This window comes from Balaenoptera acutorostrata, chromosome 9 (genome assembly GCF_949987535.1).
Source record: "Balaenoptera acutorostrata chromosome 9, mBalAcu1.1, whole genome shotgun sequence".
NCBI lineage: Eukaryota > Metazoa > Chordata > Mammalia > Artiodactyla > Balaenopteridae > Balaenoptera > Balaenoptera acutorostrata.
Window position 1 is genome coordinate 98359987 of NC_080072.1, and position 143858 is coordinate 98503844.

General features: G+C 44.0%; 5 protein-coding genes and 1 pseudogene across 8 annotated transcripts in view; 1 reads left to right on the forward strand and 5 right to left on the reverse strand.

Annotated features, from left to right (window-relative positions):
• Positions 1-4713, reverse strand: part of SCN4B (sodium voltage-gated channel beta subunit 4) — a 15317-nt gene extending 10604 nt beyond the window's left edge. Inside the window, exon 1 of the mRNA XM_007196581.3 lies at positions 4393-4713. Within this exon, the coding sequence (XP_007196643.2) occupies positions 4393-4453 (61 nt within the window). The 5' untranslated portion in view covers positions 4454-4713. The remainder of the gene's footprint in view (positions 1-4392) is intronic.
• A 9150-nt stretch (positions 4714-13863) lies between these two features.
• On the reverse strand, positions 13864-28041 carry SCN2B (sodium voltage-gated channel beta subunit 2). The gene is made up of 4 exons (XM_007196582.2): positions 27796-28041; positions 19020-19186; positions 18504-18714; positions 13864-17814 (listed from the first exon to the last, which is right to left on the reverse strand). Exons 1-4 carry the CDS (start codon positions 27863-27865, stop codon positions 17615-17617), a joined length of 648 nt encoding a protein of 215 aa, XP_007196644.1. The 5' UTR covers positions 27866-28041; the 3' UTR covers positions 13864-17614.
• Positions 28042-38159: 10118 nt separating this feature from the next.
• Positions 38160-71163, reverse strand: JAML (junction adhesion molecule like). The gene is made up of 10 exons (XM_007196583.2): positions 71082-71163; positions 60484-60546; positions 57424-57578; positions 55729-55954; positions 51476-51588; positions 47655-47892; positions 44043-44181; positions 41925-41985; positions 40360-40446; positions 38160-38667 (listed from the first exon to the last, which is right to left on the reverse strand). The coding sequence occupies exons 2-10, from the start codon at positions 60524-60526 to the stop codon at positions 38575-38577; spliced, it is 1155 nt and encodes a 384-aa protein (XP_007196645.1). The 5' UTR covers positions 60527-60546; positions 71082-71163; the 3' UTR covers positions 38160-38574.
• A 1904-nt stretch (positions 71164-73067) lies between these two features.
• On the reverse strand, positions 73068-100608 carry MPZL3 (myelin protein zero like 3). Of its 2 annotated transcripts, none has more exons than XM_007196585.2 (6): positions 100470-100608; positions 90326-90492; positions 85090-85300; positions 80422-80587; positions 78835-78895; positions 73068-74663 (listed from the first exon to the last, which is right to left on the reverse strand). In XM_007196585.2, exons 1-6 carry the CDS (start codon positions 100540-100542, stop codon positions 74637-74639), a joined length of 705 nt encoding a protein of 234 aa, XP_007196647.1. In that variant the 5' UTR covers positions 100543-100608; the 3' UTR covers positions 73068-74636. The 2 variants fall into 2 exon arrangements, with proteins under 2 accessions (XP_007196647.1, XP_007196646.1); XM_007196584.2 differs by lacking the exon at positions 73068-74663 and adding an exon at positions 76452-76559.
• LOC103011624 (prolyl hydroxylase EGLN2-like) lies at positions 87110-88620 on the forward strand (annotated as a pseudogene).
• A 1015-nt stretch (positions 100609-101623) lies between the features above and the next one.
• Positions 101624-113828, reverse strand: MPZL2 (myelin protein zero like 2). Of its 3 annotated transcripts, none has more exons than XM_007196587.2 (6): positions 113579-113828; positions 112438-112604; positions 111961-112171; positions 109008-109155; positions 105870-105945; positions 101624-103467 (listed from the first exon to the last, which is right to left on the reverse strand). In XM_007196587.2, the coding sequence occupies exons 1-5, from the start codon at positions 113634-113636 to the stop codon at positions 105882-105884; spliced, it is 648 nt and encodes a 215-aa protein (XP_007196649.1). In that variant the 5' UTR covers positions 113637-113828; the 3' UTR covers positions 101624-103467; positions 105870-105881. The 3 variants fall into 3 exon arrangements, with proteins under 3 accessions (XP_007196649.1, XP_007196650.1, XP_007196648.1); XM_007196586.2 differs by having other exon boundaries at positions 101625-103542; XM_007196588.3 differs by lacking the exon at positions 105870-105945 and having other exon boundaries at positions 101624-103542.
• Positions 113829-143858: the final 30030 nt, after the last annotated feature.

Here is a 143858-nt window from a genome sequence, read left to right on the forward strand (position 1 = left end):
GTGAGTCTGAATTGAGTACCTATTATAAAATAGGACAGGCGTTTTACATGCACTGTCCCATTTAATCCTCACAATCATCCTATGAGGTAGTTAGTTATTATTTTTATCCCCAACATACAAAATGAAGAAAGAGGCTGAGAGAGATTAACCTGCTCAAGGCCACACAACTGATGAGTGGAATAAGCAGTGTACAGACGGCACTCTGCTGTCCCCCCCTTTGTGACGGAGCCTCTCCAAGAGAACAGTGCTGTCGGGGCCAAGCTCTCCTTAGCACTCTTGGTTTTCTTTTTATCTCTCCCCTCCCCCAACCCCCTGCCCCAGAGGCCTAGGGACGGGAGCCAGACATGAGATTCCGCCCTCCAGCCTAGAAGATGGCCTTCTGATCGGAGACCCCAGCTTTGCTTCTCACCCCCTACTGCCCCCGCAAACCAAGAAGCAGAGTGCAGAGCTGTGACGCGGAAGCTCTCGGGAGATGGCAGCTTCCTGATGGCCACAGCGCTCCCTCGGGGCCTGAGCATGTGCTCCAAGGATCACCACACCGCCAGCCTCCAGTGCTCGGGATCCTGGGGAAGGTGGCGGGGAATGCGAGTCAGGGGACAAATCCCTCTCCCCAGCCTCAGCCAGAATGGGCTATCCAAGAGCACCAAAGATACACATCAAAAGTGAAATTATTTGACTGCTTTAAATAGAAGAAAAAAAAAAAAAAGTCCAGAACAGAGGAGAAAAGTATTTCTTTAAGGTCTGTCTGATGACAGTGCACATTTCTGCCTGATTAGTGTGTGCCTATGTGGATGACTTAAGTATAACACACTCGGGACTCCCCGACTCCCAGAGTGAAGCACTGCCATTTCCATCGTAGCCTGGAGGGGACAAAGGAAAGGCAGAGACGTTTCCACGGAGAAGTTCAGAGCCCTGCCTGAGTTAAGGCATCAGAGAGGCTGAGCAAGCCTGGCTTCTCCACAGCACACCCTCCCAGCAGGCAAAAGTCCTGCCGGCTGTGTCTGGGAGACTCGTGCACAGGAAAGCCCAGGGGCTTGCCTCTTGTACCTTCTCCCCCGTGAGCCTGCGCTGACGGGAGAGGAGGGAGCAGGGGCAGGTATAAATCCACTAGAGGACCCCGAGAGGTACTTCAGCAGGATGACCGAGCCAGGGTGGATGGGTCAGCAGACACAAGGCAGGCCCCACTCTGCCTGCTGACCTTGAGAAAGTCAGAGGTGTCATAGCCCCAAACCAGGGATGGCTGTCTTTCCTACCTTCTGAGCTTGGTATAAAGCTAAAACATGAGCTTATAAAACACAAGAAGGGCTTCAGTGAGTCCATCCTCTGGCCTGGGCACTCTGCAGGTAGAGAAGGATAGTGTTTAAAGGGAGGGAGAGAGACAGAGCTGGCCCCCATCACAGGTCTAGATGTAATCAAGGCACCCCAACTTAATGACCAGTGTCAGTCAACAATATCTCCAGGCCATTCACACACTGTTTTATACTTTCACCTTGTATTACTTCTTGGAGGTAATTATTTCCATGTGGTTATTTCCTTAGATAAAGAAGGACTTCCTTTGTTTTGTCCCAAACTAAACTCTTTAGAATTTCTTGTGTATTTTTCAGATTGAGGGCCTCTTTCTGGCATCGTGGGATTGATGAACAAGTCCTCCTACTCATGATATTGTGGAATTCAATCCTAAGCCCCTAAGCCTTGCCTTTACTCACTGAAAGACCCTAACCATTGAGCCACTCTCAGAGCAGCCATTTTCTTTGCTATTTACTGATCGGCTCCCTCCTATATCATCTGGGTGCTGCGGTTTTGTCTAAGGATTGACTCAGGCCTCCCATTTAAAGTAAAAATGTATTTGGTACATGCAAATGTTACCATTAAATACACCAGCAGGGATCTCAGGGCTACCATCAGACCTTCCAAGGCAAATGCCAAGGCGGAAACATTCTGCCACCTTTTCCCACATCCGGGGACAGTGACACCCACCTTGGGGTGGGGGGAGGAAAGAGGGGCAGCGTGGTGCCCTCTCTAAGTTTAGCTCCCAGGGCTCTCCTGGCAGGGCAGGCGGAATCACAGCTGACTTTAATAAGGAAGCTGATACACTCTGGACCCCGGGGGAGTCAGACAGGCTCAAAGTTAGAGCTGGGAGGCAGAAAGTGGGCCGAGGTCAGCAGGACAAGACCCCTCCTGGGGTGCAGGCCCTGGGGGCCGTGGGGTGGGGGGTGGGGCAAGGCTGAGCCAGGAAGGCCCCTGGACCCAGAGACAGAGGAAAGATTTCAGTTCCCTCTCCTTAGGCAAGCTGCCTCCTTCCGGCCCACACCCAGGGGCTTTGCCGGGATAGAAACATGCCCCTGAGACAACACTGGATGCTCAACAAAACCAGCTTTGCAAACAAGTCCAAGCAGCGTGCCCACCCCTCCTCTTGCAGGCCACGGAACGGGTGTGTTGGTTCAGCCAGCCCGTGGCTTATGCAGAGAGCCCTACACCCACAGCAACAGGGCAAAGTGGGAGGATCTGTACCTGGGGTCTACCTAGCATGCTGGTCCCACCAGCCACGGCAGGCATTAGGGCTTGGGAGAACCCACAGGCCTGCATCTCCAGAAGAAGAACAAATCCCCGGTTCCAGATTCAAACCTGGGGTCTTTCTCCACTTCCCCTCTTTCCCATCCTCTTCTCCATGAACTCCTTACTTACCCTTTCCTTTTCCTTCCTCTGAGTGGGACTCAGCACCCTCTCCTTAATTGCCTTCTCATTAAACAAGCCCTTAATAAATACATACCAAGGGAAAGAGGGTGGGGCAACATAGCACCCTCACAAGTGATAATTACACAGAGATCACAGTAATTAAGCAAATCAGGGAACAGGAAGGGGTGGGTAGGACACATACATTACCAGTTACATGCTTAGGAAGGGACTGGCACCCATTTTATCCTCAACTTTGCAGTTGAGGATAAAATGGCCATGGCCACAGTGGGAACTCGGGCTGATCAGGGACGGGGTGAAGGGCAGCTAGTGTAGAGTGGCACTGTGCCCAGCCCATGAAGAGGAGCCTCAGTCCTCACAGAGGCCCACTTCCTAGGGTCACTGTGAAACCAGCATATCTGTGCCTAAGGTACAAGAGAGAACACCAGTGGCTTCTATCCAGTTGTGGGGATGTAATAAAATCAGTGGCTCCTGAGTGCAAGACATACTCTATCCCCCCCTCCTCCACCAGGTGCCAACGTGACAGGTCTGCACACAGTTTACATTTGCAGAAGCAGCAGTGGCCGCCCTTAAAGACTTCTGTCTCCCTGTTTTCAGCCCAAATGCCTACATGGTGTGCCTGACCCGATGAGGGGGCAGCTGCCAAAAGCCAAATCTGACAAATATAAACAGGAAGCGGTGCGGGTGCCGGAGATGGAGTCGGCTTACATTGAAATCCAGCTATGATTTATGAGGCGATTACATTCTGGACTAATAAATATCATCCCCCCAATCTGTTGGAGTTTGACTCTCAAAACTATCGTGTGCATATTAACAGACAATAATCTGCTCCTTCTGTGTCCTCTGGATGTGCCCCTCCGTCTTCATACTCATCCCAAAAATGAAGAGCCAGGCGCAGGTTAAACAGGTTCCCCCCACCCTCATGGAATCTTTACCTAAGAAGAGAGGTAAGATCCTTCCTAAAAGGGGGCTTGGGGGATTCCCTGGCGGTCCAATGGTTACCACTCCGCGCTTTCTCTGCCGAGGGCGCGGGTTCAATCCCTGGCCGGGGAAATAAGATCCCGCAAGCAGGCGGCGCGGCCATAAATAAATAAATAAATAGGGGCTTGAACTGTCCTCCAAGTCCCTCCAACCCCATCCAGTCTGCAGGGAAGGCAATGGGCACTGGAGGAAGTAGAGAGCAGAGGAGTCAAACAGAAAAAGGACCAGGAGGAAGGGGAGCTCCCCCACCCCCAACTGGTGCACGCTACTGCCTGGGCAACAAGCATCCAAGTTGCAAACGGCTCTGGGCAGAGGTAGAAACCAGCATCCCAACAATCACACGTTGGGATGCAAACCCACCTGGCATCCCTTACGCCCAAGGCAAAGACACCCTCCCCCAGCACGCTTAAACCTCCGAACTCTGGGCCCCAAGATTCAGCTTTAGAAGCCCGGGGCTGAAGGCACCACAGACAGCAAAGAACTAATCTCGGGGCTGGCTGGCCGGATGGGGCAGGGGACGGCGCACGGTCCCCAGGGAGCTCAGCAGTCCGAGCCCCGCGTCCGGCAAGAAGCGGTAGCCGCGATGTTCATTCCGGGCCGCACTCCAAAGCCCACCCCGTCCAAGGCGCTGCTCTTCTAAGTGTCTCCTCCTCTGGGGGAAGGTGGGGGAAGGGTGGGAGGGAAGAGGCAGAAGAAACCAAGCCAGGGCTGCCTTACCCAAAAGCCCAGTGCCCAGCCATCTCGCCCGGGCTGCGCCTCGGTGCCCAGCCCCGGGCATCGTGCTGTTCTCCGCGGAGCGCACCAGGGGCGCGGGGACAGGGTACCCAGGTCACAGCCGCGCTCGCAGCCCTCGGTCTGCAGTCGGCCCCGAGGCTGCCGGGGAGCTCTGCGCCGCCGGCCGGGGCTCGGGAAAGTTGGCGCGGAAAGGGCGAGGAGGGGGAGGGAGGGAGAGGAGGAGCCGGCTGCGGGAGCAAGGGGAGGAGAAGGAGGAGCCCGAGGAGGAGGACGAAGAGCAGGAGGACCTCCGAGCTAGCGCAGAGGCGAGCGGCGCTGCTCCTCTGCTCTGGAAGCGCTCCAGCCGCAGGAGGGGCGGTGGCCGCCGCGGAGCCCGGGGCCTCCCCGCCTCGTGGTCCCCGAGCCCCGGGAGCCTGCCGCACCGCCCCCGCCTCAACCGCCACCACCACCCCTGCTTCCCCTCCGGCTCGGGCTGGGGGGCTGCGGCTTCGCACTGCAGGGCCTCCCTCAGCCGCGCGCATCACCCCGTGCGCTGAGCTGCCAATTAGGAGGATAGTTTGGGGAGGAGTAGAGATGGAGCTTTTCGGGTGTTGGAAGGCTGTGATGTTCTGCTTTGGGGAACACGAGTAGGGGAGCGGCTCCCTCCCCCGGGGCCGCGAAGGGACCGCTCGGATGCCCGCAGCCAGCACTGCAGCAGCCGGCGGGCGTGTGCGGACTTGCCCGCCGCGGCCGCCGACCCGCGTGTGTGCAGCCTCGCGTAGCCCCGCTGTGCAGGGTCCCGGGAACCCGGCTTCCAGCCGTAAACCGCCCCCGCCACCGCCCACCATCCTCTCCCATGGCTTCATGGACTCCTCGAAAATCATGATGCTCCTGGTTAGGGAATCGGCCAGACACCACCGATCGGGTCCAAGCCCCGCTTCACCCTCCCGCGGCGCCCCTACTACTCATTTTTCCCACCTAGGCCACCCCCTCAGACCCTCCCCTTTTACCCCCTTCCAAGGGTGTCCTGAGTCCTTCAGAATCCTGGAAGACTCCCTTGGCCTCGCCTCCCTTTTGGGGTGGGGGTCGAGGAGCCCAGGGCAGGCCTCTGGGCTTGGGGGTCACAGCCAGGTCCAAGGGCTTTTTCCCAGACCCTCTTGAGTTACAAGTGAGTAGTGCTATTTGGGGTGGTTTGGTAACTCATGTCTGATATCCTCCTCAGCAGCCGCTTCCCAACCATCCCAGCCCCCTCCCGCCACCACAGGTCCTGTCTGAGGTCCTGACCCTCCAACCTTTGCCTGTCTTGAGGCTGGTTCAGACCTGGAAACCTGCTCCCACTTCATGGCCTGACCTCTGCTACTGCCCCCCGCACCGCCCACCTTCTTAACCTGGGGTCCCTGGTGGGCTTCAGAGATCATGGACCCCTTGAGATTGTACTGGAAATGCTGAATGTCTCTCTTTTTTTTCCAGGAGAGAGGCTTGCTCAGTATAGCTGTGAGAGTTGTATAGGGGCTCTGGAGTTAGGCACTGGGGAATCAAGTCCCAGCTCCAGCATTTATTGTCGCATGACCTTGAGCAAGTTATGCAATCTTCTGCAGAAGCTTCATCTGTAATACGGTGAAAGTGACGATATTCACCTCATGCAATTGTTAAGAGCGATGCCACCCTTAGACCTGGGCAAAGGGGCCTCAGCCCTGGGCTCCCGAGTTTGGAGGGCCTCACTCTGGCCCTCCTCTGGCCCTACGCCTCCTCACTGGAAAAGTGGTTCCTGGGACAGAAGGGAGGGTAGTCTATACACCTCCCCTTCTAGACCATGCTCCGAACATCCGGGACCCTGGAATTCCCTGTTCACATGACCCGATTCCGAGCAGGCCTCTTCCCCGGGTCAATCCTCTCAGGAGCTGCCCATGCCGGATGTGCACCCACAGGCCAAGGGAGTGGGCAAAGGGCAGCTGTTTACAGAGGGTGGGAAGTGGATGGCACTTGACATGCAGGTGGAGGGTTCCCAGGCATGCATGAGAGCCCCTGTCCCAGCAAGACCAGGGAAGAGTGGGCCAGGGAATGGCTTTTGGGCTTGGCCTTAAAATGAAGACTGAGGAAAATTCATCAAAGGTGGAGGATAATAGATGAGTTTTAACACTCTGTTATCGTGATTCATAACTTATATTTAGACATATATGTAATTATCATTTATGCAGTTGCCCCGGGCCTCACAAACATCAGATGTGGACCTATGAAGACTGGATGAGATACTATCACACGTAAAAGTGCTAACAGAGCTCTAGGCATAGGGTCAGCCCACAGTGCATTTTAGCTCTTGTTATTCTCAAAGAGGTCTGTGGCCCTAAAAAGCCTAAGACTCTTCCTGTCTCCAAGTTTGCACGTTTACCCCCTCCTTCTCCAGGAGGCCCCAGACACTAGATCCACAGGGCCAGACATCCACACTGCCTACTTTATTTTTACAGCAGGGGTCATGTTTCTCAGAGCCGGAGGCTGATTTGAGACAGGAGGTGAGCCAAAAGGAAGGAAAGTGACCCCTGCCCAGAGAAAGGGGAAGGGAGGGGACAGCACTCCCTGGATATCTTTAGACCCTGGTGACACGAAAAGGTGCCAACTTCCTCCGTGCCCTCCATCTTCTCAGCTGCCTCGCTGCTCTCACCAATTCTTAGAGCCAGAAGGGTCCTTAGGAAACCCACACGCCTCCCAAATGAAGAAACAGGCCCAGAGAGGTAGAATGTGTGGCCCAAGGTCACAGAGAAAGTGATTCTTAAAGTCAGAATTAGAACTTCCCCCATTATTTGATTCCCTCCCTCCACACCCCCAGCTTTCCTCTAAAGAACATCAGGAGGGCTCCACAGCTGGGCAGAAAAAGTGCTTGAAAGATGCATTAGCGGCTAGAGGAATTCTACATTTAGAGAGCACTTTCCTCAAAAATTCTCAAAACCTTTGTCCATCGATCAGAAGGACGGGCACTTTGGCTCTTTCTCCTCCTCCTGCTGGAAGTCCCTAGAGGGCAGGATGGTGGTTTGGACACAGCCTCCCGCTGTGCCCAGCAGGCTGGATTCGTGGTGGTGGGGTCCTGCACACTCAGGTCTTGGGCAGCCTGGCTCAGAAATACCTTGAAGAGCAAGTTTTCAGGGATGCAGAGAGGGACTGGACCCTGAGCCAAGGAGCTGCCAGGAAGCTGTTCTCAGGTGGGAGGAGATAGGGCCTAGATTTAAGGGGAAAGGAGATTTTTCCAGGGGGATGGGTGTGCGGGGGAGGGCTCAGGTTCTTTGAAGCAGTTAGTCCAACAGTCCTCTCTGAGACCAGGCAAGCCTCTCGGTTCCTGCCCTCCACCTCCACCCCGGCCCTCCGGGGAGCAGGATGGGAGCTAGGAAGGAGCGCAGGTATGAGGTTCAGTGTGTGGTGGGGAAGTGGCATGGGCAGAAATGGGGGCAGAGCTCCAGCTCCCAGCCTCCGGGAGATGCTTTTACCCAGGAAGGTACTCAACCCTGGGGGCGGTCCCACCTTCCACCTCCACCGGGGGTGGGTAGATGGAGGATTCCATCCCCTGTCAATTCTCAGAAAGCTAGGCAAGACCCTGGCAGGGGAGGAAGGGAGAGCTCCGGTGAGGTCTCCAGAGCTATTCTGAGAGGAGTTCCTTCTAAGTAATAAGAGCCTGGCAGGAAACCTCCTCCTGCTCTGGCTCCCTTATTGCCCTTGCCCTTGCCTGCCTTTCCGCCTCCCCCATAAGCCCTCGCGGCTCCTGTCGGGGCATTGCAGGTAATGGAGCTGGCCAGCAGCCGCGCTGACCCGGCTCAGAGAGGCAGAGAAGAGGGGGCTCTGCAGGGATTCCCCCACCCCCCCGCAATGCCCCCACCTCCCAGCCCCTCTCCCTCTGACCTCAGATCACTCAGATCGACACCAGGAGCTTATAACCCAGTTATAAACAGGGCCCCAACCTCAGGGCACTGGAACTGCAGGAGCCAAGATGCTCTGCATACAGTAACTTAAAGTTGAATGCTCCCAAATCCTTCTGCCTCTGGGGTTGGGGTTGGGTGGATGCTACCTGGCCAGGCGTTTGGGAGCCTCCTTCTAATGCACCTGTTCCCTGCCCATCCCGACTCACCGTTCCTGCCTTCCAGCTCGGTGCTCACTTGCCTCAGCCACAGTCTCAGCAGCCACTGAAGTCTGGCAGGTGCTGAGGGGGTTAACAGGGCAGCATGCACCCAACCAACCCGCAGGCACGTGGCTCAGCAGCCCAGCAAGGAACCAGTACTGGCCACCTTGCCCGCTGCTCCCCAGCCCACCTCGCATGCGACTTGGAGTAGCAATGAACTCTTCCTGAACCCTCCTCGCCCATCTCCACTTGCCCTGAGGGCTCTGGGCGCAGGCAGGTAGGCAGTCACCTCCTCCATCCCTCCCTTCCTCTTTTTCTGTTTTCTGCCAGGTTCTTTCCAAACATCCTTTCAGGCAAAAGGGGGTGGGGAGCCCCAGACAGATGAGCTCACTGGGAGGAGGAGGGCAGAGGGAGGAGGGAGCTAAAACATTCTGACCAGGGAGATGCTCACTGGACAGTCCCAAGCTGGAGAGGGGCATGTGCCCCCTTCCAGGAGCAGGCGTCTGCTTCCCTCACTGCAGCTCAGAGATGGGGTGAGTCCTGGGCATCCCTTTATTCTGGGCCACTTTGGGGTAGGGCGTGAAGCCCCATGGCAGGGTCTCAGACACCCTACCCAGCACCCCAGAGCTGTGTTTACCTCTGTGTTTCATGGATTACCATGCCCCACTGCTTGTCCATCATGGGAGGATGGGGGCTCAGGAGGGCTGGGGGTCGGAGGCATTGGGAAGGTTTGTCATTCATTGTAGGGGGACTGCCTAGTCAGCTGAATGGCTAGATGTCCTCCTGGAACCGTAGACCTGGTCCTGCCGCTGAACTGGGCACTGGGACAGACTGACCAAACCAGAAGCGTAAAATGGTGCAGAGCGCCAGGCAGGGCTCCCCGAGTGTTCTGGTCCCATCCGCTGTGAACATTTTAGTGTGAGAGCAGTGGATCTTGCAAAGTGAGAGGAGAGGGAGGATGTGGAGTAGAAGAGGAGATATGGCAGGGGCAGAAGGTCAGGAGAGATGGCCAAGAGGAAGGGAAGAAGCATGGGAGCAGGGGAGAGTCTGCCTGGAATGAAGGGGAACCTGGGGAAGTTGGAGTGAGACACAGGCCAAGGAGGAGGGGTAGGGATGGAGACAACTGGTCAGCAGGTGAAGAAGAGGTTTTATAGGTTTTCAGAAACCAGGAGAGGAGAGGGTGGCCAGCGGGAGGCCAGAGCTGTTTGCACAGAGCTGTGGGGTCAGAGGCCAGGCCAGGCAGGAGGTGGATGTTAGAGACCCACTGCGAAACCTTTGCCTCTGCTTCCAAACACTTTTGCCCATCTCTGGCTGTCCACGGTCATTTTGAGATTGGCTCCCAGTCACCCTTCCCCCACCCACTCCTAGGTCTCTGGGCCGCAAGAGGCCAGTCCACTGCCCTTTCCCATTCACTGCCTGATGTGATTGATGGCTTTGGCATCGCTCCACCCTGGGTTTGAATTCTCTGCTATTTTCTAACTGTGTCACCTTGAGTGTACACATAACTTAGTATAACAGGTCTCCTCATCTGTAAAAGTGAGAAAAGAATGCATATTTGGGGAGTTGTCCTGAGTACTGTCAGCTGATACACATTGAATACTGAGCTCAGGGCCAGGCAGAGTAGCTACTCAGTAAATGGTGGTCATCCTGATTAGTCTAGCCGACTGTCACTCACCCTGCCACCACCCCGGCCCCACCCTCCAAACCCTTTGAGGCTGGATATGAGCCCGCCCATCCCACAGCCCTTCCCAAGAGCATCAGCTCCTGTGGAGAGCCCACAGGGTGTGAGCGTGCTATGGGGCAAGGATGGGAAGGCTGAAGACTTTGACAAAGCTGGGAGGGTGAAGGGAGGAGAAGGCTGAAAAGATTGTCAGCATTTTCTACAGTCTTGGTTGAAGGACAGGGGAAGCTTTGCCCCAGCTGGAGGGCCAAAGATACGAGTTAGACTTGGCCTGATCTTTGGAAAGAAGTTCCTGAGGGTTCCTAACTCCAAATTTCCACCCTCTTCTGGCCTATTTCTCACTGTGAATAGGGGCTCCCCACCACGATTGCTAAGTCGGGTAAAGATGAATAGGGCAAGCAGGTAGAAGAGTGCAGAGGCAGCCTGGGGGTAGAGCGTGACTGAGTAACAAGGCAGAGGGACAGGAGTTTGCCCATTCATGTGTCCTGTTTATCTTCAGGCAAGCAAGAGTTAATCCTACTTCTATCATTTGAATCCTAAAATGAGGGCTGCAGAGGGCCATTGTCAGTAAATTTAGACAGCATCTAAAAGTATGCCCTGACATATGAATCTTCTCGACAACACCCCCAAGCTATGCTTGAATACCTTCCGGGATGGGGAGCTCATTACCTCAGAGAAACTCAACCCTCTGCACAGCTCTGACTTCCATTGGATCAATATCTGCCTCTGTCCGCCAGCCCTAATATTTCACCCTGGGGCAGAATGGGTCAAGGCGAATCCCTCTCCTTGTGGCCACAGCCCCACCCGCTGTATTAGCCATCAGCTGTGACACACACTTCCCCTCCAGGAGGAACACACCCCCTTCTTTTGCCCATTTGCCCACAGGAGGGTCTCAGTCTGTTGAGGCAAACAGTTCTAGTCCTTATGCCACCTGTTTACAGGGAATCTGTCGCAGTTGAGAAGCAGAGGCAGCTGCAGTTGGGATAAAAGTGACTTGGCCAAGGCTGTAAGGGACAGCCCCTCTCATGGACTCCAAAGTAGCCAAGCTGAGCACCCAGTGTCCACTTGCCCCCCTTCCCAGCACCTCGTGGACTCTCAAAGTCATTATTGCCAGAGAAAAGGAGAAGCTGCTTTACAGGTTACCTACTCCCAACTCATCTACTCCCACCACCTCCCTCCCACTGTCTTTCTCCCTTTTCCAGACAGAGGCCTCCTCAGCCCTGCAGAGGAGTGGGGTCCTAGGCTAATCTGTTTTAAGACCAAATTTATGGGTCATGTCACGATGCCAGGATATAGTTCTAAGATGAGCTTCCTTCCCCATGGCCCTCTGGACTCTCAACAACTGGGTGGCCGGAGCCTGTCCTAAAAGGTGGTTGGCGCCCTGCACATCAGCATGGTAGCAGGCAGCCAGGAGTGATTAGAACCTGGCGGGCTTCAGGGTCAATTTGACCACGGCCATCCGAGAAGAGTGCCTGCAGAGTCCTGCCAGCATGGACCTTCTGAGCCCCTGAAGTGCCAAAGGAGGAGGGCAGGAGACCTCAGTGGGGACCCACGCTCCTGTGCACCCAGCTGCCCAACCCATATCCCACCAGGCACTGCCCCAGCTTCCTCTCACCTGAAGTTTTTTAGACACAACACCTGCAAGATGGGAGGGGGACAAGTGGCCTAAGACGGACCATATACAAACCAGCATGAGGAAAGGCACTCTACTGAGGTGTGGAATGGGACTTGGAATGGCGACTAAAACCAAGCTCTGTCATTAGCCTACTGTGTGACTTTGGGAGAATTACTTTCCCTCTCTGAACCTCAGCTTTCAAAACTGTGCCCTTACAAGAAGCATGGGGACCTCTTTTTGTTCAACTCAAGCCCACTGGGGAGGGGCAGGCAGGAGCCTGGGCTGGTGTGGGCTGCTGTGCCGAGCTATGCCGAGCGCTAGGCTCAGACTGGGTGTGGGCTGTGGGAGGAACAGGCGGCCTGGAGCCAGCCGGGTGATCCTGGATTGTCCGTGACTCATCATGTGGCCTTAAGCAAATCACTTCCCCGATCTGGTCCTCAGTTTCCCCTTCAGGATAATCAGGAGACTTGGCCAAGTAGTCTCCGGGATCCCTCCCGTCTCTGATATTGTAAAGATCTACTCTTCCCCCTCCCCCGCTCCTTTTGGGCCTCAAAACCTGTCCTAGGGACTCTGAGAGGCTCCGCATACAGACTACTATTCGGGGCAGCCGACCATGGGCAGGCCGATGGCTGTGCCTGAGCCCCGCAGGGGCTCCAGCGGGAAGCAAAAGAGCGGTGGGAATGGAGAGGCGCCAGCACCTGAGGTGGGGGACACAGGAAGCCGGTGAGCAATTCTGAGTTGCAGCGTGGGAGCTAGCCCTTCCCGCACACGGCAGCTCCTTCCTCAATCAGAACTACCTCACCAGGCCCCAAGCAGGCTGGGCCCCAAAACATCAGTTTAGGGGAGACACCTGAGCCAAACCCAGTCCTCCCAGAAGCCAGGCCCAGCTCCAAAGTGTCCTCCAAGTGTTCTGGGGGAAAAGCCTTGGACTGAGTTAGATGCTGTGTCCACCCGGAAGGAACCAGCCAGAATCCCCAGCACCTGAGTCCACATCCCCTGCCTCAGTTTCCTATCTGTTAAGTAGGGAAGCATCCTCTCTGATATCCCATCCTTGGAAGGACTCAGGGGCTCCAAGGGCAGACATCCTTTTAAACCAAGGTACCTTTGGTTCTGTCAAATACTAGCCACCTCTGTTCAACGCTGCCACCTTCTATCTGGCTTCTTTCTCGGGTAGCAGCTGCCGGCATTAGGACTACGAATGTTAGGCTACTCCTAGAATATTCTAAAATGCATCTGACCACTAAACCACTGGCGAAGGTCTCTGGGTTACCAGGGAGCAGGCAGAAATGACAAAGAAACCATGAGAAAAGTAGACACCAAGCACTTCAGCATTTCCTTGCATTCGGAAAGCTGGGGATTTTCTTATCGGGTGAGCCTCCTAGGCAAGGGTGTGTGGGTGTGTGTGTAAGAAAGAGAAAAATGCAAAGAGATGCAAAAACAGAAGGCAAGAGAGAAAAAGACTGGGCTGTCTGGGAGAGCAGAGCCCCTGGGCCAGGTGGTTGCCTTTGGTCCTGAATTGAGGGCCGATTCAGCAGCACGTAACTAGGATGGAGCAGTTCGCAGATGGGACACGAGCGACCTGATTCTTCCCTGCAGCCACCCTCATCCGTGAAGTTGCATGAGGGCAGACTCTGCACCAGCTGTCAGCTATTTCTCTTGAGCCCAGAGCAGATGAAACAGATGTCTGCCTAGTCAGACACAGCTTAGAAACAGGGGGCAGGAAGGATGGCCCATCCAACCACGGAAAGAATAGACAACATCGGCATGACGGTTAGCCTTGGGGGGCATAAAGGGTTGTCATCTTCCAGAAATAACCAAGAGCCCTCCAAGAAGTGGGTGTTTAGCCCCAGGGTGCTTTCAAGGTGGATGGAGTCCGCCAGGATTCTGGGAAGGCAATGAGGGGAAAAGAGGAAACATCTAACAAGAGGGGAGCAGGACGATCTCATCCTTGATGGGGACCCAGCAGTGTCAATGGCCTCACCAGGAAAGGAACAACAGGACTCCCTGGGACAATCCTGGCACCGCCTCAACTTGCCCCGCTCTGCACCCCTGAAAAAAAGTCACACTCAAGGGATGTTCAGGGGAGACCATCTGTTTATTGCAGCCAATAAATCCAAGCAATGAGACAAACTGCAACAGAAACTGTCTGCTCCCCAAAGCAGACACACCACAGCAGTTGGGTCACAGAGGACCATTTCAGTTTCTCTCCCCACCACCTCTTCCATTACCACATAGCACATAAATCCTAGAAAGTGCATAAGTAGTTGTGTTTTCCCCTCCAAGTGCACAAAGAGCAACAAGAACATTCCATAATTTGCCTTTGGTGAATCAACTCAAAACACTGAGAAATGATTGTTTCCCCCTCGACGTAACTTTCGGGGTGGATGTAGTGAGATGTTTTATATTTGTATATATAATATATCTCTACCTATATATAGACTATGTACAGACGCATCAGCAAGCTTCAATAAAGGAAGACATCAGCAAGAGGCACAGCAAGAGACACAGGCTGTCTATCCTTAAGACGTATGTAGGAAGAAAAATTTCTCCATTCATCACCCGTTCCAATTGCACCAAGCCATTCCTATGGCCTGGGACTGTCTTTTGGACCTGGCCAGTATTTTCAATTGTCCATCTGCTTAACCTGACCTTGCAAATACTTACCAGCCCAACCTCACCAAGGAGACTCACAGGGAGAAATATGGATCCAGCTTTTCCTTTTTATAAATTGGGAATAACTGTGATTAGTCCAGAGCTAGGGGGCAGATAGCTATTTCCAAAGCCAGTTCCAAGGCACCTCAAGGCATTTCAGTCCTGAAAAAAATGTGCTTTGTTCTTATAAGCTAAATCCCATGGGTTGGCCAGCCCATCTCTCTTTACAGGGGCCCTTAATTAGGAGAAAGGGACAGATAGGGGGTTCCAAGAGAACAGGAGAGGCAGAGACAGTTGAGAAAACCAGCAGACTGAACCCAGCAGAGCGCAGTGATGGGAACATGCAGCCAGAAGTAGGGCTTGAGCCCCACGGTGCAGGAAGAGGTATACACTAGAAAGCAGGGTGCTGTGGAAACATCTCACCAGTCTCCCACCTCTACTCACAGAAGCCCCATTTTGTTCCCAGCCTCATTGCCCTGGGGGAGGCAGCTCTATGAGGCCTCTGGAAGAGACTCTAAGAGGCTCGGGCAGAAAGTGCATATGAGGATGGGTACCTGAGACAAAGGTGGTTCCTGGCCCACCCCCATCTGCTTGGGCGCCTGAGGCCCCTGGAGAGGCGTTGCTCTCCCTAGGACCCTCTAGGTCAGGGCAGAGAAAGGAAGGAACCCAGAAGTCTTGGGCTTCTTTATAGAGAGTTAGGACTTCTTGGAATAAACCTAGGGAATCTTGCAAACAATTTCCCTAAATGTTATGAGTCCGGGAAAAAGAAAAGTTCCCAGCATCCACACAGATCCTCAATCATCCTGGAAGAGGAGAGCACTTAAGAAGTTGCCAAAAAGTGAAATCTGCAAGCTGCAGACATGTTATTACAACCACCCTTGGTCTCAGCTGGAAGGAGGGTGCCCACTACCCATCTCTCCCCTCTCAGCTGGTTGGCTCCAAGGATGGGCAATGTCCACTCACCCCAGGCATCCTGGGGGCTTAGCCCACCCCCATTGGCAGTGTGTTGATTGGCAGTTAGGTACTGATGAGTTAGAATTTCCAGGTGAGCTGGATTCATCCCACCCAGGAGCTCTCAGGCTGGTTGCCCACCCTCCACCCTGTGCCCACTCTGTCTGGCCTCTCACCCTCTTCCCTATTGTATCCTCCCTCTTTCCTTCCTTTCCTCCCTTCCCAGGGCCCAGATTCTGGAATCTCTTCCTTTTTCTCCTACTCCAGCCCTGGAAGCAGTGGCTGCAGAGGTGGAATTAGATGCACCAAAAAAAAATTCATCTTGGTCCCCACAGTGCTGACCTAGCAGTTCCCAGCTCTGTTATGGCTTTGTGTGCATCCCCAGTACCTGGCCCAGTGCCTGGCACATAGGAGATGCTCAATAAATGGATGTTGAATTGAAGGGAATTAAACTGAATCGCCTGTATGCTATTGCTCTCTCCCCAGAAAGGCCATGTGCTGGGCAGAGGCAGAGAGGTGTCCCAGAAGCTGTCAGAGTCCCATCTCTACCCCCTTTCCCCAGACTCCTGCCCTGGGCTCTGACCCCCTGAGCCCGGGGAAGGGCCTGAGCTCTGAGAAAGGCTGGGAAGTGCTGCAGAGGGTCAGCCTGGGGTGGGCGTGGGGCATTCCAGCAGCTCTGCCCTCCCACTCCCATAACCCCATCCCTGCCTCAGTCACAGCCTGGAGGGGCTGGGCTCCGGGGAGGTGAGCAGGGCTGGAGGAGCTCACCTCCCTCTCCTCATCTCCTTCATCTCCCTGTCTGCAGAGGCCCCTCCCACTGGGCAAAGTGTGGCTCTGTTCATCCAAACTGGAGACTGAGGAACCAGAGGAGAAGCAGGCCCCTCGGTTGTGAGTTTGAACCTCAGTCTCCCAGTCTGTAGTATGGGTGACTTGGCTAGCTGATCTCTGAGGATCTTCCAAGGCAGTTTCTCTCTGTCTCTCTCCCGCTCCTGAGGCTTGAGCAATTCCCTCTTCATGTGAGTAAAATGGCAGTGAAAGTTGGCTCCCCACAAATGCTACTTTCCTCCCCCCCAGAGAGAGCTGTCGGGGCAGGGGAGGGTGTGACATGGCTCCAGATGTGACATGGCCACAGGATCTCAGAGGCTACAAGGCTCCCCTCATGCTTCCCTCGGGGCCAGAAGCCAGATGAAACCCTGCTGAGGGTAACGGGGAAAGTCTGAACAGAAGCCCCAGCGAGGCCCCCGCTCTGCACACCTACTCCTCTGACTGGCTCCCACCCCCTCCCTCCTTATCTCCGCACCTCAGCTGCTCCTGGCCCAGGTGATGGCGGCCACCCTGGGGGAGAAGGCAGTCAACCTTGAACTCCACTTTACAACGGAGCCCCCAGCCCCTCGTCCCTCAGCTAACTTTGCAATTGTCTCCTGTTAGTGGGTAACTGCGGTGAAAAATGACCACCACCTGGAGAAACACGACTCCCCGCCCCCCATGGCCTAGCTCAGCAGCCCTTTGGTACTTTTCTTGACAAAAATCCCAAGGGCTTTGCAAGCCAACAGAAACCCAGAGGCTTCTGTGGTAGCAGCTATCGAAGGAGAAAGGTGAGAGCAGAGCTCCCTGGGCCAAGGCTTGTCTCCAGCTGCCTCCAGCTTCCTTCCCTTCAAGGCCCAGGAAACGCACGGTCATCCTTTCAACACACCCCCAAGTTATAGGAACCCATCACCCCCATGACAAGGCTGCCCAGGGCCAGGAGCGGCTCGGGGAGCAGAGGCACGCCACGCCCCAGGCCTTCTAGAGGCAGCCAGCAGAGCCCCGTCCCACCTGCAGGTCCCCTCTGAAGCCGCCACCAGACCAGTGCACGCACTGGGCAGGCTGGACAGCTGGCCTCCTCCTCCTCCACTGCCCACCCTCCCCCTCTCTCTCTGCGCCCCTCCCACAGGCCTCCTGCCTCTTCTCAGAGGCTGGCAGTTTTGAGCCCGCTTCTCCCTCCCCCCGGGGCCCACACATCCCAGACGCCAGGGCAGGTTTCTCGAATCAAAGAGAGGTGAGTCTCTCTTGGTGCAGGGTGGCAGATACGAAGGGAGGGGTTCAGGAGGTCCCAGGTCAGCCCTGGGGTCCTGGTTCGAGAGAAGCACACCAAGAGAGGGCAGGCGGGGGCACACTGTGCAGGGCGGAGAGTGGGAGGGAGACAGGACGCAAGGGAGGGGCTGCAGGGCCGGCCGCCCGCCCATTACTTGGTGCCATCGTCCGCGTTGCCCTCTCCATCCGTCTTGCCCTCCTCCTCCGTCTTCAGGTCATCCGTGCTCAGTTTCTGCTCTTTTTTCCTCCTCACGCACTTTACTACCATCAGCACCAAGATGACCACAGCCAGAAAGCCCCCGACGGAGGCGCCCACGATCACGGCCACAGTGGAATCCCGCTCAGGGGGCTCTGGAGAAGGAGAGGAAACAGACCCGCTGAGCCCTAGGGCTGGAAAAGGGAGCCTCGTCCACTGGCCCCTGCTCCCTGCAGTAGGTGTGGGGTGGTCCTGACTTTACTCTCCTCTGTGGAAAGCACTCTAGTCAAAGCCAGAAATCAACCCAGGCCATGGACCTCTAAGCGCCCCACCCACCCCATAATCCCAGGGCACCTAAAAGCCCCAGGGGAGGGCAATATAATGCAGTATCCAAGAGGATGGACTTTGAGGTCAAATGGACCCAATTTGAGTCCTGATTGTACTATTTATTAATTGTGTGACCTTAGGTACCTTACATAGCCTCAGTTTCCTCATCTGTAAAATGGGAATAATCATAGTACCTCCCTCATAGGGTTGTATGAGGATGAAGTGAGATATTGCATCTGGAGAGTTTAGCCCTAGCTATAACTGAGACATAGCAAGTGTCCAATAAATGAAAGCTGCTCTTGGGATTCTTAAGATCGTGATCATGCTGGATAGCATCATCAGGACTCTCTGAGACATAGTCCTCAAGGACTGGAAGGAGTAAAACAGATGCCTACCACCCAGCACATGCTGTTGCTCCCACCCCTCAGGAGGGCACAGCCTCTCCCAAGGAGCCCCAGCTAGTCCTGCTGGAGAGTAGCTGGGTGGGAACGGGCAGGGCCCCCCAGCAGCCCCTCACCTTCCATGAGGACTTGCAGATAGATCTTGCCGTGGCCGCGGTGGCGGTCGGGTGGGTTCATGATGTAGCAGTTGTAGGTGCCCTCATCCTCCAGCTGCACGTTTCTCAGTGTGACTGACACGTCATACTTGCTGGGGTTCCCTGAGAACTCCACGCGGTCTCGGAACCGCTCCAGCTTCAGGTTAATGATCTTCATGCGGAACTGGAGAAACTGGGGGGGCAGGAGGCGAGGGACAGGATAGGGGGCTGGATGAGCAAGGAGCTGCAAGGACAGCAGGATGTCCCTCCTCCCATGCCCCCTTTTACCTGGAAGAGAGGCAGTCACCTCTAGATCTCTGCCACCCTCCCAGGGCCACCCAGGCACGAGAGCACACCTCTGCCAATGCCCTCAGGAGCAGATAGCCCACCAGGGTATGCTAGGGTCTTGGTACAGTGCAGGGGCAGGTGGTGGGAAAGGGGAGCTTCACGCTGTGGGGCTCCTGCCTCCCCCACCCCTGCCTCCATCTGAGAACTCACCATCTCCTCGGAGCAGTTACTACACTCCTGGTAAGTCCAGTTCAGGGAGAACTGTTTGTGGTTCACGGTGTAGCAGGAGTTGAAGGTGCAGGACAGGCGGGCATCAGAGCCATTGAGGACGTTGAGGGTGGTAGGTACTGTGACTTCCATGCTCCTCCCTGGTGGCACTGTGGACAAAGCCACAAGCTGGTGAGGATTCTGGCAGACAAGGCCAGGGAGGGGGCAAAAGCCTGTGCACCTGGTGGGGAGCGGAGCGGAGCAGAGCTAGGACAGCTGGCTGGGTCCCTTATGGCTGAAATTAGGGGGTGGGGTGGAGTGGGGTGGGCAAAGCTCCTAAGCGGTAACTGATGTGGCCCTTCGGGTGGAGAGAGACCACATCGTCTGTCAAGCCAGGGACAGACAGATGGCCTCAAGCCTTCCCTCCACCTGGCTGTCCGGCCACAGGCCTGTCATGGCCACCTGACGGCTTGAACAAGGGGCTGCACAGTGCTGGCCTCGGTTTCCCCATCTTCCCGCCACTTTCAACCATCTCGGCTGAGCCAAAGCCCTTCCAGCTGAAGCTGCAGTGTCCCCTGGGGGCAGGCAGCCTTGAGGACAGATGCAGATTCAGAAGGCCTCGCTCTCTCTACCGCAGGGCAGAGTCAAGCCGTATGCCCAGTCCAGCCCGGCCCAGCCCCCTTCTCTTCCTCAGGCTCCTGGCAGGGACGGCAGATGAGTAACGGGAAGGAAGAGATGCCCCAGAAGAATAGGCACAATTCGAAGTGATCAACTGATGGGTCTACAAGGACAGGAGTCCCTTTTGGAGATGCCAGGCCTGGACACACCACGGCAAGGAGCTGATACAGGCTGCAGGGACAGCAGGGTGCAGAATCCTCTGGGGAGCGCTGGACCTGGTCCAGGAGCCCTGGGTGTGTGGCCTGAGAAGGCCCAGCCCACACTGACATTCCAAGCAGGGCAGAGGCTAGGGTGAGGGGAGTGAGCCAAAGCCCTCCCAGCTGAAGCTGCAGTGCCCATCCCACCCCCTGCCCACAGAGGGGCAGAAAGCCTTGGGCACGAGATTTAAGGGGGTGCCCACCCTCAGGGTCATGCAAACACCTCCTTAAATTTTGCACCCTGGGCACTGCACTCACCTCACCCTAGCCCTGGGCTGAATTCTAAACTTCTCTGCCAATATGGTCAAAGCCTCATCCCAAGAGATGAATATTCTTTATAAAGGAGAAGCAGTAATGCTCAGTATCAATCATTCATTCACTCATTTACCAAATATTTATAAATCACCTCCTGTGCCCCAGGCACTCAGTCTAGGCCCCAGGGATTATTGCTATGATGGAGGCAGGCAGAGGTACTGTAACATGGAGCTTATATTCTAGGGAGGGGGACAGACATTAACAGGGAAAAGAAATGATGTAACTTTAGGTATTGATTCACAGGCAAGGGCTGTAAAAAATAAAGCAAGGTGCAGGGTGTGTTTGACATCGGGTGCTCAGGGAAAGCTGCTCCGAGCGGTGCCCTGTAGGTGGCCCCCCCACTAAAGTGAAGGAGTGAGCCATTTGAAATTTTGAAGGAATCCAAGGCAGCAGAACATCAAGAGGAAAGTTCCAGCGGTTGGAATGAGCATCACACATCGGAACACAATCAGCAGAGTGATCAAGGGGGCAACTGGAGAGAGCTGAGGTCCCAGCGTTAGGCCAGGACTAGGACACTATTCTTCTGAGTGAGAGAAGCCACTAGGGGGCGGCAGGGGGCAGCTAGGAGGCACGGAGACCCCATTAGACGTGGTTCAATCCCAGCTCTGCCTTCTGTCGGCTGGGAGAACATGGGCAAGTTCCTCCCTCTTCTGAGCCTCAGGCCCGTCCTCTGTAAAACGCAGCTGATGATACCTACCTCCTGGGGTTATGGTAATAATTAAATAAGATAAAATATGTAAAGCAAAGGGTAGGGGAATTCCCTGGCGCTCCAGTGGTTAGGACTCGGCACTTTCACTGCGGTGGCCCAGGGTTCAGTCCCTGATCGGGGAACTAAGATCCCGCAAGCTTCAAGGCACAGCCAAAAAAAAAAATACAAAATAAAAATAAGGCAAAGGGTAGCCTAAATTGTCCTCAGGTTCCGCCCCCTAAGCAGGAAGGGCTTCTGGGGCAGTCTCCCGGCAGGGGCACCTTGGAGCCTGACCCCTCAGGGCAGCCCCTTGGAATTCCCCCGGATTGCACAGGGCTCGCGTTTTGCAAAAGATTTCGTTGTGCAAAGCTGCCCGGCCCCACCCCAGGGGCAGCAGCACTGCAGCCTGGAAGCAGGGATAGCAAAGTCCTTCCACTCAGCTCGTCCCTTGGGATGAGTGGCCAGGGCCAGTAGGCAGGACTTAAGAACAGGAGACGCTCTGAACTGCTGGCCAGGGAGGTCAGGACCCAGCCCTAGACAGAGGCACAGGCACACGGCCCCACCTGCAAGGCCAGGCTTCCAGGTGTGCTCAAGTGCTCAGCAGGGAAATAGGAACTGGAGAGGCTGAGCGGCACCCCCAGGAGAACAAAGCCCAGTTCCTATCTCCTCACTCTCACAGCGTTATGAAAGCACTGAGCACAGCGCCAGGCTAGGAGGAGGTGTGCTGAAAATGCCATCTCCGCCCCCGCTCTGCAGAGGCGGAGGTATCTTCAGGGAAGGAGCCCGGCAGGGCCGTGTCCTGAGCTTACCTCACATCCCAGGAACACCTTGCTTCCCTAGCACCTTCCCTGGGAAGGTTCGGCGACCTTCCCAGGGCACCTGAGCAAAAGGAGCCTCCAAGTGGCATTAGGAAGTAGGTCCCACACATCTGGCTGACCCACCCCTGCCTCTGTCCCGCCCCAGGCCACAACATCACTCCAGAGACAGAACTTGAACCCTACCAGGAGCTCCCTCCATCTTGAAGGAGCTAGCACTCTGCTGTGCGGGAGGGCAGGGCCCTGGGGAGTGAGGGGCCTTTTCTGGCCAGCAGGAGGGGGGCAGACTGAGAGGTGCAATCCGGGTCCTTCCCCGCATCCCTATGGCGCGGCCTGCAGGAGGCACCAGGCGGACACATGTGCCCTCTAGTGGTCAGAGAGGTCAACCGTCAAGTCCCAACTGCAGAGAGAGGAACAAGAGCCACCAAAGCAGGGGGAACCTCGGGAACTGTAGATCCAGCTCCATCACCTTACCAACGAAGAAAGTGAGGCCTGAGAGAGACACACAGCAGGTAGGGACAAGCCGGGTCCCGAATCACGGTTCCTGGCTCCCAGTACAGCGCCCACTTCCACCTGAGGTCTCCCAGGGTCCCAGCTCAGGGCAAGGGCCTTAGGCCTTTCACCAATCCAGGCCCTCATTAAAGATGAGGAAATCATCATGCAACGAGGACAGAGTTGTGAGCAAAATCCTGGGCTCCTGATGAACTCTGCTGCTTCAGGAAATTAGCCGAATCCACAGCTAGGGCCACAAAAGGACTTCATAGTAACAACAAGGTGCTTACTGTGTGCCAGGCGCTGTTTACATACCCTACAGATATCACCTCATTTAATACAACAGCCCTATTATCACCCCCACTTTCCAGGTGAGGAAATGGAGCACAAAGAAGGTAAATGAATAGCCCAAGTTCACAGCTGGTAAGTGACAAAGCTAGATTGGAACCCAGGCTGCCAGGCTGCCAGGCTCTAGACAGCAGCTTGAGGGGTGGAGGCTGGGTGAGGGGGTGATTTTTGTTCCAAGGGGTCGCAGGGCTCAGTCCTCCTGCTGTCTACATGGCAGGTCCGGCCCCCATGTCAGCCCCCAGCCAGTCAGGCTGGCCAGAGGGGAATGGTCTTCTTTAAAGGAACCTCCATACAAGGGGGGCTCACAGTCTTCCTGGTTGTCCCCTTTGGGACCAGGTCTGGAGCCTGAGTCTCTGATCTCCAACCCACAGAAAGGAAATGATTCAACAAGGGTACCGTAAGGATGTGACTTTTGAGCTCAGTTCCAAAACTTCACCGGTGCCCAGGCCCCCTCACTCTCTCTAAGGCGTATCTGGGCACCTCAGGCCCCATGTCATATACTTTTCTAACTGGCCCGTCTTGCAGAGATCACAAAAATTTGCTCATCTCCTGTCAAACACTATTTCCTACAGAGACTAGAAGTTAATTCTCTTCACGCCTCTTTCCAACCCTACAGCAACCTATGAGGTAGGTTAATTTTCTTCTTGGTTAAAAAAAAAAAGAACGGAGTTTGTCTAAGCAGAGAAATTAGTCCCCACCCTTCTGGAGCACGCTGTGTCCCAGGGCAGCCCCTGCCTCCCAAGTGACTGTGACACGCAGCCCAACTCCTGGGCTGCCTTACCATTCAGACCCACCGCCTCAGGTCTCCCTCCCAGGCCAGGCCACCCCCATGCAGCCAGGAGAGCACCTGTCCTTGTCACCCCTCACCCCCAATCGCCATTGGCTCCCTGCTGCTTACAGGATCTCGTCCAGGCTCCTGGGCTTCTGAGCCCTTTGCCATCTGGGACCATCCAGCACCCCAGCCTCATTTCCTGTCCTGCTCCCAACCCTTCACGCTTCCACCACTCCAGTGACCCTGGAGTTCTTACTTTTCTGAAAACGCCGCCTTCTCCCACTCCTCCATGCCTTTGCACGTGTTTTTGCTGCAAGTTGGGAAGCTCATTCACCCTGCTGCCCCTGAGCCCTCCTGCTTACCCCGCAGATCCCAGCTAACAAGGCATCGCCCCCGTGGCAGCTTCTCCAGTGCCCATGCCCTCTCCCCAGACCGGGAGGTTTCTGTCACTTCCAGACCAGGAGGCAGAATGGCATAGTGGCCAAGACCAGCGCTCTAGAACTGTGGTCTGATCTTGCGAAAGATGGTTCACCTCCCAGCACCTCAGTTTCCTCATCCGTAAAATGGGAGACAACAATAGGCCCTACCTCCTGGGGCTGTTGTGAGGATTGAATACTAAAACATAAAGCTCACAGCAGTGCCTGGCACATGGTCAGCCCCCACCAGAGGTTAGCTGCTAACAGCACCGGGGTGCTGCATTACTATTTTTTGTTTATGTTCCCTAGTCCCTCGGGAGACTCTGGGGAGCTGATTCTTATTTATCTTGGCATCCCTGGACCCAGAACAGCATGTGACACACAGTGGGCACTCGATAAAAGTCTGTAGAGGGAAGGGAAGGCGTTTTCCCCTGTGTGTCCGTGTGCAGTGGGCTTGAGTGAGGACCAGACTCCACTTTCTAAGCCTCGCCTAACATAACCCAGACTTTGGTAACCAGGCCAGTGACCATGGAGCCAAGAGTTTTGAGAAAAACTCTAAGGAAAACCAATCATTTGGATTGCATCTAACTGAAAACTGGTCTCATGTGCTTCTGTCATGTGTACAGCAGGTTGGCCAGCTGTCCCCTGTCCCTTTGTCAGCTCTGTAGTCATCCTCACAAACCCAGGCCCTGTCTCAGCCCCCTCCCTTGTCACTTGTGACATCCCTCCATCTTGGGGACTGATGCTGCTACAACCACCAAGGTTCCATTGTCCACTTGAGCCCTCTGCCTTGGAGTACCAGGGTATGCCTCATCACAGCGCCAATCAAGTTCAAGTTCAAGGTCCTTACTCCTGCACCCTCCCCCCATCCAGGTTTGCAGAGGCTTTAGCTTCCTCCCACCACTGCCTCACAGCCCCCATACCCTGACCTCTTCACCCTAGATTCCATCTTCCTCTAAGCAACACCCTGGTCCTGGTCCCCGAGCCCCCTTGCTTTCTTCACTTAGATAAGGCTCTCCCTCCTGCAGGAAGCTCTCCCTAACTCCCCAAAGAGGTTGTCTGTCCTCCATCCTCATTTCCTTGTACACTGGTCGCTCACCCAACTCCCCTCTTTTTGCCTGTACTTAAGATTCTTTGATCCAAATTATTGTTACTATAGCAGCATCATTTCTTAAATATTGGGGGCAGTAGAATTCAGTGGTTAAGAATGGGGTGAAGCAAAAATAAACTCAAAATGGATTAAAGACCTAAATGTAAAGCCAGACACTATAAAACTCTTAGAGCAAAACATAGGCAGAACACTCTATGACATAAATCACAGCAAGATCCTTTTTGACCCACCTCCTAGAGAAATGGAAATAAAAACAAAAATAAACAAATGGGACCTAATGAAACTTAAAAGCTTTTGCACAGCAAAGGAAACCATAAACAAGACGAAAAGACAACCCTCAGAATGGGAGAAAATATTTGCAAATGAAGCAACTGACAAAGGATTAATCTCCAAAATATACAAGCAGCTCATGCAGCTCAATAGCAAAAAAACAAACAACCCAATCCAAAAATGGGCAGAATACCTAAATAGACATTTCTCCAAAGAAGATATACAGATTGCCAACAAACACATGAAAGAATGCTCAACATCACTAATCATTAGAGAAATGCAAATCAAAACTACAATGAGGTTTCACCTCACACCAGTCAGAATGGCCATCATCAAAAAATCTGCAAATAATAAATGCTGGAGAGGGTGTGAGAAAAGGGAACTCTCTTGCACTGTTGGTGGGAATGTAAATTGATACAGCCACTATGGAGAATAGTATGGAGGTTCCTTAAAAAACTAAAAATAGAACTACCGTACGACCCAGCAATCCCATTACTGGGCATATACCCTGAGAAAACCATAATTCAAAAATAGTCATGTACCACAATGTTCATTGCAGCTCTATTTACAATAGCCAGGACATGGAAGCAATAAGTGTCCATTGACAGATGAATGGATAAAGAAGATGTGGCACATATATACAATGGAATATTACTCAGCCGTAAAGAGAAACGAAACTGAGTTATTTGTAGTGAGGTGGATAGACCTAGAGTCTGTCATATGGAGTGAAGTAAGTCAGAAAGAGAAAATCAAATACTGTATACTAACACATATATATGGAATCTAAAAAAAAAAAAAATGGTTCTGAAGAACCTAGGGGCAGGACAGGAATAAAGATGCAGACATAGAGAATGGACTTGAGGACACGGGGAGGGGGAAGGGTAAGCTGAGACGAAGTGAGAGAGTGGCATGGACATATATACACTACCAAATGTAAAATAACTAGCTAGTGGGAAGCAGCCACATAGCACAGGGAGGTCAGCTCGTGCTTTGTGACCACCTAGAGGGGTGGGATAGGGAAGGTGGGAGGGAGGGAGATGCAAGAGGGAAGGGATATGGGAATATATGTATATGTATAGCTGATTCACTTTATTATACAGCAGAAACTAACACACCATTGTAAAGCAATTATACTCCAATAAAGATGTTAAAAAAAAAAAAAAGAATGGGGTGAAGTCAGACAACCAGGGGTTCAAATCTCGGCTCCCCTTAAACTACTGTGACCTTATTGGGCAAGTTACTTAACTTCTCTGTGCCTGTTTCCTCATCTGTAACGTGAGGATCATAATGTATCTGCCCCATACGGTAACCAATTGCCGTGAGGACTAAACAAGATACACAGCTCGTGGGCACGTGAAAAGAGTTCATAAAGGCTAGCTATTATTGAGCACTTGCTATGTGCCAGACTCACAAAAAACGCAGGCAGTAGGTATTCTCCAGTTCACCCAGGAAAGAACTGAAGCTCAGAGGGGAGTAACTTGCCGATAGTATGAAGTAAATGACAAAGGTGGCTTTAAACCCAGATCGAGTCCAAGGCTCATGCTGTCTCTAGTGCCTGCGCTTCCCTAACGCTCCTGCTGTGTTGTTAATATGTTCAGTAACTCAGCAAAGCTCATAGGCCTTATCGTGTTAGCTGTCAGGGGGCCCTGGGCTGTCTCTAGCACTCCTGCCCAATATCCAGCACAGCATGCCAGAGAAGGAGAGAAAAAGAGGGAGAGAAGGAGTGAGAGAGAGACTTTGGGATGGGGAGTATTCTCACTGACAGCCGTTGGACTGGATCCTCAATTGCTATGCCAGCAATGAGTAAGTTTAAGAGCAAGAAGGAAACTACCTATAAAGCAGGCTCGCAAGTGACTCCCTAGCCCACCTACCCACCAGGAAGTCCATGAGCGGCCATGTATGAAATTAGCATTTGGATCTCTTGACAGTCTGCAAGGTGGGGCTGGACAGTTCGGAGACATGATCCAAAGGGCCACAACCACACTCATGTGTTCCTTTTCTTTCTTTTTTTTTTTTCTGATCCCTTCACCTGACCCCTCCTCCACTCCATCTGGCCCAAGCCAGAGAGCTTCTCCATCAGTGCCTGCTTCAGCCGTTCTCTTCCCAATGCAGAGATCATTCCTCAAGCCTGCTTCCCACCTACGCCTCCACACACTGCAACAAATCGGTGGTACAGATTTCCAGGAAGCCAGACCCAGACTCAACTTTCTGCCCCCCTACTCCCCCGTACACTCTTTTCTGATATCCTAAATCCACCAGATTCCAAAGATCAGGGTTCACAGAAGAAGCCCCGTAAGGGAGCATTAAGTCCCAGGAGATTTGTAGCAGCTAAAAGAAAAAATCCATGAAGAGGCTCTGCACATCAGCCTACCCTCCGCCCCCAGCCCCCCCACATACGTCCATTTCAGGGAAATCCAAAGAAAAATCACCTCCCTTGACAATTGACACCTCCGAGGAACACTCAGATCCCCTGACCCAACATTTCTGCGACCAAGTCGTCCCAGCGTTATGCAGTCCCCAGCCACGTCTCCCCCCATCCCTGTGCCTCCCTTCCCAAGGACAACGCCGAAGGGAGGCTCAAGCGATGTCTTCTTTCCTGCCCCCGGCCCCCATCCTCCTCCTGTTGCGGCTGCACTTCTGGACCCTCAGGAGCATGCAGATGTGCAGTCTAACTTACCCAAAGAGAAAAAGAGACTGAGCCCCGTGAGACTGAAGGCAGGGCGAGGTAGCCAGGCATCTTTGTGCATTTTCAGAGACTGAGATGTTAGTCGGGTGGGATAGGGGAGAGGGTGATTTGAGGGGCCGAGGGCTACAGGGGAGGAATGGTTAGATGCTAAAAGAAAAATGCACGGATGTACTTCAAAGACACATACAACATTAAGGAAGCTTTATTTCCATCTCTCTAATATGGCCGGCTTGTATGTTGCTGCTAAAAAGAGAGAGGGAGTGTGGAAGGGAGAGAGAAAAAAGTGGATGGAGTAAATTTTGTGGTTGGTGGATTTCGAAAAGCAGGTGGGAGGGCGTAAAAAATCTGTCTGCAAAGAGCAAAGTTCCTGAGAAATTTTTACCCTCCAAAACCAGAACTAAAGCATGGCCTGCCTTTTTTCTTCACTTGGGTGATTGTTGGAGTTGGAAAGTTGTTTGAGGAACCCATTTATTTCAAAGCTGCTGTGAGGGGTGAATTCTTTTTGTCATTTAAAAACACCCAAAAAAGGAGATGCTAATTTTTGTTTTGTTTGAAAAGGGTTCAGGGAAGTGAGTTGGGAGACTTTCAGGAAGTAAGAACTTCCTCATTTTTCTAGCATTTCCACTGAAAACAGAACAGCAGGTTGGTGTAAAAATACCTAAGAGCTCTTACAATCATTTGTAACATGAACTTTTGGGGAATCCTGATTCAATCAAATCAACAGTAAAAAGACATTGTTGAGATAATTGGGAAGAAAATAAATATGGACTGGGTGTTTTAGATTATATTAATGAATAATTCTTGATTGGGGGGGCGTTAAAATTTTTTTGTGGTTGGGACTTCCCTGGCCATCCAGTGGTTAAGACTCCGTGCTTCCACTGAGGGGGGCGCGAGTTCGATCCCTGGTCGGGGAACTATTATCCCGCATGCCCCATGGTATGGCCAAAAAAAAAAAAAAAAAATTGTGGTTATGTTCTTTAACATCTTTATCTATTATACACACCGGAGTGCTTATAGGTGAAATGATACGATGGTTGAAATTTGCTTTAAAATATTCCAAGAAAAAAAGTGGGGGGGAGGTAGGTGACACAAGACCAGATGTTGAAACTAGTTGTTTCAACAGATGTTGAAAAAGGGAGAAAACATTAGGCTAGTATCACAAGTAGGAGAACTTGGGGTGGAGTACCCACGTGGCCCTAAGCAGATAAGGTGACCCCCACTCTTCTGGGGAGACATTTGAGGAGAACACAGGTTCTCACGCAGCCACTACACGCACTTGCGATGGGCCACTGATGCACCAAGGAGAGAGCCACCCACATCTTAGAGCATTAACTCTGTGCCAAGTCTTTAAAAGTCTGTACTTAATTGTAAGCCTGGAAGAGGTGATTTCTTCTCTCTTTTTTTTTAATTGCAATGAGGAAACAGAGGCCGACAGGGCCTAACCCACTCAAGTTACCTAGGATAGTTAAGGGCAGAGTCAGAGCCAAGACTCAAGCTGAGGTCTGTGTGAGACACTGGGTATGTCCAGTATTCCACATCGCCTGTTGCCAAGGGGAGGAGACACGACACCTTCCCTTGGGTTGTTTAGAGACACAGGGAAGAGAAGACTGGACTAGACGAAGCAAGGGCCTCTGCGTGTGTGTGTGTGTGTGTGTGTGTGTGTGTGTGTGTGTTTGTGTGTGTGTGTGTGTATAAAAGAAGATGCTAAGAGGCAGGGCATGGAGGAACCAAATGAGAGGCCAGCACAGTGCTTGGTTCAAAGCAGACACTCAATAAACAGGTGCTGCATAGCTGCACGGGGACACCCTGAATGAATGAATGAATGAATTTGGAGAGGAGTGGGACATCGTCCACATCATCGTGAAGGCAGTAAAATCTAGCTGAGGCCGCTGAAGCTGTCCTAGGCTGGAGAGGAGTGGAGTGGGCCAAATTTGGGTGGCAGTTGCTAAAGGCAGAAAGGCGGAGAGAAGGCATCTGTGCTCCTCCACACCAGAGGTGGTTGTCCATGCCTGGACCTTGCACAGACTCCGTCGCCAAAGTTCCTCTGTCGCTCCACCAGAGTCTGGCTGCAGCTGGCTCATGCATTCACAGAGCTCACAGCCCAAGGGAAGGAAAATCAGAGAAGAAGAGATGGGGCAGCCTAGGGAGAAAAGTGTCATCCGGTGGTCACAACCCTCAGGCCCCAGGCCTCCTCCGCTGTCAGCAGTGGCCTGGCTCCCAGGTGTGCCCGGAGAGATAGATTGGCAGCAGCCCGTGCCCTGGCTCCCGCACAGCCCCTCGGCCAGGTCTGCAGCACCATGTCAGCCCGAGAGTTTTGGTTTGACATAGCCGGCCTCCTCCTTTTTCTTAATGCAGCTGAGCGTGCCTGTGAGGCCCAGGGAAGCTGATTACCGGGCTCACTTGGTCTCACACTGGATCCAGACGCTTCTATTTTGGGGACATCTGAGACAAGAGGGGATCCAGAAGTTCCTTTGCCTCTATCCAGAATTTGGCTAAGAGAAACCAAGTATATGACTCTATAGCCTTTGTCCAACTCAGCCCTCCAGGACCAAGGGTCAGAAGGTGCCAGATCAGGGGAGAGACACCCTGGCAGGGTGAGTCGGGAGGAGAGCTACCCCAGAACCTCCCCTCAACTCACGTGGGCCTCCAGATGCCCATTTGCTCCCAAAGAATACGCTTTCCCCAGGAGCCAATAAAAGCCTGGGAAGCAGAAACTTGAAGAGGTATTTTGCAGAATGAAGACACCACTGTTGAAGACTGGCCATTTGGGAAATGAAGCCCTATTTTTGGCATTTCTACCCAGTGCCATTTATCCGTGAAGATTTTATTAGACAACACTCAATTACCTACCCTGCTGGGGAAGACTGTTACAAATAACCTAAAGGAAGGTAGTTTCCTTTTGCCTTTGGAATTCGTGGTTGAAGCTACAAAGAGCCTCCCTAGGTACCACTGCCTTACTGGACCAGCATCACCTGGGATCTCCTTAGAAATGTACAGTCACAGGCCCCACCTCAGACCCAAAGCATCAGAATCTGCATTTTTAACAAGATCTTTAGGTGTTTCTTGAGCACAGTAAAGATTGAGAAGTAACACCTTCAGCTAATATTAAAAGGTTTGCAACCCAGGAGCAAGGGGCAATGCAGAGGCCAGGTTTGAGGGGTTGCGGAGAAGGCACTGGCAAGCAGGAACAAACTTAGGGTTAAATGGGCAGAGCAACCGGCAGCCTGCTCAGGGATAACAATCTCACTCACCTCTCTTCTCTGCCCGGGCCCTTCCCAAGCCATTCCACACCAGGCGAGGTTTCTCTTACCCCGCATAGGGCTTCGCATCATGGTGTCTCTGCCTTTGCAGTTTCCTCTTCTAGGAACGCCCTTCCTCCCTTGTCTGCTCAGCCAGCTCCTCGTCCTTCTTCAAAAACCTGCTACAAAGTAACCCCTTCTTTGTCGTACCTACATACCTCTCCTCTCTCTGCTGCTGTGACCCTGGGTCCATTCACTCATTTACCAATTCCCTCAGTCAACAAACTCAAATATCTATTTAATGTCCCCTATGTGCCAGACACTAGGCTAGAAACCAGAGACCCAGAAACGAGTGATATACAGCTCACCCTTTGAGAGCTTACCTTCTAACTAGGGAGACAAATGTATCAACTCCCATCTACAGTACATCTGGGTTGCCTGAGTCAGGGAGTATTGTCATTTTTTGTTTATACATCTTATCTCCCCAACTAGACTGTAGCTTCTTTTTCTTTCTTTTTTTTTTTTTAATAAATTTATTTATTTATTTATTTTTGGCTGTGTTGGGTCTTAGTTTCTGTGCGAGGGCTTTCTCTAGTTGCGGCGAGCGGGGGCCACTCTTCATCACGATGCGCGGGCCTCTCACTGTCGCCGCCTCTCTTATTGCGGAGCACAGGCTCCAGACACGCAGGCTCAGTAGTTGTGGCTCACAGGCCCAGTTGCTCCGCGGCACGTGGGATCTTCCCAGACCAGGGCTCGAGCCCGTGTCCGCTGCATTGGCAGGCGGATTCTCAACCACTGCGCCACCAGGGAAGCCCAAGACTGTAGCTTCTTAAAGACAGGGGTTGTGTCTTATTCTGTTTAGTTTGTGCTGGGCCACTACTGGTCCCTGAGCAGATGAAAATGAATGAATGAATGAATGTCTATTTTACATCTGGGGAAAGAGCAGAAACTCCATCAGCCTGACCTTCCACAGCCAAAGTGTGGTAGAACCAGGACTGGGAGCCAGATCGAGCCACTCCACACCCTAGGAATTCCATTCAATAAGGGAATGTTCCACATGGGGTCAGATGCTGCAAAGCTCACAGAAAAGACCTAAACAGGATCTCTAAGAGTTTAAGATCTCTCGCAGAAAATAAAGCCTCACACCCATGAAACAATCAGAGAACATCAGAAGATAAAATCTGATAAGTGTAGAGACATCTAGGAAGATGTGAGAAATAGGAGATCACCCAGGCGAGACTCGAGCAGGGCCTTGAAGGAATATTGATTTGGGCAGGCAAGAAGGAAAAGGGAATTCCAGGCAGGGGAACACCAAGAGCAAAGGCTCAGAAGCACAAAAGACAAAGGTATATGGAGCAGAGGGTTCCTGTCATGGAAAAAAAAAAAATGAGAGATGTGGATGGGTAGACAAGATGGTACCCAATCTCAGAAGGCCATGAACATATGATGTGGGGTTCAGACAAGGGCTTTGAAAGTTCTGGGACAAGTAAATCACTATTGCTCTCGCCATCTATGAACTAAGAAGGGGTTTAGCTTTCTGTGAAAACTCCAAGTTCCCTTATTTTTTGATAAAGAAGGGGTGTTTCGAAAGTTGGGCTTTATAGAAGTGGTAATGGATCGCCTGATCTCCCTTGAGGAAGACCAAACCACATTTGCAAACCAGCTGGCCAGGACAGAAGGTCAGGAGTCTTGAGAAACTTTGTTTATTCTTAGTGAGAAGATAACTGGTCTGTGTTGGGATAAAACTTGCAACCTAAGGTTCTTTGGGTCTAAGCAACTGAGCCAAATCAGTGGCAGTGTGACCCCTTCCACACACACACGCACACACACAGAGCTAGTGTTTTATAAAAGAAAATTGCCAGTATAGACATGCAAGCATATGGACTAGCCAAAAGGAGAAAGAGTGGGGTGGCAAAGAGAAACAAAAGACCAAAGGGCTGGTGGAAGGCTGCAGCCTTTGATAGGAGACACATCTTCTGCAGGTCCGCAGTGGACAAACAGGCTGAACTGTTTTCAATTCCAATAGCCAAACTGTGACAGTGCCAGATTATCCATTATTCTTGGGTGGCCCCACCCCCTCTACCCTTATGCTGCTTTCTGTTGGCAAAAGCCTGCTTGCTTCTAGAAGCCTTTGAATATGGGAGCATCTGGTGTCCTAGAGACTTAAAATACTACAAATTTGAGTAACAAAACTGCTTGGATCTACCAGGAGATCCAGTTTGCTCCATCTCCAGCAGGTTTCATACCCTTCAGAATGTCACCCCTTGGAGCTATGCAAAGCCCTTCACTGAGCTCAGCTTCCTAACTCTTTCTTTGAATGGGAAGAGGAACTTAGGTATTTAGGGTTGCAAGGGCTTCCTGCCCATAGAAATAAAAATTAATGGGAGATGGGGACAGAATCATTAGAAGACAAATCCACTGGGGGAAACACACTGGAAGAGGCTGGAGGGCCCAGACCAGGCTCTAGCCCCTAACTGACCTCATTTAGTCCCCACAATATATTTTATATCTGGGAAATAGCCTCAAAGAATTGACATAAACTTTGCAATATTGAAGAGAGAGCAAGAGGCAGAGCCAAGATTTAAACCAGGCCTATTTGACCTTGAAGCCATGTCCTACGCCATATGCCTTCATGGCCCTGGATTTAGTAGACGGCCACCCCTAGGCGAAGGGCATGAGGGAGCAAGCAGGTCTTTTCCATGGTCCCCTGCAGGGCTATTTTGGTTTGGGGCAAAATTATATTTGACAGCTGTGGACTTGCACTCTCAACTTTGACTCCATGCCTGTGTATAAGAGGAAGATTTGCGGAGAGGTAAGCTTGTGGGAGAGAGGTGGGCTTCCTCTTCCTCCTCCTTAGAATGGAAGTCGAACCTTGGATGAATCAAATTCAGATTTGATGTGGGCAAGTCAAACTCTGGAGGGGCATGCCCACACTTCCCGGGGGAAAGCACCCTCTGCAGGAAGGAACGTATGGATAAGCTGCCCAGCCCACCCTCCAGCTCTTATCCCAAGTATCCCCTTCCACCCAGAACAACAGATGTACAATCACCACCCATCCATCTCACTAGGTATCCTGAAGGTTGTCATCCTATGAAAACAATAATTGAGGAAATGGAAAAGGGCCCCTTAGCCCAGGAGAGCATGTTACCTTATAGCCCAGAAATGAAACCACTTCCTCCCCATGAACTCTTAGTATATGAAAGACTCCTTCTCCCCCCTCTCCTTATCATGTCAACACGTGTCCCCTCTCTGGTATGTCTTGGACAGGATATTGCCTTCAATCCACATACTGTAAATTATTGACATACTCCTTATTGAGAGCTGACAGGTGAGAAGGAAACATTTAATGACTCTTAGCCATGGCTGAACAACAAGAGGCTTCAGGCCTCCAGGTGGAGACCTGAGAGCCGTTGGTAAAAGAGGAAGTGAAGGATGAGTGTGGTATAGAGGGTTCTTGATATTTGCAGAGTTCAGGAATCCCTTCAAAAATGTAGCTCCGGGCTTCCCTGGTGGCGCAGTGGTTGAGAATCTGCCTGCCAATGCAGGGGACACGGGTTCGCGCCCTGGTCTGGGAAGATCTCACATGCCGCGGAGCGACTGGGCCCGTGAGGCACAATTACTGAGCCTGCGCGTCTGGAGCCTGTGCTCCGCAACAAGAGAGGCCGCGATAGTGAGAGGCCCGCGCACCGCGATGAAGAATGGCCCCCACTTGCCGCAACTGGAGAAAGCCCTCGCACAGAAACGAAGACCCAATACAGCCATAAATAAATAAATAAATAAAATATTTAAAAAAAAAATGTAGCTCTACTTACAGCTGCATGGAAAAGAATGAAATTAGAACACTGCCTAACACCATACACAAAAATCAACTCAAAATGGATTAGAGACCTAAATGTAAGGCCAGGCACTATCAAACTCTTAGAGGAAAACATAGGCAGAACACTCTATGACATAAATCACAGCAAGATCCTTTTTGACCCACCTCCTAGAGAAATGGAAATAAAAACAAAACTAAACAAATGGGACCTAATGAAACTTCAAAGCTTTTGCACAGCAAAGGAAACCATAAACAAGACGAAAAGACAACCCTCAGAATGGGAGAAAATATTTGCAAATGAAGCAACTGACAAAGGATTAATCTCCAAAATTTACAAGCAGCTCACACAGCTCAATAGCAAAAAAACAAACAACCCATTCCAAAAATGGGCAGAAGACCTAAATAGACATTTCTCCAAAGAAGATATACGGATGGCCAACAAACACATGAAAGAATGCTCAACATCACTAATCATTAGAGAAATGCAAATCAAAACTACAATGAGGTATCACCTCACACCAGTCAGAATGGCCATCATCAAAAAATCTGCAAACAATAAATGCTGGAGAGGGTGTGAGAAAAGGGAACTCTCTGGCACTGTTGGTGGGAATGTAAATTGATACAGCCACTATGGAGAACAGTATGGAGGTTCCTTAAAAAACTAAAAATAGAACTACCATATGACCCAGCATTCCCACTATTGGGCATATACCCTGAGAAAACCATAATTCAAAAAGAGTCATGTACCACAATGTTCATTGCAGCTCTATTTACAATAGCCAGGACATGGAAGCAACCTAAGTGTCCATCGACAGATGAATGGATATGGAAGATGTGGCACATATATGCAATGGAATATTACTCAGCCATAAAAAGAAATGAAATTGAGTTATTCGTAGTGAGGTGGATGGACCTAGAGTCTGTCATACAGAGTGAAGTAAGTCAGAAAGAGAAAAACAAATACCATATGCCAACACATATATATGGAGTCTAAAAAAAAAAAATGGTGAAGAAGAACCTAGGGGCAGGACAGGAATAAAGACGCAGAAATAGAGAATGGACTTGAGGACATGGAGAGGGGGAAGGGTAAGCTGGGACAAAGTGAGAGAGTTGCATGTACATATATACACTACCAAATGTAAAACTGATAACTAGTGGGAAGCAGCCACATAGCACAGGGAGATCAGCTCGGTGCTTTGTGACCACCTAGAGGGGTGGGATAGGGAGGGTGGGAGGGAGGGAGACGCAAGAGGGAAGGGATATGGGAATATATGTATATGCATAGCTGATTCACTTTGTTATACAGCAGAAACTAACACGCCATTGTAAAGCAATTATACTTCAATAAAGATGTTTAAAAAAAAAACCTAAATTTAGAAAACCCATTATAAAAAATAAATAAATAAATAAACAAACAACCTCAAAATGGATTAAAGACCTAAAGCTAAGGCCTGACACTATAAATCCCTTAGAGGAAAACACAGGCAGAACACCCTTTGACATAAGTCGCAGCAAGATCTTTTTTGACCCACCTCCTAGGGTAATGAAAATAAAAACAAAACTAAACAAATGGGACCTAATGAAACTTAAAAGCTTTTGCACAGCAAAGGAAACCATAAACAAGACGAAAAGACAACCCTCAGAAAGGGAGAAAATATTTTCAAATGAATCAACAGACAAGGGATTAACTTCCAAAATATAACAGCTCATGCAGCTCAATATCAAAAAAACAAACAACCCAATCAAAAAATGGGCAGAAGACCTAAATAGACATTTCTCCAAAGAAGACATACAAATGGGCAACAAACACGTGAAAAGCTGCTCAACATCACTAATTATTAGAGAAATGCAAATCAAAACTACAATGAGGTATCACCTCACACCGGTCAGAATGGCCATCATCAAAGAATCGGCAAACAATAAATGCTGGAGAGGGTGTGGAGAAAAGGGAACCCTCTTACACTGTTGGTGGGAATATAAATCGATACAGCCACTATGGAGAACAGTGTGGAGGTTCCTTAAAAAACTAAAAATAGAACTACCATATGACCCAGCAATCCCACTCCTGGGCATATATCCGGAGAAAACCATAATTCAAAAAGATACGTGCACCCCAATGTTAATTGCAGCACTATTTACAATAGCCAGGACATGGAAACAACCTAAATGTCCATCAACAGAGGAATGGATAAAGAAGATGTGGTACATATATACAATGGAATACTACTCAGACATAAAATGGAATGAAACTGGGTCACTTGTAGAGACATGTATGGACCTAGAGACTGTCATACAGGGTGAAGTAAGTCAGAAAGAGAAAAACAAATATTGTGTATTAATGCATATATGTGGAGTCTAGAAAAATGGTATAGATGAAATTATTTGCAAAGCAGAAATAGAGATACAGATGTAGAGAATAAACGTATGGATACCAAGGCGGGAAACGAGGGTGGGATGGATTGGGAGAGTGGGATTGACATATATACACTACTATGTGTAAAATAGATAACTAATGAGAACAGAATGTATAGCACAGGGAGCTCTACTCAATGCTCTGTGGTGACCTAAATGGGAAGGAAATCCAGGGAAGAGGGGATATACGTATACATGTGGCTTATTCACTTTGCTGTACAGCAGAAACTAACACAACATTGTAAAGCAACTATACTCCAATTTTAAAAAATGTAGCTCACTTAAGATTGGATCAGAAATCAGAGACCCACAAGAGACCTGCTCTTTATCCAGGCCCTGAATGGCTAAGAGGGAAAAGTGGGATGCAGAGAAGGAGGAAGGCCCTGTGGGAATAAAGACGAGGAGATCCGAGCTGGGCCCAGACTAGAAATAAGAGTTCAGAACCAAAGGATTTTAAAAACTAACCTTATTAAATCTTACAATAGTAACCCAAAGGTAAGGGAGCCTCACATTTCAGACCAAGAGTTAAATCAGTGGCTGTCCTCTTTGGCGACGCATGAGTGTCACTTTTGAAAAAGGCAAGTGCCCCAGCTCCACCCATGAATTCCAAACCAGAACGCCTCTCTGGTGGAGCCCAGCAAAGAACCACCAGCCACTCTGATACCCAGCCAGAATCAAGAAGCACTGCGTTAAATCAAAGAGCTGTATTCATACCCCGCTTCCAACCCCATTCACCTCCTCAAAACTTTCCCAGGCCTCAAACCAGTCCCCAGTGTGTAAATCACAGCAGGGCTTTCCTCCAGTCACTTCAATTGTTTCAGGAGTTCCACACCATAGATTCCTCACCAAGACTCCACTTGCCCCTCAGCCAGGGTAGAAACACAGGATGATTTCCACAAACTGCATTTATTTAGGGATAATTGGCCAAAGAAATCATTTGGGTTGGTTTTTATCTCTGTGATTCTTCCCTGTAACCATCCACAAAGAGCACCGTCCAAGCAGAGGGTCTGACCTGATGGGATGCTTGAGGCCACTGTGGCAGCTCAGTCAGGGTCCCCAGGGCCAGTGTCCCACTCCAGAGGGACCAAGTCCATGCTCCCCCTAATCAGGGCCTGTTCCTCCAGAGCTGTCCCATCTCTCTGCCAAGCTTCAAGCCCTCCATCTTCAGCCCTTTGCCTAAGCAATGAGGCCGGAGGAGGACTGGGAGGGCAGGGGGTCTGACATAACTGGTATATGGACTCAGGACACAAGGAAAAGAGAGTCTCTACCACGGCCAAGGGCAAAGGGAACTCCCCCTTCTTTTCAAAAGGCTTGCTCTGTTCTTGGCATTCCCCCATCTGACTTTTTGTCAGATGGGCTAGTTGGTGCTGACCTCAGAGAAGGCCAAACTGGGTGCTGTGGGGAGAGAGAAACAAAGCACATTTGTCAGAAGCATTTCAATCATAATAGTTACCATTTATTGAGCTCTTTCCATCTGTCTGGCCCATTCTGAATTTCACATGCACTGTCTCATTTGATCCTCACCACCTGAGAGATAGGTTTTATTATTCCCATTAAGGATTAGGAAACTGAGGTTCAGAGAAGCTAAGTTACCTGCCTAAGATTGAGCTAGCTTCTAAGTCAGGGTAAAGATTTGGACCCTGGTGTGTCCAACTCCAAAGCTTGTGATCTTAACCATTGTGCTATACAGCCTCAGAAAGGGGACACGGCGTGGTGCCCCCTTCATTTAAGTAAATTTAATCAAGAAGCAAAGGTTCTTTTTTACCCTGCTCTCTTTCAGATAACACCTCCCTACCTGAGGTCTCAAACAAGTGGTACGCAGGCCAGAATTCACCCACGGGCTTGTTTAATTTGGTACATAGTGCTTTAAAATAACTTGACAACCCCTGAAGGGCTTTGAGTTTGCGGCCTTGGCCTCGCATCACACTCGCTTTATTGAAACCGTTTCAAGGGGACAAGGGTGCAGTTTTCTGCAAAGTTTAAATCACAGGCACCTGGCAGTGAACATGGGGAAGCTGGCTTTGAAGCTGGCTTTCCCTCCTCCATCATCTCTGCCCCACAGACTATCTGCAAACAGTACCACCCAGGCGGCTGACACACTCAGCAGCAGCCGCTGTGCAGCTGTATCAGCAGGTCTCTAAGGTGAGGTTCTGGCAGTCACTGTAGCATCACATGGCAATAAGAGGAGAAGGATGGGGGGGGAGGGGAATGACTATATTCAACTTCAGAGGGGAACTTATGTTTCCCTTGGTGGAGCCAGGCCAGGGCTCTGATCTCACACTCCCCTGGCAGAACCTTTCTCTGCTGTAATCATCTGGAAGTCATGTGTCCTTAGCGCTGGTGTGACAGGAACAAACACAAGCCATCATCCTATAAACAGAGGAGGCCAGCCTTCCTGAACCCAGCAGAACACTGCTCCCTCCATGGCTGGGGTGCCTATCATTCGTCTACAAATAGCATCATATCCCTCGCCAGCTCAGTCCTTTTGTCCTTACCCCTACTCACTACACAGCCAGTGTCTTTTCTAGGTGCTGGACTTCCCTGGAGAGTTGAGCAAAGAGAAAGTAGGAATCAGACTCTGTATTATTACATGAAATTCAGCATGCAGCCTTGCTGGCAATTAGATTATGTCAAGGTATAATAAGTCACAGAATTTAAAAATCTGAGAGTTGGAAGGGACATTTTGAAAGGAAGGAAAACAATCCCTTGTGACACGATGCTTGTGCAAGGATCTTACAGCCCCCTCTTTACTATGCTGTGTTAAACCAGTATTGTACTGATGAGGCAGAGATCTTGCCTACCTTCATGAAGGCACTTCCTTTTATCTCTAAGATCAATCCTCTCCAGCCCTAGAGATACTCATAATACTCGAAATTGGGTATAAGGACAAGTTTGATATTACTTTTCTATCCAGCAGAGCTTCAGCTTCTCACCCTTTCCTACTACCTAGAAAAACCTCTGCCCTCAGCAGAGTGGCCTCCCCAGGGGACCTAGCAATGTGCATTCCCCATGAGTTTGCCATATCCTTCCCAGCTCCTTTTCCTGCCTCCAGATACCTGGCTTGGCTGGACCCAGAATATTTCTCACCATGGTCATGTAGGTGGCCTCTGACTTCCCACTTGGTTCTTCCTCATCAGTCACCTCTTGCATGGTTATAGAGGAGTAGATGTGTTTCTAGAGGGGAGAAAATCATGTAAATATCCCTAAAACTCAACAAGTCTTACATGCCAGAGAAAAGGCTATCTACCACTCTTCAAGGGGACAGGGGTTCTCCAGGGCATCAACCACCAAAATCAGTAGGTCAGAGGGTTACTAAGAGCTAGAGAATTATCATAGGTCACGATAATCTAGTCCTCAGGCTTCCTGGAAATTAAGAAAATTAGCTCATCAGCAAAGAACACTATCTTAAGAACCAAATTCTTTGGTTCAAAAGTCAAACATCTGGGACTTCACTGGCAGTCCAGTGGTTAAGACTCCAAGCTCCTAATGCAGGGGGCATGGGTTCGCTCCCTGGTCAGGGAACTAAGATCCCACGTGCTGCATGGCGTGGCCAAAAAAAAAAAAAAAATCAAACATCTTTGTTTGGATGGGCATTGAGGTAGCAGCAGAAAATTCTTATCTTGCCAAATTATTTGTACTTTGTGATTATTTCCTCCTAATTGGAGTCATGGCAGGACGGCATTCATCAGCAGCTAATTGTCATCGTCTCTTCCAGAGGGTTTATATGCCAGGAACAGCCCTCACTGAACTTCACATCTGTGAGGTCAGAGGTACTTTGTGATTCCCATTCCTGTCACTATTTGGAGAAGTGATATCATCCATTGACAAAGTCTTGGACTTCTGGAGTCCCCTGCACTATGTTGTGAGAAAATCCTACTCTTGGGTCACAAACAGCCCAAAAGATGGAAAGGCAAATATTATAAGAGGAGTTTTTCAAAGGAAAGAAGGAGAGAGAGAGAGAGAGAGAGGGAGGGAGGGAGGGAAGAAGGAAGGAAGGGGGAAAGAAAGGAGGGAGGGAGGGGGAAGAAGGGAAGGAGGAGGGAAGAAAAGAAAGAACAAAAGGGGAAAAAAAGAGTTCAAGGAAACTAATCCATTTCTCAGTCCCTAGTAGCAATTATTTATCACAAACTAATATGGTAGAAAAAGTTCTTGATCCTCTCTTTCTAAAGGTCCCCGAATATTTAATCTGAACAACTAACTCCTTCACTTAACTCTGGAATGGATCATAATCATCCTTTATATTGATACAGTGCCTCATAGATTACAAAGCACTTGCCTAACATCATGTTATTTGAACCTTACAACGGGGCAAATATGTTTGTCCTTAAACTCATTTTACTGATGAGAAAACTGAGGCTCAGGGAGGTGGCAGAGCTGGGCTTGAACTGGGACTTTCCCAGGGCCCTCCAAGGATGTACGGGGCTGCTGGACTGGCCCTGTCCGCCCCACGCCACTCACTCTCCCAGGGACTCATTGCAGTGATGGAGATTTCCTGAGCCGTTGCTCTGCGCCAGGCACTGGATGCGCCGAGACATAACGAGGACTGAGACACAGTTCACAGGGGAATGATAACGACACCACCTGGATCCTGGAGCAGTCTCCACCTTGCCCTCACTGAGCACAGCAGCAAAATGGCAGAGTTCTTCTCTTACCTCTGGATTTGCCTTCTTTGTGTTCTCCAGGCTTTTGACCAAGGTCGTGGAAGTTACTGAACTGCAAAGGCATGAAAAGCATGTGGAATTACCCAGCCAGCACCGTATATTCAAGGGTGACAACATGAGACCACACAGAGTTTTATGAAGAGAGAGACCCCAGGTTAGGAACTACTCCCAGACACCTACAGCCCACGCTACCCAGCTCCGCTTGAACTCTGAGAGATGCATCTCTTTCACGGAGAGCAGAAAGGCATCTGGAGATAGTTTAGCCTGAACGACAGCTTCAACCTCTCTATTGTCACCCTAACAATTTTCTGTCCATAACAATTTGAAGTGAATTAATAGACAGGGGCCATGGGATTCGATTTTATCATTCCCAAGGACTAGGGAGATGGAGCTGAACCAGCAGGGAGCAGTAGAAGCTCAGCGAGACACCACTTCAAAGGCTCCCGGCTTCTTTCTTCCAGGGAGGAGGCCAAGCAGAATTATCCCCTCAGACACCCAGGGCTGGGAGCTCTGGCCCCTCCCCTGCCCTTGGCCTTTGATGGCTTGACCATCTGCCTTCTGCATTTGTCACTAAATAGGCTTCCTTTTTTTCCTATTTTGGCCTAAGGTGGAGCTAAAAAAGAAAAATAACAACCAGGGTTAAAGCTAGAAAGGAATGTATATTTTTTTGTCTCAGAGTAGAAATATTTTAATCGCATTTTCTGATTATAAAGTTGTATGCTCTGATTGTAAAATAACTCAAATAATACAGAAATGTAGACAGTCTGAAGTTGAATTCCAGTAAACCCCCTACCCTCCTAGGACCCACCTTTTCTTTTATCCCAAATAGCACTATTAATATTTTAGAATTATCCTTCCAAACCTCTCTCAATGCAAGCGTAAGTATACTCACACAAAATATATTTAGTATATATGCTGCTGAAGAGAGAATTACATAATGTGCTTTTTTATTAAAATGAGATCATACTATATATTGTATAATACTACTCCTCGGACATCTTTCTGCATGATTACATACAGAGCCATGTGGTATTTCATTGAATGGAATACCGATTCATTGAATCATTACCTTTCTGACAGGCACTGAGAATGATTTCAGTTTTTAATTGTAATCTTTGCTACAGCAACCATGTTTATGCACAAGTCTCAGCACATCCGTCTGACTATTTCGTTAGAATAAACTAGTAGACAGACATGGGGGTGCTGCTCTTCATTTTGAGGGAAACTGAGGCCCAGAGCGGGGAAGTGAGCTGACAGGGGAGCCAGATTGTCTAACTCTCTGTTCAGTGCTGTCCACATGCCCAAAGCAAAGACCTTCAAGTTCAAAACCAAGTCAGAGAGCCCCTGGGGAGTCAAGTGCAAACCTAGCAGGCAGCAGCAGTTTCTGTACAATACACGTCCCATGCGGAAAGGAGTCCCAAGAGTCAGCACTACTCAGTCTTAATGGGGGTTCTTGCCCATTGACACTATTTCAAAAAGAGAGTCAATTTGCCCTAGCAACATAGTTCATCAATAGTTGGATAAACGGAAGGAGATGAACCTGCGAACAGCCAGTGAAACACTAGTGCCCGTGCCAGAGCATCGGTGTATTTCTGAGGTACTGGGAGAATTTCAAGCCTTTAAAAACGCATTTCAACAATAAATAATTTAGGACCTGAGGCCATTCATTCAAAAGTAGCTTCTCATAATTAAAATGTGGTCCTTTAGATAAAGCCACTGACAACCTTCAAAATCTGAGCTTCTCTACGAAGTGTATACATACTGTGGATAATTCAAAAATCGTTTCTCTCAGGCATTGAATAACACCATTATGGCTCTGGCATAAGATTTATACTCTTAATTGTGCTCTACTTGGACCAACATCTGTAAGTCTTTGTAATCTTTGTAAAATGAGGATGGTGTGGGAATGTGCAAGGCCTTTCAGGATAACAGTGAGCAAAGGGGGTGGGGTCACTATACGATGACGTCTAATGTGGTAACCACAGATGATTCTGGTTTAAAACACCCCCTTCTGTGAAAATGGCACGCTTAGAGCCTTATCACTCTCTTCTATTTCAGGCTAGAGGCATCTCCAGCCCCCCAGCCCAAGAGATGGGAGCAGCCCTGTACCTCTTATTCCCATAGGTCCTCTTCACAATCAATATTAGAACAGGAAGCAGTAGGATAGTGGCACAGATGATCCCCACAATGATCACCAGCTGATTACCGCCCAGGATCTCAGGTCTGAGGGTTACTGGGGTCACCAATGCTTGGGAAAAGGAGAAAAGTAATGACAGGGCCTCAGTATTCCAGAAAAGAGCTGGGATCCTCACCAGTTCTAGACCAAGTAGCAACAGCCACGTCAGAAGTGGGAGGAGAAGGTCAGACTCCACTCCATGTTGAAACACTAGGACTCCAGCTGTCCCCATTAGATTGAGGACCAAAGTCCGCTGACCCTCCCCTTGCTTACCCTTAAAATGTAGATTAAGGTCGGTGGGAAAAGAGAATATCACCTCACCTACAGTAGAGTTTCCTTTCACATTAATAATTCTATCTTAAAATGTGGTTTACCAAATGACAGAAATAACAGACGTGTTAGAGCCTGCTCTAGGCTACAACACTCAACCCCGTAGTCATGATACAAAGTAAAGCACTTCCACCCTTACGGCACCCTTCACTCATCTCCTCAGTTCACTCTGAACACACACATCAAACACCTCCTGGGTGCCAGACATCACTAGGCACAGAAGATACAAAGACAAATAGTGCATGGTCCCTGCCTTCAAGGAGAGAGACGATGTAAACAGAAAACCACAGACTGCTTATGGATGCTTTGAGAGCAGTCCATATAGAGTACAGAGCAGCATAGAGAAAAGGGTACCCAATTCTATGGGGAGCAGAACCTGAGAATTTGTCAGCAAACGTTTTAAAGTTTAAGCTGAGTCTTAAAGGAAACATCAAGGTATTTTTGGCAAACAATATGGGGAAGGATGGTAGGGACCTTATACCAAAGGTCTGGAGCTCTTAGGTGCTTTTAGGTGACAGGATGGTGTTTTTAGAAACTAGCAAGAGTTCCATGGGTCTGGTTCAAAGGTTGTGTTTGTCGGGTGTGGTGGGGAATGAGGCTGGATAAATAATAGGATCTAAGTCATGAAGGACCTTGATTATCTCAATGAGGAGTTTGGCTTTTTTTCCGTAGGCAATGGAGAAGACATTGAGAGATTATAAGCAGTTGTGATTTGTGACTGAGAAAGACGGCACTCAGAGCTGCATGAAGAATGAGGGGTAGTGACTGAGAATGAAAGCAGAGACTTTTTAGAGGCCTACAGTCCAAGACAGAGATGAGACAGCCAGAATAAGGTGGTGGTGACAGATGGGAAAGAAGGCAGATCCAGTCAGTAGTAGACAGCCATAAAAAGGAACAAAACTGAATTATCTGTAATGAGGTGGATGGACCTAGAGTCTGTCATACAGAGTGAAGTAAGTCAGAAGGAGAAAAGCAAATATGGGTTGCTAATGCACATATATGGAATCTAAAAAAACGGTATGATGAACCTAGCAGCAGGGCAGAAATAAAGACCCAGATGTAGGGAACAGATTTGAAGACACAGAAGAGGAAGGGGAAGCTGGGAGGAAGTGAGAGAGTAGCATTGACATGTAAGCACTACCAAATGTAAAATGGATGGCTAGTGGGAAGCTGCTGCATAGCACAGGGAGATCAGCTCGGTGCTTTGTGACCACCTAGAGGGGTGGGATAGGGAGGGTGGGAGGGAGACGCAAGAGGGAGGAGATATGGGGATATATGTATACACATAGCTGATTCAAGTTGTTGTACAGCAGAAACTAGCACAACATTGTAAAGCAATTATACTCCAATAAAGATATTTTTTTTTAAAGTCAGTAGTAGAAATGACAGGACCTGTTGACTTGTTAGATTGGGGGTCATGGGAAAGGGAAGAATCAAGTACAACTCCCAGGCATCCAGTTGGATAACTGTGTAGATGGTGGTGGCATTAACTGAGGTTGAAGAGATGGGCTGGGGAGAGGTAAGAGGGGTAGGTTTGGATATGTTGTATTTGAGTATTTGTGGAATATTTGGGTGGAGCTCATATAATACATAGAGATAGATAGATAGATAGATAGATAGATAGATAGATAGATAGATAGATAGATGATAGATAGATAGATGATAGATAGATAGATGATAGATAGGCAGACAGATAAAGCTGTATCTAACATAGAATATATTGAATGTATATACAACATGGTGTTCAATACTACTGAGGTAGAGAAGGTCGAGGATGTGCTATTAGAGTACCATCGGTGATCTACGCTAGAGTAGAGGTAGAAGCAGAAGCCTGAATGCAGTGTGCTATCAATTAATGGGAGATGAGATAGGAGACACCATGTCCAGCCCTTTAGCAAGCTCTCTGGCTGTGTAAAGAAAGAAATACATAATGTATTGTGGGGAAGGTTGCACAACTCGGAATATATTAAAACCATCAAGGTGTACACTTTAAATGGGTAAATTGTAACGTGTGTGAGTTGTATCTCAATAAAGCTGTTTCAAGAAAAATAAAGATATAGGATGAGAGCTAAAGGAGACAAGGACACAGGTAAGAGGAAGAGTGGAGTGTATGTTTGTGCTGAGTGGTAGAAGCCCTTGGAAAGTACGAGCTTAAAGAGCCATGTTGTGAGGATGTTGAGAAGGAAGAGAGAGCACCACCTGAGCACAGGGGCTCAGATAAGCCCTGGGTGGAAGGGAGCTCAGGATGGCAGGGCAGGGATGAGGATGGGAGCAGATGTAGGTCCGTTTGTGGGTGGGGAGGGCTCCAAATTTGAATGAGCTCCCGCTAATGGCTTCTATTTTCTCTGTGAAGTGGAGCTAAGACTTCTGAGAATGAAGAAAGCCATCTGTCTTGCTTCCCTCTCCAGCTGGGATTCTTTGCTATTGGCAAGAAGGTGCCTCCATAGACTTAAGTCTCTGGCCAGAGGTACTGGGTGTGTTGCACCCTCACCTCTATCCCTGCCCCCAACCAACCACAGCCAACCCCTGGGGCCCTAGCAAAAGGCAAAGTCCACAGGCCACATCCTGACTGCTAACTGGGTTATGGTTTAACTTTAACTCCTCACTTATCAACCTCTATCAGTCAACACAATTGAGTCTTTACTCTCCTACACACCAGTGGCCTTAATACACAGTGTTTCGCCAGACTACAGAATCTTTGATCAGAAAACCCCTCTATTTTTGGTTCTGACCCCTTCCTGTTTTCTCTCTGTTCTTTGCTGTCTCTCACCAGCTCGGGATCATCTTCCTTTCCACTACAGAGCATAGAGCATCTCCCTTGAAGCCAAGTCAAAACAACTCCAATCCATCTCTGAGCTCCTGTACATTTAACTTAGTGTATTACACTAATGATGAGTGAGGTCTGGCAGAGGGGTGGTGTTCACTCGATATTAGCTTTTTTTTTTTCCTTGACCTACCAGCAGGGAAGAACTAGGGTGAGGCAAGTAAGGTGCATAGGGCACCAAATTTAAGGAGGTATCACTCTCAAGGTCATGCAAGTACAGGGTACAAGTGCTTGATAAGTGCTGGGCTTATCAGGGTCAGGCAAGTACAGCACCTGAGAGTGATGCCTCCTTAAATATTGCGCCCTAGAAGCCTCTCCAGCCTCACCCTAGTCCTGGCCCTGCCAACCAGCTATGAGGTCCCTCCTCCCTCTCCAGCCAAATGTTAGATACTTCGAGGCTCTTTCAGGATCACGTGCAGCACAGTGGTTTTCCTGACTGTCAGGTTCCCCAGGTGGATACTGCAGGTGTAGCTCCCTCCATCAGACTCCTTCACTCTGTGGAGCATAATGGAGCCATCGTTGCGGGAAGTGTCCCCCACCAGGTTTACACGGTTCTGGAAGCGGCCCCAGTTCTGAGGGTATCCCATGGGTGCCTTGAGTTTGGGGTAATAGCGCAACACAATCTCCTCCTAGAAGGGAAAGGCAAAACGTATGAGATTGAAGGGCTGGGGTAGAGGGGCGCCGGGAAGGTTGAGAGGGGAGCTCTCAGGACTCATAGGCTCTGTGTGGAAACAGTAAAGGTATTATCAGAAGGTATTAGTAACACAAATCCATGGACACACGTGTCTGCGGGCACATAGTTGTGCAGGACGCCACCAAACCACAAACAACTCTTCCATCTCAAGAGAGGGATGAGGAAAGTGGGAATGAGGGACTTTCAGTTTTTTGCACTTCTCCAGTAAAAAAAGTAAAAGTACACCTTTACTTTTTATGACGTATCCAGTTGGATTTCCAATAGGCACCTGAAACATGTCTAAAACTGAACTCCAAAATTCTCCCCCAAACCAGTTCCTTCTTATCCATCCCATTTTGGTAAATGGCAACATCTTCTTCCTTAAGCTCTGGTTAAGAATCTTGGAGTCATCCTTAACTCCACTATTTCTTGAACAACTCACATCTAATCCCACAACAAATCCTCTACCCTCGAAATACATCCCAAATCTAGCCACTTCTCAACTCTTCCACAGTCTGGTCCAAGCCACCATCTCTAACCTGGATTCCTACAAGAGTTTCTCAACTTGTATCCCTCTATACTCCCCACTACAGTCTATTCTCAGCAGATGAACCTTTAGAAATATAAGTTAAATCATATCACTCCTCTGCTCAAAACCCTCTAATAGCCCTCCATTTCTCCTAAAAGTACAAAGTCCTCCATGAGCTGCCCCACCCCCATCTCCTCTCTGATTTCATCTTCTACTGGCTTTTTCCTCACCTACTTGGGTCACTTCACTCCAACCACACCAGTCTCCTTGCTGCTCCTTGAGTACTGGCCTCAGGGCCTTTGCACTTGCTGCTCCGGTTGCCTGGAACACTCTTTCCCCCTAGACAGATGCACGGTTGCCTCCTTCACTTCCTTGAGACCTCTGCTCAAATGTTACCTTTTTGATGAGGTCTCCCTGACCACCTACATAAAATAACAACCACAAAACCCTGCTTTCTTGTTCTCCATAGCTCTTACTATTACCTGACATATTGCGTATTTATTTCTTCATTGTTTTACTATGTATATCCTCCATCTTTTTTTTTAACATCTTTATTGGATCATAATTGCTTTACAATGGTGTGTTAGTTTCTGCTTCATAACAAAGTGAATCAACTATACATATACATATATCCCCATATCTCCTCCCTCTTGCGTCTCCCTCCCACCCTCCCTATCCCACCCCTCTAGGTGGTCACAAAGCACCAAGCTGATCTCCCTGTGCTATGTGGCTGCTTCCCACTAGCTATCTATTTTACATTTGGTAGTGTATATATGTCCATGCCACTCTCTCACTTTGTCCCAGCTTACCCTTCCCCCTCCCCGTGTCCTCAAGTCCATTCTCTATGTCTGCATCTTTATTCCTGTCTTGCCCCTAGGTTCTATCCCTCCATCTTGATTGTAAGTTCCCCATCAGGGCAAGAGCTTTGAGTATTCACTGCATAGCAGATGCTTTAAAAATACTTGTTAAATAAATGTGTTGGAATTTTTTATAAAGTTATATAAATATTATTTTTTAAAAGCTTTTAAGAAAAGGAAATGGGTATACAGACAGAAACATGAATGAAAAGACCTGGCTTGTCTCTTGTGATTCAAATTCACAACCCCAAATGTCAACTCTCATCCTATTTTCTGCAGTGTCTCAATTGGTGGATGACATATAAATGCATGACAAGTTCCCAGAGGTGAATCTGGAACTACATGTAATTCCCCAGACCCCACCATGATGCCACCATTTCTTTTTTCTTTTTTTTTTTTTTTGAATTTTTGAATTTTATTTTATTTATTTTTTATATGGCAGGTTCTTATTAGTTATGTGTTTTATACATATTAGTGTATACATGTCAATTCCAATCTCCCAATTCATCCCACCACCACCACCCCACCACTTTCCCCCCTTGGTGTCCATACGTTTGTTCTCTACATCTGGATGCCACCATTTCTGACCCACTCAGACAGCATATAGGAATCAAGTGAGTATAAATGACTTTTTGTAGGGATGACCTGGAATATGTCTTCATTTATAAAAGTTAAATCTTTTCTAAACTTTGTACCTTAACTTTTATTAACAATAAGTTACCTGAGATGTCTCTTACAATACACCTTGACCCATCAGGACATCACCATGACATAGTTGACATCTACTGGTCTAATGAACTAACTTGCTGTTTACTACTTCAGAGTTCCCATGAAGTACTCCTCACCCTGGCTCCCAGGACCCACTAATCCCAACATTCAAAGCATCCATGAAGACAAAGAAAATTCCCTCCATCACATAAATGGGGCAATGAGGCACAGAAGAAAACTCATAAAAATAACCCAAATAAGAATAAGAGGGCTTCCCTGGTAGTGCAGTGGTTAAGAATCCGCCTGCCATTGCAGAGGACACGGGTTCGAGCCCTGGTCCGGGAAGATCCCACATGCCACGGAGCAACTAAGCCCGTGCACCACAACTACTGAGCCTGCGCTCTAGAGCCCGCGAGCCACAACTACTGAGCCCACGAGCCACAACTACTGAAGCCCATGCGCCTAGAGCCCATGCTCGGCAACAAGAGAAGCCACCGCAATGAGAAGCCCGTGCACCACAACAAAGAGAGTAGCCCCCACTCGCTGCAATTAGAGAAAGCCCTCGCACAGCAACGAAGACCCAGCACAGCCAAAAATAAATAAATATTTTTTTTTAAAAAAAGAATAAGAATGCAAAATGGTATAGATGATCTTATTTGCAAAGCAGAAATAGAGACACAGATGTAGAGAACAAACACATGGATACCAAGGGGGAAGGGGGGATGGGATGAACTGGGAGATTGGGATGGACATATATACACTATTGATACTATGCATAAAATAGATAACTAATGAGAACCTACTGTATAGCACAGGAACTCTACTCAATGCTCTGTGGTGACCTAAATGGGAAGGAAATCCCAAAAAAGGGGATATATGTATACATATAGCTGATTCACTTTGCTGTACAGTAGAAACTAACACAACATTGTAAAGCAACTATACTCCAATAAAAATTAATTAAAAATAAAAATTAAAAACATTGTTTTTAATTTTTAAAAAAGAATAAGAATGTAATTGTGCTTATGCCTAGCCCATTGCTTTCCTGGCTAGGCCACCAAAATCATCCCCCTTGCTATCTCATGGACTCTACGAAAAGGGGAAGGGAGAAGAGGAATTAAACTAAAATGCAGTGGCCAAGTCATGTACAAATGCTTTACACCAGCTGTCTCCTGTATGCGTCTTGACAACCTGAAAAGCTGAGCAGTAGCAGCATCTACTTCTTCTTCTTCATCATCTTTGTTAGAGTCATTTTTCCCAACTGGAATCTGAAATTGCCCAGCCAAGTGGCTGAGCTGAGAGGCCCAGCTTTGCCAAGCTCCAAAGCCCAAGCCCTCACAACACCACCACATGGCACCTGGTGCCTGGATTCTTGATCTCCCCGCTCTGTCCTGACAGCATCGGCCAGGGGCTTCTTATACACAGTGAGGGTTTCTCCTCCTTACCTTGGCGTGCTCTCCTGATGAGAACATCCAGTCTACCCTGGTCATGTGTTTCTCTTCTGTGCTGTGGAAAACACATCCCATCTGAGTCGAATCACCCACATGAGCCATGAGCTCTGGGGATAAAATGGTAAATCAAGTCAAACTCAAGGTATAATCTATAGAAGCCAAAGAACTTCTAGAAGAGATAATATTTAGCCAAAGATCCTCAACAGTAAAATCAATGTCACCACCAAATACTGCACACTTTCCCTCCACAGATGATCCAGATTATTCTGTGTGGTCAAAGTACTCAGAGGCCTCTCACTCAAATCAACACAATACCCCAAGGATAAGACAATACCCTCTAGCTACTGACATACATCAAGTCTGAGGGGTCCCACTGACTTCAGTAAACACTTTCTGGTTCTCTTTCATTCCTTTCTCCTGCTCCTTTTGTAGAACTTCTCCCACAAGCCCCAACTCCACTTCAAGCTTGTAATAAAGAAAGTACAGAAAACCTTGAAGGCCCCCACTTTCTGTTCACCAACTTAGATACCCACATCTGCTTAACATAAACAGGAAGTGGAAAGTTATATAACTCTCATTCTTATAAATAACCCACTGGCTCTGCTAGATGAAAAACTGAATCATGGGTAACTCTCTTCAACTTCTTTTATTCTTCTACAAGTTGTCTTAGGACTTGCTTAGGACAATTCTGGCTAGAGTACAGGTCACAGGACTGCTTGCTAATTAGGCCAAGACAACAGACAGTTTTCCTCTTGGCTTTTCTTTCTGTTTTAATCCCTGCCCCCTCTTCCCCATCTGCTCCCCCTTCCCCTGCTCCTGGCTTTCCAACACATAGTCTCTGCCTCCTGCTTATTTGTATAAGCAGCTGACCCCATCATATGTTTACTGCTTTAGTCATTTCAAGAAGTCCCTGAAAAAGAAAACAATTAGAAAGATGCTTCTGATTTTTCAATAGTGCTCTACATAAATCGACCACAAAGTCAATTAAGAAAAGAAAGGCAAGATGATATTTAAGGGAGACACAAGCCTACGTCTTAACTGGACAGAGTTCCTTCAAAAGAGCATTAAGCGGAGCTCATAAAGGAACACAGTACATCAGCTAACCTTTTCATCCAAATTGTGTCCCTGGAGAACATTAACTTCCCACCCAGGAGGAAAGACGCACAATGGAAGGAAAGTAAAAGAAAATATTATGAACTCAAAACTCTATGGAGGGAACTATTTTGGAAGTAATAAAAATCCACTCCAAAGAATACCAGTAGGGAAGGAAACACCCTCTAAATCTATGAGTATATTAAGAATTGAACCCTATTTTTTAACTGTTTTTTTTTTTAATTTTATTTATTTATTTATCTATTTTTGACTGTGTTGGGTCTTCGTTTCCGTGCTAGGGCTTTCTCCAGTTGCGGCAAGTGGGGGCCACTCTTCATCGCGGTGCGCGGGCCTCTCACTATCGCGGCCTCTCTTGTTGCGGAGCACAGGCTCCAGACACGCAGGCTCAGTAGTTGTGGCTCATGGGCTTAGTTGCTCCGCGGCATGTGGGATCTTCCCAGACCAGGGCTCGAACCCGTGTCCCCTGCATTGGCAGGCAGATTCTCAACCACTGCGCCACCAGGGAAGCCCCTTGAACCCTATTTTTTAAATGCAATAATAAGAACTGAACATTCTGAGTTCCTTCAACACACCAGGCATGTGCTAGACACCTAGGATATCACCTAGTCATTACAATATTTTGAGATATGCACTATTACTCTCCCATTTCACAGAGGAAGGAAGTGAAAGAGCCCAGAGCTTCATGGCCAGTAAAAGGCAGAGCCAGCACTCAAACCCAGGCCTGAGTGAAAACAAAGCCCAGGCTTTCTCACTCCCTTTACTGTTACCACCTCACATTAAGTGGAAGGATGGCTGATTCTAGAGCAAAAGTACGGGAAGTTAATATTATTTTTATTTGTAAGAAAATTGTCTATACCACTGAAATTTTGTTTTCCAAATATTAGGAAGTTTGTCTAAATTAGGATTTAAAGCACTGTTAGGTGTGATTCCAAAACATGGGCTTTTAATTATTTCATTATATTGCCTCCCTTCTAGAATCATAGACCCTTATAAATTGAGAAGAGATTAGAATAGAATAAAAATAATAGAGTAATGAAGTTAGGGATCCAGAAGCCACCTAAAGCTCACATACTATACTACCTACCATGTGCACGAATCCCTTCAATAAGAATATTTTCTCTCCTTGAACAACATATTTTCCAAAATGTTAAACCAAACTCAAAACATTGTTCAAGCAATTCATCTGATATGAAAACTTTAATTCAATTTTGAATCTTAAAAATAAAGATCATCTGACTGAAATTATATGCACAAGTTTGAATAAAAATTACTTTTTGTTGTCTTTATACTTTTCATTAACTATTATATAATATATCTATACAGTATAATTATATAATCTGTGAACACACACATTCAGATGCCTTAAAATCCTTTCACAGAATAAAATGGAAGCAAATTTCTAAGAAAGAAAGAAAGAAAGAAAGAAAGAAAGAAAGAAAGAAAGAAAGAAAGGAAGGAAGGAAGAAAGAAAAGGAAAGAAAGAAAAAAGAAAATTGTCTATAGTGTTTAAAATAAGAACTATGAATAAAAGAGTTGAAGTAGTAGAAACACAGAAAAATTACAAACTGAAGGGTAAACTTTGTGGAGGAAATCTAGATGAGTTTTCACTTGGAAGGAGATAGCCACCAGGCAAATGGTCAGGAGTTAGAGCTATTCCCACGCTGGCTGGAAAGGAAAAGTAAATACAAGTTGCTCCACTGGCTACTGGGAAATATCCGACTACCCCTAAAATTGCTCTAGCCTGCTCCCATGGACTCAGTTCTTAAAACTGCCTCCTTTGGGCTCCTTCCCTCTGTGTCTCTTCTAAGCAGGAATAGGCACTCATTTTGTAGGACATGCTTGTAGTCCTCAGGCCCAGCATCAGAGAACAAAGTAGAAAGGGGGAACTCAAAGATAATCCTTGTGGGACACAGGCAGTTGGTTCATTTCTTCTTCCTGGAGAGCCATAGATTTAAAATCAAAAGAAAAATGCAATTGAAAAAAAGTAGGAAAAATTAGGAGAGAGGCCAGAGGCCACCTTCTACAATTCCTTCTACCATTCCATTTTTTAGAAGTCAGATTCAAGTGAGGGATGCTAATTTAAGAATTTCCTTCATTTGACAAATGTTTACTGAATGCTTACTCTATGCCAGGCATTGTGTCTAGGGCTGGTCATGGGACCAAGAATACAGATCCAGGTGAGCAGGGGAGACACAACTGAACAGGTGTGTTGAATATCACCAGAGAGGAGGACAGGGTGCTCCAAAGGAGCTCATTGAAAGAATGGACCTAAACTAGCTGGCAGGGAGAGGGGCGTCCAGATTCTAGTTCACTCACTAAACAGCAAGCTCTCCTGAGGCCAAAGACTGTTCCTTCTATCTCACACTTTTAAAGAATGTATCTAATTCTGTGGTTTTCAAACTTTTTAAAGCAGCAGAATTCTTTCTGCAAACAAAATCTTATCTGGCAGCCCAATGAATACAACAGGAAAAAGGAAAAGGACTTTGGTTGTAGTGGAGATGGAAGCCTGAGATCCTGCCCAACTAGATCCTCTATCAATCCCCTGCCCTGTTCTCACCCTTTGTGTGGCCCACCAGGTTCCTTGGACCTTGAGTGTTCTATAGAACATGTTTTTTAAAACCAACAATCTACTGAAGCCATTTATAAATGGGAACATGAGGTCCTAGGAAGTTAGAGAGATCTGCTCATTTCTTTAATATCCCCCAGAACACCTAACATAGTTACCTACAAAATATGGACACAACATCAACGTGGATAACTGATGGGAAGCATCAGGGTATAGTGAAAAAAACATGGACTTTGTTGACAGAGGTACCAGGGTCCAAGTACTGGATATGCCATTTAATAAATATATGTCCTTAGGCAAGTCACTTAATCTCTCTAAGCCTCAGTTAACTCATCTGTCAAATGAAAAGGAGAATACAGTATTTCCTTCACAGCATTTTCATGAGGTTGAAACATGTTAAAGTAATAATAAAATAATGATCATCATTATTTTTATTTTATTGAGGACTCACTCCGTGGTAAGTACATAGCACAATGGCTGGCATTGGCTCAGCAAAATCAGTTCGCTTCCCTCACTGCACACCAAATCTCTTGCCCCTTCGCCCTTCTCTGAGTAAGCATTTATGTACCTTTGGGTTCCTCTGGTAGTACATGCAGGACCACTGCTTTTTTGAACACCAGGCTCTCCATTTTGAAGCGGATTTCACAGGTATAGTTTCCCTGGTCAACCTCTTCCACATTTTGCAGCAGGAGAGAACCGTCATGGTGTAAGATGTCCCCCACCAAGCGCACACGATTCTGGAAACGCCCCACAGGCACACTGATGTTGGCATAATAGAAGAGCACGTAATCATCCTGGAGGGCAATACAACGTCAGAGAAAATCTAAAGTCCATGGCACCAGACCCAGGAGTCTGGATTCAAAAGCCCCTGTTCTGTGGAGGCAGCATAGTCATCATCACCACTGTGATCAAAAAGTGCTTGGTACCCAATTCATCATCATCAACATCATCATCATCATCATCACCATCATCATCACCATCATCATCACCATCATCATCACCACCACCACCACCATCATCATCATCATCATCATCATCATCATCATCATCATCACCATCATCATGTGCCAGGCAATACGCTAACTTGCACAAGGCTCTGTGGCTCATTTTATACAAAGACAATTGGAGAAACAGGGTCAACACATTTCCATTTCTTACAGTTTAAGGTAAAATGTAACATCCACTCTGAAGATCACTCTGGGGATTCAAACTCACAACTTTTGAAAAGCATCTCCCATCTTCACCCTGTGTTCTGCCATGGCCCCCGCATTCGATGGCATCCAAATGTAATCCCACAGACTGGCTGTTGTGAGAATCCCCAGCATGTTGGCTGTTACCACTGTCCTTTCTGCCCTCCTCCAGGCAGCTTATCATAAGGCATGAGAAGGAGTCCTCAACAGGGAATTGTTTACAGACTGGGAGGGGGAGCCATGGGGAATTCTTATTTTCACTTAGATCATGGGTATTTCCCTCTTATAACAAAAAATAGTAATAAAAATTTGAGTGACAGTAGCATTATGGGGATAACATGCTCTGAGCTACAAAAGCAATATATCATTTGCAAACATTGGGACTTCATTGTCCACAATATATTACTTAGGACATATTTCGCAAATGATCCTGACATACAAGTATCTCCACAGAATCTCAGATGAGGCTTAATACACTGTTTCCTAATCCAAAGAGCTCCCATGAAAGGCCTTCACTCAGCCATGTTGAATCTGCTAATGCCAACACTTTAAGCAGCCATGAAGGAGAAAGAGATGATTCCCCAACCCATAAATGTGTCAGTGGAGTGCTGAAAGAATCTGCCCCCTCCCCAAAGAAAATATTACTGTGACACCATTCCTGTGCCTAGGCCGTAACTCTTTTTGTCTAGACCAATGCGTTTTCACTCTTCCCACCCTCCCACCCACCTATGCTACTCTACAAATGGGAGAAATAGAGGAAAGGAACTAAAGAACTTTATGTGCATGTCTCCCATTAGCTTCTCAAGGTCCTGAAAAGTAACCATTACCATTATTATAATCACCTTCATCTTCACAGATGGGGAAGTTGAATGTCAGAGAGTTTGAGTAATTTACCCAGCTGATTACACAGCCAAGAGGCCAGACCAGGAGGAAGCTCAGTTCTGGCAAGCTCCAGAGCCCAAGATCCTGCAGCCCCGTCTCATGGCACTGGATGACCTGATTCTCCCTCTCCCCACATTCTGACACCACTGGCCAGGGGCTTTTAACACACAGCAGTGTTTCCTCCTTCTTACCTTGAAGTGCTCTCCTGATGAGAATATCCAGTCTACCTTGGTCACAAGTTTCTCTTCTGTGCTCTGGAAAATACATCCCAACAGGGCTGAATCACCCACGTGGACTGTTAGCTCCACGGAGGAAACAATCAAGTCATTCAGGCCCAAGGAGTAACCTACAGAAGTCAAAAAGGCAAGAGGAGGCATCATTCAGACAAATACACTCAACAATAAAAATTAGTATTAATCTCCAAGTATATGCACCTTTCCACCCCAGATGACCCAACGTGGACAAAGTATTCAGAGGCCCTTCATTCAAACCAGCACGGCATTCCCAAGGGTAAGAGAAATACCCTGTAGTTCCCCCCACGTAGCTCAAGTCAGAGGGGTTCTACAATCTTCATGTTCTATAGATGCTAACTGGTCCTGTGCTCCTAGCCAGTCCCTTCCCCTTTTCTAGAATTCATCCCTGCAATCTCCTTTCTAAAGAAAGAAGAGAGGAAATTCCCTGGTGGTCCAGTGGTTAGGACTCTGCACTTTCACTGCCGAGGGAGCAGGTTCAATCCCTGGTCGGGGAACTAAGATCCTGCAAGCCGTGTGGCGTGGCCAGAAAAACAAAACAAAACAAAAACAAAAACAAAACAAGAAGAAAACAGAAGAGAGACCCTGAAGTCTCTCCTTTCAGGTCATGAATTTAGACACCCATAAACAGGAAATGGGATGTCTCTGGCTCCTAGTTTCCCACCCATTCCCTAACTGAAAAGCCAGTTCACAGGTATTTTTGCTTCCCTCTGCTTTTCTCCTTCTTTAGTTCCTTTACAAAAGCTTATCTCTGAATTTGCTGGCTGACTCTGGCTGTAGTGTAGGTCCTTGTAATTAGGCCAGTACAGAGCACAGCTCTTCCCTTGAATTTCCTTTGTGTTTGCCTTCTCCCCACCTCCCTCCTCCAGCTCTGCCCTCAGCTCTGGCTTTCCAGCCTCTAGGGTTAGCCCATGCGGTACCCCTCCACTATCTGTCCATTGCTCAAGTAATTTCTCTTTTCCCTTAAAGAAAAAACCATTTCTAAAGAGAAAACCATTACATGGATATTTCTGTTTTCACAAGACATGCTCCATGCAAAGGGATAACCATAGCAAGAAAGACACGTTTAGATGCTGGCCAGTTCCTATCAAAGAAGAGCCAAGTGAACGAATTTGGGAATAAACAGAAAATGTGCCAACCTCTCCATCCAAGCTGTTGCCCCGAGTGAAGAGTGTTAACTTCCTGCCCACAGCAGGCAACACGCAGTGGGGAAGACGTGAAAGAAAACATGAACTCTCCACCCTCTGGAGGGAATTATTTTTTGAAAGAAATCAAAAGTACCCGCAAAAGTGACCTGGAATTTTCCTGTAAGGAAGAACTGAGCAACTTTAAGTGTGGTTAAAGGTGTAAGAAGCTTATTTAATGTAATATGAAGAGCACTGTCTGTAGAGTTAAATGAGTTTGCTAGAAAGCAAGAGCAGCAACCAAAGCAAAGAGAAACTTATACCTGATGGGTAACCTTTGTACAGAAATGGCTGAAGAAATTGAGACTTTCTACAGAGGAGGAAAACCTCTCCACCAAGAAGTACAATACCCCCTGATGTCAACAGGCCACTCCACATGGGGTTGGATTGTTAAGTCTCTGGATGGAAGGGCAAAAACCTGCAGGCTGCTTCACCCAGGAAATGTCTAAATAGCCTCTGAGATTTTTATAACCCTGATTCCATGGGGAAAAAAATTCTCTAATACATACCAGTTTCATGTGTGTGTGTCTGTCTGACTGCATGTTTGTGCACATGCTATGTTGCCTGGAATTAGAGCAAAGACAATTTTTTTGTGCACTTTGCTGAGTCAGTGTGTAGGTCACCATGCAAAGTTTAAAAAACTAATAGTAAAGAGAAGAATAGAATAGATAAACAACAAGGTCCTACTGCATATTACAGGGAACTGTAGTCAATATCCTGTGATAAACCATAATGGAATATAAAAAAGAATGTATGTATATGTATAACTGAATCTCTTTGCTGTACAGCAGAAATTAACACAACATTGTAAATCAACCATACTTAACCATACTTTAAAAAGACAAAAAAATAGCGACTTCCCTGGTGGCACAGTGGTTAGGACTCCACACTCCCAATGCAGGGGGCCCGGGTTCAATCCCTGGTCAGGGAACTAGATCCCACATGCATGCCACAACTAAGTGTTCACATGCCTCAACTAAGGAGCCCGCCTGCCGCAACTAAGACCCAGAGCAACCAAATAATTTTTTTAAGTTTTTTTTAAAAGAGAAAAAAATAAAAAGCTGTGAGAGCAAAGCATCTAATTAATTTATTCTTCCAACAGAGCTATAGCCATGGGATAAAGAGAAGACAAGGGGACAAAAGGATGAAAAAGTTAGAAAGAGATGGGATTAGCAAGAAGAAGCAGCCCTAAGCACTGTAGGAGCAGGAGGCTCCAACCTGGTCTGATGAGTCAGCCAGAGCAGGCTTTTTAAAAGTGGAGCTTAAGGAGAAACCGGAAGGATAAGGAAGGCTTAAGCAGGCTTGCTAGGGTGAGGTGGGGAGAGAAGGTTCCAGGCAAAAGAAACCATCCAAAATTGGGAAAGAGCTCAGTGCATTTGAGGAACTGCAAGAAGACTAGCGTAGCTAAAGCATGAAAACAATTACAGGGATTCTGGGACTCCCTTTGGTGACTTCATTTCCTAATCTGAGACTAGCTGTGGTTTTAAAGATAACAATTTAAAGTGCAGGAATACCAGCGAGAAACTTTCTTCGTATCCCATAAGAAGGTCCTAAAACACCCAGTCAGGACCCAAAGGCATTCTGTTTCTAATAGCAACAGAGGAATATTCAGCTTTCCAAGAAAGAGTCTCCTACCTGGCTTCTAAAACAGCTGTTGCAGCAAAACGGCTGTTTCAACAAAACTATGAAGTTCCAGGTTGGGGTTTCCATTTTCAACAAAGCAAGGGGAAATGAAAATATATAAAACTGGCTTCTGAACATGCATGAGACTTACAAGAAATCAAATACCCTCCTTGGTCCCTTGGCTTCTACTTACTGAGTAACACTGGCATCAGGATGAGTTTCAGTGGATAAAACATGCTGCTCTCAATTTTTCAACCTTAAAAGAAAAAAAAAAGTCAGAAAATAGTGTCAAGAGAAGTTCATTAATTTAACAAATCAATGGTGAGTCAGCCTCTGTCTGAGGCACTGGGCTGCAGCATGGAGCAAGGAAGACAAGGTCCCGGCTCATGAGCAGCTTGCACATGGAGGGGAGATGGAGAGGGGAAAAAGCAGCAAATGAAAGAATAAGAAACAGCGGATGCTGGTAACTGCTATGATGAAACAAAACAGAGTGGTGTTTGGAGAGTCACTTGCGGGCTGCCTCAGACTGGCTATAAGGGAAGATTAGATGAAAGTTGCTTTTAAAGAGAAAAAAAGCAAACAATTCCAGGATAGCCTTGAGATGACACCCCTAGACAATCTACAACCTGAGAGTTTCACATAAACAAAAGATTACAAGATACTCAGCCTGAAATTTTTACCTATCTCTCCAACTAAATTAAAATGACTACCTTTAAATATATAAAGAATGTTCTCGACATGTAAGAAAAGAGATACACAAATACAAGGAAATTTTTTAAACTCAGTTAAGGCATTCACCAAGTTCTATGACACAAAGAAGCCACGTGAAAGGTCCACAGTGAGATTTTTTTTTTCTATTTTTTTACTTTTTTAGGCAGGATAGCATGGATAGAATGAGAATTGGGTTGTGCATGGGCAAAAGTACTTTTAAAACATCTATATTATCTCTGTGGTACTAATTTCACTGCATCCACCAGCTCCTGGGAAAGAATTCACTGTCTGCACAATGCCCTGTAATTTTCTTAACAAAAGAGAAGAACCTTAACTCCAAGGAGTTACAATTCAACAAGCCTTGGGTTCCTACCTACTACTGTGGCTGGTCTCAGTCACAATCCCTGCACCCCTAACTTCTTGGAGTAATTCCACCTCAGAATCTGCTAGGAGGAAAGGTCTTCTTTGTGTATTAACATCATAGTACGCTACCCGGCTCTCCTGGAAGTCCAGCACGTATGGTGGCCGTTTTAATGTATAAAAAATGATTACCTAAGAGACTTTTTTTATAATAATTTGTCTGTTTGATGTTTGCTGTTTTGTCTTTCTTTCTTTCTTTCTTTCTGGCTGCATTGGGTATTCGTTGCTGGGCACGGGCTTTCTCTAGTTGTGGCGAGCGGGGGCTACTCTTCGTTGCGGTGCGCAGGCTTCTTATTGCAGTGGCTTCTCTTGTTGCGGAGCACGGGCTCTAGGCGTGCAGACTTCAGTAGTTGTGGCGCACAGGCTCAGTAGTTGTGGTTTGCGGGCTCTAGAGCCCAGTAAGAGATTTCTTACCTGTATTCTAATCAACAAAATCCTCCATCTGGAAAATCAGGGTCAAACTGTTTAAGGTGGCCTTACCTAAGTCTCACTTATGCAGAAAGTCCATTGACCTTGCTGAACCTCAGTTTCCTCGCCTATAACATGGGGATAACAACACAAGGATCAAATGTAATAATGCAGATAACAGTGCTTTGAAAAATAGAAAGCATTACCACATAAGATCCTATCTTTATAGCCTAAAAGTCAGATAGGAAACAGAGTTTGTAGCTTTAGAGGAGATTTTGGGTTCTGAGAATCTACCTTTACAAGAATGGCAAATGATGAATCAGAATGAACTGGAAACTTCTTAAGTTTCAGTTCTTGAATTCCATCACAACAATGTAGATAACAATTACACTGACTCAGATATACCAAAAGTCACATTAAATTTCCCCAAATATGAGTACTTCTAATGAAAATACAAGCTCTCTCTCAGGATAGCCACAACTTTATTCCTGCTGCATGACACATACCTTACCCTACGCATACATGGGTGAGCATGATAAAGGGCTTCCTTTATATCATAACTTTAATTCATCATATCTCGGACATCTAAGATCCCTGTTGCGTTCTGGATGAATTCTTCTCCAGGAAGTTGGTTGTGCTCCCTTCACTGCCCAGCAAACAGCTCTCATATATTCCCCAAAGCAGTGAGCCATTTGCATGGAGGAGTAACCATTGATTACAGTGTAGACTTATCTACACTCTCAGGGGCAGGACCATATGCGTCTCATTTATGAGTGTCCCATGCCCGTGTTACAGTATCGGTGAAGTGCCTGGCATACACTGGACAAGTGCTGATAGCTGCCAATACAACCATCAAACTGAAATCAACTTAGACATCATGTAAATGCACCACTCTATTCTAAGAGGAAACCGGTGACCCCAAAAAGACTCTGAATCTAGTCACCAACCTCAAGACACACAGAGCCACACCCAAACCATTTTCAAACAAATTCTAAGAAATGTGCAAAAATCTGATAACTAGAAGATACCCATTTTCAGTCTTAAGTACTCAAGTGCACCACTAGAACTCTGTGTGAATGAATAGAGAAGCAATGATTTAACATAAAAAGCGTTAAGTTTTTTAAAAATTCTCTTCCCAGATCAGACATTCCATTAACTAATTCTTTGATATTTGGGAAACCACTCAGTCTCCCCAGGCCTCATTCTTAACATTAAAGGGTCAGACTTTTTCTCCCTAGTTAATATAGCACCACACTAGAAATCAGTAGTGGATACTCAATAAACTACAGAAGGTTATATGCCAGGCACTGTCTGAGCACTCTGCACATTAACCAGTTTAATTCTCACAACCCCCTATGAGGTTTCACAAATGCAGAAACTGAGGCATGGTTTGGTGAAGTGACTTGCCTAATAACACAGAGCAAGTGGTGGGCCAGGATTCAAACCCAGGCATTCTGGATCAGAGCCTGTCTCCTTACTAGCCTGTACTGCTCTTCCATGTGTGTGAAAGTAATCAATGTTTTACAGCAAAGCTTCCCTGAACTTCATTTACCAAAACAAGATTAATCTGCTCCCCCTGACTGAATGCTCTTCCCACCCCCTTCCCCTAGTTAACTCCTGTTCATCTTTCAGATCTCAAATTAAATGTAATTTCCTCAGGGAAACCTCTCCTGAACCACCCTTCCCAGGGCAGACCCTAGCCACATGTTTTAATAGTACCATTTCTCTTTCCTTTAGGGCATTTGTCACAACTTCTAATTATCTATTTACTTATGTGCTTGTTTGATTAAAGTCTTGCTCTCCACCCTCACCCCCATGAGGCCAAGAGCTGTGGCTATGGGCCAGTGCATCTCCAACACCAGCGCAGAGTAAGACCCAGAGTGGGAGCCCAGGGACCACTCATCAGATGAATTAATAACACCTAACCAGGCCAAGAACACTAGTCAAATTTCAAGTTTCCTAGTTAGTTGGCAAATATTCAGAAATTCCTACCATATAATACAGATAGATATTACACACATATATATATAGTTCAGAATTTTATTATTCAGATATATAATTCAGAATATATATATATGAATCTCAGTCTCTAAAAATCTAACCAAAGCATTCAGATGCACCTTCAGCACCTTGATAGACTCCAACTGAATCCTCAACTTAGCCTGCTTCCTTTCCCAGATCCTGACTTATTTCTTCACCAGCATGTTCTTGAGATAATTCTGCATAGTAAGTTATCTCACATGTTGGCCAAATGTTTGAACCTGAGCTTATGGCTCTTTCACAATATAACTCTTGGCAAATACCTTCTATCACTCCTGGGGAGTTGTAAGTATCAGGACCCCCTTTCCTATTATTAACAGTGTAGGGGAATTGTTGTCCTTGGCACAATTATAACAGAAAAAAAATCTTCAGAAAAGAGACTCATGACAATGAGGCTACAACACAGGATGTGGAAATGACCCCCAAATATTACAAGACAAAATAAGGGAGAGGCACTCTCTCTCAGTCAAAGCGTTTGCCCCTAGTGAGAACAAGCAACCACTGAGCACACAGACAACCTCACTGCCCTCCCTCACTCAGGCAGCTGCTCTACCTGCAATGTTAAGTCCCCTCAATTTACACATCACTGTGTACCTCCAGGCTTTTGGATGTTTTTAGGTATAGAGTCCACATAACCACTCTGAGGCATGAACCTCTTAAAATGCATCCTCGTTTTCCCTTCCAAGACCATTTAATACAGACTGGTAGGTTACATGGCTTCTTATAATACAGTCTCAGTTACATCGGTCAACCCTGTACTTGAAGGGGACCTTGAGAGTCATTACTCCTGCTCTCTCCTTTAGAATGGGTTCTATCTAAACCATCCTACTTCATCTTTCCTGAGATCAGGGCTATGCAGAGGGTGTGGTAAGTATGGACAACAGCCTAGCTCTCTAGGGAGGTTTAAATTCCTGACTTCTTGAGGTTAAATATTGGCCTGTCTAGGACTGGGAGAAGAGAAACAGTGCAGGAAGAGTTCTGCCATGAGTCCAAGGACAGCTAGTCACAGCTCTACCCAAAGCCACAGGCAACTTAAAAGCTAAAGCCTTGAAGAAGGAGTAGGAACCATTTAAAGATGCGTAGAGCAGGTGATAAACTAAGATGTGATGTGAGAAAACATGGAAGAAGGAGGAAGCACCACAGCTGAGTTTGAGAGTGTTCTGCTGACGAAGGACAAATCTGATGTGAGTTCATTTTGAGATTTGAATGAAGATCGTAGCGTAAGGTGGTTGCTGAACTCAAGCTGTGTTAACCTGCCTGACTGCCCTGCTTTATTGTTTGTAACTAGAGCCGTGTGGCTGACAGAGTCTTTGTGCTCTGATCGGGTGTCAGGCCTGTGCCTCTGAGGTGAGAGAGCCGAGTTCAGGACATTGGTCCACCAGAGACCTCCCGGCTCCACGTAATATCAAACGGCGAAAGCTCTCCCAGAGATCTCCATCTCAACTCTAAGACCCAGCTCCACTCAACGACCAGCAAGCTATAGTGCTGGACACCCTATGCCAAACAACTAGCAAGACAGGAACACAACCCCATCCATTAGCAGAGAGGCTGCCTAAAATCATAATAAGGTCACAGACACCCCAAAAGACACCACCGGATGCAGTCTTGCCCACCAGAAAGACAAGATCCTGCCTCATCCACCAGAACACAGGCACCAGTCCCCTCCACCAGGAGGCCTACACAACCCACTGAACCAACCTTACCCACTGGGGGAAGACAACAAAAACAATGGGAACTACGAACCTGCAGCCTGGGAAAAGGAGACCCCAAACACAGTAAGCTAAGCAAAATGAGAAGACAGAGGAACACACAGCAGATGAAGGAGCAAGGTAAAAACCCACCAGACCAAACAAATGAAGAGGAAAGAGGCAGTCTACCTGAAAAAGAATTCAGAGTAATGATAATAAAGATGATCCAAAATCTTGGCAATAGGATGGAGAAAATATAAGAAACAGTTAACAAGGACCTAGAAGAACTAAAGAGCAAACAAACAATGATGAACAACACAAGAAATGAAATTAAAAATTTTCTAGAAGGAATCAATAGCAGAATAACTGAGGCAGAAGAACGGATAAGTGACCTGGAAGATAAAATAGTGGAAATAACTACTGCAGAGCAGAATAAAGAAAAAAGAATGAAAAGAATTGAGGACAGTTTCAGAGACCTCTGGGACAACATTAAATGCACCAACATTCAAATTATAGGAGTCCCAGAAGAAGAAGAGAAAAAGAAAGGGACTGAGAAAATATTTGAAGAGATTATAGTTGAAAACTTCCCTAATATGGGAAAGGAAATAGTCAACCAAGTCCAGGAAGTGCAGAGAGTCTCATACAGGATAAATCCAAGGAGAAACATGACAAGACACATATTAATCAAACTATCAAAAATTAAATACAAAGAAAAAATATTAAAAGCAGCAAGGGAAAAACAACAAATAACAAACAAGGGAATCGCCATAAGGTTAACAGCTGATCTTTCAGCAGAAACTCTGCAAGCCAGAAGGGAGTGGCAGGACATATTTAAAGTGATAAAAGGGAAAAACCTACACCCAAGAGTACTCTAACCAGCAAGGATCTCATTCAGATTTGATGGAGAAATTAAAATCTTTACAGACAAGCAAAAGCTAAGAGAATTCAGCACCACCAAACCAGCTCCGCAACAAATGCTAAAGGAACTACTCTAGGCAGGAAACACAAGATAAGGAAAAGACCTACAATAACAAACCCAAAACAATTAAGAAAATGGTAATAGGAACATACATATCGATAATTACCTTAAATGTAAATGGATTAAATGCTCCAACCAAAAGACATAGACTGGCTGAATGGATACAAAAACAAGACCCGTATATATGCTGTCTACAAGAGACCCACTTCAGACCTAGGGACACATACAGACTGAAAGTGAGGGGATGGAAAAAGATATTCCATGCAAATGGAAGTCAAAAGAAAGCTGGAGTAGCAATTCTCATATGAGACAAAATAGTCTTTAAAATAAAGACTATTACAAGGGACAAAGAAGGACACTACATAATGATCAAGGGATCAATCCAAGAAGAAGATATAACAATTATAAATATTTATGCACCTAACATAGGAGCACCTCAATACTTAAGGCAAATGCTAACAGCCATAAAAGGGGAAATTGACAGTAACACAATCATAGGAGGGGACTTTAACACCCCACTTTCACCAATGGACAGATCATCCAAAATGAAAATAAATAAGGAAACACAAGCTTTAAATGATACATTAAACAAGATGGACTTAATTGATATTTATAGGCCATTCCATCCAAAAACAACAGAATACACTTTCTCCTCAAGCGCTCATGGAATATTCTCCAGGATAGATCACATCTTGGGTCACAAATCAAGCCTTGGTAAATTTAAGAAAATTGAAATTGTATCAAGTATCTTTTCTGACCACAATGTTATGAGACTAGATATCAATTACAGGAAAAAATCTGTAAAAAATACAAACGCATGGAGGCTAAGCAATACACTACTAAATAACCAAGAGGTCACTGAAGAAATCAAAGGGGAAATCAAAAAATACCTAGAAACAAATGACAATGAAAACACAATAACCCAAAACCTTTGGGATGCAGTAAAAGCAGTTCTAAGAGGAAAGTTTATAGCAATACAATCCTACCTCAAGAAACAAGAAACATCTCAAATAAACAACTTAGCCTTACACCTAAAGCAATTAGAGAAAGAACAAAAAAACCCAAAGTTAGCAGAAGGAAAGAAATCATAAAGATCAGATCAGAAACAAATGAAAAAGAAATGAAGGAAACAATAGCTAAGATCAATAAAACTAAAAGATGGTTCTTTGAGAAGGTAAACAAAATTGATAAACCACTAGCCAGACTCATCAAGAAAAAAAGGAAGAAGACTCAAATCAATAGAATTAGAAATGAAAAAGGAGAACTAACAACTGACACTGCAGAAATAAAAAGGATCATGAGAGATTACTACAAGCAACTATATGCCAATAAAATGGACAACCTGGAAGAAATGGACAAATTCGTAGAGAGGCACAACCTTCTGATACTGAACCAGGAAGAAATAGAAAATATAAACAGACAAATCACAAGTAATGAAATTGAAACTTTGATTAAATATCTTCCAACAAACTAAAGCCCAGGACCAGATGGCTTCACAGACTAATTCTATCAAACATTTAGAGAAGAGCTAACACCTATCCTTCTCAAACTCTTCCAAAATATAGCAGAGGGAGGAACACTCCCAAACTCATTCTACGAGGCCACCATCACCCTGATACCAAAGCCAGACAAAGACGTCACAAAGAAAGAAAACTACAGGCCAATATCACTGATGAACATAGATGCAAAAATCCTCAACAAAATACTAGCAAACAGAATCCAACAGCACATTAAAAGGATCATACACCATGATCAAGTGGGGTTTATCCCAGGAATGCAAGGATTCTTCAATATACGCAAATCAATCAATGTGATAAGCCATATTAACAAACTGAAGGAGAAAAACCATATGATCATCTCAATAGATGCAGAAAAAGCTTTTGACAAAATTCAACACCCATTTATGATAAAAACCTGCCAGAAAGTAGGCATAGAGGTAACTTACCTCAACATAATAAAGGCCATATAGGACAAACCCACAGCCAATATCGTTCTCAATGGTGAAAAACTGAAACCATTTCCTCTAAGATCAGGAACAAGACAAAGATGTGCACTCTCACCACTATTATTCAACATAGTTTTGGAAGTTTTAGCCACAGCAATCAGAGAAGTAAAAGAAATAAAAGGAATCCAAATCAGAAAAGAAGAAGTAAACCTGCCACTGTTTGCAGATGACATGATACTATACATAGAGAATCCTAAAGATGCCACCAGAAAACTACTAGAGCTAATCAATGAATTTGGTAAAGTAGCAGGATACAAAATTAATGCACAGAGATCTCTTGCATCCCTATACACTAATGATGAAAAATCTGAAAGAGAAATTAAGGAAACACTACCATTTACCACTGCAACAAAAAGAATAAAATACCTAGGAATAAACCTACCTAAGGAGACAAAACACCTGTATGCAGAAAACTATAAGACACTGCTGAAAGAAATTAAAGATGATACCAACAGATGGAGAGATATACCACGTTCTTGGATTGGAAGAATCAACATTGTGAAAACGACTGTACTACCCAAAGCAATCTACAGGTTCAATGCAATCCCTATCAAACTACCACTGGCTTTTTTCACAGAACTAGAACAAAAAATTTCACAATTTGTATGGAAACACAAAAGACCCCGAATAGCTAAAGCAATCTTGAGAAAGAGAAACGGAGCTGGAGGAATCAGGCTCCCAGACTTCAGACTATACTACAAAGCTACAGTAATCAAGACAGTACGGTACTGGCACAAAAACAGACATATAGATCAATGGAACAGGATAGAACGCCCAGAGATAAACCCACACACATATGGTCACCTTATTTTTGATAAAGGAGGCAAGAATATACAATGGAGAAAAGACAGCCTCTTCAATAAGTGGTGCTGGGAAAACTGGAAAGCTACTGGTAAAAGAATGAAATTAGAACACTCCCTAACACCATACACAAAAATAAACTCAAAATGGACTAAAGACCTAAATGTAAGGCCAGACACTATCAAACTCTTAGAGGAAAAGATAGGCAGAACACTCTATGACATAAATCACAGCAAGATCCTTTTTGATCTACCTACTAGAGAAATGGAAATAAAAACAAAAATAAACAAATGGGACCTGATGAAACTTAAAAGCTTTTTCACAGCAAAACCATAAACAAGACAAAAAGACAACCGTCAGAATGGGAGAAAATATTTGCAAATGAAGCAACTGACAAAGGATTAATCTCCAAAATTTACAAGCAGCTCATGCAGCTCAATAGCAAAAAAACAAACAACCCAATCCAAAAATGGGCAGAATACCTAAATAGACATTTCTCCAAAGAATATATACAGATTGCCAACAGACACATGAAAGAATGCTCAACATCACTAATCATAAGAGAAATGCAAATGAAAACTACAATGAGATATCACCTCACACCGGTCAGAATGGCCATCATCAAAAAATCTGCAAACAATAAATGCTGGAGAGGGTGTGGAGAAAAGGGAACCCTCTTGCACTGTTGGTAGGAATGTAAACTGATACAGTCACTATGGAGAACAGTATGGAGGTTCCTTAAAAAACTAAAAATAGAACTACCATATGACCCAGCAATCCCACTCCTGGGCATATACCCTGAGAAAACCAAAATTCAAAAAGAGACATGTACCACAATGTTCACTGCAACTCTATTTACAATAGCCAGGACATGGAAGCCACCTAAGTGTCCATCGACAGATGAATGGATAAAGATGTGGCACATATATACAATGGAATATTACTCAGCCATAAAAAGAAACGAAATTGAGTTATTTGTAGTGAGGTGGATGGACCTAGTGTCTGTCACACAGAGTGAAGTAAGTCAGAAAGAGAAAAACAAATACTGTATGCTAACACATATATATGGAATCTAAAAAAAAAAAAAAATTGTTCTGAAGAACCTAGGGCAAGGACAGGAATAAAGACACAGATGTAGAGAATGACTTGAGGACATGGGGAGGGGGAAGGGTAAGCTGGGACAAAGTAAGAGAGTGGCATTGACATATAAGCACTACCAAATGTAAAACAGATAGCTAGTGGGAAGCAGCCACATAGCACAGGGAGATCAGCTCGGTGCTTTGTGACCACCTAGAGGGGTGGGATAGGGAGGATGGGAGGGAGACACAAGACGGAGGAGATATGGGGATATATGTATATGTATAGCTGATTCACTTTGTTATAAAGCAGAAACTAATACACCATTGTAAAGCAATTATACTCCAATAAAGATGTTAAAAAAAAAAGCTAAAGCCTTATCACCATCATCATCATTATCATTATCATTTACTCTTTTATTAAGAGCAAACCTTACTCCTTTTTTCTCTGAGCATCTTAACACAAGTTACTCTACATTACAGAAAGGAAACGTGTCCCCATTAGACTACCTTATGGCAGTCCTCCTGCAGAAATTGACAGCTCTGCGATTGTGGCCTCACAATCCAAAAGGATTGCCATTAAATGAATACTTTTAGAACCAGCCTTCTTCCGAGTGAGAAAAGTTCAAGTCACTGTTTCAGAAATACAAAGAAACTGCTTACCCAAGATGAGGAATGCCAGGAGAAGCAATGCACTGAGCTCTCCCACCACTGCAGTTGCCAAGTCCGACTGAAGACACTTCTGCCTTCACAGAAGGTCAGGCTCAGAGCAAACCAAATGCGTGCATTCTGAGTTGGCTGCAGAGACACAAACAGGAACCTTTAAATCAAGGTTCTTCTTTCAGTCATCTGGCCTATTACCCACTTTTTATTTACACTTTCATTCTAAGATGAGGTAATAAACTCACCTTACTGAGGACAGCCTCATGTTCCAGACCTCTGCAGGTGTCATCTCCCCTTCTAGATTACAAACTCTCCGAGGGTGGGACCTCAAATGGTCCCAGGCAAACATGCTGAGAAAGAAATCAGCCTCTTGCAAACAAAATAAATTTAAGATTAACACAAAACATTCTGCTCTGTATCTAAAATATAGCAACCTTTCATTATTTTTCTCTCAACACAGAGGGGCAATATAGCCAATCACTCAATCCCTGCTTCCAAAGATATGCCTGTCCAGTCCTCCAACTCACCACCTAGGCATGTCAATTTCCCCTGACCATGTGATATCAGCATTTCTAGAATACAAGAAGCATTTTATCCCCCCCCAGAGAATCCCGTGGGTGACTAGATAAAAACTCAAAGCTTCTTCACGTTGAGGTATCTTTTGCTTTTAAGTCGTCACTTCAAAATAAGTGTTCTCAGTGTACGCGCCTTCAACCTTGCCTGCACTGGCTTGACTTAAACATGGGCATACTTGTTTTTTGGACCTTGTCCTGTATCATTTGAAAAGTTGTTGAATGCTTGCTCTTCACCAGGGCTATGCTGCATGGTTCTTGAGAACTGGTGTGCTGATAAGTCAGCAATTGAGTAAATACCCCCACCATGGCCTATTTCAAGCTACCAACACTTTAACAATTGGCCTGCAAAATTCCTAAAAATTTAACAATCAGCTCTTCTGGTGTGAGCTGGCTCCTGCACCCCTCGGAATCTATGCAGATTCTTGCTGGGGTACAGCTCATAGATGAATGGTTACTTGATGCTGAAAATCACAAACCACCCCCCTTCTCTTTCACAGGACAGCTCTCATCTAATATGTAGATATACACCAAAAAGTAGCCAGAAAGTGCAAAGAAGTTTATTAACTATGATGTGGTAAAGATCTCAAGAGCTACACGTCTGTGTGCATGACCCAATAGTGCATACCCTCCTACAAAAACAAACAAACAAACAAAAAACACAGTGAAATGTAGCAGTTGACAGTCCAACATTGGAGTTAAAGGGTTGGAGCTGCCTCGTCTTGCAGCAAAGTTTTAAATTGTGCAATTAAATGAGAGTCTTGGTCCATGTCTTCTTACAGGTCCCCTTTGGAAACATAACTGCGTGACACACAAGAATATTCAGATTCAGAATTTGGCCGCCAGAATTTTTTCTAAACAAGGACATGCAACATCCCCTCGTGAAGCACCAGAGTCCAGTTTGAGAGCTGCAGAGAATGTGCCCCCAAGAAGCTTGAGGTAACAGGCCACATGGGAAACACAAAGCATTTTATAAGTTCACATTTGGTAACAGAATTAAGAGCTCAATGGACAAAACTCATAAGGTAATGTAACCACAAGTAAAGACTTCAGCAGGCAAAGAAAAATTCTGAAAGGCTTTTAAGCACCTCTGAAGCTTTCAGAATTCAATTCCCTTTCTAGACAAGGCTGGTCTCCATACAATGTGATAAGAACTCATGGAGCAGCAAAAAGAAAAACAGAGAGAATAGCACCTTAGAAGATATTAAAACAGTAAGTTAAAGAAAGAAAAAACTTAATCTTCCTTCCATCCTTAAAAGGCATGTGTCCCAACACTGCTTTGTGCTCCTTTGAAGAAAAAAAGCTGTAACCCAGGCCTCAATATAAGGACTGAAGAAGGAAACTGATAGTAGCCCTAAGACTGTGCTAAACATATCCCACTGGATTAGCACTAGACTAACAAAAGAGGCCAGGCCAAATCTATGAGAACTAATAACCCAAATTTTTAAAAATAGATCTTAGCAAAAAAAATATAAAAGTGATTTTTGTACAGCATACAGTGTGTTATGCTATAATATGGAAACCTCCTGAGCCACCAAGCAAAATATCATGGAAACGGGCTAATCTGTTAAAAAATCAAAGATGGGAAGAGAGGATAATTTTTGTCTCTCGTAATTAAGAAGTGAACTCTATCCCTCTATTACAGAGGACTGCACAGTCAACCCTTCCTCCTGATATGTCATACATTTTTTTTTTTTTTTTTTTTTTTTTTGGCTGCATCGGGTCTTCATTGCTGCGTGCGGGCTTTCTCTAGTTCCGGCGAGCAGGGGCCACTTTTCATTGCAGTGCGCGGGCTTCTCAATGCGGTGGCTTCTCTTGTTGTGGAGCACCGGATCTAGGCGCACGGGCTCCGTAGTTGTGGTGCACAGGCTCAGTAGTTGTTGCTCATACATATTTCTTAATGGCTTATAGAAAATCCCATGTAAATTAAAATTTGAAATATGTTGCTGCAGTAGAATGGAGGAAGCTAATAGAAGGTACCAAGAGAACAGAAGGAGGAAGTATAGGTTATTCACACCCTCACTTCCTTACCTCAAATATTATGCAAAAACAGTTTGTAAATACATTAGTTTGCTCATATTTTCCGCATTTTAGAAATCAAACAACTTTTGAAGAACAGCATAGGTTAAAAGATGATTTCATTGCAAATTACTGGTAAAATAGTCTACTTAGCCCCACTAAAAACCTTTTGAAGAGTTTTTCTTGCCTCTGATCTGAAAAGTCAAGAAGGAAATCATAAATCAGTCAGCTGTAAGAAAGTAAAATAACAAATTGCACCTAGTAAGACAAAAGAAAGAAATCCCTCTATCTCATCATTTCTTTCCTTAATTGTAAACTGAAGGCACTTTAACACTTTAAAAACCCAGTCAAAGTAAACCACTGACTCCCGAGCCTACCAACTCTAAAAAAAAAACTGGGGTTATTCACTCCAAGCCTCCCAAACACAATTGATGATGAGATAATTAAACCAATGAGTATATGCTGTATGCTAACTCACAGCTGAAAATGTTCATGGAGCAAAAAACAAAGAATAGCTATCCCAGACAAACATTTTGCCTGGGAGCACATCAGGAAGCTCCAAGCTCCATTTCATTAAATATATGTACATATTTTGGCATCAGCAGTGTGGCCAACATCTAGGATTCTCCCTCAAAAAATTGGAAGAAAACATGTAATACATTCAAGACCAAAGGCAAAACAAAAAGTATCTTTCTATTTAGGAAAAGAATTCCTTCATTCAATTAGAGTATAAGTTATTAAAAGGGGTAGTTATGAGTTTCCTCTGAGAGTTTTTGAAGTTTATAAATACACAAAGAACATTTCTTCAATAAATAAATGGCTCCTAAAGTCTTCACTGATGGCTTCCAGAATTCTCCATCACTACTGTCCAAGCCAGCTCCACTTCTCTGGGAGGCTTTAGCTGCCAGTGGAATGGGATATTTTCTGTTATTAGGTGACTCTTCTTCTATCATGCAGACTTTCATCAATATGTCTCTTCATAGTCCGAATCCTGGAGGGGAAAGAACAGTAGTTGTGGTGGGTATATGAAGTACAATGCCACAGTCAGAATTCAGGCAAAGACCACACGTTAGGGTCCCCCAAATGGAACTTGGCCAGGGGAAACATCAACAGTGAAATGGCACTGACTCAACCCACCTAAATTCCCAAGAAGCATCACAGGACCTCATTATAATTGGTATCTATTGGGCTAATTTCTGCTTTGAAACCCTAAGGGTTCCCTTTTCCTTGGTGACTATTTTTTAAAACCTCAACACACATGAAAAGATGTCTGTCTGTAGCAAAATGTGCAAGACTGTAGCTAGGAGTTTAGGCTAGGAGTCAGTCTACCTCTGGGTTCCAATCCCAGCTCCACCCCTTGCTGGCTATGTGACCTTGAGTAAAGTTATTTAACTTCTTTAAACCTCAGTTTCCATCACTGTGCCTGGCAATTTGGAAGCACTCATTCATGATGAACTACTATCACTATTATTCTTATTCTTATCTTTATTGTTCAAACTTGTATTCATTACTTCTAAGCTCGAGTAGGCCATTAGTACTACCTGGCACACCCCATTTCTCTAGTCCTCTCATTCTTCTATTCTCCTAGATGACTATTTTCATATCTTTCCCTCTTTCTCCAAACCTCCAACACCTTCAGCTCACTTCATTCTCAGCTGATGACCTTATTTTCTCCCATCATTGGGAACAGAGAAGCAGTCAGTAGGGAACTTCCACAAGCTCCCATCATATTTACCCACCCACCTGCATCTGGGCCCACCTACTTGGCCTTCCTTGCTCTTAGCATGGATACATTCTCGCTGCTTTTATCTAAGGCCAACATCTCCACTGGTGCACTAGATCCTGAAGTCACTCCAGCAATCCTCCCCCCTCTCCTGTAACATCAAATTTTCCTTTTCTACTGGTTTATTCCCATCAGCATACAAATGTACTGTAATTTCTCCCATCGTAAAAAGAAGAGCAACTCTTGACACACACCTCTCTCTACCTATTGCCCTATTTCTCTGCATCCCTCCACAGCAAAACTCCTTGAAAGTGTCATTTATACCCACTCTCACCAATACATCTCTTTGTATTCTTTCTTGACCCTACTTTGGTCAAGCTTTCATCCCCACTATTCCACTGAAGCTGCTTTTGCCAAGGCCACCAATGACTTCCACGTTACCAGATCATCCAATAATCAAGTCTCAGTTCTCATTTTACTTGACCTGACTCAGGAACAATTGACACAGTTAATCACTTTCTTTTCCTTGAAACGCTTTCTTCATTTGGTTCCCAGGATACAGAGCTCTCCAGGTTTTCCTCCCACTTCACTGGACATTCCTTCTCAGCCTCCTTTGCTAATTTCTCCTCATCTTCCCCATCTATAAACCTTGGAGAGCTCCAGGGCTCAGTCCTTTGAGTTCCTCTCTATCTACTCTCATTTCCCTGGTGGAAATATCTCTACCAGTCTCTATATACTAATAACTCCTAAATTTATATCTCCATTCTAGACCTCTCTTCTGAACTCCACACCCATAAAACCAATTGCTTACTCCACATCTCCACTTGAATGTTTAACAAGTATTTCAAATTTACATATCCAAACTCAGCTCCCCTAAAGCTTGTTCTACCCACAGGCTTGTACATATTAGAAAATGGCAACTCTGTTCTACTAGTTGCTCAAGTCAAGAACCTTGGATTTATCCTTAACTCCTCTCATTCTTTCACACACACATGCAACTCATCAAGAAGTCCTTCTGGCTTTACCTACAAACTATAACCAGAAAACAACTACTCACCACCTCCACCACCACCACCTTGGTCCAAATCATCACCCTCTTCCTTTACTTGCATCATTGCTAAAGTCTCTTAATTGTACTCTGTTTCTGTCATGATCACTCACCACCTATTTTCAACAGAGAAGCCAGAATTATCCTTTTAAAACATACATCGGTTCAAAGTGTTCTCTTCTCAAAAACTTCCAGTGGATTCTGTTTCATTAAGAATAAAATTCTAGGGCTTCCCTGGTGGCGCAACAGTTAAGAATCCGCCTGCCAAGGCAGGGGACACGGGTTCGAGCCCTGGTCCGGGAAGATCCCACATGCCGCGGAGCAACTAAGCCCGTGTGCCACAACTACTGAGCCTGCGCTCTAGAGCTCGTGAGCCACAACTAGTGAACCCGTGTGCCACAACTAGTGAAGCCCGCGCACCTAGAGCTGTGCTCCACAACAAGAGAAGCCACCGCAATGAGAAGCCTGCATACCGCAACGAAGAGTAGCCCCCCTCACCGCAACCAGAGAAAGCCCATGCGCAGCAACAAAGACCCAACGCAGCCAAAAATAAAATAAATTAAATAAAATAAATTTATTTTAAAAAAAGAATAAAATTCTAGGTGATTACAATCACTATAATGTTCTATAAGATACGACATTATCTCTCTGAAGAAGTACTAGTCTTTGCCTTGCTCACTTCATTCCTGCCACACTGGCCTCTGTGCTGCTCCTAGAACATGCCAATCATGGCCCCTCCCCAAAGTCTTTGCACCAACCACTTACTCTGCCTGAAATGTTCCTCCATGATAGCCATGTCGCTTGCTTCTACTTTTAGGTGTTTGTTCAAATATCATTTCAGCGAGGGTGTCCCCAACCATCCTATTTATTTATTTATTTAGGTCACACCTTGCGGCTTGCGGGATCTTACTTCCCGGACCAGGGATTGAACCCGGGCTCCGGCAGTAAAAGCACAGAGTCCTAACCACTGGACCGCCAGGGAACTCCCCCAACCATCCTATTTGGTATCATACCCCCTTATCCAGCCATTCCATCTCCCTTTCCTATTTTATTTTTTCTCTACAGCATTAAGCACAATCTGACATACTATATATTTTACTAATTTTTAAAATTTTTTTAGTTTGTTATTGTTTGTACCCCAATTTAAGAGAAGGTAACATTTCAACTGTGTCTCAGATGATGAGAGTTTTCCAGGAATGGAAAGAATGTAATTTCTTCTGAGGGCAGGGATTTTTGTCAGTTTTGTTCACTGTTGTTTCCTAAGTACCTAAAAATCACAGCTGGGGCATGTCAGATACATGCTCGAAGAATAACTGTTGAACAAATCAATATCTGAAATGTGGACAATAATCTTATGAACATTAGCTTATTTAGTTTTTTAATTTACTTTTTTAAATTTTTATTTTATATTGGAGTATAGTTGATTAACAATGTTGTGTTAGTTTCAGGTGTGCAGCAAAGTGATTCTTCTTTCTTTGTTTTTTAATTTTTACTTTATATTGGAGTATAGTTGATTAATAATGTTGTATTGGTTTCAGGACATTAGCTTATTTTTTGTTATCAAAATATTCAAATCCCAAAGGGTTGGAATTAGATCCTATCCACTGGCACTATCAACCTTTCTCTCATCTTACCTATAATACTCAAGTACGTAAGAGAAAGAGAAAAAGGAACACTGTGGTGAGTAATTGGGCTGCGGTCATCCAGCCAAGTGCTGAATTTGGCAGTAAGTACAAAGAAGGCTCAAGTTTAAACCCTGAAATGACAGGTATGCTTTGTACTAGATCATGAGTTGCTTTTGACCTGTTTCCAACAGTACCACATCAGAGAGTCTCTCTCCCTCCTAGGATCCTGGAACAGCTACACAAGCCTACCAGTCACAGCAAGCACCCAAAGGGGGAGGGATGACAGTTTTCTGAAATGTAAATCAAAACTCAAGCCTTCCAACACGGGTATTTCTTATTGACAAACGCCATCAAGTCACCTAAAAGTTTATATCACTCTAAATTCCCTGGGGAAAACTGAGGCGCAGAAGAAAAGTTCAATTCAGGGTTTTAGGTTCAGCCAGTCCAGCCAGGTCTCCTAGTATGACCTCAGCAGCATAGGACACTCCTCTTTCAGGATGTTCCCTGTCAGTCAGCAGAGGCTGCCTACGCAATCCCCTTCCCTAACCTAAGGACACCACTCTCTGCCCGTAAGACAGAAAATAAAATAATGGTTAGAATTGGTGGGGGTCCCCTGAGACCAAAATGCTTTGGGGAAAGACCTTGGTTCATACTTTGCTTTAGACCTATCTGCATATCCTCTGCTGCCTCTGAGGGTGAAGGATTCCGTTAATTAAGCAGGAAAATGAAGCATGAACAGTGAACAGAAGAAATGGCATGGACTTACCAGGCACTCGGCACAACAGACACAAAGCTTTGCCATGCGGTCATCCTTCTCCTGGTCAGTGCTGTAGAAAGAGGACAAACCAAATGTGAACAATCACTATCCTCAGTATGGTAGAGCAGTTAAGAGGACAAGCGTTGAAGTCAGACAGGTCTGTTTTTAAATTTCAGTTCTGCCACTTACTAGCAGGGTGAGTGGGCAAATTACTTAAGCTCCAGGAACCTATTTCCTCATCTACAAAATGCAGGTATTACCAGCTACACTTAAAGGGTAGTGGTTAGGAGTAAATGCAAAATAAGCACATGTAAAACAGGTACCACAGTGTTTGGCACATAGTAAGTGGTCAATAAATAGGAGCCAGTCACAATCGTTCATTTAGAAATGCACCCAGCACCAACCACGACAGAGGCATTGTGCTGGGCTGGGGATAAAGACATAAATAAAACATGGTCCCTTGAGCTCATTTTGTTAGAATACAATGTGGTAAATGTTTTCATAGAGTTAAGGTCAAACCGCTGTGGCAGCAAAAAGGAGGGAGTGATCAGTTTTCCCTGAAAGAGTCAGGGAAACTCTTGAGAAGCGGACATTTCATCAGGGTCTTAGAAGATAAGGAAGAGTTTTCCAGGCAAACAAGGGAAGGAGGGAGGGGATTCTAGGTAAAAGGAAAGCATGTTGAAAATTTTTTTAAAGGTCTAAATGAGTATAGTATGTTTGGAGAAGGAAATGGCTCACTGTAGTTGGAATGTGGAGCAAATGAGAAGAAATGGCAAGAAACAATGTGACTTAGGGTTAGATCATAAAGGATCTTGTTAGACCATGCTTCGAAATAGACGTTTTAGTATTTTTACCAAGAGTTCTTTGCCTTTTTGTGGGGCCACAGATTCCTTGTAAAGGGCACTCTTACTCCCATTAAATAAATGTGCACACGCACACACATGCACACACACATGCACACACACACTGAAAGAAGATTTTAGACTTTCTCAAAGTAAGTCTTCTCTCCCCAGGTTAAGAGCCCCTGATATAGATAATGGAGAATCAACAGGGTTTTATGTAGACTTTTGTTACCTTTTTTTTAGTGGATTTGTTCTTAGGGAAAATACTGGATCACACCTGCTCACTGGCAAATGCTTTTGATAACCACAATCCAATTAGCCCCTTCCGAGCATCTGCTGACCAAGAACAGTTCTCACTTATTTAAACTGTTTTGCTCTCCCTGGCTGTTCTAAAGCCTCTCTCACTGCTCAGGCACTTCTGTCAGGAGACATCAGCTCAGTGCCAAAACAAGGAAAAGGGGAAAATAACTGACTTGTTGGAATTTCCTGTCCATTTTGAAGGAATGAGAGATTCACTTCAGAATTTATATTCAGAACCACAGCACTACACCATCTCATTTCAAAAAAAAAAAGAGACTAGGACTATGCTATCTATCCCTCCATCTCTCTCTCTAAATTAACATCCACACATTTCCCTTTCAGCAGAACTAAATTCATCCTGGAAGAAAGGAAGGCATGACGCAGAAGCCTGGGTACTGTCCACAAACCAGGTCTCTGAAGAGGGTTGATTGCTCAGGACTGCAGTTGGACTTACTCAGCTGAAACCTCAATAGATGACTTCTTAGAGCCAGGCTTGCTCCTCTTCTTCAGGCCCGCAGACTTCCTCCCCATTCTCACCAGCAGCAGCACACCCACCACAGCTGAGGGAATGAAGACAAGAATGGAAAGAAGGGCCACGGAGGAGAGCATCGTGCCAAAACCTGGAGGAGGAAAAAGAGGTCAAAGAGAGGGACATGCAAAGTGCTTCCTTTGACATGAGATAGTCTTACTTTTGCTCTTGTATTTCTTCTGGTTACAAAGGGCATAAATTCATTGTAGAAACAGTAGAAAATACACAAAAGGACAAAGAAGAATTAAAATTTACCCATAATCCCACTCCCTAGGATCAATATGTCAATATCTACCCGTTCAATCTTCTTTCTAGGAGTATGTGGGTATGAGTCTGAATATAGGGAGGAGAGTACATGTTCAGAAGTATTGATCATAGTTTACATACTATTTCTAGCCTCTTTTTTATATACTATATTATAAATATTTCCCATAAGTATTCCTTCCAGGTGTGATTTTTTTTAATGGCTGCATAGTATTCTACCATATTAAATAATATATTGAATCAATCTTCTATTGCTGGATATTCAAATTATTTCCAATTTTTGAATCTATGAGTTATATAATGATGATCATCCTTGTATATAAATATTTAGCTCTATTTTTTAAAATAAATTTTAAAATGGAATTACTGGATCAAAGGGTATATAATTTTAAGGCATCTGATTTATACTACCAAACTGTCTTCCAGAAAAACTATACCAGTTTCTACTTCTACCAGCAGTATGAATGTTCCTATGTCTTTGAAACCTATGAGTTGCCTTAAAAAAATAAAGAAAAAAGAAAGAGGAAGGGGAGGGAGAGAGAGAGAGACATACAGAAAGATTTCAGAAATGACAAGGTATCTATAATGAACCATAGATACTTTGTCATTTCTGAATCTCTAAATCTTTGGTTCAAATTCAAATAAGGACTAGAATGACCACTCATCAGTCACCAGGGAATAGTGTAGAACAAAAGGTCAACCCTTAACCCACTCTCCTCATGTTTCACACTAAAAGGAAACAGTTGCTCTTTGCAACATGAAAGAAATGTGCTGCCTCCATCTTTAGAGGAGGTACCCTTTCAAGAAACAGGCAAGAAACTGTCACTGTTTGCGGATGACATGATACTATACATAGAGAATCCTAAAACTGCCACCAGAAAACTGCTAGAGCTAATTAATGAATATGGTAAAGTTGCAGGTTACAAAATTAATGCACAGAAATCTCTTGCATTCCTATACACTAATGATGAAAAATCTGAAAGAGAAATTATGGAAACACTCCCATTTACCATTGCAACAAAAAGAATAAAATACCTAGGAATAAACCTACCTAGGGAGACAAAAGACCTGTATGCAGAAAACTATAAGACACTGATGAAAGAAATTAAAGATGATACCAACAGATGGAGAGATATACCATGTTCTTGGATTGGAAGAATCAACATTGTGAAAATGAGTATACTACCCAAAGCAATCTACAGATTCAATGCAATCCCTATCAAATTACCAAGGGCATTTTTTACGGAGCTAGAACAAATCATCTTAAAATTTGTATGGAGACACAAAAGACCCCGAATAGCCAAAGCAGTCTTGAGGCAAAAAAATGGAGCTGGAGGAATCAGACTCCCTGACTTCAGACTATACTACAAAGCTACAGTAATCAAGACAATATGGTACTGGCACAAAAACAGAAACATAGATCAATGGAACAAGATAGAAAGCCCAGAGATTAACCCACGCACCTATGGTCAACTAATCTATGACAAAGGAGGCAAAGATATACAATGGAGAAAAGACAGTCTCTTCAATAAGTGGTGCTGGGAAAACTGGACAGCCACATGTAAAAGAATGAAATTAGAATACTCCCTAACACCATACACAAAAGTAAACTCAAAATGGATTAGAGACCTAAATATAAGACTGGACACTATAAAACTCTTAGAGGAAAACATAGGAAGAACACTCTTTGACATAAATCACAGCAAGATCTTTTTCGATCCACCTCCTAGAGTAATGGAAATAAAAACAAAAATAAACAAGTGGGACCTAATGAAACTTCAAAGCTTTTGCACAGCAAAGGAAACCATAAACAAGACGAAAAGACAACCCTCAGAATGGGAGAAAATATTTGCAAATGAATCAACGGACAAAGGATTAATCTCCAAAATATATAAACAGCTCATTCAGCTCAATATCAAAGAAACAAACACCCCAATCCAAAAATGGGCAGAAGACCTAAATAGACATTTCTCCAAAGAAGACATACAGACGGCCACGAAGCACATGAAAAGATGCTCAACATCACTAATTATTAGAGAAATGCAAATCAAAACTACAATGAGGTATCACCTCACTCCTGTTAGAATGGGCATCATCAGAAAATCTACAAACAACAAATGCTGGAGAGGGTGTGGAGAAAAGGGAACCCTCTTGCACTGTTGGTGGGAATGTAAATTGATACAGCCACTATGGAGAACAATATGGAGGTTCCTTAAAAAACTAAAAATAGAATTACCATATGACCCAGCAATCCCACTACTGGGCATATACCCAGAGAAAACCGTAATTCAAAAAGACACGTGCACCCGAATGTTCATTGCAGCACTATTTACAATAGCCAGGTCATGGAAGCAACCTAAATGCCCATCAACAGACGAATGGATAAAGAAGTTGTGGTACATATATACGATGGAATATTATTCAGCCATAAAAAGGAACGAAATTGAGTCATTTGTTGAGAAGTGGATGGATCTAGAGACTGTCATACAGAGTGAAGTAAGTCAGAAAGAGAAAAACAAATATCGTATGTTAATGCATGTATGTGGAACGTAGAAAAATGGTACAGATGAGCCAGTTTGCAGGGCAGAAGTTGAGACACAGATGTAGAGAATGGACATATGGACACCAAGGGGGGAAAACTGCGATGAGGTGGGGATGGTGATGTGCTGAATTGGGCGATTGGGATTGACATGTATACACGGATGTGTATAAAACTGATGCCTAATAAGAACCTGCAGTATAAAAAAACAAACAAAACAACTAATACTAAACTTTCATTGGGTTATTTGTATGGAAATATGTTAATATAAATGTTTCAGACATTACATGAAATTTCTAAAAATCTTATATTTGTATTTGTATGGAAATATGTATGGAAATATGTTAATATAAATGTTTCAGACATTACATGAAATTTCTAAAAATCTTGTATTTGTATGGAAATATGTATGAAAATATGTTAATATAAATGTTTCAGACATTACATGAAATTTCTAAAAATCTTATATTTGTATTTGTATGGAAATATGTATGGAAATATGTTAATATAAATGTTTCAGACATTACATGAAATTTCTAAAAATCTTATATTTGTATTTGTATGGAAATATGTATGGAAATATGTTAATATAAATGTTTCAGACATTACATGAAATTTCTAAAAATCTTATATTTGTATTTATATGGAAATATGTATGGAAATATGTTAATATAAATGTTTCAGACATTACAGGAAACTTCTAAAAATCTTATATGTTCTGGTATAATGTTATAAGTAATAATCCTAGTTATTACTTTAAAATGTATATCTCAGAAATAACTAATTTTCTTGTCAACTGCATTATTATGAACTTTCATCAAATCTTTAACCATGGTCATTTTTAAGTCTTTTGTCATTTACAGACAGTTCTGGGTGTACTCTGATGATTTTGCAAATATGTTCCTATAAAAGAGTTTCATCTTCAAGAAATTCATGGAAAAGACTCTGACAAGTACAGGTTTCTGGTAACTGACTGTACTGCTGAACTGAATGAATAAGCATTTTCAGAACTCTAATGAAAAACTGATGAACTCATAAAACTGCTAACAAAAGATCAAGATGAAAAAAAAGAAATTAATTACATGGGACTGAGTGAACTGATGAGGATGAGTATAATTTTTGTGACTTTCTGTCTGAATTAAAAAAAAAAAAAAATCCCACAAGGACTCAGAGGAAAAGAATATACAAATCAATTTTCACTGCAAAGTAAAGGAGCTGTTACAGTGGAGGATTACTGGACTGAATGTCAATATTATGACATAGTATAAGTGTGTTTCATGTTTGGTAATTGCAATCATTGTTGCTTTTGTTGTGGTCATCCATGTACAATGCTTGGTGTCAGTCTATCTATCTCTTGTAAAAATAAAAAAAAATAAAAAAAAAAAAAAAAAAAAAAAAAAAAAAAAAAAAAAAAAAGAAACAGGCAAGAACACAGTCTCATAACTGAGGGTATGAACATATTAGGGAAACCAGAATGACTTCTATTTCACACAGACAGCAACCCTCCATTTATTCAGGGGTTTGCCATACATTCCACAAGACCTCTGGTCACCTGAAATTAAAATTTTAAAAGGATAATGGAGAAACTATGACGATATTTGAAAAAAAAAGTCAGTTTGAAAAATAAAGATAAAAAAACTCATCCTCAGACAATTCAAAATGGCAGAATGTCCCAATGACCAACCGGCTTATGAAGATAGGTAGTTTTGCTTCTCACTGATCTCCCCACAAACCACCACAGTAGTCAGAGAGCACTCACTACAGAAGAAGGTTGGTGGCAGTTAGCTTACCCCATTCTGTGACTGTTAGCTCTGTCCCTGGAATATTATGGTACACATCCGGGGGATTCTTCACAGCACAGCTGAATGTCCCATTGTCCTTTATGGTAGGGTTGATTATGCTTATGGACGCATCCCCTTTGTATACATCTCCAACCCAGGAAATTCGATCCCGAAACGTGCCCACTGTGGTTGGGTACTGGAAAGACTGATAATGAAAAATCTAAGAAAGCAACACCATGAGAAAAAAGTTAATTTGGAAAATGCAATGAAAACGTAAAGCTAAGTAGGTCCAAAATAAAATACAAATGTGTAGTGGGTTTTCCCAGTTGGACAATTTTTTTTTATGTTTTGTTCACTTCCATCCTATAGATTAAAAGACAGGTTAATAAAACTTGTCCAAAAAAAGGCCTGATGAAAGAACCCAGGGATCCTAATTCTTGAACCCCTTTTAAATTCTCCCCAAAGTCCTAAAGTAGCAGTTCTCAACCAGGGGCAATTTTGCCCTCAAGACACTTGGCAATATCTGGAGATAATTTTGGTTGTCTCAACTGGAAGGAGTGCTACTGGCTTCTAGTGGGTAGAGGCCAGGGATATTGCTGAAAATCCTACAAAGCAAAGGACAGCCCCCACAAAAAAGAATTATCTGTATCAAAATGCCAGCAGTGCCAAAGCTGAGAAACCCTATGCTAAAGCAGCATCTAATTCATATGGTACTTTATAGTGTGCAAACTATTTCTATACATTTACTCATTTGAGCTTCACAACACTGAACTATACATGGAGCAGGCAGAAAGGGAAACAAGGACAAAAACAAGAAATTAAATGAGTTACTCGAAGGCACACAGCTAATAAGTGGGAAAGGGGAGATTTTTGTTCATTCTCAAAATCACCAGGAGGCTGTAACATAAGCCTCTCTCAAGTTATCTATCTTGGCAATTAATAAAAACCTCAAGTCAGATTCATGATTGGCATTCAATGAATATACATTGAATTAAAACAATGCTACTTCAGATTGGTAATCATATACTTCATCACCAAAAACACCTAATTATATTTGGTGGTAGGCTGGGCAAGCACTACAATATAATATGATCTTTCTCTCTCTCTCTTATGCAAGATTCAAGCCTTTCCTAGTTCTTTTCTTACTTGGTACCTCCCCACTTAAGAACCCAGGCACTTACAAACACTGAATTGCCCAATTTTGAAAAGCAACTTCCCAGAGAAGATGCTGAATCACTTCTTGGTTCATTTGTTCATGCATTCATTCAACAAATATTTACTGCACACCTACTATGTGCCCTTAGGCACTGTATTAAGCAAAATGATACAGTGGGAGCCAATCAGGCACAGTCCCTGCTCTCATGGAACTTACCATCTAGTGGGAAATACAGATATTAGTAAATAATAAAATGTGTAGAATGTTCCAAAGAGGGAGGTAAAGAATACCTATCTCTGATTATCAGCATCAGTATAAAAGGGTTTGAAACTCCTTATTGACAAAACAAAGCCTGCTGTGAATCTTCAAGATTAATCCGACCTGTGAGTTTCAAGTTAAACTAGTGATACTCAAATCCTGCTAACTGATTAGTTTGACAGAATCCTGACTGATCACGTAACTGCAACATAGTGTTATGCAACTTTAAGGGTCCACTAATTCCAACTTGGATGAGTTTGCTGATCTCTCGACTAGCCTCACAGAGAAGAGCGCCATACGAGAACTGCTGTTTGCATTTAAGGTTTCTGCACCAGGAAGATCCCCACTGTTTGTTCTGTCCTACTTTTGGCCAAGGAGGAAGAGCCATATGAAGCCAGCCATAGTTTCCTGACCACTCAGAATAAAGTGACCTATTTTAAGTCTAAAGAAAAAAGGACCAGAAACTAACACAACATTGTTAATCAACTATGCTTCAATATAAAATTTTTTTAAAGTTGAAAGAAAGAAAGGAAGGGCAGGAGGGCAGTAGGGAGAGACGGAGGAAGGAAGGGAGGGAGGGAGGGAGGGCGAGCGTCGCAGGTGGTGGGGCAGGGAATGGCGTGCTGTGCGGCGCAGGATGGTTGGCACAAACGGCGGCGCAGCGCCGGGGCCGGAGGAAAAACCTCGCCACCGTGACAGGTCCCTTCCCAAGCCCCTAGGGACAGCAGAGGACTTGGGGACCAGCAAGCACCCCCAGGGCACGAGAAAGGCCTCTGCCACCTGCCCTGCCTCATCCTGCCCCACGCCAGGCCCAGCTGCCCCGGCCCCCGGCTGCATCAAGTGGAGGAGGAGGAGGGGGAGGAGGGTGGCACCCCGGGCCTGGGCCGCGCCCTCCATGCCCGGGGAATGAAGACACTGCTGCCGTGGACAGCCCGCGCCAGCCGCAGCCCCTGAGTCAGGCTCTCCCTCAGTTGCCGGGTTCGGTGTCAGAGCCCTTGGAGCCTAGCAGGGCCAGGATGGGGGTGGAGAGTCACCTGCCCTGTCCCCTGCTGTCCTCCTACCACCGTCCGGGAGCGCCTGGTGAGGCCTCGGCGGGGAGTGGGACCCCAGAGCCACAGCTACTTCCACCACAGCCAGCCCCCTGCGGGAGGGCTTCGGCGGGCAGGACGGCGGCGAGCTGCGGCCGCTGCAGAGTGACGGTGCTGCGGCGATGGTCACCAAGGGGTGCCAGCGACTGGCAGCCCAGGGCGCCCGGCCCGAGGCCCCCAAACGGAAATGGGCAGAGGATGGTGGGGATGCCCCCGCCCCCAGCAAGCGGCCCTGGGCCAGGCAGGAGTAGCAGGAGGCGGAGGCGGAGGGGGAGGCTGCAGCAGCGGCAGCGGTGAGGCCAGCGCCGGGCTGAGGGAGGAGGTGCTGCCCGCTGCGCCTGAGCGCCTGGCCCTGGGCTATACTGTGCCCTGCATGCGGTACGATGGCATCTGCGCCAAGGACAGCTTCCTGGGGGCGGCACTGGGTGGCCGAGTGCTGGCAGAGGTGGAGGCCCTGAAGCGGGGCAGGCGCCTGCGTGACGGGCCAGCGGGCTATCCTGCCACGCAGCATCCGTGGGGAGCAGATCGCCTGGGTGGAAGGCCATGAGCCAGGCTACCGAAGCATCAGTGCTCTCATGGCCCACGTGGATGCTGTAATCCGCCACTGTGCTGGGAGGCTGGGCAGCTACGTCATCAATGGGCGCACCAAGGCCATGGTGGTGTGTTACCCAGGTAACGGGCTGGGGTAGGTGAGACATGTTGACTATCCACATGGCGATGGGTGCTGCATCACCTGCATCTATTACCTGAATCAAAACTGGTACGTCAAGGTGCATGGCGGCCTGCTACAGATATTCCCTGAGGGCCGTCCTGTGGTAGCCAACATTGAGCCACTCTTTGACCGGCTGCTCATTTTCTGGTCTGATCGGCAGAACCCCCATGAGGTGAAACCAGCCTAGGCCACCAGGTACGCCATCACTGTCTGGTATTTTGATGCCAAGGAGCGAGCAGCAGCCAAAGACAAGTATCAGCTAGCATCAGGACGGAAAGGTGTCCAAGTACCCGTATCACAGCCGACTACGCCCACGTAGTGTCTAGCCCCAGAGCTGCCTGGACAGACAGCTTGCCCTGACTTCGGGAGAGCCCTGGGCCCCAGATCCACCAGTCTCGGTGCCTGCTCCTTCCCCGCCACTGCCGCTGCTTCTGACTTTGCCTCTGTTCTGCCTGGTGTGGAGGGCTCCATCCATCGCTGAGGACCAAGGAGGAGGAGAGACCCCTGCTGCCCTGGGATGGGGGCTGGGGTTGTGACCTGGGCAGAGGCTGGTGTTGGGGACTGCCATTACTGGAGCCGGGGGTCTGTGTCCTGCCCTGTGTGTTCATGCATGCCCCTCTCAGGTTTGGAGAGCTGGAAGGAGGTACTGCCACCTCCTACCAGAATGCAGGATTTGGGGTTGGGGTGACTCATGGCCTCTTGCTGGCAAAGGTTTGTGGGGGAGTATCCCCAAGCCCCCCAGTCCTCCAGCCTGGAATGTGAAGTGACTCCCCAACCCCTTTGGCCATGGCAGCTTTTGGACTAGGCTGCCGCTGCTTGGGCAGGATAAAAGGTGCTGGGAGGAGCATGGGTCTGCAAGTCCTGTCAGCCAAGAAATAAAAGGTTACCTCAGAAAAAAAAGAAAGAAAGAAAGAGAGAGAGAGAGAGAAAGAAAGGAAGGAAGGAAGGAAGGATGGAAGGAAGGAAGGGAGGGAGGAAGAAAGGAAGGAAGAGAGAGAGAGAAAGAGAGAGAAAGAAAGAGAAAGAGGGAGGGAGGAAGGAAGGAAGGAAGGGAGAAAAAGGGACCACAAATACAGCCTAGCTCACTGGACCCACCTTCACTAGGACAACTGGAGCACCTACTGTAGTTACTGAGAGATGCTACATGGCATTCAATAATGGTTCCTAAAACAAAATCCAAAGTTTATACATTAAAATCAAAGAGAAAGTACTTCTAATGAAGGAAACAGGATAAACAAATCAAGGATACTTTCAAAAATACAATCTTACATACCGCTCTGACATTCACATTCTTGATAAAAAGTATCCTGACCTAGGATATTGCTGGAAGCATACAGAAAAAGGGTTTTTTAATAGCATTGCAATCTTCAATTAGACATCCACAATGGGATTTGAGCCATAAATGTGTTTTATCTGTGTGATTAAAATATATTGCTTCTAATATTGCAAGACCATCTGTCATCAACAGCATCTGTCATCAGCATAAGGTGCCCTATAATTTCCTTCAAAGGGAGCTGTATAAATCAGTGCAGATGTTTATACACTGGGAGAAGATGCCAAGATAAATCTACAAGTACCGATATACAAACAGAAACACCCACTGAGACAACTTCACATGACAGGAAATGAGCAACTTTGAGCAAAAGGATGTCTAAGACTGGGACCTATAGAATTTCTCTGTTCAACAGCCTGGAGGTATCCTTTTTAGTACAACAAATCTGAAACTCAAGCTATGAAGCCAAGCAAAAAGAAACAACAAAGGAGAAACAAAACTAAACCACATTTCCTCTGAGTTTCTGACTTTTTTTCCTATAGCTTATTTGCAAGATTCTCACACAGAAGAAGAAAAAGCCCTACATGACCAGATGAATGTCATATAGGGTAGAAGCTCATCTCCTTCTATTTAATAGAAGCTCATCTTCTATTTTAAGATGAGAAGGCCTAAGGTGTACCTGTGACATAGAATAAAAGGATCCCAGAGCTGTTGACCACAGAAGGCTCAAAGAAATATCCTTAAAAGTATACACTTACTGATTCTGTGCGACTGCTGCTTGGAGGTCGATATGTCCAATCTATGGTGAGTTTGTCAGTGATAGATGAGGTTGACTTGAAGGTGCATTTCAACTTGATATTTTCTCCAACATAACCCCAGACATGGGCATCTGCTTTAATCTCCAGGGAAAGGACGATGTAAACACCTAATCAAAGCAAGCCCAAACATTTAAAATGTGTACACTGGGTGGAATAAATAGACGTGAGTGAACAATATAGAAACCCATTTTATTTATTTATTTATTTTATTTATTTATTTTTGGCTGCATTGGGTTTTCGTTTTTGTGCACAGGCTTTCTCTAGTTGCGGCGAGTAGGGGCAACTCTTCATTGAGGTGCACGGGCTTCTCATTGCGGTGGCTTCTCTTGTTGCGGAGCATGGGCTCTAGGTGCAAGGGCTTCAGTAGTTGTGGCGCATGGGCTTAGTTGCTCCACAGCATGTGGGATCTTCCCGGACCAGGGCTCGAACCCGTGTCCCCTGCACTGGCAGGTGGATTCTTAATCACTGTGCCACCAGGGAAGCCCTAGAAACACTATTTATCATTTTTAGGGCTCTCATCAGAAAGCCGTAGCAATAAATATCTTCTCAGGCAGGCCCAAAAGGATAAGGAGCAGATATCTGCATTAATCAAGGGTGGTATTTTTGTCATTTTACGATATTAAATCATAGAATGAATGTTTGGGTAAAAATTTAAAACCTGGTCACATCAGCACTTTTTCCAAATACAGAGTTGTGGTTAAATTAACTACAACCAAGCGGGTCAGCCCACAGAAGGCTAAAAGGCAACACCACCCATTCTCTTGACACACTTATACTCCAGGAATATGGCACTTGCTGTGGTCTGAGGGATTTACCCCAAGTACAACACGACTGTAACCTGAAGCTATCACTGCTTCAACCACCAGCAAAATAAAAGTAGAAAACAAGAATAGGAATTTTTTTTCAAAGAAAAAAAAAGTTTTATAAATCTACCCCAAGGTTCTATCTAGTTTTGTTTTGTTTTTCCCTTTCTTAAAGCTGGTTAATGAATCACTCATCCATGAAAAGTAAATCATGGGGAGGAAAAAGTTTATTAAATTTACAATGTAATGCATTTTAAAATGTAAAAATAAGATACCATTTATAAACTCTTTAGAGACTTCTTCTTTCCAAAACCACCTCATATATCCAACTTTTTTTTTAATTTATTTATTTTATTTATTTATTTTTGGCTGCATTGGGTCTTTGTTGCTGCACGTGGGCTTTCTCTAGTTGCGGCGAGTGGGGGCTACTCTTCGTTGCGGTGCGCGGGCTTCTCATTGCGGTGGCTTCTCTTGTTGTGGAGCACGGGCTCTAGGCACACAGCCTTCAGTAGTTGTAGCACGTGGGCTCAGTAGTTGTGGCTCGCAGGCTCTAGAGCGCAGGCTCAGTAGTTGTGGTTTGCGGGCTTAGTTGCTCCGTGGCATGTGGGATCTTCCCAGACCAGGGATTGAACCCGTGTCCCCTGCATTGGCAGGCGGATTCTTAACTACTGTGCCACCAGGGAAGCCCCCTCGTATATCCAACCTTGACATCCCATCTCCCCCCAAAAGAGTTAGCACTTTCTTCTGACCATTCCCTCTGCTTTCAGAGAACAGTGGTAGAAATTTCTCTTCCACTAGGGAGCCATTTTTTAGGAAAGTAAGCCAGCAGCACTTTGTTTTTCCTGCTTCCTTCTCCACTACAATGAGCCATGATTCATCTGGCAGGCCAAAGGCAAACAGAGCAGCAAGGTTTCAGAAGAGAGCAAACCCACACACCATCCTAGAAAACAACAGTCCCTCTGGTTGAGAAAGGATGCAAATCCCAGCCCTATCACTTGCTGACTCTGTGGCCTTCGTAGGTTTACTTGATTTCTTCAGTTTCTCATCCTGGTAGGAATGATAATAATAACACTTACCTTAGAAGGTCACTGTGAAGAATAAATGAATTAAAACACGTACCACACTAAGAAGCCTACCTAACCCAGAGTAAATGCTCAATGCACGTTAGATAGCTTCATCATCGTTACTGACACCTCTTTAGTTCTGTCCTTAGTCTCTCAAACTTTCCTATCAGAGACATACTTATGAGTCATCATTTCCACTGCCTTTACCTCTGCTGCTTTGAATCATGTTTCTTGCTCCTCTCTAGACAATCCAGTCTGTTCACATTCCTCTTAAAAGCAGGGGACCAAGACTAAGCTCACAACTCTACTAAGAATCTGACCATCCCAAAGATGAGGACTACCTCTGGTTCATCCAAGACATCCTCTCTGACTTTGCCATGCTAAACTTGTTATTCCTCCTATGCCTTTGCAAATGCTGTTCCTCTGCCTGGAAAGCCTTCATCCCTAAATCCCTACTCTCTCCTAAGCCCTCACTCCTGACCCACCTTACTCATGACTTAAGATAAAGCTCTAAAAAATGGAAGGCAGAAATGAATGGTTAATCTACACACTCCCCATACTCTTTATATATCCTTTATATATAAAGGATATATATCCTTTATATATAAAGGATATATATCCTTTATATATCCTTTATATACTCTTTATATATCCTAAAACATAAGTATAGCAAAGAGATTTTAAAGTTTAGATTTAGAATTAGACAGACCTGAACTTGAGTTCTAGCCCAGCTGCTTTCTGGCTGTGAGACCTTGATCATAGTTACCTAACCTGTTCAAGAGTCAATTTCCTCACTTGGTAAGTGGGAATAATTAAAAGACCTACTTCATTGTGTCACTGTGAGGATATAATAAGATTAAAGAAGGTAACACATAAAATGCTTAGCATAGCACCTGAAACTGAAACTTTCAATAAATGTTAACTATTGTCATTAAAATGAACACCACAAACATTCAAAAACCTTCAGTAATTCTCTATTGGGCTATAACATAAAATCTAAATAGTGCCAGTCTGGCCCCCAACTTCTGCTACTCTGCCCACCTACCCATCCCATCCCCTTCACTATGCCCAGAATGTCCTGCCATTTCTCAAATTTACTATGTCCTTCATGCCACTGTGACTTTCTTTGAATATGTCTTTATCTGGAAGTTTCTCCCCATCCCTACCAATCCTGCCTGGTAACCACATCCCCAATACTCACACCCTTCAAAACCCATCTCAAATATCACCCCCCTTGTGATGCCTTCCCAAATTCTCTGATGCAGTTTATTACTATTTTTCAATTTTCACATAACATTTAGTACATAATGCTACTCGAGCACATATACCATTGCTTGCACTCAATTTGTAAAGATGATTTCCTCCATTAAATTAAAGGAAGTACCTTAAGAGCAAAAGTCAGAGGGAAGGGAGAAGGCAGAGAGAGACCAAGAGAAAGAGGTGGACAGGTCACCAAAAGTTCTCATGTAGGAACAAAGTGTGCTTATTAGTCACCCACTCTCTTCCTATCCCCATTCTTAAAGTATTTTCAACATTCTTAAGTCCCCTAGACACCTACCTTTCCATTGCACTGAATCAGGAAAAGCTCAGCTCTAGATGACCACTTCTAGACTATGGCTGGTGTGCGCTGAAGGAGAAAAATCACACCAATGCACCGACAGTTACCATAAGAAATTCATCAGTTCCATCCACAGCTAAGTCCTTAATGAGGCATGATGACTCTTTAACCAGCCTTGGTCATCTCCTCTTTCTGACTCCTCAAACTTTGCCATTCTCTTTTATCCTCTGTGCAACCTATAAACCCCTCATTCTCAGAAGAAAATGTCTCTCTTCTTCAAGAAACTTGAAGCCATACAAATTGCTTAGTCACATATCTTCCTGCATCTTCACCCATTCTTACCTCCAATCTGAAAGGATGTGGTGTCCCTTTTTCTAAGCAAGGTCAAGCCCTTCTTCTCTGCCTGGATCCCTCCCTTCCAAGCCTTGCTCCAGGAAGAAAGAAGAAAAAAAAAAGCCCTCTCTACTGTCTTCAACATTTCCCTTTCAAGAGGGGCTTTCTCCCCTCAGCCTCTAAATACACAGAATTCTCTCCCATCTGTAAAAACAAATATATAACAATAAAACAAAACAATAACAAATTTTCCTTAACCCTGTAATCCTACTCATTACCAACTACTGCCCTCTCTATCCTAAGCCAAGTTTGTGAAAGAGTTGTTTATATCTGACGTTTCCCTTTCCTCCCTTCCCATCCACTTCTGGACCCCTACAGCACAATTTGGACTCCACTACCACTTCTAGTAAAAGGCATTATTGTCTTAAAACAGCAAAATCCAAGGACAAAAACACCAATAGGCAGCTTTCTCTCCTGATTTTACTGGATCCCTCTGCAGCAGTAATTGTTTGCTCCTTGACCTTCTCTGTCTCAAGCCTTCCAGGATGATACACTCATTCATTCACTCATTCTTCAAACAAAGATTTATTGAGCGTCTGTTTTGTGCCACCCTCTAAGTTCAGGATTAAATGTGAGCAAAATACATACACTCCCTGTTTTGGAGCTTAAAATGAAGCAGAAGTTCAATACACTAATCAAACAATCATAAAGACAAATGTATAATTACAAACTCTGATAAGCACTGTGAAGAAAAGACAGAGTGGTTATGAGAACTGTACCAGTTATGATAGGGGAGCAGGGAGTGGTTAATGAAAGCTTGCCTGAAAAAAGTTACTTTTGAGTTGAGTTCTGAAGCAAGGATAACAAGGTGAGGAGAGGGGGAGCATTCCAGGCAGAGGATACTGCGTATGCAAAGGTCCTGTGTCAGGAAGGAACTAGGAAGGAACTGTCCACAGTCAGTCAAAGAACTGAAAAAAAGGCAGAATGGCAGCAACACAAAGAGCGTGAGAGAGAAGACTGAGACATGGCTAGGAGGTAAGCAGAAACTAGATCAGGCAGGACCTTAGAGATTTGGGTCCTTATTCTTAGAGTAATGGGAAGCCATGGAAAATACTTAAGTATGGGACTGAGTGAGAAGGGGCATGAAGAAGTTTGCATTTTTAAAACCTCGCTCTAGGGAAGACGATTAGGAGGCACTAAGAGTATATATAAAGAGATTACTTAGGAAGCTACTACAATAGTCAAGTGAGAAATAAGGGAAGATTGAACTAAGTTGGTGGCAGTGGACAGGGAGAGAACTAGGAAGACAACAATACAAGGTAAAATCAGCAAGAACTGGTGTTAGATCATATGTGGAATGTTTGGGAAAGAGAGGCATTGAGGATGACTCCCATATTTCTGGCTTGGTGATACCATTCACTGACACAGGGAAGACTAGAAAAGTACCAGGCTTGGCAGGGAAGAACATGAGTTTGATTTTGGATAAGTTTAAGGTGCCTTTGAGATATCCAAGGGATAATGTCAAGGGGGCAGTTGGTTTAGGGCAGGGATGGGCAAACTATGGACCATGGGCCAAATCTAGCCTACAACACCTTTTTATAAATAAAGTTTTATTAGAACACAGCCAACTTTATTCATTTATGTATCATCTAGGGCTCCTTTTGTGCTACTCCAGCAAAGTTGAATACTTGCAACAGAGATCATGTGGCCCACAAAGCCTAAAATATTATCTGGCCCTTTACAAAAGTTTGCCAACCCTGGTTTATAGCAAAAAAGAACTATGGATTAGAGTTATAAATCAGAATCTCATTAGTCTCCCTCCAACCAATTCTCCACACTGATTGTGTTACATACACACACACGCACACACTCGACATCTCAGCTAGTTTCTATCAAATCTCTTTCTAAGGCTCCTCCTTTCCTACCCATCCCTTAAACACTGGTGTTCCTCAGAGTTCCACCCTGAGCCCATGGTCCTTCTTTCAACATGTTCTCTTTGGGCAATCCTACCCAGTTTTATAGATTTCACAACCACTAATAGGCTAATGATTCCCCAAACTATGTTGCTGGCCATGACCTGCCTCTGAGTGTCCAAATATTACTGGATATACCCACTTGATTATCACCACCACAGGAACCCAAACTGAAGGTAGTGAACTCTTGTTTGTTACCAGCTCAATATCCATTCCCCTCATCTCCTTTCCTAACAATGCCCAGATTTTCTTTAGATATCCACCCTTTCCTACATAGCCCATGAGCTTGGGGGTAGAGGCCTCTGTCAGGGTCCAGGCAGGAAACAGAAGGCAAAATCAGCTAAAACTTTGAAAAGTGTATGGGTCACTTTTCAAAGGGACTTTTCTCAGCATCAAGGAAGCCAACAAAGGCACAAAGCCTTTACCACTCCACGCCTGAAGGGGCAGAGGGAGGAAATGGTGTTACTGAAGCCTGGTAAGAGGTGGATCTGTGGGCCATTTGACAGAAGCTGTAGCCACAGAGGAACATAACCACTATCAACCATGGCACCATGACAGGGAGGGAGCAGGGAAGAAAAATGTCTTTCTCCTCCTGCCCTCCAATCTCCTGCCAATGCCTACCACTGATCAAACCTAACTGGAACCCAGAGGACGGGAGCCTGGATGATGCGGTTTATAGGTCAGCTTTCCAGGGAGTAGGCAAAACAGAGAAGAGAAGTGAATGGATCTGGTGGGAGGGGAGCAAACCAAGAATAACTAGACCCTACTCCCAGCTCTGGAAGGTGACTCAGATTGGCCTAAACTAATCATTACATCCAGAGGTGTGCTGGTGAACAGCTAAAAATAGAAAACCCAAATATGTAGGTTTGACAATTTCTGATTTCAGTGGTACAAATACTCCCACCATGGCTAATTTCAAGCTATGAAGGTAAAAGTTTCTGAATGCTGAGTTAGGAAGACATGTGCATGATTGGCTCTTGAGAGCCAGTAGGAGGTAGCTCCAGCACACCATCCTCCTGACCACAGAGATATATTTGGGGTCAACACGGGATTTAAGTTAATCTAATCAAAGCAAGTTTCAGAAAATTTTCTTGGAAAGTTACCTCCATGCCTTGTTTACGTTCTTCTCTATGTCTGGAATTTTCCTCATTCCCTTTCTCTAACTCTTATCCTTCTTTCAGATTTAACTTTGGAGACACCTCCAGGAAGTCTTCCCTGTATCCTCTTGGCAGATTAAGGGCACTTCCTCTGTGATGCCATAGTTTCTAGTGCATTTCTCTCTTAGTACTAGATTTTAAAATTATCTGCTGACTTGTCTGTCTTCTTCGATAGACCCTAAGCTCATTGAAATGGAACCTAGCACACTATGGATGCTCAGTAATATTTAGTCAACTGAACCAAACCAAGAGTTTCCTTTTATAAAGCAAAAATTGTTATAAAATAAGCATAAAAATTACAAGTTCTGAGCAAATTTTGGTTACTGAATTACAGCAAGTACACCTTTAATCAAACTACCTACTAGCAGCTTCTTCCTTCTTAATATATATAAACTCCATATTCATGAACATAATTTTGCCACAAAGTTATCAATATGTAAAGTCACTTCACTGAAATCTAAACACTGGATAAGCAGGTCTTAAATGTATAGTTACAGAAAAGTAACCATAACATCCATGGATGAACTAAACAAATCTACACTACTAATCTATACATCAGGATATCGGTTCCCCCTGGAGGAGAAGGAAGAATGCCTGAAAGGAGGCACAGGGAAAGTTTCTGGAATGCCAGTAACAATCTACATGCTGATTTGGGTGCTGGTTGCGCAGGTGTGTTCAGTTTCTGAAAATTCATTAAGCTGTACACTTATAAGCACTTTTCTCTGTTTTACTGAAATTAAAAGTATTCTAAAATCAATGGATATAAAATAATTTGCCTCCTCCACTCAAAAAATAAAATAAGAAGAAAAAAATATCAATCCAATGTTACATTCATTCAGAAACTTTCACCCTAGGCCTAATGTGCTAATGGATATTTATCTCTTCCCCAGAGGGAAAAAGCATTCTTGCCAGGTAAAAACAGCCAACTATAGAAATAATTATAATAATTTTAAAAAATTTTTAATCTGGGAGGAAAACAAGAAAATCACATTTAACCATAAGTAACTTTATACATGGAAGAAATGGAAAAAATGACAAAAACTCCCAATTTTATACACCCAATTTTCCAAAATACAAATCTGTCAAACTGAGTCATAAAATTGCACACTCAAGTGGAAAAGAGAAAAGTGTAAGAGCCCTAGGCTTGCTAATCTACTGGTTTTACATACTTAGACAACTGATATAGCAGGACCATACTTATAACTTAGGAAGAATTCAAACAAGCTAATAATTTAATGGGTCCTAAATATGAAGAGGAAAGGCAATTAAACTGGTATGAAACCAAAGTCTATTACCTAAGAGACTCAAAACAAAAGACCCCCTCAAAAATGGATGAACCTTGAAAACATGCTAAGTGAAAAAAGCTAGTCACAAAAGAACACATATTGTACAATTCCATTTCTATGAAATGTGCAGAATTGGCAAATCCACAGCAATAGAAAGTAAATTGGTGTTTGCCAGGGGCAGTGGGGAGGGAAGAATGAGGAGTGACTGTTAATGTCTATGGAGTTTCTTTGGGATGATGAAAATGTTCTAAAACTGATTGTTATAATAATTACACAACTGTGAATATACTAAAAACTATTGAATGGTACGCCTTTTTTTTTTTTTTTGGACGTGCCATGCTGTGCATCATGAGGGATCTTAGTTCCCCAACCAGGGATCGAAACCATGACCCCCTGCAGTGGAAGCAAGGAGTCCTAACCACTGGACCACCAGGGAATTCCCTGAATGGTACACTTTAAATGGGTAAATTGTTCGGCATGTGAACTATATCTCAATAAAGCTGGGGTTTTTGGGTGGTTTTTTTAGGCAAAAGATAAATCAACAAATACATACAGATCATAGACTCAACTTATAACATTTGAATTATTTGGTTGCTGAACTGATGGACACTTTTCAATGTGAAATGACATCAAGTTTGTGAAACCACCCACCATTTCTAGAATTTTTTTTCAGTAGGACAATATTTGAACATTTCTCTGTGTGTGAGAGAGAGACAGGCAGACAGACAGAGAGAGGAAACTAGGATGATTTGGAGTGACAGTAGTTCAGCCTAAATAGTATATTGAAAAAGAATTTAGGATTATTTGGAGTGACAGTAGGTCTGCCTAAATAGTATATTGCAAAATAATTTAGCTGAAAAACTGGACACCTGTTATGACACAGGCAGCTGGGAGGGATCAGGGAGTATGCTGGCAGCATAAATACTAGTCATCAAATAAATTAAAACTCCCTAGCCCTACCTGCTGAGACTTAGCACATCTGAAGCCTTTATATCAAAGATCCCCTTCAGAAATTCCCATTACTCACAGGGAAATTTTATGAAGTTAACAATACACTCCTATGCTAGCTCTACTAACATATGATTTCCTGGGGAAGACACACACACACACACACACACACACACACACACACACACACAAATCCAGGGAATAATTGCACCCTAAATGAAGGTAATTAGGTTGACTGAAATTTATGCAACTTGAAAATTGCATGAAAGCAAAACTTATCCAAATTTTAAGATTATGTGATAGTGTGAATACTATACTTCTGATATCGGTTAATAGATTAAAATCTTAACAGAACTGATATTCCCTTCCTTGTATTAAGAAAAAAAAAAACTGTTATTAAAATACCAAAGCAGTTGCTTTTCCTCAACACATGCATCTCTGTTACAATGAAATCAAAGCACATCCTTTCTGTGACTCATAAACGTTTTACTTCATAGGCCCTGACAATCACCTACAAAAGAAATTAGCAACAGTCATCATTTTCTTTCCCAGAATTACTGGAACTACTGAAGACTAGTATTGTCCTTTCCAAATCAGGATATACGGCCCACAAAACCACAGCCGAGTCAACCACTGATAACTCATCATAAGATAACACCGGGTGCCCCCAAACCCAGTGCCCTCCGTGATTCTATCTATCCGTGCCATCACCACAGTACAACGCACAGTCACGCAAGGTGATCGAGCTGCCAGGGGCTCATGAAAGTACGGACAAGCTACCGACACCCCTCAGTGGGTGGTGATTACCAGAAGAGAACATCCTCCCCACGCCCTCCCGCTTCCTTCCTTCCCAGAAGCGCAGTGGGGGCTTTCCTGAGACCCCCCACCGGAACCGGAAAAGCGACCATCTTCCCTAAGCCCCCGGCCGGAAGTGCGACCGAGCCCGCCGCCGACTCACTCACCCTGGAAGAATAGGACGCCCAGCAGTGGGCACAGAGCACAGCCACGGCCTCCAGCCGCCCCGCTCTGCAGCATCCCGACAGCTCTCCAGAAGTTTGCACACCTTGTTTACGGCTCCCTGTAACCACACAGGTGACACCGGAAGTGACGCGAGGGCGGAGGCCGCGGGAAGACCTAAAATGGCGATTCGAAGTTGCCATAGTAACGTGGCTTCTTTCCAGAGCCGCACCTGGACTTGCTCACTTCAGGTCAGCGATTCTTAACTCTCAAGTAGTTCATTATTCCCTTTTGCTCGAAAATGAAGTCGGCAGGCTTTGGAGAACTTACTATTTATTTTTACGGAATTCTGAAGGACTTAATCGTCTTGATCCCCTTGACTCTAAGCCAGAAGTCCTTTTTACTCCCTACAGATTATTTTATTTGAATGCTCTCAGAATAGATTTCTATAAATTTAGAGTTCAGAGGGGCCTAGGAGATCATACAGGATCAGTCAGTGAATAGATAAATATGTATTAGGCCTTCCTGTCAATTTGTGCCTCAAGACTGTTTGGTTCGTGTTCTTTTTGTGTGTGTGTAGCTATTACAGCATCCAGTTCAGTACTTACCTAAATTGGGTGTTTATTAAATTGCTGTTGACAGTGGCAATGATGAAATCATTACAAAAAGGAGCTGAGATTTGTGCCACTTTTGGTTGGAACAGTGAGGAAGTGCTTGAAGTGAAATGAAGAGATGGTGTCACATTCTTCTGAAAAAGAGATGGGATGGTACCCTGCTCTAATCATTATTCAACCTATTCTCCTGGAATCTATGTATATTTAATGAAAGCAAGAGAGGAACGAAAATATGCTTCAGCTTTTGGGAAAGTTAATAACTTTCCGTTTTTCAACTCCCATTCCTTTACTAAACTTGAAAGCTGGTAGTTTTCTCTATTCAGAAGGTAATGCAAGAGTATCAAATGGAAAAGATGATACTGTTCCTTGAAAAGAGTCCCCAAACTAAGTAGTTGGTTGTGCCCAATTCTCGGTTATTTGAAGCAATGTGGAAATTCATACAGGTTTATTTATCCAGTAGAAACTAATTCTATCCATTATTGACTTCCAGGCTGCCTCTAAGAAAATTTTTCAATAAAGATAAAATGTATTCCCATCAGTTTTCTGTGACCTGCTATGTAAAAATTTTAGATTTGCATAAAAGCAAATTATATTATTGTAATGCTTTATTACTGAAGGTTATTTACATAGTGTTTAAGGCACAATAAAAAATAAGTTACAATACAAAAGTTCTCTTCAAGTAAAAGACACTGAACAGCCGGGCTATATGAACACTTGAATATTTAGCCAAGACACAAAAGCTACAATTTTGCTGGAAAAACCTTCCATGAGTTTTTAACTACCTCTTTACACTTATGGAACATCACCCAGGCCATCTGTTTGAAGAAATACCCAGTTACTATATTTTCAAAGGTTGAATTATGGAGAAAAATAGAAAATGTGAAAGGTAATATAGACTTTAAATCTAATTTTTACTTTCAAAACTGGGTACTGAAACTGTACTTTTTTAGACAGTATAAAAGGCAAAATGAGACAGGTATGGAATGCATTTCAGAATCAAGGTTCATATGTAAATTATACCAGGTTTTTTTTTAGTATTGGAAAAAATATCAAAGTTCATCATCTTTAAATACAGATAAACTATTTGGAAATTCCAGTTTTAAAAGAAATAACATCTTCAGCCTAGTTGGTGAAAACTGAAAATATCAAGCTGTAAACATGGGGGGCAGGGGGTAGAGGGAGAGGTTCCTAAACATTTAGATGTTTTCTCTTATTTAAATAAGTGCTGCAGTAGCTTAAGTTTGGAAAGACACTGGGAGACTAGACACTTTTTCAAAAGCACTCTTCTTTCCATGACCCACTTATAAAGTTTGTTTTATCTACTAATATAAGAGGAAAAAAAAAACAAAGTTGGTTTCATTCTGTTAGTTTTGGTATTTCTTTGCCCCCATACCAAATCCTCCCCCCCAAATAAGCAACTGAATTAAAAAATAAATAAAAGAACAAATTTTAATCTCTTCCAGTTCTCAGAGCTTTGTATAACACTATACAAAATTATTATCATTTAGGGTGATTTTTTTCACTAGCTCTAAATTTTTTAGTTGTAATATACTCCTTCAGAAACCTTCCATTTAACTGCTTAATGATTCCAGTCTACAAATGAGCATAGATTTTGCTCTGTTGTTATAAATAATTGAATTGGGGGAAAAACTATAGTAAGCTAAACAGTCATCCACTGCTCATGAAAGCTCTGAGCTGTTGATTGCTTGTCACAGCAGAGAAAAAAGGTGACAAGCGATTCATCTTGAGGTGGTGTTTGTCAATCTACTAGCATTTCTGTAACCTTCCCTAGTTACTCTGTGGTTTAGACTTGTACTACTGTAAACCTTGGATCAACTGACCAAAAACAAACAAAAACAAAAACCTGCCATCTAGGGTATTGAAAGAAATTCGATAAAATGTGTCCCATACTTAAGGAGAGCCATAAAAATCAAACTGTTCTTTAACAGGTGGAATTTAGGATTTTCTGTTAATCAATCAAAAACAGTTGGGAGAATTAGCTCACCTTTTAATCGAGAGTGTGAGAAGGAAAGAGTAAACATGTTAACTTTAGTAGCAAGAATGCTGCTCTAAGGAAGCTAATACATTAAAGGAAATGTTATGACACACAAGTTGACTTTTATCCCATTTGATGCCAATATATATGTATACAAGTCATAATCCACAAGGAGTGTTTAAGGGCAAAAATGTAGCTTCCTAGTATATAAAAGCTAATGAGCATTTGAAAAAAATACAATATTTGTACTCTGAAATTAAATAAAACCTTAGTAACAGGGCTGTGTGTGAGTCTGCTGGTATCTGCTCAAGAAGGGCCCTATGCTGGCGCCAGAGGAACGTGGCTTGTCTAGGTGGTTTTATACTGCAGAGCTGGTTGGAAGACAGGTCACAACTGGAAAAGCCAAAGAAAAGCTTCCATTAACTCCAACTTATCTCAGGGTTCTTGTTCTTGGAAATCTTCAGCTTCCTGAAATACGAAATAAAAGTTTAAATGGACAGTGTATATGGCAAGAGCGCAATAGGAGTACCTGGCATTATGAATACATACATATATATATAATCTATTCTCCATCGTGAAGGAAAACATTCTTAAGTATATTTGTCCTCTTCTAACTTAACTTTTAAAAGAAATTTCCTGATCCTTATTACATATTTCTGAGGCTCAGTGTCCTTAATTCATAGTCTCTGCCTTGCATGGACACTTGGATGATCCATAGCTGCTCACTCACATGCATTCATTCTTCTCTCTCTCTCCCGCCCCCACCATCACTCCAACCCCTTTATTATAAACAAAATCAAATATACAGAAAAGTAAAGAAGGCAGTGTATGGAATTCACTGTCACTTAATTTTAAAGGTTTTTTTTTTTTTTTTTTTTTTGCCTTATTTGCTATAAATACATATATTGGTGGGGGCTAAAGTTTTTAAAACAAATTACTGACATTTTAACCCTAAATACTCCAATATGCATTTTTAAAATAGGGACATCTTCGTATATAACTACAATACCCTTATTATACCTAATAAAAGTTAACAATAATTCCCTATTGTCCAGATTGAAAATTTTCACATTAAGACATTCCCATTGTCCCCCCAAATCTTTTTTACAACTAGTTTATTCAAATTAGTATCCATCCAGTCAGGGATCATACACTGCACTTGATTGTGTTACTTCCTTATATATCTTTTTTTTTTTAATTGGGGTATAATTGCTTTACAATATTGTGTTAGTTTCTGCTGTACAGCAAAGTGAATCAGCTATATGTATAAATATATCCCCTCTTTTTTGGAATCCTTAAAGTTTTTTCAATCTTAGCCTCCATCTTTATTTTCCATGACTCTGGCTTATTAGAAAATCTGCTTGATTTTAAAAATAGCCCTTGGTAAAAATCTCTCTGACACCAAACTTTTTTTCTAGGTTTACAATAGAACCATTTTTCTCCATATTCTATTTTATAAATCCTTGAGAACTTTCACTGGAGCTTTAGGCTATAAAAATGTGGCTCCTGGGGGCTTCCCTGGTGGCGCAGTGGTTGAGAGTCTGCCTGCCAATGCAGGGGACACGGGTTCGAGCCCTGGTCTGGGAAGATCCCACATGCCGCGGAGCAACTAAGCCCGTGAGCCACAATTACTGAGCCTGCGCGTCTGGAGCCTGTGCTCCGCAACGGGAGAGGCCGCGATAGTGAGAGGCCCGCCCACCGCGATGAAGAGTGGCCCCCGCTCTCCACAACTAGAGAAAGCCCTCGCACAGAAACGAAGACCCAACACAACCAAAAATTAAAAATAATTAATTAATTTTTTTTTTTAAACGTGGCTCCTTTTGCAAATAATAATAGTGGACCTACTTCAGAGAACAGAAGAAATTGTGATCATATGAAAAATAAATCATCCTACCTTTTAAGCCTAATAAACCTAAAAACTGGAAAAACAAAACTACACACCACTAAAATTGGATTCATAGTCCCAATAACTAAATGAGAGGAGTAGAAATCAATTCCAAATAATAGAAAAGTTCTCCTATCAAAATGTCAAGCATATCTATTGAGTCACTCTCTTAAATGCCATGATTAGTTTCCAATAAAACAAAAGAAAAAAAGCAGATATTCTTTCATTTAAAAAAATTTATTTACATGTTGAAAGTTAATTTATTATTCTTTGTGGTGGTAAATATAACCCCAAAGCCTCAAATAATCATAGAATTATCTCAGCTTTACTGGTAGTAGGGTCTAGCTTCCTGTCCTTTGCACAAAACACACTCAAAGGGGAAGCCATCGATAACACAAGAGAAGCCTTTCATCTCTCTGCCCAACTCCTGTAATTTCATACAGGAAACACCTATCATATAATCTGGGAGATCCACAGTAGAAATGAGCCATATAAGAAAGCTAAGGAGGGACTCCCCTGGTGGCACAGTGGTTAAGAATCTGCCTGCCAATGCAGGGGACACGGGTTTGATCCCTGGTCCAGGAAGATCCCACATGCCGAGGAGCAACTAAGCCTGTGAGCCACAGCTACCGAGCCTGCGCTCTAGAGCCTGAGAGCCACAACTACTGAGCTCACGTGCTGCAACTCATGAAGCCCATGTGCTCTAGGGCCCATGTGCTGCAACTACTGAAGCCCTTGCCCTAGAGCCCGTGCTCCACAATAAGAGAAGCCACTGCAATGAGAAACTCGCGCACCGCGAGGAAGAGTAGGCCCTGCTCACCGCAACTAGAGAAAGCCCACGCACAGCAACGAAGACCCAATGCAGCCAAAAAAAGCTAAAGAAAGAAATGAACCCATTTGTGAACCTTACCATCTAATAATGTTAGTCTGTGTCTTCTAAATAAACAGAAACCTTTTTTTCTTGGTTGAGCTTTTCTTCTTCTTTTCTGTAACATAGAAGCAGAAACCAATGTCAGGGGAACAAGGCAAGAAGCAAGGGAGGCAAATCCTACAAAGGTTCAGGTGAGATATATTCCCCCAAATTTGGGGAAGAATTGTATGCACCTGGGAGTAGATCCAAGCTTACAGAGTGCTAAACCTATTAGCACTATCTAATAAGACTCATACCTCCACATGACCCTGGGTATCTGAACTTAGACACTTTTCAGAATATTTCTAGAAGAGAATATCATTTGGGAACTCCAGGTTTAAAGCAGACACCTTAGTTTACCATTAGTATTCTACCTCTAATTCTACTTCCTATTCAAAAAAGAAAAGCATAAAATAAAAAATAAAACAAACAAAAACAAAAAAAGACTGACCTAGAAGTCATCTTTATTGATTGTATTCTATTCAAACCAACTCAGAGTTGGGTTCATTAGTCTCCTTAAAAATCAATTCTATTTACTATAGTAAATATTTCTTGAGGAAAAGAAACAAATGGTGCTGGGACAGCTGAAAAATTACAACTGCAAAAGAATAAATTTGAACTCCTACTTCACACCATATACAAGAATTGATTCAAAATGAACCAAAGACCTAAATGTAAGAACTAAACTGTAAAACTCTTAGAAGAAAACATAGGCATAAATCTTTTTGACCTTGGATTAGACAGTGGTTTCTTAGATATGACACCAACAAAACAAGCAACAAAAGAAAAAAAGATATATTGGACTTCTTCAAAATTTAAAGGATACTAATCAAGATAGTGTAAAGGCAACCCACAGAATGGGAGAAAATAATTGCAAATCCTATATCTAATAAGACGCTTTTGTATACTCCAAAATATATTTTTTAAAACACTTAAAACTTAACAATAAAAAGACAAATAACCTAATTTTAAAGTGGGCAAAATATTTGAATAGATACATCTCCAAATTAGATATTTAAATAGCCAATAAATACATGGAAAGATGCTCAGTGTCATTAGGAAAATGCAAATGAAAACCTCAATGAGATACCACTTCACACCCACTAGATGGCTATAATCAAAAGGACAGACAATACAAGTGCTGTTGAGGATGCAGACAAACTGGAACCCTCATACATTGCTGGTGGGAATATAAAATGGTGCAGCTGTTTTGGAAAACTGTCTAGCAATTCCTCAAGACGGTAACACAGAGTTACTACATATCCCAGTAATTCCACTCCTAGTTATATACACGGGAGAATTGAAAACATATGCCCATGAAACTTGTAGATGAATGTTCATAGTAGCATTAATCGAGATAGCCAAAAAGTGGGAAAAACCTAAATGTCCATCAACTGAATGGATAAACAAAATGTGGTATATGCATACAATGGAATATTATGCAGCCACAGGAAGAATGAAGCACTATAACATGGATGAACTTTGAAAGCATTATACTAAGTCAAAGAAGCCAGACAGGGCTTCCCTGGTGGTAAAGTGTTTAAGAATCTGCCTGCCAATGCAGGGGACAAGGGTTCAAGCCCTGGTCCAGGAAGATCCCACATGCCACGGAGCAAATGAGCCCGTGCACCACAACTACTGAGCCTGTGCTCTAGAGCCTGTGAGCCACAACTACTGAAGCCTGTGCACCTAGAACCCCTGCTCTGCAACAAAGAGGAGCCACAGCAATGAGAAGCCTGCGCACCGCAACAAAGAGTAGCCCCCGCTCGCCGCAACTGGAGAAAGCCCGCACACAGCAACGAAGACCCAAGGCAGCCAAATAAATAAATAAGAAGCCAGACATAAAAGGTCACATATTGTATGATCCTCTTTATATGAAATGTCCGAACAGGCAAATCCATAGAGACAGAAAGCAGATTAGTAGTTGTCAGGGGCAGGTGAGAGAGGAAAATAGGGAGTGATGGCTAAAGGGTATGGAGTTTCTTTTGTGGAGGTGATGAAAATATTCTGGAATTAGTGGTGATGGTTACGCAACTTTGTGAACATTAAATAATGAATTCTATTATATGTAAATTTTATCTCAATAAAAAAAATATTAAGCACCTTATATCAGCATGGCTGACTTTGCTAGGCACTGATTCATAGAGCCCCTGCTGACAGCCCAGTGGTTCTTAGAAATGTATGCTTTACATTCAAAGTGAGGAATATCCAGGACTTCCCTGGTGGCACAGTGGTTAAGAATCCACCTGCCAGTGCAGGGGACACAGGTTCAAGCCCTGGTCCGGGAAGATCTCACATGCCGCAGAGCAACTAAGCCAGTGTGCCACAACTACTGAGCCTGCACTCTAGAGCCCGAGAGCCACAACTACTGAGCCCACCTGCCACAACTACTGAAGCCCGTGCGCCTAGAGCCCGTGCTCTGCAACAAAGAGGAGCCACCGCAATGAGAAGCCCTCGCACCGCAACAAAGAGTAGCCCCCGCTCGCCGCAACTAGAGAAAGCCCGTGTGTAGCAACGAAGACACAACGCAGCCAAAAATTAATTAATTAATTATTTTTTTAAAGTGAGGAATATCCTAGAAAAGCTTTACATAAGTAAATTTTTATAATATCAAATCCTGCATAGTAAAGAAAGCTTATAATAAAATCTTCTGTAAAATTAAGAAACTAAAGTTACTAGACCCACAGACATAGAAAACAAACTTACGGTTTGTTTGTTTGAAAGAGTGGGGAGGGATAAATTAGGAGATTGGGGTTAACATATACACGCTATAATATATAAAATAGAGAACAAACAAGGACCTACTGTATAGCACAGAGAACTATATTCAATATTTTGTATTAACCTATAAGGGAAAAGAATCTGAAAAAGAATACATATATATATATATATAAATCACTTTACTGTACACCTTAAACTAACACAACATTGTAAATCAACTACACTTCAATTTAAAAAAAGCTAAAGTTACTAATTCACACCCTAATTTATCCATCCTGTGAATTTGAATTCTTTTATGTAAGATAAACTCAAGAGGAAGAACATCTGTTCAACAATTATTTAGCCCCACTATAAAATACCAAGTGTTGCCATAAAACAGTGTTAAAAGAAGACTTTCCCAGAACTGCCCAGCCTTACGATTTTATCTCCACCACTTTATGAGCTCTTTCAGCCCGTCGCTTTTTCCGGAAATGCTGGAAGAGGACCACCACAATTACTATTATGACCATCAGTGCACAGGCGGAGCCAATGGCCAGAGCCAGGAAGTGGATCTCAGAGAAGCGTACTGTAAGGAGAAAAGATCAAGTTGGGGTTCTGAAAAGAGGAAGACTATAATGAAATCTAAAGATATTCATCCTTTTTTTAAAAAATAAATTTATTTATTTTATTTATTATTTTTGGCTGCATTGTGCCTTTGTTGCTGTGTGCGGGCTTTCTCTAGTTGCGGCGAGTGGGGCCTGTTCTTTGTTGCGGTGCACAGACTTCTCATTGCGGTGGCTTCTCTTGTTGTGGAGCACGGGCTCTAGGCGCACGGGCTTCAGTAGTTGTGGCACGCAGGCTCAGTAGTTGTGGCTCATGGGCTCTAGAGCACAGGCTCAGTAGTTGTGGCGCACGGGCTCTAGAGCGCAGGCTCAGTAGTTGTGGCGCACGGGCTCTAGAGCACAGGCTCAGTAGTTGTGGTGCACGGGCTTAGTTGCTCCACGACATGTGGGATCTTCCTGGACCAGGGCTCAAACCAGTGTCCCCTGCATTGGCAGGCGGATTCTTAAGCACTGCACCACCAGGGAAGTCCCAAGATATTCATCCTTAAATGGAATCATTTAAGGGGTGTATTTTCATCTTGAAATGAAATCTTCCTTTCTTCTACGATATTAATTTTGTAAAGTCTAGTAGCAGTAGAAAAGCCTTACAGGGATTTCCCTGGCGGTCCTGTGATTAAGACACCGTGTTTCCAATGCAGGGGGCGCAGGTTCAATCCCTGGTTGGGGAACTAAGATCCCATATGCTGCGTGGTGTGGCAAAAAAAAAAAAAAAGTAGGAAAAACATACAGACTACTTTAGTGGTTCTCAAACTTTGGTTTTAGGAGTAGCAGCTACAGAATTACTTGAAAACATTGATATGCAAGTTCTATCAGGCCCCACCCCAGACCTACTGAATTACAGGGGGGGGCCCAGCAATCTGTTTTAATTTGTCCTCCAGATGATTCTGATGCATGCTAAAAGTTTGAGAACCACTTGGCCAATTGATCTACCTAGTGGGGTAAGGTTATTGCTGACCTAATCGAATCCAGTGTCTAAACTATTTCTCCCCGAATCCTTTTCCCCTCTGTCATGCAGTCAGTCATTTATTCAGGCTTATTAAGGGCCTATTATGTTCCAGGGACTCTGATGGAAATACAAAGCCAAAAAAGACATTATCTTCAAGGAACTCATGCCCACTGGAAAGATAGACAAGTAAATCAGTAACTATAGTCTAGTGGATATATGATGCAAGCGAGAACCCAAAGGGAAGGGTCCCTAAACCAGGCTAGAGTCTGTGAAGCCTGGGTCTCTTAATTTTTACCTTGATTTCTGATTTAAATTTCAACGAACCCTCAGAGCCAGAAAAGACATTAGAGAATATCTAGCCCATAGGTTCCCAGCCTGGAGTCTATGAAGGAAGATGGGGGGAGCAGGGCACAAGCCCACAAAAATCCATGTCATATTGTGTGTGTACATTGTTTGTGGTAAACAGGGGTTATGGCATTCATTAGGTTCTCAAATAGTGATCCCAATATGTTGAAGAACCATGTGTTCTTATCTACCTGTTCATTTTGCAGGATAAGAAACTGAGAGCCAAAGATATTACATTACTTCTTTCAATACTCAAATGACTTCTCCAAGATCATACAGCTCTCTATTGATAGGGCCTTGAAGGATGATAATAGGAGTGAAAGGAGGAAATGATACCACTTTATAGGCTTTTACATTTTGGGTAGTAATGTTGTGTGTTGGTTAAGAGCATACAGCAGAGACAGCTAGGTTAAAGTACCAGGTCCTGTGTGATTTGGGGTAATTAACGTCTTTGTTTCTTCAATGTATAAAATAGAGATAACAATATTCACTTCTTGAGTTCTTATAAAAACTAAAATTGCTTATGTAAATTGTTCCACGCTGTGCCTGCACATAATAAACTTTCAATATATGGTAACTATTATAATTTTCAGTACAATTCAAAAGTTTGGGGGGTTTTATTTTTATTACTTCATTTTATCCTCACCATAATCTTTGCTATATTATTCTCACTTTACAGGAGAAAAAGAAAAGTTATTTACAGCTGGTAAACTGTAGCAGTACTCAACCCCAGATTTACAACTTGTAAGTTTTATGGTCTTTGCTTTTTATTGTCTGGCAGTTTTCCAGGTTGTCCTTTATAGAACTGCAGGCAATACAGTGCCTTAGTTTGGAGCACAATTTTGGAGACAGAGATGCTTGGGTTTGAGTTCTGAGTGACTCCATTTATGAGCTCCATGACTTTGGACAAGTGACTTAACCTCTATGAGCATCGATTTCCTCATTAGTAAAATGGGTGGGGGGGAGCACACTAAAAGCACAATAAATTGATATGATATGTAAAGATTAGATATGATACGTAAATCCCCTAGCACATGGGAAGTGTTCAATAAACAATAACTACCCTTATTGGTATCTGCCTCCAACAGTGGTTGTGAGAATTAAATGAGATAGTACATGTCAAGAACTTTGGACAGTGCTTGGTGTAGAGTAGGTACTCAATAGTACCTTGTGAATAAGTGAGTGAATGAATGGACCTATTGTGTTAGCCTTTATCAGAGGGTTGCTTCCTCTCCCTTTCACGATCTCAATGCCATTTTTGTAACAGATTCCTTAGGTCCCTTTATTTTCTGTTTCTTTCCACAGCCAAACAAAGCCTTTCTCTTTTTTACCCCAGGACTCTTCACTCTCCCTCTGCAGTTTCCAGATCCAAAGTGTTGGTCCTTCTCTCTACTCTTTCAGCCATCACAAAAGTTTGCCCCTCTCTTTTCTACAAGCTCTCACGCTTTCCAAAACGATTTTTCTCTGCATCACCTACCAGTGTGCACAACGCTGAGCTGGATCTCCCCTATCAGCCCATCAACATCAGGTGGGTTCTTCACCTGGCAGGTGTATGTCCCATTGTCATCAAACTGTAGCTTCCAGAGGAGGATGGAGACATCATACCGCTCAGGGTTCCCATCCCAGACCACCCGGTCCTTGAAACGCCCACTCATGGGTCTGAAGGGATCCACATGGTAGTAGAAAACCTAGAGAGGAGAAATGGCCAAAGGTCTTATTTGGTACCTGGGCAGGGAGGCTGAGATGGCAGGACCAGAAGAGAAACGCAAGCAAGCCTGACTGTCCCATCTGCAGCTCTCCTGCAAGAACCTCTTGCTTTCCCCTTCGCCAGCCTCTCAGTTCTGTCTGTTGATTTGTTTCCCAGCTTTACCCTGTGCTTGTTGCTAAGAAAAATACAGGAAAGGCAAGGAGAAATGGACTGGCTTATTTTCCTAACCAAGGGACCCTTACTTACAAACTGCTCAGACCCCCCATCTCGAGGACGGAAATTCCAGGTCACTGTTAGAGTGTCACCCACAGGGGCAAAGCTGGAGAAAGTGCATTTTAACCGAACATCGGTCCCATTGACAGCCTCCAGCACACGGGGAGTGTAAATTTCCACAGCTGCTATTGGCCAAAGAGCTGCAATGAAAAAAAAGGGAAAAGAAGGGTTAAAAGGAGATGTGTATTAAGAGAATTTCTGCTGACACTACCAAAATAAAGGTCTGAGTAGGGCATCAAACAGAACTGAGATGCCCCAGCTCTCACTCAAACTCACTTCACTCAGAGTCTACATACTCCTACTACATGCAACCTTGACCCTCCCATTCCTTAAACAACTAAAAATACCACACAGTGCTCTCACTTTCTCCAAAGCATGATACCCTAGCCTCATGGTACCCACTTCAAAACTGCTGTAACAAACTACAAACATCGGCAAATAAAATTGAAAGCAGAAACAAAACATCAGAACTAATCAGAACATGAATTAGACATGTATTCAGATTAAGCATTGTATGTTATGTGTCTGATGGTCCCCTAGCAGGTAAGTTTTCCAGAAAGTGTCCTTGTTATGTGAATTTCACACTGTTCCTAGTCTTCTGCAGAAACTGAGTTAATCAGTCCCAGACAGTTTAGCTTGCCTGCGCCGCTGGAACCTTTATACCACATGGCATTTTTTTAGCATGATATTTACATTTAGAATGTGCATGTTGGGGCAGTTACAAAGCCACAGTGGGTCTCTCTCCTTAACAATCTCAGCTTTCCCAGTGCTGCCGAGAGCCCCAGACAAGACCCACACACAGAAATCGAAGTGCCAGGTTCTGCCAGCAGTGGGAGTTTGAGAGTAGCCACAAAAAATGGTGTGTAACCTGAGATTAGAAAACCCTCTCTGTGCCTGAATCACTGGCACCTGAGAACACACCTAAACCTGTTTTTCCAAAAGCAACTCCCCCAAAACAACCCACCACTTCAGTTTCACTAAAGTCAAAACTAAAACGAAATGCAACTGTGGCTCAGGCTCCAAAAAAAGACTCTTGCAACTTCTTCGACAATTAGCTAACTTTATAGAGTAGGCAGTGAAGGAGGTAGGCTCAGAGAAGCCCGAGAGCTCTTACCTGTGAGCTGTATGCCGAGGAGAAAAAGCACAGCACGCATAGGGCTCTTGCCATACATGAGGGAAACCCAGCCCTGGACCCAGAGACCAGACCGGGCAGACCGAGCGCTCCAGCACCCTGCCAAGGCCACTCCAGGAGGAAAGCACACTGCGTTTTTCCGGAGAGGGGAGTCAGTCCCTCACCTATGGGAACCTGAGCACCCGTGCCTGTGAGTCATTCCTGCTCTGCCGGTGCTGGAATGAAAGGTGGGGCCTCAGCTCCCAACGCCCTCCTTCCCTCCTTCCTTTCCTCCCTCCCACCCTCTGTGCTACAAGCGCGTCTGCAGAAAGTCCCATGCAGTCCTGTCTTAACTTTTCAGTTTATCTGGACCCTGGCCTCTGGATGGCCTTGAAAACAGCCAGAGGAGGTGGTGCCCGTCTGAAATGTCCCAGGCTGCTTTGGTTCTGGCCCACACACACACGTTTTTTTTAAAAACAGGTTTCAGGCTCGCCTGAGAAGTGAATGCTGAACCTACCTGCAGTGATTCCACTTATCAAAGCACCGCCCTGGGGCCACAGCAGCGGAAACTGGGTTCCCAAATCCAAAGTAATCAGAATTCCTTAGGACCCTCTGTGTTCAAAAAGTCCTACAGTTTATACCCTCAATTTTAGCCAAATGTTACCACAAGGATTGCTGTACCTTTTCTAGCTGCTAGCTTTCCCCGAGACCCACCTAAAATAGACTGACCAAAACAAATCTCAGTGTTTAATGACCCTTTACGTTTGAAGGATTTAAAGAGGAATCAGGACGTCATCCCAGCTCTTTTTTTTTTTTTTTTTTGGCCGCACGGCATGTGGGATCTTAGTTCCCCAACCAGGGATCCAACCCATGTCCCCTGCAATGGAAATGCAGAGTCTTAAATCCCCTTTTTTGACTCTTAAATCTAGTTCTCTTTCCACAAAATAATAGCTAATGTGAACAATCAGACAGAGGACTCTCAAGGAAAAGTTTTTCCTAATAACTTTTTTGTACCTCAGATTTTATCTGCCATTTTGGGGGCAGCCATCTGTCTGAGAAATCTAAAGAGTTGAGGACTGTAAATGAGAAAAGGTGCCTCCTTGTCTGGAATGACGATGGGTAATTGTTACAGATTAATGAAGCAGCGTGGAAACAGCAGTAGGAGGGGGATGAAGATTACGCACACAGTTAAGAAGTAGGCTTGACCAGGAATCTAATCTAGAACAGAAGAAACAAATTGCCCTTATCCCTGGATTAGCAATCTAGAAGCTCTTTAGTGATTCATAAAATCTCCTAGTGAAACCCTGGAACAAAGAAGTTTCCAGGAGGGGGAGGAAGGGGCAAGCTAACTAGAAAAAATAACACAGCATAAAGAGGGAAGCAAAGAGAAAATTCCACCGAGAGAGGCAGATTACGGAAGAAAAAGAAAAGCAAAGGAGGAGAGAAAAGCAGCAGGAGAAAGATGTCATCATGACAGAGCAAAAAAAGGTAAACAACAGCAAAAATCAGTCCCCATTAGAACTGAGAAAACAGGGGCTCCCCCAAATGAAGATCAGCGGTGTCCCAGCGTGAGTGTCCTGTGAAGAGTGTTTCTGAACACAGAATGTTTAGCTCCTTTGTCAGCTTCTAGGTCGGAAATGCTGGGGAAACATTTCAAATGGTGATAGGATAAAAGAGCTTTTCTGGTATGTAGGTCCAAAGAGTTCAGCTCCAGGAGCCTGAAAGAAAAGGAGTTAAGGAAACTTGAGCCTCTTTGTTGGCTTTCAGATTGCAGGGCAGTGCAGCTCTGGAGAGGTAAAGCCTGAGGTTTTGAAGTCTACCACAAATTGCAAACTTTGGTGAGAGGTAGGGTTACCAAAAGGCTCAGGGATGCAGTGAACAGCAGCATGAGAAGAATCGGGGCGAGAAGGACTGAACAAACTGCCCCTTTGTCAGGAGGAGAAGATTCCCCCCTGCCAGGTAGCGAGACGCCCTGTGAGCTGGCTGCCAGCATGGCTCTGGGGAGTCAGCCGCTGCCCAGGCCCCATTCCTCAGCAGAGTTCAAGTTCCTGGCTGTGTGCCCTGCAACACCCAATTCCTTCCAGTTAGCAGGAGAGTCACCCGGTTCTCCTCCCTGGGTGGGGAGGGGAGAGGCCAAGGGCTGGACTTGCTAAGTAGAGAAAACACTAAAGAAAAAGGACGTTTGTCCCTAAGAGTCCCCAGGATGCCAGTCAGCAGGAGTCTGATGAGAGCTGGAGGCATCTGGGTAAGGCCTACGTTACCGTTCAGTTCGTATATGGGCAAATGAGAGAAAAAGAAGAGGAGTTCTGGAGTTTAAAAAGAAGAAAAGTGAAGTTTTCAGAGACATTACTTTCTCTCTAAACTTTTCCAGCGAAAAATTCTGATTGTCATTAAAATTCGTGGCATACTAAGTTTTGAAAGCACCTCATCGGTCCCTTCCCCTACACATTTCCTAAAAATATTTCTAATGGATACTGAGACAGTGGTCAGTAGGAAACTCACTGGGGGCTCAGAAGACAAAAAGGACAACTGGCCTGTATCAATATTTGTAAGAATTGTTGTCTTAGCATCCTAGGGAAAAATGTGTTTTTTTACCACAAGATGAAAATAACATTCTGTGAAGCAAGGAAAACAAATAATTTAGCTCTTGGGGTGGTTCAAATAAAGTATTTAGTTACTCAAAACTTTTGGTCCATATGTCTTTCTTACTAGAAAAGCTTTATGAAATTTTTGTTATATGCTAGGCTAGAAATACAAAGTAGAATAAGAAGGACTTCTTAAATTAAATAAATATTAAAAAAAAAAAAAAAAGTAGAATAAGACATTTCTGCCTGGGGGGAAGAATCAGTCTAAAGAGGATTAGGAGGTGGGGTGTGTATGTAAGCCAGTAGTTACCATATTTGTGACTTTTGAACCAGTCCTAAAAGGCTGAATAGAGAGGAGAGAAGAGAAATGGATGGGTGGAATGTGGTATCCACAGGAACCTGCAAGCAATTCCTCAAATCTAGTGCATAGGGAGGAGTGGCAGTTCAGGAGGCTGGAGAGAGGTTGGGCCCAGATGTTGAGGGTCCTCATTCGCCATCTGAAGGTGTATGGACTTGATCCTGACAAATACATTCGTTGGGAGTAGCTAACATGTGACCAGAGGAGAGAATTTGGTATTTCCCAGAACCATAAAAAATAACAAGGTATAACTGAATCACTTTGCTGTACACTTGAACATTGTAAATTAACTATACTTGAATTTTTTTTTAATAGTTAAAAAACAAATAAGGAGGGACTTCCCTGGTGGCTCAGTGGTTAAGAATCCACCTGCCAATGCAGGGAACACGGGTTCAAGCCCTAGTCTGGGAAGATCCCACACGCCACGGAGCAACTAAGCCCACAAGCCACAACTACTGAGCCTGCGCTCTAGAGCCTGTGAGCCACAACTACTGAGCCTGCATGCCACAACTACTGAAGCCCACGCACCTAGAGCCCATGCTCTGCAACAAGTGAAGCCACCGCAATGAGAAGCCCGCACACCGCAATGAAGAGTAGCCCCCACTCGCCGCAACTAGAGAAAGCCTGCGCACAGCAACGAAGACCCAACACAGCCAAAAATAAATAAATAAAAACAAATAAGGAGGGAAGGCCTTGAGACATCAACCACCACATACTCAACCGTCTCATAAGGCCCCTGGCCTAGGAGCCAGAATGAAAATATAAACTTATTACATGTTTTCAGAAGACTCAGACTCCTAGCCTTCCCTAACCAACAATTCCAATCTATAGCTCCTTTTTTTTTTTTTTTTTTTTTCTAACTTCCTCTGGTTTAGAGACATTTTCAAAGATGAGAGAGAATGTCAGAGTCCTAGATGAGAGGTGGGTTCTCAGCCCAAGGAAGAGGTGTGTTCCCTTGGATCCTCCTCCTTGCCTCAAGGTTCCTACAGATAGTCCAGGGCAAGTCTGGATCTGAGACTGAGCTCTAATGGCTTAGTAAAACCATGGACAGGAATGTCTTCTACCTCCCCACCTCTTGGCAGCTTATATGTACACTTCTCCAGTAAAGCCTCAGACTCCTTTCTTAATTATAGAGGAGAGGCATCATAATCTTATTAAACAGCCCAAGGAAGAGACTCTGAAGTTTAACCCTTCATATTCTAAAGAGAAGTTAGATGGATTTGCACAGGGTTGGAGAGATAGGGTGTCTTTAAAGATAAACTTGAAGAGTCTCCCAGGAGGATAAAGAGACCTTGATTGAGGCATTTGTCTATCTCCCTGTTTACCATATGCACTACATCTAAATACTGGGTGAGAATTTACACTTACATAGTGCTTATTGATGAATGTGGTACCTTTTGGTTACAATGACCAATTTTCATTCTTAGGAAATTATTTCATTTCCTGAGAAAAGAAATAGCCTCTTCTTATACTTCTTTTTCTTCTTTTTTTTTTTTTTTTTTCTAGTAAATATTAGGAAGCATGAGGCATAGGAACTGGAGTCCAACCTGCTTAGATCCAAATCCAAGCTTGGCCACTTACTAGCTGTGTGACCTTGGGCAGTTATTTAATTCTCTGTGCCTCAATTATCTTACACGTAAAGTGAGAATAATATCTGCCCCATAGGTCTCCCCTGGTGGCGCAGTGGTTAAGAATCTGCCTGCCAATGCAGGGGACACGGGTTTGAGCCCTGGTCCGGGAAGATTCCACATGCCGCGGAGCAACTAAGCCCATGCACCACAACTATTGAGCCTGCACTCTAGAGCCTGCGAGCCACAACTATTGAGCCCACGTGCCACAACTACTAAAGCCTGTGCGCCTAGAGCCTGTGCTCCGCAACAGGAGAAGCCACGATAATGAGAAGCCCGCGCAATGCAACGAAGAGTAGCTCCCGCTCACCACAACTAGAGAAAACCCGCGAGCAGCAACGAAGACCCAACACAGCCATAAATAAATAAATTAATTAATTAATACTATCTGCCCCATAGACTTAGTATAAGAATCAAATGAAATGCTGTATTTAAGTAAAGCTCTATGTGCAGTGCCCATAGAAAACGCTCAGTAAATTTATTTGTTTGTGGTTATACTTAGTTAACATATTGAAAACTGTTCCCATGACCACTGGGAAAAGGCCTAGCAGTTTCTTGTAAAGCTAAGTTTCATATAAAGCTAACCACCTTAGCAATTTCACTCCTAGGTATTTATCCAAGAGAAATGAAATTATATATCCACAAAATTACTTGTATGAGACTATTTGGAGAAGCTTTATTCATAATACCCCAAATTGGAAACAGCCCAGGGGTCCACCAACAGAAAAATAGATAAACACTCCATAGAATACTCATACAATGGTTTACTACTCAGGAATAAAAAGGAACAAACTACTGATACATACAACCACATGCATGAATCTCAAATATATTATGTTGAACAAAATTAGCCAGACATAAAGTAGTACTTACTCTTTTTTTTCAACCTTTCTGAAGATTTTTATTTATTTATTTATTTATTTATGGCTACGCTGGGTCTTCGTTGCTGCGCATGGGCTTTCTCTAGTTGCGTTGAGTGGGGACTAGTCTTCGATGCGGTGCACGGGCTTCTCATTGAAGTGGCTTCTCTTGTTGTGGAGCATGGGCTCTAGGTGCGCGGGCTTCAGTAGTTGTGACACGTGGGCTCAATAGTTGTGGCTCACAGGCTCTAGAGCTCAGGCTCAGTAGTTGTGGTGCACGGGCTTAGTTGCTCCGTGGCATGTGGGATCTTCCCAGACCAGGGATCAAACCCGTGTCCCCTTCATTGGCAGACGGATTCTTAACCACTGCGTCACCAGGGAAGTCCCAATACTTACTCTTTGATTCCACTTATACGAAGTTCTAGAACAGGCAAAACTAATGTTTGGTGGGAAAAAATCATAACAGTGTTTGCCCTTGGGGGAGTGAGTGGGGGAAGGAATTGACTGGAGAGGCATGAGGGAAATTTCTGGAGTGATATTAATGTTCTGCATCTTGATATGGGTTTGGGTTATAGAGGCTTAGGCATTTGCCAAGTTCTTTGAATGGTATATGCTTAAGTCTTGTGTGTTTCATTGTATGCAAATTTTATTTCAATGTATTCTTAAAAGGAATTATAAATGAATATTGAACTCTCATTAATGCTGAAGTATGTAGGAGGATGTGTCCTGATGTCTGAAACTGTAAAATGCATACAAAAAATAAGATATTAATGGATAGGTGGATAAAGGGATGAAAAGAGAAATGAATAGATATATGATATAAATCATGTATTAATATATAGTAAAATGTTAGCTGAAGAACCTAAGCAGGGAATATAAGTGTTCACTGTAAAATCCTTTCAATTTTTCTGCATGTTTGAAACTTTTCATAATAAAATGTTGGCAAAAATCTGCTTCCTCATTTACCAAGTTTCCTTAGCATTAAGTAAATGACAACACCAAACTTAGAAATAAAATGTTTGAGAGTCATTATTTTACATCATTATAGTTTAGACATCATTCCTTAGAATATTGGTCAATTTTAACAAATAAAAATTACCATTAATTTAAAAATTACCATTTATCAAGTGCCTACTATGTTCCCAGCACCACCACAGGCATGTCACAGATATTATGTCTGATCCTCATAATAGCAAGATAAGCAGAGGTCTCCGTTTTATAGATGAGGAAATTGAGGCACAAAGAGACTCATTCATTCTAATACCCATCGAGCCCTTGTGGGTGGAGAGAAAAGGGGGAAAGGGAGAATGAATGACCAGAGATGAGGCTGAAAATCTCATCAGGGGCTAGACCCTAAAGGCCCTTGATAAGGGTTAAGGAGTTTGGACTTTATCTGGAGGGCAATGGGGAGACATTGAAAACTTTCCAGCAGAAAGTGATCTGATCAGATTTGTATATTTAAAAGATCACGTGGGACTTCCCTGGTGGTCCAGTGGTTAAGAATCCGCCTTCCAATGCAGGGGACCCAGGTTCGATCCCTGGTCAGGAAACTAATATCCCACATGCCACAGAGCAACTAAGCCCCCCATACCACAACGAAGAGCCTGTGCACTGCAATGAAGACCCAGCACAGCCAAAATTTTAAAAATAAATCAATAAATAAAAAATAAAAAAATAAAAGATCATGCAACTACAATTTGGAGAGAGACAATGGAGAGGAACAAGGCCGAAAGCAAGAAGCTGCTTCTGGGAACAGTAATCAACAGGCAGATGATTTGACAGGAACTGAAACAATGGCAGAGGGAACGGAGAGAAGTAGGGATTTGAGAGCTATGAAGGAGGCAGAGTGGATGGAGATTCGTACATGATTGGAAGTGGAAGTGAGGGAAAGTGTTGAAGGATAATTCTCAAATTTTTAGCATAGGTAACTTGGTGGACAGTGGCTGCCCTTCTCTGAAATGGAGAGGATGAGGAGTTGTCAAGTTTGATGTTCCTGTGGGACAGCCAAGCAGAGATGTTCAGTACAAAATGGAATAAATGGATCCGAGCTCCAAAGAGAGCTCTGGGCTAGAGATGCCAGTCTGAGGTCTCCAGCCCTTCCAGAAGGCAATTGTGGGGCCACTGTAGAGTGAGAAAGGATGCGGTCCTAGGACAGAATCTACAGGCTGAACATCACCTAAGGAACAAGAGAAAAGGAGATCTCTGAAGGGAGTGGGTAAACTCAAGGGAGAGAGAAGAAAATAACTGGAGTGGTGTCCCAAAGCTAAAGGAAGAGGGGAGTTTCCAAAAAAAAAAGAGACAAATATACAAAATATCAAGTGCTGCTGAGAGTCAAGTAAAATAAGGACTGAAAGTATTCACTAGATCACCCAACTGGTGACCTTGGTGAAAGCACTTTCACCCGAAAGGTAGTAAAGGTGGAGGTCGTTTTGCAGTCGATGGAGGGGTAAATGGGAGTGAGGAAGTGGTTTACTTATGGTCAGAGCTTATGAAGGGGAGCAGAAGAGGCGGTAGCTGGAAGGGAACGTGGTAGAAAAAAGTTTTTTAGCTTTTGGCTCATTTGTTGGTTTTAAGAAAGGAAAGTATTAGCATGTTAAAATGCTTCCGGGAATGAGCCAGCAATCAGAAGGAAGTGTACCTCCCTCATTGTTAACAAGAGGTTAAGAATGTTCAGAGACCTCCCTGGTGGTTAAGAATCTGCCTGCCAATGCAGGGGACACGGGTTCAAGCCCTGGTCTGGGAAGATCCCACATGCCTTGGAGCAACTAAGCCAGTGCACCACAACTACTGAGCCTGCTCTCTAGGGCCCATGAGCCACAACTACTGAGCCCATGTGCCACAGCTACTGAAGCCCACGTGCCTAGAGCCCGTGCTCAGCAACAGGAGAAGCCACCACAATGAGAAGCCCATGCATCACAACGAAGACTAGCCCCTGCTCGCTGCAACTAGAGAAAACCTGCGCACAACAATGGAGACCCAACGCAGCCCAAAAAAAGTAAAATTAAATAAATAAATAAATATTTTTTAAAAAAATGCTCAGGGAATGCTCAGGACAGTCCTGCTTTATACTTGTTGTCCTGCTGTAATGGTTAATAGTACCCTTTTCGGGGAACTTCCCTGGTGGTCCAGTGGTTAAGACTCCACGCTTCCAATGCAGGGGACGCAGTTTCGATCCCTGGGTGGGAAACTAGGATCCCACATGCCGTGCAGGGTGGCCAAAAAATAAAAAATTAAAATTAAAAATTAGTACCCCTTTCACACTGTGACAGTGTGGAAGATAATTTATATGGTCAACCTAGATAAGGGGGAAGCCCAGGCTGGGCACAGACTTGGCTAACTTTGAAAGTGAAAGTGTTGGGACCAAAAATTGAAGTTTTCATCCATGTGTGTGAGTGTGTGTGTGTGTGTGTGCGTTTATAAAGATTTTTTCACCTCCTGAGAGAATTCTCATCTAGTGGTTCCTACTTCATTTGTGTACTAGGGAAGAAAGGTCACTGTCCTAGGATGAGGCAAGGAGACGGAGGAGCAGAAGTCGGAAAGGGAGAGGAGGTCTGACACACTTGGTGACAGGAATGAGAGGAGAAATTGGCCAAAGTCAAGTAGCATTCCCAAGGTCACTTACCTAGTGACATGGTCAGAATTCAAAACCAGGCCTGCCCAGCTCTCAAGTCAACTCCAGAGCCAATTTGAACTCTTCCTACAATACCAGTCACCCCTTCTCATTACAATGTATCAAATGGGACTTCCCTGGCGGTCCAGAGGTTAGGACTCGGTGCTTCTACTGTCAGAACCCGGGTTCAATCCCTGGTTGGGGAACCAAGATCCTGCAAGCTGCACAGCAAGGCCAAAAAAAAAAAAAATAGAATGTATCAAGCTTGTCTACAGTCAGCCCTCCATTGTATGTTCAGGCCACTCTCTGACCAGTGGTGCCTTCCTTTCCTCCCCATCACTACCACTGCCACCATTCTGGAAGACTTCTGAAGCACAAGTAAATGAAATAAACATTAGGCATCCTCTTCTCGGCATCTCTCCTAAAAGAAAAGATTTGATGAGAGAATATTTGGAGATTTTGTCAAAAATGAGGTTTGGATTATGCCAAAATCTCACTATGTTGTTCCTTCCATGTCCTATTACTCATTTTTTGTGTGTGTTATTTGTTTTTTGTTTTTTAATAGTTTTGAGCAACTACCAAGTATCAGGCACTGCCCTCAAGAATTCAAGGTATGGGACTTCCCTGGTGATCCAGTGGGTGAGACTCCACTCTCCCAATGCAGGGGCCCAGGTTTGATCCCTGCTCAGGGAACTAGATGCCACATGCATGCCAAAACCAAGAAGCCTGTATGCCGCAACTAAACAAGCCTCAATGAAGATCCTGCGAGCCACAACTAAGACCCGGCACAGCCAAAATAAATAAATAAATATTTTTTAAAAAAAGAATTCAAGCGTAAAAAAAAAAGATAAGATCTTAGCCCTTAAGGCATGATCAGGCCAATAAAAACCAAAAAAGTAGTCACAATACAGGTTGATATGCAATATAAAAGTGCATACCAGTCACCAATGATAACACAAGAATACTGAAAGCCTTCCTGCTACATTCAGGAACAAGACCAGGATGCCCACTCTCACCACTTCTATTCAACATAATATTGGAAGTCTTAACCACAGCAATCAGACAAGAAAAAGAAATTAAAGTTTTCCAAATTGGAAGGGAAGAGGTAAAACTGTCACTATCTGCAGATGACATGATACTCTATATAGAGAACCCTAAAATCTCTACACAAAAACTATTAGAACTAATAAATGAATTCAGCAAGGTAGCAAGATACAAGATTAATATACAGAAATCTGTTGCATTTCTATACACTAGTAATGAAATATCAGAAAGAGAAAGTTTTAAAAATCCCATTTAAAATCACATTAAAAAAAAAAACTAGGAATAAACTTAACCAAGGAGGTGAAAGACTCATATGTTGAAAACTATAAAACATTGATAAAGGAAACTGAAGATGATGCAAAGAAATGAAGAGATACCCTGTGCTCCAGGACTGGAAGAATGAATATTGTTAAAATGGCCATACTACCCAAAGCAATCTACAGATTTAATGATATCCCTATCAAAGTACTCATGACATTTTTCACAGAATTAGAACAAATAATCCTAAAATTTATATGGAACCATAAAAGATCCAGAATTGCCAGAGCAATCCTGAGGAAAAAGAACAAAGTAGGAGGCATAACTCTCCCGGACTTCAGACAATACTACAAAGCTACAAAATACTATGGTATTGGCACAAAAACAGACAATATAGTTCAATGGAACAGAATAGAGAGCCCAGAAATAAACCTACACACCTACAGTCAATTAATCTTTGACAAAAGAGGCAAGAATATATAATGGAGAAGAGATAGTCTCTTCAGCAAATGGTTTTGGGAAAGCTGGACAGCCTCATGTAAACCAAGGAAGTTAGAATACTCCCTTACACCATCCAGAAAAATAAACTCAAAATGGCTTAAAGATTTAAATGTAAGACATGACACCATAAAACTCCTAGAAGAGAGCATGGGCAAAACCTTCTCTGACATAAATTGTAGCAATCTTTTCTCAGATAAGTCTTCCAAGACAAAAGAAATAAAAGCAAAAATAAACAAATGGGACCTAATTAAACTTATAAGCTTTTGCACAGCAAAGGAAACCATCAACAAAACAAAAAGACAACCTATGGACTGGGAGAAAATACTTGCAGACAATGTGACCAACAAGGGTTTAATTTCCAAAATATATTAACAGCTCATACAACTCAATATCAAATAAATAAATAAACAACCCACCCAATCAAAAAATGGGCAGAAGACCTAAATAGATATTTCTCCAAAGACATACAGATGACCAACAGGCACATGAAAAGATGCTCAACATCACTAATTATTAGAGAAATGCAAAGCAAAAGCACAATGAGGTATCACCTCACACCAGACAGAACGGCCATCATCAAAAAGTCTACAAATAACAAATGCTGGAGAGGGTGTGGAGAAAAGGGAACCCTCTTGCACTGCTGGTGGGAATGTAAATTGGTGCAACCACTATGGAGAACAGTATAGAGGTTCCTTAAAAAACTACAAATAGAGTTATATGATTCAGCATCCCACTCCTGGGCATATATCTGGAAAAAACAAAAACTCTAATTCACAAAGACACATGTACCCCAATGTTCATAGCAGCACTATTTACAACAGCCACTACTTCGAAGCAACCTAAGTGTCCATCAATAGATGAATGGATAAAGATGTGGGGTATATATATATATATATATATATATATATATATATGAATATTACTCAACTATAAAAAAGTCAACTATTGCCATTTGCATCAACGTGGATGGACCTAGAGATTATCATACTAAGTGAAGTAACTCAGAGAAAGACAAGTATCATATGATACCACTTTTATGTGGAATCTAAAAAATAATACAAATGAATCTATATACAAAACAGAAACAGACTCACAGACATAGAAAACAAATTGATGGTTACCAAATGGGACACAGAGGTGGGGAGAGACAAATTAGGAGTATGGGGTTAACAGACACAAACTACTATACATAAAATAGATAAGCAACAAGGATTTACTGTATAGAACAGGGAGTTATACCCAATATCTTAATAAGTTAATAATAACCTATAATGGAATATAATCTGCAAAAACAAAAAACAAATCACTATGCTATACACCTAAAACTAAAACAATATTGTAAATCAAATACACTTCAATTAAAAAACAAGTTTACCTGTTCCTTGGAAAAAATGCCCTGTCTCATTGATCAGACACAGTACTTAGCACACTGTAGGTGTTCAGTAAACACTGGTGATTGAGTAAGCTGATCTCGGGTTAGCAGAAACAAGTACTTATTTTTTTAATTAAATTTATTGTTCATCTTAAAGCAAATCAAATACACAGTAACATGACAATTCCAACTTGTTCACAATAAGTGATAACTGAGTTCTACTGAGAAATAAGTACTTATAGGATAATGGGGAAAGCATAAGTTTTGACTAAAAATTCTTTCTTCTTCATAAAACCAAAGTCAACTCAAGGTGTTCTTTCCCCAAAAAAAGTCTACCATTTTGAGTTTTTCCCCTAATCTAGTTTATTTCTTTGGTATTTTTATATGAATGATTTGTAGTAATTTGTTTGTAACAGCCAAACAGAATTTAACCATGGTACTAGTAATAAACAGCAGATTACCAAAACTTTAATATTTATTCCTCTCTATTTTATCTTGAGAAGCAAAACCTTTATGAAAGAAAATGTAATTTAGCAGAATCACTGAAAAAGAGTTCTGCCATACTAAGTTCATTCTTATTTTCCTCTCTATACCTTTCTCAAACTGTTTCTTTCCTTTAACATTCTTTCTTTACTGCTCCCCACCTACTCACAGCCTTCCTTTTCTCTTAGGGTGGGGGTGGGTGACCATATAATTTACTGTCCAAACTGGAACAGTTGGTTTTTGTTTTTGTTTTTGTTTTTCATGGAAAGACATTTTATTTTAAATATAGCAGTATGTACAAGTCAATCCCAAACTCCCAATTTATCCCTCCCCCAGCCCACCCCCCCATAACCATAAATTCATTCTCTAAGTCTGTGAGTCTGTTTCTGTTTTGTAAATTAAGTTCATTTGTATCTTTTTTTTTTTTAGATTCTGCATGTAAGCAATAATATCATATGATATTTGTCTTTCTCTGTCTGACTTAGTTCACTGCAAACTGGAACTGTTTTGAGAGTGAAAGTGGCATTATTGATATTTACACTGGAAAAATAAAACAGGGCTTTCCCAGGGACACTGGGATGTAGGGTCACCCTACTTTAAACTCTCGGGTCCTCAGTTTCCACACTAATAAAGTGAGGGGGTTGGACCAACTGACTTCGAAGGACCCTTCTAGTCGTAACCATCGAAGATTTAACGTGCTTCATCCTCAAAATTCAGTCTTACTCAGAAAACCTCAGATGCCACAAGGCCTCAGAACCACTCTTTTTCATCACAGGTCCATTGAATGCTGAGAAGCAGCAAAGGTGCTGAGTTAGCTAAGGCATTTCAGCCTCTCTGCGCTCCCCTCCATTTCCCATCGAGGCCTGTTGCCTGCAAGGGAACAAGCAGGTTGGACTTGTCGACTCAGAAGCATTTCTGGGTGGAAAGGGCAGCCCCGCTGCTTGTCCAGGCAAACAGGATGTGAGTCTTCCCTGGTGAGTCAGAGCCAGAGAGAGAAAGCACGCCTGCCCAGCCCCCCGGGGGGTTCCCCTCCCCCTCCCCAGCTTCCAGCTTCTGAAAGGGGAAGACAGGGAAAAATTCTCGGCAACGTTGCTGTTTTCTTCCAGCCTGCCCCCGTGTTATACGCCCTCTGAGTGTCAGTGTCTGCTGGGCTACACTAGCAGTAAGCAGAGGAAATGAGGCTTTCAAAGACAGAGCAAAAAATGATCATTTAAAGCTGTCACCCTGAGTGCAAGCTCTTACTCTAATGATGCTGACATTATTCCAAACGTTTCTAGAAGGACTCTTCTGGAACTGCCTTAACAGCTTGAACCACAATTTTTTTTTTTTTTGAGATCCTTAACGATGACAAATCTTCACGCTTTTGAGAGCTAGTTTGATTCTCCAACACATCTAAAAGTCACATAGATCAAATCTAAAAAGTTGAGAAAGTGAGTAACCAAACGCCACTGATTATAAAATCAGGAGAATGAAGATCTTGTGTAGTGTGTACGTGCTCCCTGAGGAGCCTTTCAAAGACAAAAAACTAAAGAATTCTTTTGTGCGTAACTGTGTTGAGAGGATAATCCCTCCTAGAGCTTAAGATCGCTCCTGTGGTTACTCAGCTGGATATAGACACGAACAGGGGAGCTTCCCTGCAGGTCCAGTGGTTAAGGCTCCACCCTTTAAATGCAGGGGGTGTGGGTTTGACGCCTGATCTGGGAACTAGGATCCCACACGCCGAGTGGCACGGCCAAAAGAAAGAAGAAAACAAAAAACACCTAGAGGCTCTTCTCTTTTCATGGAATAAGCCCCTTCATGATCCGGCCCCACCAACTATCCAGCCCCACTTCCACGTTTTCCAGGCTCCTTGAAACTCACTCTTGGCCATGCCAAACGAACCACGTGTGTGTTCTTACCTTCACATATATATCTGTACACACTATTCTGTCTACTTTGTCCATCTGATGAATTCTTATTTGCCTTTCAAAATTAAGCTCACATTCTATGAAGGCTTCCCTGAGCCCTGGAGCCAGAGTTAATAGTTCCTTACACCTTGTAACACCTTTATTATGGCCCTTGCTGCACTATGCCATCATTACTTGTTTACACGTCTGTCTCCACTCTAGACTGGGTCCTTTGAGGGCAGGGTCCAGGTCTTTTCGTCTCTGTATCCTCAGCACCTAAACGTGCTAGGCACACAGTAGAGGCTCAATGTACATTTGCTAAAGGAGTGACTGCATACCTACCAGATAGGCTCCTGTGGGCTCCATGCTGGGCTCCCACACCTCAGCGAAGCCACGAGGTATGGAGCGCCCTCTGGTGGAACCCAAGAAAACTCCAAGGGTGAAGACCTAAAACCAAGTCCCAGCTTTAACTTTGCTTATTTTTATATCTCAGGAAAGATCCTCTCCATAATTGAAAAATTTACACTGAACAAGAGTTTTCCACCTTCCACTGTTTTCAGCCTAGTAGCCATCATGAAAGGAGGGGAGCAAATATAATCTATAATATATATAATAGATTCTATTTGAATATGTATAATGTAATGTATTAAATCATAATGGTCAGGATGTGTCTCCTACTTTTATTCATTTATTCTAGGTCTTAATTACTGAATGGATGATTCAACCTAGAGGTCTGAAACCTAGAATTTGGAATGTACTCATCCATTCATTAATTTAATAAATAATGATTTGATTGAATAAGAAAACTGAGGCTAGGTCTTCCCTGGTGGCGCAGTGGTTGAGAGTCTGCCTGCCAATGCAGGGGACACGGGTTCGAGCCCTGGTCTGGGAAGATCCCACATGCCACGGAGCAACTGGGCCCGTGAGCCACAATTGCTGAGCCTGCGTGTCTGGAGCCTGTGCTCCGCAACAGGAGAGGCCACGATAGTGAGAGGCCCGCGCACCGCGATGAAGAGTGGCCCCCATTTGCCGCAGAGAAAGCCCTCGCACAGAGGCGAGGACCCAACACAGCCATAAATAAATAAATAAATAAATAAAATTTAAAAAGAAAAATCTGGGGCTTCCCTGGTGGCGCAGTGGTTGAGAATCTGCCTGCTAATGCAGGGGACACGGGTTCGAGCCCTGGTCTGGGAAGAACCCACATGCCGCGGAGCAACTGGGCCCGTGAGCCACAGCTACTGAGCCTGCGCGTCTGGAGCCTGTGCTCCGCAACGAGAGAGGCCGCAATAGTGAGAGGCCCGCGCACCGCGATGAAGAGTGGCCCCCGCTTGCCACAACTAGAGAAAGCCCTTGCACAGAAACGAAGACCCAACACAGCCAAAAATGAATATAAATAAATAAATAAATAAATAAATAAAAGATTACTATTAAAAAAAAAAAAATCTGAGGCTAAACACTTAAGGAGCAACTGATATATGCCCCACACTGTGCTGAAGAAATATTAGAAGATGCCATACTGGGCTTTAAGGAATTCACAGATACTTGATACTAGAAGCTTCTATCTGCAAAGCTCTTTGCAAAGCATTTGAAGACATTAGATCCTTTAATTATGACTATTCTTTTTTACAGATGAAGAAAATGAGGATGATGTGAAGCGATTTGCCCAGCTATCCAGCTCACTCCCACTACAAAATAAATGGAAGACTAGGGCCCATTCTGGGGAGTCTGTATTTAAAACCAAAGCTCTTCCCATGGGTTCTCACAAAGCCCCACAAAGTCAAAGGCAATTTTTTTTTATCATTTTACTATAGAGAATTTCAAACATATACAAAAGTATACAAAATGGTATAATGACCCCTAGGTACCTATCACTCAGCCCCGATTATCAGCAACACACGGTCAACTTTTTTCCACTTATACCTTCACCTATCCATCCAATCTTATTTTGAACAAATGGAAAAAAATCATTTCACCCATAAATATAACTTCAATGCCATTGTCACACCTAAAAAGAATTAACATTTCCTAAATATCAACTATCCAGTGTTAAAATTTCCACTTATCTCATAAATGTTATGTTTTTTACAGTTTACATATTTGTGTTTTATTATTGTTTTATTTTTTTAATTGGAGTAAAGTTGCTTTACAATGTTGTGTTAGTTTCTGCTGTACAATGAAGTGAATCAGCTATATGTATACCTATATCCCCTCCCTCTTGGACCTCCCTCCCACCCCCCTATCCCACCCATCTAGGTCATCACAGAGCACTGAGCTGAGCTCCCTGTGCTATACAGCAGGTTCCCACTAGCTATGTATTTTACATATGGTAGTGTATTTATGTCAAACCTAATCTCCCAATTCATCCCACCCTCCTCTTCCCTCCCTGTGCCCACATGTCCGTTCTCTACGTCTACGTCTCTATTCCTGCCCTACAAATAGGTTCATCTGTACCATTTTCCTAGATTCCACGTATATGTGTTAATATACGATATTTGTTTTTCTCTTTCTGGCTTACTTCACTCTGTGTGACAGACTCTAGGTGCATCCACATCTCTACAAATGACCCAATTTCATTCCTTTTTTATGGCTGAGTAATATTCTGTTGTATATATGTACCACATCTTCTTTATCCATTCATCTATTGTTGGACATTTAGGTTGTTTCCATGTCCTGGCTATTGTAAATAGTGCTGCAGTGCACATTGGGGTACATGTGTCCTGAGAAAATCATAATTCAAAAGGATACAGTTTACATATTTGAATTAGGGTCCAAATAAGGTGCAAAATTTGCAATTGGTCCGTATGTTTCCCAAGTCTCTTTTAATCTATAGCTTCCTCTTCATCACTTTTTCATTTCCTTGCAATTTACATTTAAAGAAACTGAGTCATTTGTCTCTGGATTTTTCCACAGTCTGGACTTTTTGCCTACATTATCATGTCATGTAATATGTTCCTCTGTATTTCCTATAAATTGGATTTAGAGCAATGGTTCTCAATCTTTAGTGGTCATCAGAGTCTCTTCTGAATGGTTTATTGAAACAGATTGCAGGGCCCGACCTTCAGAGTTTCTGTTTCTGGTCCGAGGCAAGTCCTGAAATTTTGTATTTCTAACAAGTTGTCAGGTGATGATTGACCACACCTGAGAGTCATGCTGTAGACTTGACTGAGCCTCAGTCAGAATCAGGGTTGATTTTTTGTGAGACTACCTCACATGTGGTATTGTATTCTTCCTTCAAGAGGTACATAATGTCATCTTTTTTGGTTCAGTTAGCAGTCTTCAATGCTCAGTGCCTAGAACCATTCATTAGGCATTATAAAACTATGATGTTCTAATTCTATCATTCCTGCTTCATTTACTAGCTAGGCTACTTCTAGGAAGAGAAACTTCCTCATCTGCTAAATGGTTACCCAGTGGGATAGTTTATACAGGAAAGACTAGTTTTGAACACAACAACCTGGTTCACTAGTATCGTCCAATTGTTACCATTTAAAGATTTTTTTGTATGTTTGTTTGTTTGTAGTGTCATTATAAACTCATGGCATTAAACATATTTGATGCATTGCAAACATTACAGATATTATACTTATTGATTCTCAAATTATCCCATCATTAGCTGGCGGGAGCCTCTTCAGATTGGCTCTTGAATCCTTGTAAGGTGTGTTTGCTATGTTATTTAGGAATATTCAGGTCTGGGAATTCCCTGGTGGCCCAGTGGTTAGGACTCGGTGTTTTCACTGTCTCACTGCTGGGGCCCAGCCCGGGTTCAATCCCTGATCGGAGAACTATGCTTCCGCAAGCTGCACGGTGCGGCCAAAAAAAAGAAAAAAGAATAGTCAGGTCTGCTATGGAAAATAAGAGAAGGAGACAAATAAGGAGGATAGAAGAAATTAAGTGTAGAAGTGAGTAGTTTGTGAGGTAGAGCAGGCCTTAATGAATAAAGCAGATATCTGTTGATATAGGAAGCAATGGACAGACTAAGTAGGTGAATACTAATCTACACGAGGCACATGAAACACCAGATATTTCTGAGACACTCAATATTTGTAAAATCTTAAATCAGTCATTTGCTTGTGACACCTATTGTGGCACTCTGTGTACTCTGCCTGACACACGCAGGTAAAACCCATAACTGCCTATCACAGTAATTGACAAGCTACAGCTGTAGCCTGGAATTGTTGCCCTTGTGTTCCTACAACAGAGTGCAGGAGAGCGGAAAGTTTTCCTTTACCCTCTTAGGGTCCCTGGCTGGGTCGGAAAATTAAACTGACAAAGAAAGATTAACAGGATGAAAACCTACACATTGATTTAATGTAATTTTGCAGGACATGGGAGACTTCATAAGGAAATGAAGACTCAAAGAAACACACCTGAGTATTTTATGCTGGGTTTGCTGAAGAGTGGACCATTGTGGTGGAATAATAGTTTGAGGAGTATGAGGTCATTGTACTACACTGGGGGAAATTTAACAAGGACAGATTCTTCTCCGAGTTCCTCTGTCTTTGGAGATAAGAATGTTCCTTTCCTCCAGGCATAGGTAGGGCACCTATCACATGAGGATTTATGACCTACATGTTTCAGGGTAGAAGGGCAAGGGGGGAAGGAGAGAGTGAGCTTCCTGCTGCTGCTGTTTTCTCAAAGTCCTTCAGCTTAAAATATTCAATATGCCAAGGTGCCATCTTTTGGGGTAGTATGTCCTGAGCCCCTTGATGGGAGCAAGAGTGTTTGCAATCCAGCTACCATCATCTGCAGAGCCTCCCTCTTCATCCACACCCCCAGTCCTTGCAGCAGAGAGAAAGGTAGGGCTGATGAACATTATGTAGACAGGATTCACATCCAGTGGGTCTTCCACCGGTTTATACCCTACCCCAGAAGGATTAACCTTCCACATCTCTTTCCCATTGCTACTCATTAAATGTTTTTAATTGATTTAATAAACCAAATGAATCAAGGGTATTAATTTTGTCTGTGAACCATTCTGCTCTGTGATCTCTGGGATTGTTTGTTATGTAGTATATTAAGAGGCCATCATAACATCAAGGTAATTTCTCACATGACAGTCTTTTTGACACATGTGACAAGATGTTGCAGCCTCATCTTGTCTACTTCTTGCCCCAGGTCTGAAATCATCCACAATCCTTCAGGTATCCATGATTACTTTTTTTTTAAATAAATTTATTTATTTTTTATTTTTATTTTGGGCTGCGTTGGGTCTTTGTTGATGTGTGCAGGCTTTCTCTGGTTGCAGCGAGCGGGGGCTACTCTTCGTTGCGGTGCACGGACTTCTCTTTGCGGTGGCTTCTCTTGTTGCGGAGCACAGGCTCTAGGCGTGTGGGCTTCAGCAGTTGTGGCACGTGGGCCCAGTAGTTGTAGCACGCAAGCTCTAGAGCGCAGGCTCAGTAGTTGTGGCACACGGGCTTAGTTGCTCCACATCATGTGGGATCTTCCTGGGCCAGGACTCGAACCCATATCCCCTGCATTGGCAAGTGGATTCTTAACCACTGAGCCACCAGGGAAGCCCTCCTTGATTACTTTTAATGGGAAATAGTATTTGAGACCTACTTATCTGGGCTTTGGGGGTGCTCATTGCTACTGAACTGGTAAATTATTTTTTTAACTATGTACTGTTTTATGTTATATAGGCTTCTTAGTTCTTCCATTAAAATGAATAATTTAAAGTTAAATATGCAAGCTCAGATCTGAATCTACTCTTTATACAATCAACTCTCAATTAGTCCAACTTTACAGATAAATGCATAAGTGGGAAAAGAAATAGAGATACCAGATTTGGTATGACAAACTGAACACACACATGTTATTTATCCCCTTTCACTCCTGAAACCCTACTAAAATGGCATATACCCATAAAAGACAAGGAGAATGTGAAGATAACAGCAGATAGGAAATAGAACAAAAGTTTAGAAGCTGAAAAACCAGTGAATGAGTGGCAAATGAAATGAAAAAAAAAGTTAAATTCTTCCAGAGTATTGAAGAAATAAAATACTACTTAACTCATTCATTGAGGTCAGCATAACGCCAATGCAAAAATCAAAGATACTGTAACAAAGAAATTTCAAGCCTATTTCACTAATGAAAATAGAGGGAAAAATCAGAAAGAAAGGAAGGAAGCAAGCAAGGAAAGAAGGAAGGAAGGAAGGGAGGGAGGAAGGAAAGGAAGGAGGGAGAAAGGAAGGAAGGAAGAAAGAAAATACGGAGGGAGGGAGGATGGAAGGGACCACTACCAAACAGGATTTATCCAGCTGTATGGTCAGGCCATTCAAGATGGTTGTTCTCTTGCTCTCTGCACATCTCCTGCTCAACCAGTCACTGCTTCACTCACATTACTATCCAATTAATCATAGGGCTTAATTAGTCCCTGATAACTGAGCCCAACTGACATCAATTCCCACCACCACGCCCCCCAGAGCAAAAGCCGCTATGTCCTTCCAGGCCATCTGCCACACACGGTGGGGTGTCGCTCCAGGACACTTTGTGGAAGATCCCCTGTCCAATAAACCATTGATGTCTCTGTCCCTGTCTCCAGGCTCTTTCTTCAGTCACTAACTGGGCAACTACAAAGTGTGCAGGCCTGCAGGGTGCAGCCCAGCACCAGTTATACAACAATAGCTTAATATTAGAAAATCTACAAATGTAATTTACCACATAAACAGATTCAGAGAAAAACTACGTGAGCAACTCAATAGAAGCAGAAAAAGCATTGAATAAAATCCCATGCCTATTCAGGATAAAAATTCTTTGTAAATTGGAACTAGAAGGGAATTCTTTAACCTGATAAACAGTAACTATTAAAATCCTTCAGCAAATATTATCCTAAATGGGGAAATAGCAGATTCATTTCCAAATTAAGAATTGAGAAGAGCGCCCAATGTCCCCACTTCTATTCCATGTTGTATCAGACAGAGCCCTGTCCAGTGCAGTACAATAAGGAAAACAAATTAGAGGATTACAGAACAAAAAAAGAGGAACTAAAGCTGTAATTGTTGGCAGATGACATGATTTTTCACAATACCATAACAAAAGAATATAAACAAATGATTAGGAATAATAGGAGAATTTAGCAATGAAACATATAAGATTAATATACATAATATTAATAAACATTTGTATCCCCAACAATTAACTGAAAACATAGCTTAAAAGACTTTAAATAGAGTATAATCTATAAAAATATTGAATTACTATGTTGTACACCTGAAGCTAACATATTATTGAAAATCAACTGTACCTCAATTTAAAAAAAGATACCACCTAACATAGTATCAGAGTATATTCAACAAAAATCTAACCCCAATAAAATGTGACCTATATAGAGGAAATTATAAAACACTGAGACATTTAAAAATAAATAAATGGAGAGCTGGAACTTCCCTGGTGGTCCAGTGGGTAAGAGTCCATGTTCCCAATGCAGGGGGCCTGGGTTGGATCCCTGGTCGGGGAACTAGATCCCACATGCACGCCGCAACTAAGAGTCCAGATGCCACAACTAAAGATCCCGCATGCCACAACTAAGACCTGGCGCAGCCAAAATAAATAAATATTTTTTTAAAAAAGGAATTCAAGAGACTATAGCCAATATTTTATTTTTTCTTTGTAAATTTATTTATTTATTTATTTATTTATTTATGGCTGAGTTGGGTCTTTGTTGCGTGTGGGCTTTCTCTAGTTGCAGCAAATGGGGGCTACTCTTTGTTGCGGTGTGCAGGTTTCTCACTGTGGTGGCTTCTCTTGTTGCGGAGCACAGGCTCTAGGTGCGTGGGCTTCAGTAGTTGTGGAATATGGGCTTAGTTGCTCCACAGCATATGAGATCTTCCCAGACCAGGGCTCGAACCCGTTTCCCCTGCATTGGCAGGTGGATTCTTAACCACTGCGCCACCAGGGCAGCCCTAGCCAATATTTTATAATAACTATAAATAGAGTATAATCTTTAAAAATTGTGAATCACTATGTTGCACACCTGAAATTTATATAATATTGTAAATCAACTATACTTCAATTTTTAAAAAGAGAGAAAAAAATAAAGATGATGTGGCATTGATGTAGGGATGGAAAAATTAACTGGTGAAACAATCATACCCCATTAGTTAGACCTTTACACATATGAAACTTTGGTATATAATACAGGGGGCATGTGAGAAGAGTGAGGAAAGGAAAGACTATTAAAAATGTGGAGCTTGGAAAAAATGTCATATAGAAAAGTGAAATTGAATCTCTTGTTTACATCATACACAAAACCTCAAAAGAAGAGGGGGAGAAAGCCAGAGGAGAGGACCTAGGAACTGGCAGTTTATTGGGGAATCAATCCTATCAAGCCAAAATGAGGGAGCTGGGGGAGTAAGAGAGGGAAGGAGAGAGCCAGTGAAGAGTGCAATGTTAAGTGAGTAACTGCTTTGGGCACCTGGGTCAATCTCTTTGGAGGCCCTCTGAGGAACCATGTAGAATGCATTTCAGAAATGAATCCTCTGACTGAAAGGCTGGGCCACGATCCACTAACTCCTCTCCCACTAGTAGAGGGTTGCCTCTGGGAGCATTCACTCCCTACCCTCTCCTACCCATTCAAAGTTGTTCCCACCTGCAAACTGAGGCAGAAAAGGCTGCAGGTGTCATAGCAGCAGGCTTTTGATGTGGGATGGCATCAATGTGCATCAGAAGTGACCACACAGCTGCAGCTGAAGCCATAGATGGACCAAGGGGATGTGACATAAGATGACAACAGCATCTCCACAAAGGTTTCGTGCAGGAGAGTGGAAACATAACAGGCTGGAAAAGGCAGTGAGGAACAAGGAAAATATTCAAACTTTCTCCCTCTCTCTTTTTTAAAATGATTTATTTATTTATTTGGCTGTGCCGGCTCTTAGTTGCAGCACACGGGATATTTAGTTGCGGCATGCAGGGTCTTTAGTTGCAGCATGTGCAATCTAGTTCCCTGACCAGGGGTTGAACTGGGCCCCCTGCACTGGGAGCGTGGAGTCTTAGCCAATGGACCACAGGGAATTCCCTCAAATTTTTTCTCTTGATTCTTGTCCTATAAGGGGGTAGGGGCATTTGAAGAAAGAGCAAGAAAAGCAGTGTCTTGAGAAGGGCGGGAGAAGAGGAGCCAAGTTTCCTGTGTGAGGAGGTAGAGGATTTCAGGCAATCTCTTTACATTGGTATTTCAAATGGCACAAGGGAAAGGGCGAGAGAGGAACCATGGGGGTAGGGCAGAAGGTAGAGCAGTTATGGGATAAGAGCATGAGGCCAGCTAAGTGGCCTAAGGAAAACTATAGAGCTAAGACTCTCGGACAGAATTGACAGGTCTCAAGGTTCCCAGTTTAGGCATAAACTTACTTTGGGGCCAGAAATGTGTGATAAGCCCAGTCCCCTACAAGTGGTACTTTGTCATGAGTGGAATAAAATCTTCACCTCGGGGTGTGTCCAATGGTGAGAAGAAAGCAGCATCAGCCTCCAGTTTGACTAAAGTAACCAAGCAGGACCCAGGGGGGCCCTCCCAGGACAGAGCCTTCCATGTCCTCCACCCGCTTCTTGTTTGTAGAAAAACTTTAACCTCCCAGGCCTTCCCCAAGTTCCAAAGAATAAAATTAACTGGAGAAGTCAGAATATTTAGAAATAAAGGAAAATAGGAGATTGGTTCAAGATGTCAGAGTAGAAGGATGTGCGCTCACTCCCTCTTGTGAGAGCACCAGAATCACAACTAACTGCTGAACAATCATTGACAGGAAGACACTGGAACTCACCAAAAAAGATACCCTACATCCAAAGACAAAGGAGAAGCCGCAGTGAGACGGTAGGAGGGGCACAATCACAATAAAATCAAATCCCATAACTGCTGGGTGGGTGACTCACAAACTGGAGAACACTTATACCACAGAAGTCCACCCACTGGAGTGAAGGTTCTGAGCCCCACGTTAGGCTTCCCAACCTAGGGTTCTGGCAACGGAAGGAGGAATTCCCAGAGAATCAGACTTTGAAGGCTAGCAGGATGTGATTGCAGGACTTCAGCAGGACCTGGGGAAACAGAAACTCCACTTTTTTTTTTTTAATACATTTTTAAAATTTTTATTTATTTTTTTATATATCAGGCTCTTATTAGTTATCTATTTTATACATATTAGTGTATATATGTCAATCCCAATCTCCCAATTCATCCCACCACCACCCTCCCCCCCACCACTTTCCCCCCTTGGTGTCCATACGTTTGTTCTCTACATCTGTGTCTCTATTTCTGCCGTGCAAACCTGTTCATTTGTACCATTTTTCTAGGTTCCACATATATGCATTAATATACGATATTTGTTTTTCTCTTCCTGACTTACTTCACTCTGTATGACAGTCTCTAGATCCATCCACACAGAGACTCCACTCTTGGAGAGCACACACAAAGTAGTGTGCACATCGGGACCCAGGGGAAGGAGCAGTGACCCCATAGGAGACTGAACCAGACCTACGTGCTAGTATTGGACGGCCTCCTGCAGAGGCGGGGGATGGCTGCGCCTCACTGTGGGGACAAGGACACTGGCAGCAGAAGTTCTGGGAAGTACTCCTTGGCGTGAGCCCTCCCAGAGTCTGCTATTAGCCCCACCAAAGAGCTGGGTAGGCTCCAGTGCTGGGTCGTCTCAGGCCAAACAACCAACAGGGAGGGAACCCAGCCCCACCCATCAGCAGACAAGTGGATTAAAGTTTTACTGAGCTCTGCCCACCAGAGCAACAGCCAGCTCTACCCACCACCAGTCCCTCCCATCAGGAAGCATGCACAAGCCTCTTAGATAGCCTCATCCATCAGAGGGCAGACAGCAGAAGCAAGAAGAACCACAATCCTGCAGCCTGTGGAAGGAAAACCACATTCACAGAAAGACAGAGAAAATGAAAAGGCAGAGGACTTTGCACCAGATGAAGGAACAAGATAAAGCCCCAGAAAAACACTAAATGAAGTGGAGATAGGCAATCTTCCAGAAAAAGAATTCAAAATAATGATAGTGAAGATGATCCAGGACCTCGGAAAAAGAATGAAGGCAAAGATCAAGAAGATGCAAGAAATGTTTAACAAAGACCTAGAAGAATTAAAGAACAAAGACCTAGAAGAATTAAAGCACAAACAAAGACAGGTGAACAATACAATAACTGAAATGAAAAATACTCTAGAAGGAATCAATAGCAGAATAACTGGGGCAGAAGAATGGATAAGTGACTTGGAAGACAGAAGGGTGGGATTCACTGCCATGGAACAGAATAAAGAAAAAAGAATGAAAACAAATGAAGACAGCCTAAGAGACCTCTGGGACAACATTAAACGCAACAACATTCACATTATAGGGGTCCCAGAAGGAGAAGAGAGAGAGAAAGGACCAGAGAAAATATTTGAAGAGATTATAGTCGAAAACTTCCCCAACATGGGAAAGGAAATAGCCACCCAAGTCCAGGAAGCACAGAGAGTCCCAGGCAGGATAAACACAAGGAGAAACATGCCGAGACTCATAGTAATCAAATTGACAAAAATTAAAGACAAAGAAAAATTATTGAAAGCAACAAGGGAAAACTGACAAATAACATACAAGGGAACTCCCATAAGGTTAACAGCTGATTTCTCAGCAGAAACTCTACAGGCCAGAAGGGAGTGGCATGATATATTTAAAGTGATGAAAGGGAAGGACCTACAATCAAGATTACTCTACCCGGCAAGTATCTCATTCAGATTTGATGGAGAAATCAAAAGCTTTACAGACAAGCAAAAGCTAAGAGAATTCAGCACCATCAAACCAGCTCTACAACAAATGCTAAAGGAACTTCTCTAAGTGGGAAACACAAGAGAAGAAAAGGACCTACAAAAACAAACCCATAACAATTAAGAAAATGGTAATAGGAACATACATATTGATAATTACCTTAAACGTGAATGGATTAAATGCTCCAACCAAAAGCCACAGGCTCGCTGAATGGACACAAAAACAAGATCCATGTATATGCTCTCTACAAGACACCCACCTCAGACCTAGGGACACATACAGACTGAAAGTGAGGGGAATGGAATAAGATATTCCATGCAAATGGAAATCAAAAGAAAGCTGGAGTAGCAGTACTCATATCAGATAAAATAGACTTCAAAATAAAGAATGTTACAAGAAACAAGGAAGGACACTACATAATGATCAAGGGATCAACCCAAGAAGAAGATATAACAATTATAAATATATATGCACCCAACATAGGAGCACTTCAATACATAAGGCTACTGCTAACAGCTATAAAAGAGGAACTCAACAGTAACACAATAATAGTGGGGGACTTTAACACCTCACTTACACCAATGGACAGATCATCCAGACAGAAAATTAATACAGAAACACAAGCTTTAAATGACACAATAGACCAGATAGATTTAATTGATATTTATAGGACATTCCATCCAAAAACAGCAGATTACACTTTCTTCTCAAGTGCACACGGAACTTTCTCCAGGATAGATCACATCTTGGGTCACAAGCCAAGCCTCGGTAAATTTAAGAAAATTGAAATCATATCAAGCATCTTTTCCTACCACAGTGCTATGAGATTAGAAATCAATTACAGGGGAAAAAACGTAAAAAACACAAACACATGGAGGCTAAACAATACGTTACTAAATAACCAAGAGATCACTGAAGAAACCAAAGAGGAATTCAAAAACTACCTAGAGACAAATTACAACAAAAACATGATGACCCAAAACCTATGGAATGCAGCAAAAACAGTTCTAAAATGGAAGTTTAGAGCAATACAAGCCTACCTCAAGAAACAAGAAAAATCTCAAGTAAACGTTTTGGTGTAAGGTTAGATTACACCTAAAGGAACTAGAGAAAGAAAAACAAAACCCAAAGTTAGTAGAAGGAAAGAAATCATAAAGATCAGAGCAGAAATAAATGAAATAGAAACAAAGAAAACAATAGCAAAGATCAATAAAACTAAAAGCTGGTTCTTTGAGAAGATAAACAAAATTTATAAACCTTTAGCCAGACTCATGAAGAAAAAGGAGAGGACTCAAATCAATAAAATTAGTAATGAAAAAAGAGAAGTTACAATGGACACTGCAGAAATACAAAGCATCCTAAGAGACTACTACAAGCAACTCTATGCCAATAAAATGGACAACCTGGAAGAAATGGACAAATTCTTAGCAACATATAACCTTCCAAGACTGAACCAGGAAGAAATAGAAAATATGAACAGACCAATCACAAGTAATGAAATTGAAACTGTGATTAAAAATCTTCCAACAAACAAAAGTCCAGGACCAGATGGCTTCACAGACTAATTCTATCAAACATTTAGAGAAGAGCTAACACCCATCCTTCTCAAACTCTTCCAAAAAATGGCATAGGAAGGAACACTCTCAAACTCATTCTATGAGGCCACCATCACCCTGATACCAAAACCAGACAAAGATACTACAAAAAAAGAAAATTACAGACCAATATCACTGATGAATATAGATGCAAAAATCCTCAACAAAATACTAGCAAACAGAATCCAACAACACATTAAAAGGATCATACACCATGATCAAGTGGGATTTATCCCAGGGATGCAAGGATTCATCAATATACACAAATCAATCAATGTGATACACCATATTAACAAATTGAAGAAGAAAAATCATATGATCATCTCAATAGATACAGAAAAAGCTTTTGACAAAATTCAACACCCATTTATGATAAAAACTCTCCAGAACGTGGGCATAGAGGGAACCTACCTCAACATAATAAAGGCCATATATGACAAACCCACAGCAAATATCATTCTCAATGGTGAAAACCTGAAAACATTTCCTCTAAGATCAGGAACAAGACAAGGATGTCCAATCTCACCACTATTTTTCAACATAGTTTTGGAAGTCCTAGCCACAGCAATCAGAGAAGAAAAAGAAATAAGAGGAATACAAATTGGAAAAGAAGAAGTAAAACTGTCAGTGTTTGCAGATGACATGATACTATACATAGAGAATCCTAAAGATGCCACCAGAAAACTACTAGAGCTAATCAATGAATTTGGTAAAGTAGCAGGATACAAAATTAATGCACAGAAATCTCTTGCATTCCTATACACTAACAACAAAAGATCAGAAAGAGAAATTAAGGAAACACTACCATTTACCACTGCAACAAAAAGAATAAAATACCTAGGAATAAACCTACCTAAGGAGGTAAAAACCTGTACTCAGAAAACTATAAGATGCTGATGAAAGAAATCAAAGATGACACAAACAGATGGAGAGATATACCATGTTCTTGGATTGGAAGAATCAGTATTGTGAAAATGACTATACTACCCAAAGCAATCTACAGATTCAATGCAATCCCTATCAAATTACCAGTGGCATTTTTCACAGAACTAGAACAAAAAATCTTAAAATTTCTATGGAGACACAAAAGACTCTGAATAGCAAAAGCAGGCTTGAGGGAAAAAATCGGAGCTGGAGGAATCAAACTCCCTGACTTCAGACTATACTACAAAGCTACAGTAATCAAAACAATATGATACTGGCACAAAAACAGAAACATAGATCAATGGAACAGGATAGAAAACCCAGAGATAAACCCACACACCTATGGTCAACTAATCTATGACAAAGGAGGCAAGGATATACAATGGAGAAAAGACAGTCTCTTCAATAAGTGGTGCTGGGAAAACTGGATAGCTACATGTAAAAGAATGAAATTAGAACACTCCCTAACACCATACACAAAAATAAACTCAAAATGGATTAGAGACCTAAATGTAAGACCAGACACTATAAAACTCTTAGAGGAAAACATAGGAAGAACAGTCTTTGACATAAATCACAGCAAGATTTTTTTTGATCCACCTCCTAGAGAAATGGAAATAAAAACAAAAATAAACAAATGGAACCTAATGAAACTTAAAAGCTTTTGCAAAGCCAAGGAAACTACAAAGAAGACGAAAAGACAACCCTCAGAGTGGGAGAAAATATTTGCAAATAAATCAGCAGACAAAGGATTAATCTCCAAAATATATAAACAGCTCATGCAGCGCAATATTAAAAAAACAAACAACCCAATCAAAAAATGGGCAGAAGACCTAAATAGACATTTCTCCAAAGAGGACATACAGATGGCCAAGAAGCACATGAAAAGCTGCTCAACATCACTAATTATTAGAGAAATGCAAATCAAAACTACAATGAGGTATCACCTCACACCAGTTAGAATGGGCATCATCAGAAAATCTACAATCAACAAATGCTGGAGAGGGTGTGGAGAAAAGGGAACCCTCTTGCACTGTTGGTGGGAATGTAAATTGATACAGCCACTATGGAGAACAGTATGGAGGTTCCTTAAAAAACTAAAAATAGAATTACCATATGACCCAGCAATCCCACTATTGGGCATATACCCAGAGAAAACCATAATTCAAAAAGACACATGCACCCCAATGTTCAGTGCAGCACTATTGACAATAGCCAGGTCATGGAAACAACCTAAATGTCCATCAACAGATGAATAGATAAAGAAGATGTGGTACATATATACAATGGAATATTACTCAGCCATAAAAGGGAACGAAATTGGGTCATTTGTAGAGACATGGATGGATCTAGAGACTGTCATACAGAGTGAAGTAAGTCAGAAAGAGAAAAACAAATATTGTATATTAATGCATACATGTGGAACCTAGAAAAATTGTAGAGA

Excerpts from the sequence above, each read along its gene's own strand:
- SCN2B (XM_007196582.2), bottom strand. The coding sequence starts at position 27,865 with ATGCACAAAGATGCCTGGCTACCTCGCCCTGCCTTCAGTCTCACGGGG. Across the intron at positions 19,187-27,795 it reads CAGTCTCTTTTTCTCTTTGG|TGCCACCAGGGAGGAGCATG; the intron begins GTAAGTTAGACT and ends CTTTGTCCACAG. Across the intron at positions 17,815-18,503 it reads TCTGCAAGTCCTCATGGAAG|AGCCCCCTGAGCGGGATTCC; the intron begins GTGAGGGGCTGC and ends CTCCTTCTCCAG.
- JAML (XM_007196583.2), bottom strand. The coding sequence starts at position 60,526 with ATGTTTTATCCACTGAAACTCATCCTGATGCCAGTGTTACTCA. Across the intron at positions 57,579-60,483 it reads CCTGATGCCAGTGTTACTCA|GTTACTCCTTGGGCCTGAAT; the intron begins GTAAGTAGAAGC and ends TGACTTCTGTAG. Across the intron at positions 44,182-47,654 it reads GATCCTGAAAGAGCCTCGAA|CATTGGTGACCCCAGTAACC; the intron begins GTATCTAACATT and ends CCTTTTCCCAAG.
- MPZL3 (XM_007196584.2), bottom strand. The coding sequence starts at position 100,542 with ATGCTGCAGAGCGGGGCGGCTGGAGGCCGTGGCTGTGCTCTGTGCCCA. Across the intron at positions 80,588-85,089 it reads GCTAACAGTCACAGAATGGG|GTTTTGGCACGATGCTCTCC; the intron begins GTAAGCTAACTG and ends TTCCTCCTCCAG. Across the intron at positions 76,560-78,834 it reads TCTGTTGTGCCGAGTGCCTG|GTGGTGAGTGATCATGACAG; the intron begins GTAAGTCCATGC and ends TGTTGAAAATAG.
- MPZL2 (XM_007196587.2), bottom strand. The coding sequence starts at position 113,636 with ATGTATGGCAAGAGCCCTATGCGTGCTGTGCTTTTTCTCCTCGGCATA. Across the intron at positions 112,605-113,578 it reads CCTCGGCATACAGCTCACAG|CTCTTTGGCCAATAGCAGCT; the intron begins GTAAGAGCTCTC and ends TTTTCATTGCAG. Across the intron at positions 105,946-109,007 it reads AAAGTGGTGGAGATAAAATC|AAAAGAAGAAGAAAAGCTCA; the intron begins GTAAGGCTGGGC and ends TCTATGTTACAG.